The sequence below is a fragment of the Pinus tabuliformis genome, chromosome 5_2, assembly GCF_031772625.1.
Source record: "Pinus tabuliformis cultivar Carrire ecotype Pingquan chromosome 5_2, CPIR1, whole genome shotgun sequence".
In the NCBI taxonomy this organism is placed as follows: Eukaryota; Viridiplantae; Streptophyta; class Pinopsida; order Pinales; family Pinaceae; genus Pinus; species Pinus tabuliformis.
Window position 1 is genome coordinate 691,846,383 of NC_142306.1, and position 144,179 is coordinate 691,990,561.

The window sequence follows — 144,179 nt, forward strand, 5'->3', positions numbered from 1 at the left end:
TGGCTCGGTTGTCATTTACTTAAAGATATGCCTTGGATTAAGTAGTTAGCACGAGAGAGAAGCACACATGTGATTTTGAATGAGCAAACATTAGATAAATTTTGAAGTCTAAAATGGGCCTCCTAAGGAATATTATAAAATAATCATGGAAATAATAAAATAATAATAAATTACATCATCAAATTAGGGAAAAGAAATAAACTACTTTTTCAACTCCAATTTTTAACTTACCTCCCTATGTTTTTAATCAAATGTTGAGCGGGAGCACTCATTGGATGTGAAATGTAATTCCTTATACAAGGAGTACCCATGTTGCATACTTTTGATGGACCCTGCTACATGAAAAATGAGAAGTACATGAAAACATGTGATTGCAATCACATTTTTCATGTATTTCTCATTTTTCGTGTAGCAAGGTCCATCAAAAGTATGCAACATGGGTACTCCTAGGACGGGGAATTAAATTATACATCCAATGAGTGATCCCACTCAAAATTTGAGTAAATCCATATGGAGATAAGTTGAAAATACAAGATGAAAAAATAGTTTTTTTTAATTTTACTATTTTACTACAAAAATGGTGAATCATCCCCCATGGTTGACATCATCATCTTGAATCTCATTGTTTCTTATAAAGTTTATTTTGGTTGTACATTTTTGTTTTGAGGCCCATTTTAGAATTCAAAATTTCTCTAATGAGTGTGTCTTGTGAATGTTCAATTGTAGATGTATCAAGGTTCTTTATTGCAGTGGGGCAATAAAGTGAGTCTATAAAAGAGAAGTAATAGTACTACTCTAATAGACACAAACACACACATAGATGAGAAAGACTCATCTAACATCAAGTGAAGTAGTTCACATAGATGTGACGATCATTACAATCATTACAACACATTTCCAATACGTTAAGCACCAAAGTCATTGAAATAGTTCAATTACTCTGGTATGTATAAAAGCGAACATGAATCATAAATATTCAAAGAGTAGTCTTAAAACATCCACAATCCATGCATGAAAATGTGATGGCGAAAAGGCTTCAAGTATTAAGCAAATGTTTCAAGATACATAAGTACAATGAACATCACTAGCTCCAATAATAACATGGCAGGAGTCTTGTCATTGGAAAATTTCTCCAAAAACAATTTCTTAAACTCTCTCCATCCATGGATTGAATTAACAGACATACTATCGCACCATGCTACTACTCTACCTTCTAATGTAAAAAGGAAAAAACCTACAAGAAACATCATCGTACCATACCTCCAATATTTGTAGATGCATGTAGAAATCATTGATGTGATGTTACATTAGTCTTCTTATTTGGATCGAACTTTGATAGCAACTTTTTCTGGATGTCTAGGAATTCTATGAAGATTATCCAAAAGAGTAAGAATTCCTTGGGTCATCTAGTCCAAGTCCTGATCAGCCATGTCTTCGTCCCTTGGTTCCTCCTCCTTTTGAGAATCTGACAAGCCTTCTCCTTCATCGTTTAAACCATCGTTAAACTCAAAATCAATTCTCGGATGAGGTATTGTGTGACGGTGCTCCCCTTGATGTTTGTGATATATTATTAGGCCAACCATACTTGTGGAAGAGACATGTTGTATATGAATCAAAGCCTCGTGCAATTATTGTTACTTTGGGAAATAAGTTGTACAAGATACCAGAGGTAGCACCGCCTACCGCCATCTCTTTGGTTACTGCAAAACAATGCAGTAAGCTCATTTCTAAAACCGGGAATTTTTTTTCTCTTGATGATACACCCTCAAGGAAAGAGGAAGATGGTCGCCACGACCTCCAGACAGGGCCCCTCCACATGACAACTACAGATGGACAAGATCGTGGAGGAGTACAAGGACATCTTCACCTCCCCTGCAGGGTTCCTCTACACTGTCAGGTCAAGCACTCCATCAATTTGAACCTACGTGTGCCACTGCCTAGTTGACCAATCTATCGGCGTTCCATTCTGGAGAATAATGAAATCAAGAGGTAGATTCAGGAGCTATTGTAGAAAGCTCACATCCATCTAAGTTCATCACCCTATGGGAGACTGATCATGTTAGTACAGAAGAAGGATGGGACTTGGAGACTCTGTATTGACTATCGGGCGTTGAACAAGATCACTGTCCGTAATAGGTACCCGATCCCACAGATTGATGACCTCCTGGACCAACTTAAGGGGGAAAAATATTTCATCAAGATCGATTTGAAGTTAGGATATCACCAGGTACCAATCGAACCCTCCGATGTGTGGAAGACTGCCTTCAGGGCCAAGGAGGGCCTTTTCGAATGGTTGGTTATGCCTTTTAGGTTGACGAATGCTCCTACAACCTTCATGAGGCTAATGGATGACATCTTGTGGCCATTTACCAACTCATTTGTATTGGTATACTTGGATGACATCTTGATCTTCAGCTAGAATTGGGAAGAGCACCTCCACCACATCCAATAGGTTCTCCAAACACTGCGGCAACACAAGTTATGTGCCAATTTGGAGAAATGAACTTTTGGCATGAACCAGGTTCAGTATCTGGGATACATTATTGATTAATGGGGGGTACATGTGGATCTAGCCAAGATCCAAGTCATTCAGGATTGGCCATCTCCAACCACTCTGACAAAGCTCCGCAGCTTTCTAGGTCTTGCCAACTTCTACCGCAGGTTCGTGTTGCGATTTTCTCATATCACTTAGCCCTTGAGTCAAGTTACCAAGGGAGGAGCGAAAGAAAAATTCTTTTGGTATAAATCTCAACAGAAGGCATTCACAGAGTTGAAACATCGCCACTGCTCGGCACCAATTCTCGCATTACTAGACTTGCAACAACCATTTGAGGTCAAGACAAATGCCTCTGACTATGCTATTGGGGCAGTCCTTACTCAACACGGGCATCCAGTGGCATATCACAGTGAGACACTTTCAGACACAGTCCAAAAGTATCCAACTTATGACAAAGAGATGTATTCCATTGTACAGGCCTGTCGACAATGGAAGCATTACATTTTGGGGAAGAAAATGGTCATCCACACAGACCACCGACCCCTGTAGTTCATACAGAGCCAAGGGAAATTGTAGAATGATCACCATCAGAAGTGGTCCACATACCTGCAACAGTTCCATTTGAATATCAAGTATAAGAAGGGCATCACCAATAACGTTGCATATTGTCTTAGTCGACCACTGATCATGGCGTTAACCACTGTGCTCAACTCTTATGGGCACGAGACTTCTGATTGGCCACTTCTCTACAAAAGCGACCCAGAATTTGGCCACACATACCAGACACTCTTGGAGGGTCAGCATGTTCCAAATTTTCACCTCCAGGATGCCCTGTTATGCCACCTGGGTCACCTTTGTGTTCCTTCAAGAGAGCGTGCCAAGATGATTTGGGAAGCACACTACAGTTGGGCTGCTGGACATTTTAGGGTCGAGAAAACGGTGGCAGTACTGTAGAAGTATTTCTATTGGCCGAATCTTCGACGAGATGTCGGGAAGTACATCAAATCATGCACTGTTTGCACTATTGCCAAACCAACCATCAAGAAGCAAGGCATCTATACACTGCTGCCTACCCATAGTCGACCTTGGGAATCCATCTCCATGGATTACATGTTAGGCCTTCCTTCTACTAAGCATGGAAATGACTGTGTTTTTGTGGTTGTCGACAGGTTCTCGAAGATGGCCATTATGACATCCTACAAGAAGAATATCACAGCAGAATCCACTGCTAAACTCTTCTTTGAACGAGTGTGGGTACACTTTTGGATCCCACAGTCTATCATCTCAGTCGAGATAGCAGGTTCGTCAGTACATTTTGGTCTAGTCTCTGGTCGAAGTTGGACACCAAACTCACTAAGTCCATAGCCTTCCATCCCCAAACTAATGGCCAGACAAAGGTTGTCAACAGGATGATCATACACATTATGCACATATACAACTCAAAGCATACATGCACATGGGATGAGAGCCTCCCCTATGTTCAGCATAGCTATAACCGAGCTCTCCATAGCTCGACTGGCCACAACACTTTTCACGTGGGCTTGGGATTCCAGCCACTATGTCCCATTGATGTGGCCATGCCATTTGTAGCTACTCAGGTAGAATTGGCTCATGTCCATTCCGAAATAGATAAGACAAATAGCTTCATTGAGCACATCCAACATATTCACCTGTAGTTTTGTGACATTCTGGAGAAATGAAATGCCAAGTACAAGCAGCAACATGATCAACATCGGGTGCCACATAAGTTTCTGGTGGGTGGAAAAGTTCGGTTGCATTTGCAAAAGGAACGCTTTACCGGAGCCTATCGGAAACTCAGAACACTCTGATATGGTCCTTACACGATTACCAAGGCTATGGGAGACAATGCATTTGAGCTCAACATTCCTTCGTTCCTTGGCCTACACCCAGTGTTCAATGTGGACCGCCTTCGCCATACTTTCCACCATTACTAGACACATCCGACATTGCAGAACAACTCACCCCCACAGAGTTAAATCCAGATTGCATGGGACAAGCTGCAACTGATCGGATCATGGACACACAGATCAAGCACACTCAATAGCAAAAGATCCAACTGCATCGAGTTTTCAAAGTAGACCAACTCCTTCACCAGGGCATGTGGCTCACCAGGGACCAAGTTTAGTAGAAGTTTCCTCATTTCATGAAGGACCTCAATGCAATGGGAACCATTGCTTCTTAAGGGGGGAGGAATGATCTAGGTGGATATTGGTGGTCACCCGCCAATTCCACTTAGAACCCCACCATTGTTTCTTTCAATTTTTAAGTTTCCTTAATTGTAGCACAATTTATTATTTTTAGCAGTTTTTCGGGTCTTGAAATTTCGGAGCCATTTTGAGGCCCTAAACAACGTTTTTTGGGAAAACTGGGAGCACTGACATGGCTCTTGCTGAAGTTGTAGTCCTCGGATAGATATTTCTAACAAGGTATTGTGCGCATCAAACGAAGATCATATGCCAAAGTTACGACCCCGAGAAGTTGATGTACCAATTTACCCAAAATGGGGACCATAGTTTGGCGCTTCATCTCCTAGGATTAGGTTTTTGGATGTTTAGGGTTTTCCATTGTTTCTCAACAATAAATATGCCTTCGAGCCTCATTGTAAGATAGTTCAGAGGCATGTAGCTTCCACATCTCTTCTTAAAGATAAGCTACCATCGTCCTAGCTCGTTTATTTCCATTTCTGTTTGTAAGCATATTTTAGTATTTTTACATTGATGAAATGAAGTATTATTTCTGTTGCATCTTTGTATGTATGGTTATATCTATAATTTGTTGCGTTCCTGTTTAAATCAGGATCATAATGACACTTAATGACCAAGGCGACACTGAGATGCAATGGTGAAGTAAGCTCCAAAATTTGGATGTAATGAAATTTTGGGGGGTGTTGTAGCAATGACAACAAATTCCCACTTGGTTAGGGTGTGTATTATGTCTTCTCAAACCATTGTGATGGGAGTCCTTATGGTCAATCTCATCTACTTTGTAAGCATTGTTGAGCTAGCTTTGGTACATTAAAGTGAATTTCAAACTTGCATGGTTTCCATGCATGTTGTGTGTGTTGATTATTCATAATGGAGGCATTTGATGCGGGGGTCCCTGGCATATAACCATCCTTAGCCAAATGATGTGAGGGTTACCCAGCATATACCCACAATATGCATTTACAATGCTTCTACACTGTCGTCCCAGGTATTTAACTCAACGAAGGAGTCAAATCTACAACCATAACTGATGGTTAAGGCCCTTTTATCAGTTCCTGTGTATAGGAACTCAATCACCCTGCTTAAATCCTCTATCTAGACTCAATCTACCCTTATAAGCCTTCTTTAGCCTCTTTATTAAAGGTTGCCTCAAATCTCTCTTTTTGGGACTTTACGACCCTTTGAAACCTTTACATCAACCCTTAACCACCTATATAATCCATAAGCCATGCATATATAAACCTTCCCCTTAACATGTATAGGTTACACATACATTTAATCCATGAAGGCTATATCATGTTATTTCCTATTGAAACCCATTTACAAACGAAATATGGACATAACATACCTTTCGCCCTTCATATGGTTTCTGCACGCATTCTAAGACACTACCTTTATTGCTAATCGCTATCGGGTGTCGCAAATACACTATCAGCGCTTTATTTCCAACGGAAATGCATTAACACGCAATACATGGAATACACAAGAAATCCACATATAGCGGATTTCAAATGTTATAGAATCGCCACTATAGCTCCATTGGGTCCACTCCGTTAGTCGCTCCACAGCATTATTTAGCCGAAATCTGATTAGCCGGTATTTAATCTCCGCCGTCCATTTCAATCACTGATCCAATGGCTACCGACGCATCGTTGGCTCTCCGCTATGCCACTCCTTCGATCTCTGAAACTTCCGATGCCCAATCGCTGATAAATAACGACACCGATCACCGATAAATCGCTATCGGCAATATCGCAACTTTGCCAATCGCTCCTTTGCACTTCCGACTACCGATTGCGATTTAAATCATGATGGTTGATCTGGCCATGATCCAACAGTCCACGATTAATCGTTGCTCACTCTTCGCAAATCTCCAAGGCTCATTCCGATAACTTAAAAAGGACTCCTGCCGATGCAATTAAATCTCATTCGTTTATCTATGGGATCTAACGGCTGCTGAGCATCACTTTACACTTCTCCGTTTGTTCCTTTTACTTAGAATTTTATGCTATTTTCTTCAATTTCTCCATGTTTCAGGTTTTTTTCCCCGGTTTCTTCAAAGGGATTCCTTCTTCCACTACGCTACTCAACATTTCTGAGCTTTACTCCCTCACTCTACTACCTCTCCAGAGCTTCACTTCTCTTCCTCAATTGGATTCAAAGACCCCTTTTTTATCCTTCTGAATCATTTTACGCCTCTGCGTATCCTTCAGAACCTTGCCTGCAATCCTCTCCACAGAACCTACTAGTTCACAGTTTATATGCAATTCAGTCGTTCGATATGCATTCACACACTTGCACAGTTCCAAGATGAATCTCTGTATATTAACATGAACAATTGATTACCTTTGAGACTCTCGGTCTCTCGCACAAGCCTGATTCTCAACACTTGTGGCCTCTTCTCTCTTTCTGCCCGTAGGCTTACATATTCTATCTGTCTTGCTCTATATCAATTGAACGCGCAAGTTCATTATTTATAAAGTACATTGTATTGAATCACTGAAGGGGTCAAATCAATCCTTTCCTTAAATCACTCCACTAAATCCCTAAAGCTCTCTACAGAACACATATGGCAAATTACATTTAGATAAGTCTTCTATAGACTTATCCATTCCATCTTTTAAGCTATGTTTTAAACAGAGAGTCCCCTTGTTTAGCTCGATGGTCCACATCCTCTCTTATCTAATTAAATCACTAAAATGCCTAAATTACATTAACTTGAGACTTAGGAAAACTATTTCCTAAAAATACATGACCCCCTATGTCTACTATTTACAATGATTTTCCCTTGGGTGAATGCTCCTGCATCAGACTCCCAAAGTAGAAAGTATTCATGATCTCCTGATCATGTGTCTTCTGATCTTTGTCTTCCTAGATCCCACACTTTGTTCTGTAACTATCCACATGCTTTGTTCCCTTGTTGCTACTGCACTTTTGCTGTCTTTTGCTCCATCTTCTTCTTCTTGTCAATCAGATTCAAACTCTGATTGATCTTGCTTCTTGCTGCTATCGTTTTCCTCCATTTGAACTGCTTTATCATTAGCTCCCATATTTCTTCAATCTCTGTTTCTAGTACATCTTTGAACTGGTTCATGTTCTGCTTCATATTTATGTCTCCTTTTCTTTGTTTCAGGTTGTTGTTGTCCACTAGTTCTTCAATTTGCTGCTGGTTTTCTTTACTTACTTCAACTTTTCCCTTGGTTGCTTTTTTGACTTCTATTTTTCTTGCTTTTATGCTATCTCTTATACTGACTTTTGCTTTGTTTTCTTCAACTTTTGGTTTGCTTGCTATGCTGACTACCTCCCTATCATCCTTACCCTCTTTCATGATTGAATCATGACTGTTCATCACTTTCTCCAGCAAATTAATTTCTCTATTCAATGGATTGATTTCTTCCATATAATTCTCTTCTTTCACCTTTATTTGGCTGTTCATCTATGCCAAATCTCCTTTAGCATCTGCAACAAAACCTGCACTCACAAAACACTTGTTAAAATTAAAAACACAAGGTTGTTGTGCCTTGTTTCCCTTTGGCAACAATTCAGTTTGTTGCACTATTTTTTCCTCCTCTGTTAGCACATCAGTATGCTGATTTGAACTCTCAAAATAATTCTTGAGACTGTCCATTAGTCTCTCTTTCATACCATCTTCTTCAATGATATCTCTCTGCTTTTGTCCACTATAGTGAAATCCTTCTTCTGCAATCATACTGTCATACTCTTAATTCTCCAATAATGCAATTTCCCTGTGACACTTTTCCAGTATTTCATCATCACTTATGTTTCCTACATTTACACACAAATTACTTGTTTGGGAATCATAAGGTTCAACAGTCTCAACTGTTGCTTTACATATCAGCTCTTCAAACTGGACTTCATCTCCTTCTTCCAGAAGAACTTGTTCCCGTGTTGTCAAATCTTCACACATCCATGCATTGTTAAGTTCCTTTCGCTGCAATAAATCACTACTTCTCTTATTTAAGAGACATTCTTCATCCTCCTTTATTTCAGATTTTTTATCTTCTAAAAGATTCTTCTCCATACTTCTGGCAGTTTCAATAGATTGCTCATCCTCTACAAAACAATCATTTACTAGTGTTCTTTCTCCCTCTGCTAAGTCTTTTACATAGACTTCTTCCTTAACATCTTTCAGTAGATGTCCTTCTTTTTCCTTGACTGTCTTAACAGCTTCCATGGCTATTTCCGTTGTGCCTATCATCATGGTGAACTAATGCTCCTTTACTATGCTTTCAGCTAACATAATCTCTTCTTCTTTAGTACATTTTACCTTGTTGTCCCTCTGTAACTCTTATCCAAGAGCTATCCTTGTCTCACCATTTTCATTAGCAGTCTCCTGCATTTGCTTTTCATAAATAACATTAATCAAACTTGTTTGATTACCTTTTTGAGACAATATTTCTTCATTCCTCATCAGAATAAGATTCTGATTCCTCATCTCCATGGCAGCTTCTATAGACTCATCCATAGACCTTTTCTTCTGTATGTAGCCAAATTTCTCCTTTTCTGATAAGTTTTCCTTGTCAATTTTTGCTTCTAGATCTTCATCACCTCTAAAGATATCTTCAAATGGATGCTTTTCTCCTGCAATATCTGCCACCATACACAAACTATCAGTTTTAAAAATATAAGACCATGTGGTCTCACTTAATGGTTCAACCATCATATCTCCTTGTTGTTCTAAATCATTCATATGATTCAGAAATTCTTTGATAGTCTCTTCTTCGATCTCCTCAAGCCCTTCACTTGGTTGCTTGACATCTTTCTCCAATTGTATATGAGATCTATCTATCTCATCTTTTTCCAGAACAAAATTTAGATTCTGCTGGTCTTCTTCCTCCTTCATGACAATATCAGCCAATTGTCCCTCTTTACATGTTTCACCTGCATACATACACAAATTGTCAGATTTAAAATCATTAGACCCCTTGGCCTCACTTTAATTTTCAATCTTCAAGTCTTCATTTTCACTTTCTCCCAGAAATTCTCGTTCTAGTTCACAAATGGATTCTTCCATTTCTAACTCAACTTCCTTGAGTTTTTCCTTCAGCCACTTCACTTGCTTTTGATGTAGCCTTCTCTGCATCTCATGCCATTCCACTGGCTTCTTCCTCAAGACCCAACCTAGTCTCTGGCTTTCCTCAAGCATTATCCTTAATGCATTGAGTTGTTCTTTTAATTCAACAAGTTCTTTGTCAATTTCTTCTTGATTCATTCTCATGCCATTTACCTTGGCATCCTCTTTCTCATGTCTTCTATTGTGGCTTCTCTAAACCTCTACTATGACTATCAGTAGTCATCTTCTTCTCCTCTTTCTTCATGAGCTCCTTTGCAACAAGCCTCTACAACAGCTAGTCCTCCTCGCTGTAATCTTACCTCACTAAGCTCTCCTCACTCAGTCTTTTGGTAAGCATAGTTCCTCTGTTTGGAAACTTTTCTTGAGCAACATCTTTGCTCCTTCTAGGCTTCTGCAATCTCTCACTTCCTCTTGAGAACACTTCAATTGTCCTCTCTGTCCAATCTCTTGTTGGATTCTTTAGGTTCACTGCCACTTCTTCTTCAGAGTATTATCCTTACTCTGCCTTCAAGAACTCACCTGGTTCTCCTCTCACAACTTTTCTTGTTGTCACCTGTGCATTAGTATAAAAACAAAAAAAAACATAACATATTACCTCACCTTCAAGATCTTAGCATGATCTTGTTCACCCATTCTTCTGCACTTTGAATGGATTGTCCTCTGTTTTGTCCCTCAAGTCCTCTTTCCTTCAGAACTTGTGTTAAGCAATCTTGCTTTCTCTTTCCTTCAAGGAATCCTTTGTTCCTTCTATTCCAAGCCTCTGTTGGAACTGCTACAGTCTTCCAAGAACTTCAAAAGTTCCCCTTACAGTCTTTTATTGTATTCTAAGCTTGTGCAAACTCCTTTCATAGGAAATCTTCCTCGTTCTAATTACAATTTTGCTCTGGTTATAGATCTGCTCTAATTACAAACCTGCTTTGATACCAATCTGCTTTTATGCCACTAATGATGTAGGGGTCCTCGGCATATAACCATCCTTAGCCAAATGATGTGAGGGTTACCCAACATATACCCACAGTATGCATTTACAATGCTTCTACACTCTTGTCCCGGGTATTTAACTCAATGAAGGAGTCAAATCTACAACCATAACTGATGGTTAAGGCCCTTTTATCAGTTCCTGTGTATAGGAACTCAATCACCCCGCTTAAATCCTCTATCGGGACTCAATCTACCCTTATAAGCCTTCTTTAGCCTCTTTATTAAAGGCTGCCTCAAATATATCTTTTCGAGACTTTACAACCCTTCAGAACCTTTACATCAACCCTTAATCGCTTATATAATCCATAAGTTGTGCATATATAAACCTTTCCCTTAACATGTATAGGTTACACATACATTTAATCCATGAAGGCTATATCGCACTATTTCCTATTGAAACCCATTTACAAAGGAAATACGCACATAAAATACCCTTCACCCTTCATACGGTTTCTACACGCATTCTGAGACACTACCTTTATCGTTGATCACTATCGGGTGTCGCAAATACACTATCGACGCTTTATTTCCAATGGAAATGCATTAACACGCAATACAGGGAATACACAGGAAACCCGCATATAGCATATTTCAAATGTTATAGAATCGCCACTATAGCTCAATCGGGTCCACTTCGTTAGTCGCTCCATAGCACTATTTAGCCAAAATTTGATTATCCGATATTTAATCTCTGCCGTCCATTTCAATCACCGATCCAACGGCTGTCGGCACATCGCTGGCTCTCCGCCATGCCACTCCTCTGATCTCTGAAACTTCCAACGCCTGATCGCTGATAAATCGCTATTGGCAATTATTGCAACTTCGCCAATTGCTCCTTTGCACTTCCGACCACCAATTGCAATTTAAAACATGATCGTTGATCTGCCCATGATCCAACAGTCCACGATTAATCACTGCTCGCTCTTCGCAAATGTCCAAGGCTCATTCCGATAACTTAAAAAGGACTCCCGCCGATGCGATTAAATCTTAGCCGTTGATGTATGAGATCTAACAGCTGCTGAGCATCACTTTACGCTTCTCCGTTTGTTCCTTTTACTTGGAATTTTACGCTGTTTTCTTCAATTTCTCCATGTTTCAGGTTTTTTCCCCAGTTTATTCAAAGGGCTTCCTTCTTCCACTGCGCTACTCAACCTTTCTGAGCTTTACTCCCTCACTCTGCTACCTATCCAGAGCTTCACTTCACTTCCTCAATTGGATTCAAATACCCCTTTTTGATTCTTCTGAATCATTTTATGCCTCTTCGTATCCTTGAGAACTCTGCCTGCAATCCTCTCCACAGAACCTACGAGTTCACAGTTTATATGCAATTTAGTCATTCGATATGCATTCACACACTTGCACAGTTCCAAGATGAATCTCTGTATATTAACATAAATAATTGATTACATTTGAGACTCTCAGTCTCTCGCACAGGCATGATTCTCAACACTTGTGGCCTCTTCTCCCTTTCTACCCGTAGGCTTACATATTCTATATGTCTCGCTCTATATCAACTGAACGTGCAGGTTCATTATTTATAAAATAAATTGGATCGAATCATTGAAGGGATAAGATCAATCCTTTCCTTAAATCACTCCACTAAAGCCCTAAAGCTCGCTACAGAACACATATGGCAGATTACATTTAGATAAGTCTTCCAGAGACTTATCCATTCCATATTTTAAGTTCTATTTTAAACAGAAAGTCCCCTTATTTAGCTCGATGGTCCACAGCCTCTATTATCTAATTAAATCACTAAAAGGCCTAAATTACATTAACTTAAGACTTAGGAAAATTATTTCCTAAAATTACATGACCCCCTATGTCTACTATTTACAATCATTTTCCCTTGGGTGAATGCTCCTACATTAGCATTGTAACGGATATTACTAACATGTGAAGTGGATTGTTGCAATGAAGTGGGGATGGTGTTTTATTTCAGCGAACGTCATGCATGGTAGGTTCTACCTCCTTAAATTTGGGAGCATGCACATATGGTTTACAAGCATGTTATCAAATTCTTAGGGAGATCAACACTCTAGTAAGAAACAACCCTTGTTTTTTACTTAAGTCAAATTGTCTCATCCCTTTGTCAAAATTCATTATTAGATTGCTACAAAGTACATTGATTTGGGGAAATTCAATATAGGTTTGTCTAAGGGAATATCAAGGAGGTGTTCTACACGATTACCAACTATAATTTCTCTAACCCAGTCATAGAGGCAAGAGAAGTTAAGAACTGGGGAAGATCCTCCTTTGCAGGGTCCAACTAACATTTCTCTTGTAATTTTTGTGTTTTCTAATAATACTCTCCATTGTTTGGCTCTAGTAAATTTTCAATCCACTCTTTCTAAGTCAAGTAATTTCCAGTTAAGGGGGACTCTTTGGAATTCAATTAGAGTCCTTTTGAATGCTATTCTAGTCAATTTTTTGTGGATTGGTGTTTTTATATTTATTTTATTCTACTTCAAGGATTTCTTGATGACATCACCACAAAGTTAGTGGGTTTTAATTCAGTCCATATCAATCAAGTGAAGGAGGGTATAAGCACGCCCTAAACAGTCCAACATCACCTAAGTAAAGTGTTGGCCTTCCTATAGTGGTTCGAAATCACCTTCACATCCTTGAGAGCTAGTGTAATTGGAAGAACTCAACATGCCATGCCATTCCAATGATAAGAATAATCATATTTCAGAGATAATTAATCAAATGTAGAATGAAATTATCTATTTTCAAATGAGGTACAGTTAGCTAGTTACTTCTAATATGATATAGTGATCAACCAATAAGCTATTATGTTAAGGACAAAGGATTAGATCAGAAACTTATGACAACAAATTGAAGACTTGTAGAATTCATTAAACAAGAATTTTACAGACCCGTCTTCATCTAGCAACATTATCAATCAAAATAATCAAGTTTTCCTATTTGAATCTTCCATTCTCCCCATAGTGTGGGGGATTCAATCCCTAAAGTTTTTGCTGTATATTGTAACTTTTGTCTAATTATGCTTGTCATTGTTGTATATTGTAAATTTTATCTAATTTTACTTGTATTTTAGTGTATGTACACCTATTGATTTAAAATACTAGATATCATGGATCTAAATTTTTTAGATCCAATAGGCATTACCAAAAACAAACATGTGAGAAAGAAAATCAATTGGAAAAACATAGGTTTTATGTATCAATTACATTCACATTATATATCTATATATCTATATATATATGCAAATTACGTCATATTCATATAATAATACTAAAAAAAAGATACCTCTTATGGTCATATTATTTAATTTATTTTTTTGTAAGTAACGTTTCATTATCAAAATATGTACAAACATTTATTTATCAACCACCTATCTTATCTTTCAGTACTATATCTATCATCCATGGGTGAGTATAAATATTATGTGGCATTATACCTATATATTAGGCACAACAATAAAACAAATATTATTCTAATTGATATAAAAAAAACATCAATGTGAATATTAAAAATGTAAAATTAAGTTAGGAAGTAGTTTAAAATAGTAAAGCTATTTTAGTTCAATTTAGTAATATGAATTGATATTTTAAGTTTATTTTTTCTTTATCAATAGAATACATTTTTGCAATTTTTAATATTGTAAATTTCATTTAGATATGTAATTTGATATAAAAATCAATTTTTCATATTACATTTTTGCAATTTTTAATATTGTAAATTTCATTTAGATATGTAATTTGATATAAAAATCAATTTTTCATATTTTAAATGGCATATTTTTACAAGAATTTGTTTTAAGTTTTTTTGGGATGGAAATTTATATGTACATTTATTTTTCTTTATTTTGTAAATTTATGCATAGAATTCGATTAATGAAAAAGAGTTTACATGGAGTTTACAATACTTGCTCGAATGCGGGATTTCGCATAGAGATCAACACCAAACTGTAAGGATACATCAAGGTAAATATAGTAAGGAAACAAAAATATCACCCAAATTTGGGTTGGTTTTCAAATTTATTTTTTTGTTTGTTTGTTTGTTTGTTTACTTCCACCCACCTATTTGGCGAAGGAGTAACCATGGGTTGTTGAAGAATTCTCTAACAGGTTACTATTACGTCATTTTCCGATTCTTAGGAAACTGATACGTGGGCTCACTTTACCACTCCCAACGAAGCAGTAGTATTGTCTATTTCTACGTTGAGTGCTGAGATTTTGTTCTCCCTACTTTCCTTTCAATCCTCATATGAAGAAAGCATTTCATCATTTGATTCACTGTCTTGATTTGAAGATGAGGAGTCCTCTTCCTCCATAGGTGACGGGTTGCATGGCTTCCAAGCCTTAGATTTAGTCTTCCATTTTACTGACTTTTGAATGCATGAGTTTTGTAGGTGTCATGCCTAATGACAAAGGCGGCAATGAAAAGTCATGTTCTCATAGTCCAGGAACTAGATCCAATGGAAATCACCTACTCCAAGTTGATTTTTTCTAGCAAGCCTTTGATAATGTCAAGTTCTACATAGATCCTATCGAAAGTATAAACTCCACTTTGGCCTTGTGTAATATTTGTGACTAGGAAACGACCTAGGGTATTCTGAATACTTGTAAATGCTAAATCATTTTATAGATGAGCCAACAAGTTTGGAAGTCGGACCCAAATGGGGAGCTTTGTAATTACTGTCATAGAGGGATCAAAATCTGGGAACCAAGGGGTCATGAAAAGCCCCGCTTTTCCCCAGAACCATGGGCCCTTAAATAGAGCACTCTGGTAATCTTCCTGGTAGGCAAACACAACTATGAAGAATCCCTTAGAACAAAAGAGAACCTTGCAGGATCTCATCCAATTAGAGTGTATCCAGTTGTAAAGATTTGTTGTTCGAGGCCATAACCCATTGAAATGACAAATTAGGCCATGCTCTGCCATTAGCTCATGAATATCTTCTAGATTTAGATGGGAAATGTCAATAGAGGGAATATCTTCTGATTTTTCCACAATAAACAGACTAGGTGCATCCTAAGAAGGAACTGCTTTGCCTAGAGTTTGAGGGTTAGTTGAAGGAGGATGAACACCCTGGGGAGTCTGATTACAAACTACATATTTATATGAGAAATCATGCGAGGAGGGTTCCCCCAAAGCACCCCCTTGCAGAAGTACAGTCGAATCCTTACAAAGATGATAATGAGAGATAGGAAGAGGGTCTTCTAATTTCTTACCTTCATAAAGGAGGCATTGAACTCTGTGAGGAAACCCTGACTTGAGCTCCAATAAAAGTTTGAGGTCTGTTATGAGATCCATAGATCTCACCCAAAATAGCAAAGAGTGTCCAAACACCATTTTGACTAAGCTCTGCAAGGCACTCTTACATATACAACCTTTTTGAAATAAAGCTTCCACATCAACCGGGGCTTTTGGCAAGGATGCTTTCTCTGTAGCCAAATCCTCTTGCACCATAACCTCATCTTCTCTGTTACAGGATTGTTTCTCAGTAGTCAGGGCTTTTCTTCCACTCATGAGCAAACTTTCGACAGAGAAAGCTCCAACATTTGCGCCAATAACTTCTCTAACTTCATTAGCAACAGACGCAGTGATAATAGTATCTACAGAAGATGGCGAAGAAGTGGTTTGGGTATCCCCCTCAACGGGACCCGAACGCTCCTCTGGAGTGACAATAATTGCAAGGTTTCAGTGTAAATGACAGTGCAATTCCATGCGCAAGGTCTCTCAATGTAAATCAAAGGGACATTTGAAACATGTATCTACATAATTATGATGGGAATCATCACAATATGTTATACACCAATATAATTAGTATTTTTAGGATAATATTTTTTATATGTAGTATTAAGATATCATTAGAATTTAAAAAAATAAAGATAACTTTATTAATAGAAATGTGAATATCTGAAAAATAGCTTTATCAATAGAAATACAAATAATAGGATATGTGTGACAATCATTATCAATACTTATATTATAACAATGACAACATTTAGAATGCAACACAAATAATCATGCTTCATTAAAAAATTCCAAACACATTGTTTAAATAACCCATTTTCTTTATTAAATTGGAAGCAATGCAACATGTTCTTCAAACAAACAAGCCAATCAACACTTAAAAAAAATAATAATAATAATAACAATTTTATTTTTAAAAGTAGTAAAAATTTATCAAAACCAAACAAAATATCATGGTTTTAGGGATTTTAAACTATTTTTACATAATAAGGTTCATTATATAGTTTCATTGGTTTTGCATTACAAATATCAAATTTCATCTCCATTTATTTAATCTAAACTTGCAAGTTTTCTACTGTGTTATTATAGACTTTATTTGTTTCTATCATTAATATACCTTTGATTACTAGGGTTACATTTCATGCCTGAATTATTATCATTTCTAATTTCATCTCCATTTATTTAATCTAAACTTGCAAGTTTTCTACTGTGTTATTATAGACTTATTTGTTTCTATCATTAATATACCTTTTGTTATTAGGGTTGCATTTCATGCTTGATTATTTTTATTTCAATAATCAAATTTGAATTATTACCATTCCTCAATTTCTCAAATATCAATTTAACTCAAAACAACTTCATTTATCAAAGTAGGCATATTTCAATTCTTTATTAACATTTCTTAAAAGCAAGTTGGCGAATTTCAATTCTAAAAGCTTTGATTCTACTCCAAAATATTTTAATTATTTTCGATTAACAAAATTGAAAGAACAAATAAATTTATATAAACTAGTAAACGTACACTACTCTATGATACAAGAACATATTAATAAATGCTATATATAGTGTAAGACCCCTTTGTAATCTGTTGTTGTTTTTTTTGTAATATTGGTTTTTTTAATGTTTATATATCATTTTAGGAATATAATTTAATTTTTTTTTGTGTTTACCAATAGTATATTATTATTATAAAAATATTATAGAGATATTTTTTTTTTAAATTTATAATTGGAAAATAAATGTCAACAAATATTAAACATTATTTTCTTGTGTTTAAAAATATTATACTCAAATACTCTTTTTTTTCCAATTTCACATTAAAGTTTTGTGAGAATTTTTGGCAAAATTAATGCAACACATGAATATAGAAAGAAACAAGACACATGCCATGACTTCATAAAACATGTGTTAATCTCTCATAAAAGGTGGTAACAAAATTTAATGTGTTAATCTCTCATAAAAGGTGGTAACAAAATTTAAAAATAAATTCAAAGTTTATGAAATTCCAAAGAAAGAATTTCAATCTTGTAATTATAAAACATGTGTTATTCTCTCATAAAAGGTGGTAACAAAATTTAAAAATAAATTCAAAGTTAATGAAATTCCAAAGAAAGAAAGAATTTCAATCTTGTAATTTAACATATGCCAAATAATAAATGAATCATCCAATCCTTATGAGTACATTGCATGTCCACCTGCACACAAAGAAAATCCATTAATTAAGCTATAGGACACAAAGATAACCTAACATGCTTTCTACCATAGAAGATGCATAGGTATAATGAATAGTAAATTACCATTAGAATGAAGAACTTGACCAGTCATATAGGATGCATCTTGAGAAGCAAGGAAAACATAAGAAGGAGCTACTTCACATGGTTGCCCAGCTCGACCCATTGGTGTGTCTTCTCCTAAATGGGAAATCTCATCGTGACTTAGAGATGCAACATTCATTGGAGTCCATATTGGTCCAGGAGCAACCCCTATACAAAAATAAATATACCATATTGTTATATATTTGGCACAAAAATGAAAAAGAAAGATCATTTGTTTTTTGTAATATAACTAGATAAGTTATTTTAAGGAGAAATAGACACACCATTAACTCGTATTCCACGTTTCACAAGTTGCCTTGCTAAACCTCTAGTGAAAGTGAGAATAGCACCCTTTGTTGATGCATAGTCAAGTGTACTTGGTGATCCAAGATATGCTTGCCTTGAAAGGGTATTAATAATGTTGCTCCCCTCCCCCATAAACTTCACAGCATGACTGTTACAACCATATAACTAAATAATAATATGAATCGCATATGGTGCACAAACACATAAGCCCTAAATCCATTATTACAAGTATTCATAAAACGATAAAGAAATCTACTAGGGTGTGGTTTAGCAATTTAGATAAGATGTTACCATGCAAATCACCAAAATGGATGGGCATATAACCTTGAAATTTGACATGGTTCATATCAATATTAATTCAATAATAAACAAAGAAAAAACTCATACCTAACCATGAAGAATTGGGAAAAGACATTGGTCCTAAATGTGCGCTCCACTTGCTCTGCCTTTATATCTTCAATATTCTCAACTACGTGATTCTCTGCTGCACAATTAACCAATATATCTATTCTTCCATATGCAACAACAACATCATCTACAACCTACCACCAAAAAAAAGGAATTATCACAAATTAGTTTTAGTAAATGACATTATACTAAATTATTAGTTTTACAATATTTTCTAAGTGTCATATATTAAAGATAATTTATTGCCACTTAATTAAAAAAAAAAAAAAACTTTTTTTATTATAATTACTTTTAATTATATTAAGGCAAGGAAAAAATCAATGCTTAAAAGATTCATCTTCCCAAGCGAGTTCATTTGGCAAGCTCATGGAAATGCGAAGTAAATGTGAGTACAAAGTCCCATGTTCAAATCCCTCGATAGTCTAACTTATGGTCATCTATTGGATGTGGGGCAAACCCATATAAAGTCTATAATGGTAGTAGTTGGAATCGACCCATGTCATGCGAGTACAAGATCGACCTAGTTATCAATTCCTCTAATGAAAAAATTTCCTAAAAGATTGAAAATTGAAATGTATTTATGCAAAACAAAACCTATGGCCCAAAATTTCACTCTTTTTATGGCTCTTAGTGCATAAAAAACCATAGCTTTGGACAAATTAGTTAAAAGAGGATTCTCTAGCCCCTCTTTGTGCTTCCTATGCAAAGTAAAAGAGGAAAGCCAAGAGCACAAATTCAATGGTTGTGTTTTCTCCCTTTCTTTGTGGTCCCACCTAGAAAATATCATGCAAATTTTGGATTACAACTCCTTTAACATAGCATTGGGTCCTTCATTTTTGGATCAATTTTGACTGAATGTTGATCAAAAAAGGGTTGTAGAAATGGCCAACATAAGTGGAAAAGTAACTGATCAAATGTGTCGAAGGCAGAGACCAAAAAAACGGAAGTAACAAGAAGAAAATAGGAACAATTATCTTGGAATTTGCGGAAGCTGAAGAATGAGGATTCATGCACTGGATATTGAAGGAACCAAGAAGATAAGGACTAAAACACCCAGATTTTGTCAAAGTGGACTAGATCAAATGGACAGGATCAAAGCGATAAAAGTGGACCACATCAAGCGAGCGAGATTGGAAGAGGAGAATCTATAAAAGACTTACAGAGGATAAATTACAAAGGTTCTTCTTAGACTATGTTGAGATGTTACTGGATTAAGGATTTAACTTTTGTGATTATGCAAGAAATTATGAAATTAATTATATTAAGCCTTGCTGTGTTGTATGATTTTAAAATATCTCGCGCTCTGATGCAAATCCTTAATGTAATGGTCCTATTACACTAATAAAATGAAGTGTTGCGGGGTAATGTATCTTATGAGTTATGGAATGATGGATTTGGATATGCCCATTTAAAATTTGTTGTTTGTTCTATGTTGTTGGTTCTTTCAGTATTCATTACTGCAAATGTATTTCTTTTATCTGCATAATAGTTTCTGAAGAATTTTGTCATCGATGTATAATTATTCATGTAATGAATCTTTTGCATGATAAGTTGATCCTGGATATTGTTTCTCGATCCCTTCTATCTTAAATATCTTAGCATGCCTCAGGTGAGACATTTCTCCCTCATGGAGGAATGAAAAGGTTAGCGGTGTGCTAGAATATAGCAGAGCCCCTTTGTTGACAACCAAAGATCGAACCCTGGGTCTACCACGTTCAATTTTGTGCCAACATATGGCCTTTACCCTTGAGCACTAGAGGGAGACTACTTTTTTAATATGATCCTCAATAAGATTTGGATCTTATTACAAGGTTTCCTTCTTTGGGCCCGCTAGAAGGAAAGAATCTTCCACAATCACTACGCGGACCCAAAGGATCTATGATCTATTATCCATATCAATCTCAAGGAATCTATCTACTCTTAGCCTTGGTCAAACCCAAACTAGCAAGCATAGGGATAAGAAGAAAGCTTCCTAAAGGCCCAAAGATTATCTAAGTCCCTTCAATCCCTTTCCATTTCCATTCTCAATCCTTCTCCCCTTTGTCCCTCGTCCTGGAGTCATCCCTCTCTGCCTTCATCAAACTTAATTTCGATGATGTAGCCACAGGGAACCTAGTAACAACAGGTTATGGAGGTATTTTCCAAGATGAATTTGGTAGCATAACCTTCATTTATTATGGCTCCATGGGGGTCTCTAGCAATAATGCAATGAAATTGAAAGAACTAGAAATGGGATTAATCTATGCTCAAACTCTAAGGTATTCAAAGAACATTTTGGAAGGATTCACATTTGGTAATCAACATGATCATTGATCACGAAACCCATTCATGGCTCAACTCCTAGCAGAATCTCAAAAAGATGGAGGCTGAAAAATTGCGTGGAGGTGGCAAGCATGATGCAAAACACCCCAATCATTATCCTTCACATATCAGATGTACAAGCAATAAAATTGTTGACCTCCTAGCAAATGAAGGTTGTAAGCATCAAACACAACAATACAATGCAGCATAGATGGATTGGCCTTACATTGATCTCAAACAACGATGCTTAGATCTCGTAGAAAAATATATCCTTTACATGTATCAAGTGTTAGGGAAGGGATAAGTGGGGGAGGGCATGGCCATTATTCCACGGGGAATAAATGTGAAGGACATGGCTAGCCCTCCCCCGAGGTATAATTACATGCAAATGTGGAGGATGGTGCATTTGGTAAGTGGTAAATAGTTTGGTATAATGTGTCATTGTAGTTTTAGAACGTAGGCCATGGAATTCATGCCAAGGCATGATGGAATAGGCGATAAACTTGCAATGTAACCCTGCAAATCGTTTCCAACCTAGCTTGCAATGTCAATCACAATTCCAAGGAGTGGAGACCCTGTGATGGTAACATTAATAATGTTTGGCACGCTTCAAGTTTGAGTTCCTAAGTTGTGCTCTATTATGGCACTTCATTATTGTTGATTATCAACTATTGGTTTTGGGCTTTATTGCAGTTTTAGCTATAAATTGGATGGCCAGTGTGGCCTCTCTTTGTTATATCGTTGTTTCCATTTGGATCTCTCCTCCTTTCCAACCTTTCTGCTACTTTTCTGCAATTTCAATTCCTGCTCCAAAGTTGCGTTCAATTTTGGGCTTCCTTCATTTCTATCTACCAATTCTTCCAATCTTGTCTATTCATCTTGCACAGCCTACCCCCTCTGCCCTCTGATCCACAATTTTGTGTTCTTTCCTAGTAGTATTTCTAAGGTGTAGGGGTGGTTCTAGTCAAGTTTTAGCAGTATTTTCTTTGTTACCACACCACTCACCTCACTTGCCTCTATCACCTTTTCTGTGTGGGAGCCTAACCTTCATTCTCCTTGTCCCTTCTGTCAAAATATAGCCTCTATCTCACATTTTGTCCCCGCCTCTCCATGACTCAACTTTGACCTCGACATTTGGTGGAAACCCAATATGCCTCGACAATGTGCGAGGCCATTTCTAGGAGCTACTTATTATCAGGAAATGGACTCTCATGCCCAACAAAAGGAAAAGGATTTCACACAACGATATAGAGACCACACCCTGCCTCAAATTCAAGATGAGATAGCTGAGGAAAAACAGTTCATCTCTATGGTGAGAGAATATTTGTCAAATATTGAGGTTACCAGTGAATTTTCTGAGTGGATATTAGACATCAGGTACACCAAAGGATGGCTTAATTAGCACACGCACACGATTGATAGTTATTAGCACATGAAAAATTTGTTGGGGAGCATTTTACTCGACATAAATGAAGCTCATCAGTATATCCTAATGATGTTCGATGAGCTCCAGATCATGGGTCAAGGTTTGGATCAACATCTTCAATGAATTGAAGGCCACTTGGGCCTCCCTCTAAATCCATGCTACTCAACAAGGAGCAGCAAAGAGCCCATCGTTGTCAAGGAATCAAAATCTTCAAAATATCCAAAAGCATATTCATGACTTCCTATGTCCTTAATAGTTACTTTTATGATAGTTTCATACTTCTTTCGAGATACATACTTTAGTGGGCTTCAAGCCTTCAAATTATCATATAATATTATTTATTTTTTGAAAATTAAAAATTATAGTTTTGCCACTGATTAAATTCTTTAATAATCAAAACATAACAATATATACCCTTTCTCTTTTATATATATATATATATACTTTCTTAGCTATAATGATTTTATTAATAATATTATAATATATAATCAAAAATATTTCCCACTTTAAATTGGAAAAATAATTCAGATCTTTAATGCAATCAAACATAACATTTGAATCCATCCATAATTTTACACCTTTCAAAATAAAACAAAACTTTTATATCTATACAATGTCAAAGTGATCCTTAATAATAAAAAAAAAAAAAAAAAAAAACTTGTATATCTATACCATGTCAAAGTGATTATCAATACCAAAAAAAACTATAATGGCACAGGTGTTTAAAAACTTTTAAATGTAAATTGATAAAAAAATAGCATTTTAAACTAACCATAACTTTATCCTTTTAAAAATATAACAAAATTCTCTATCAATATGTGTATGCAATCCTAATATAATAATTAAGATTGAAAGTATAATTTGAAAAATATTTTTAAATATTATTAATATAAATTAAACTGACATGATATATTAAAAACTCTCAAACTTTCAGATTAATTAATTTGATATATATTACTTAATATACCTAACAAATTACGACCAACCATCTTACTCCTTTATATTTAACCATATTTATTTATTAATATAAATTAAATTTACATGATATATTAAAAACTCTCAAACTTTCAGATTAATTAATTTGATATGTATTGCTTAATATACATGACAAATTGGTGTGTGTCGTGCAATCCCTATTCTGAGCTCATGAACCATGGCAGTCTAGGGTTTCTGACAAACCCTACCACGGTAGGAGTACAGGTGCGGCAGACCTCCAGTGTAGCGACATAGACTCTTGAGCGCTGGTTCAAACACTCTGATGGATTCTACGTAATGAATATTCAGATGGGGGAGGCCATGGGGCCTCTCCCCACACGCAATAATGACAGCATAAATCCCAACTGAAATACCAATGAAAATGAAAAGCCATCGTCTGGAACAACGATACTACCGCAAAATCAATCCGCCCAGCAGCAGGAGGCGGAAGATTTGAACAAAGGGTAGGAGAAGGCCTCCAAGGGAAATGCAGAACCCATGAAAGTAACATTGTCCACATGTAAGCCCACAGCAGCAGATCGACTGAAGATCGACTTACCAAGCCATCGAATCAATGCCCAAATACCGTTTATGAAGGATCATGCAATTATAGGTAAATTCATTGGTTTCTGGCCAACCGAGAAAGCCTTGCAGGGATGGATTGCTTCAAAATGGAAACCAAAAGGACAGGTTGCCCTACAGCTAGGGCCAAAAGGTTTCGTTAATGCTATATGCAACTGCATCGGAGACAGGAATAGAATCTTAGATGGGGGGCCTTATTTATTCAATACAGCAGGTCTGTATTTAAGGGATTGGATTGAAAGATTTAATCCAAATAAAGAGGACTTCAGCTGGGCGCCAGTGTGGATTTGAATGTACTCTCTGCCTCTGGAATATTGGGATGAAGAATCGCTAAAAGCCATTGGCAATGGACTAGGAGAATTCATAAAGATTGCAGAGGAAACAAAGCTCCGAAGGTACACCTCGTATGCTCGCATCTGCGTTTACATGTGGCTCGGCAAAGCCCTCACGGATTCGGTAAGCCTTCCTCATGATGATTGGATTCAGCCCATAGATTATGAACATGTGCCCTTCAAATGTAGAAAATGCCATGCTCATGGCCATCTACTCTGTGACTGTCCCTTAAACGCTTCCCCCAAAACTAGTGATAACTTGGAGAAGTCTGATTCTGAAGGATTCACCAAGGTCACAAATTGAAAGAAGCATGCCAAAAAACCCCACCTGTCCTCAAAAACCCCTTTCCCACTTCCTCTGCACCCTCCACTAGTAATAGCTTTGATATTTTGTCACAACATTCCATTCCTAAAGGAGCTATGTCCAAACCTGTTGAACCATTCACCATGCCATCCACCTCACCTCAACTTAATGAATCTAGTATGCCTTTTCATAATCAGAAAATTGATCAAAAGAGACCAGCCTCTCCACCCATCCCCATCTAGGAGATAGATATAGTCCTATGGGAGGCAAAAGGAATGGACATCGACAACTTTTTATTAGATCCAGCCAAGACAACTAATTCAATGCCTGAGAGCAACCAACATAGCCACATGGATGAGGAACCAGAGAGCTTTGACCTTGGAGACCTAGACATCTTCGGTCTTGAACAAGCTTGCAGAAAGAAAGAGTTTGATAAACTTCCGGATAGGCAGCTTGAAAATTTGGAAGTAGTCCTATCAAGAGTGCATCAACAGAGAACCTTGGGCATACAACCAAGAAGCAGCTAGGATGGGAAAAATAACCACAAAGATAGCAAGAAAAGGGGAAGAAAGACAAATCTGCAAAGAACCATCATCATTGGGGAAATGTTGGTGGAGTCCAGAAGATATTCCAAGTTAATTAAGTACTATAGGCCGTTACCCACTGGTCAGCCATGAAGCTCATCTCATGGAATTTAAGAGGGCTCAACAGCCCTGGGAAATACAAAATGATAAAAAACATGATACAGCATGAAAAACCACAAATATTCTTCATGCAAGAAATAAAATGCAATAGTAATACATTGGGTTCTATTCTATCCATAGCTTGGCCAAGATGTCACTCAGTTGCGATGGATGCTTCTGGTGCCTTGGGAGGACTTGCCATCGCATGGAATACGCAGGATATCTCACTCACAGATTTTCATGCCTCCCATCATCTCATACACGCCACTTTCCATATCATAGGAACTAATATACATGGTCATCTGTCAAATGTATATTTTCCTCAGGACTCATTGCAAAAGATTGCGCTGCTCAACACATTGGAAGCTCTCAATTCCACCAGAACACACCCACTATGGATCACAGGTGGGAATTTCAACATGATTACTAAACTAGAAGAGAAAAAAGGAGGCAGAGTAAAACTGGACAATGAAAGCAGCCGCTTTAGAGACTACATACAAAACAACTGGCTGATAGATTTACCATTCAATAATGGAATCTATATTTGGAAAAACAAAAGGTCGGCATCCCAACAAATTGCATCTCGGCTGGATAGATTTCTAATTTCAGAAAACGCCATTCACCTGGGCGGAGACATCACAGCCTCAATCTTGCCTCTGTTAGGCTCGGATCATTGGCCCATTTCACTTCAGTGGCAAAGACCGAGAGACTCTACCAGAAGGCCTTTTCGATTTGAAGATTTTTGGCTCTCTCATCTAGACCTTAAAACTATAGTCAAAACATCTTGGGAAAATTTTATTCCTCCTAAAGGATCAATCATGTATCAATTCCAACAACGATTAAAGAATCCCAAACGGTAAATCAAGCAATGGAATCATTCCACCTTTGGAAATATTTTTCAAGCTCAAAAAACACTTGAGCAAAGCATGATTGAGCCCCAGTAGAGAAATATCGAGGAAGGGAGAACCGAAACACTAGCAAATCAAGAACAAGATCTTCTTACTTAGCTAGAAGACATAGGGAAGCAAGAGGAGGTACTTTGGAAACAAAAATCAAGAATCAGATGGTTAAAAGAGGGGGAAAGGAATACCAAATTCTTTCATCGCACCACCATCTAGAGACAAATGCATAATAACATTGCACAAATTCAAAATCAACAGGGAGGAAAAATGGAGGAACATGATGACATTGAGAGAGAACTCCTCACCCATTTTAAAGCTATACATCAAGAGCCTCAAGTAAATAGGCAACCTGCCATAAAAAAAAAATTATTCAGCATGTGCCAAAAATTATAACAGAAGAGCACAATCAGCTATTACTTCGACCAGTCACTCTTCTGGAAGTCGAATCAGCAACAACTCAACTAAAATATGGGAAAGCCCTAGGACCTGACGAATTTACCTCCAACTTTTTCCATCACTTCTAGGATCTCATCAACCTGGAGGTTTGGAAATTTGTGGAAGAATCTCGGACTATGCACTGGCTTCTTTCGTCTCTAAATGCAACATTCATAGCTCTCATCCCCAAAGAAGACCAGCCAAATACTCCAGAGAAGTTCAGGCCCATAGCACTCTGCAATGTTATATACAAAATCATATGGAAAGTCATCACCAACAAACTCAATCCATTGCTCCCCATAGTCATCTCGCCGGAACAATCAGGATATGTGGAGGGACATCAAATCCTAGATGGCATAATTCTGACGCATGAGATCATTCACTCCCTAAAGCACAACAAACAGGCAGGTATGCTTCTCAAAATTGACTTATCTAAAGCATTTGACAAATTAAGCTAGACATATATAAAACAAATGCTTACAGCCTTTGGCTTCAGCCCAACCTAGGTCAGATGGGTTATGAATCTCATATCATCCACCCTTTTCTCCATCTTGGTAAATGGCATCCCCTCTCGCCCATTCTCCCCCTCTAGAGGCATTTGTCAAGGTGATCCCCTCTCCCCTTTTCTTTTTGTCCTCATGGCAAAAGGCTTAGGTCGTCTTATAAAGCATGCTCTTCATTCTCAAAACCTTAGAGGCATTTCTGTCCATGGAACCTCTGCCATCACTCATCAACAATTCGTGGATGATAATATGTTGTTTGGGCACCCTTCAATCCAAGAAGCTCATACACTCAAATCCCTGTTAGATACCTCCTTTGAGGCTTCAGGAACTAACATTAACATTGTTAAGTCTCAAATCTTCTTCTTTCATACTCCCTCAGTAACACAAAGAAATATAGCTAGAATCCTAGGTTTTATTGTCGCCAATCTTCCCTCCAAATACTTGGGCGCACCATTGATCGACTCTGCTATAAAGCACACATCCTGGCATCTACTCCTAGAAAAACTTGAAGGCCGCCTATCTTTATGGACTTATAGAGCCCTCAATATGGCAAGCAGGCTCATTCTTGTCAAAGCGGTACTACAAACTATGCCTCTATACCTTTTCTCTGTTCTCACAGCGCTGAAGTGGGTGCTCAAAAAGATCAAGGACATACAACACAACTTTCTATGGGGATCATTAGGGCAAAATCAAAAATGGGCCCTAGTGAAATGGTCGACAGTTTGCACACCAAAAAAGTAGGGAGGCCTTGGATTGCGGGATCCTCAGCATAGTAATGCAATGATGGGGGCAAGACTATGGTGGCAATGGTTATCAGCCCCACACACACCATGGGCCAAATTATGGGCTGCAAAATATGCAAATAATCGACCGCCGGAAGAGCTTATCAAACTCACAAATAATGATGCAGGCTCTCTAATTTGGAATGCAGAAAAACAGCACAGGGCAATGATACAACAGCACAGTTTTTGGGAGATTAGAGATGGTGGCACTGCTTGATTTTGGGTTGACTCATGGCAACAATGACCCAAATTATTAGAAGCCATCCATCCCCAAAATCTTGAGGAACATGCTATTCATAAAAATGAAAAAGTCTCTCAGCACTAGATTCAACATATCAATCAGGGATACAGGCAATGGAAAATGGCAAAACAAATCATTCATCAAGAAACAAAGGACTTCTACAAAGAAATGAACACAGAGCTCAACAATAGGAAAATCAAATATTCAAACAAAAAAGACATTTTAAGATGGGGATACACCCCGGGGGGGATTTTCTCAACTAAGTAGGCATATGGATTGATGATTCACACTCAAGAACCCGTGGACCTAGTCTGGGAACGTATGTGGACCCCTGGAATATGGCCCAAAGTATCCACTTTCATATGGTTGCTTTGTCATAGAAGAATTCTCACATGGGATAATCTCATTAAAAGAGGGTTCCAAGGACCCTCATACTGCCCCAATTGCAATCAGCAAAGCGAAACCATTCAGCACCTCATGGATTCATGCAACTTGGCCAACAAATTATGGGAAAAACTCAGCTTCAGGTGTCAAAGAACCTGCAAAATTTCAGGGGACATTATCAGCACCATCCATAACTGGGCCTCCGCTCCCTACAACAGCAAGCTACTAAATTCTCTATGGCAAATCCTTCCGGGTCTGCTTCTTTGGACAATTTGGAAGGAAAGGAATAAGTGAATCTTTAAGAATCAATGCACTCCCCTGGACATCATTTGGAGCAATTTATGCCAGAATATTCAAGAAACCTTGGCTCTCCAGAAATGGCAGGCAGATGATCTTCCCACTCAGGCATAGGAACGGAATATTTGGGAGAATTGGAATATCCGGATTCCGTCAGTTCAGGATGATCTCAACATCTCTACCACCACTTCTAGGCCTTCCACTCAATGGAATCCCCCTCCAATAGGTATGATCAAATTAAACTTTGATGGTGCCTCAAAAGGCAACCCAAGCAAGGCAGGCTATGGAGGCATATTCAGGAATCATGAAGGCACCCCTCTTTTAATTTATTTTGGATCAATTGGCGGGGATACGAATAACTCAGCAGAGTTGGAAGGACTATGGCAGGGACTTTGCTTGGCTCATCAACACAATTTTCACCCTGTTATAATTGAAGGGGATTCCCAAATCCTCATAAACATGGCTAATCAAATTCAACTGGGGACCCTGACTTCTAAAGTGGCTACTAGTTGGAGACTGGCGGCTCGTTTAGAACTCATTGAGCAATGGTTAAAAAACAGAAGAGCTCTCACCTTCAATCATGTCAAGAGGGAAGGCAACAAGGTTGCTGATCTTTTGGCAAATACAGGGGTAGACAATGATCAAGTACTCAGATCAGGATCCCTCACCATTCTTAATGATAGCACTCAATTATAGGAATGCACTGCCCTGGTGCACAAAGAAGAAAAACTCCCGGATGCGGGTGTTCACAAGGGATGATGTGATGGTAGAGAAAAGGGCTGGCAAGTGGCATAGCCACAGAGCCACCCGTAAGCTCACACATAGTGTAATAAAACTATCTCATAGCATTCATAAATGCCATTCAATGCGGCACTCAAACCAACTTACCAATGCCATCCCGCCTTGGCTCTACATCATGGAGATATCAGGTACTATTCAGCCCACGTCCACGTCTGTTTCTACTCCTTTGCCTCTGAATTGCAAGTGCCCCCTAGCTGTCGTGGAGCTAAGCACTCGCACGACAACAGGTAACTGAGGCAACATTATTTGCTGTATAGAATTCAGAAAGGGCAACCACTACTCACAGAGCCCGGTATGCAACCTGACCCTCGCTTCTGAGCCATCTAAGCCTTCTACCTCTGATTTCCACTCAGTTCCTCCTTCTCACAGTCAGTCCCTTTCTCCCCATGCCATTATGCCTCGACTGCGCTAGTGAATGCATAGCAGAAGGGGCAGCAGTAGAGGCAGAATGCTCCATTCTGCGCCCTCAATGGCCTCTGACTCCTCCTCCCCCTCGTCAAATTACTTCTCGACTCGTTATCCTGATACACATAGTGGCAGAGGTCACCCTCGCGCTGTTCACTCCCAGCCTTCGCAAACCTGTCCATCAGCCACTGCTCTCCCTTCTAGCTCTCAGCACTCCAACCATGCAGCTCAATTCACATACCAATGCTCTCTAGATTGACTTCTTATCAAGGCCACCATTACAATCACGTTTCAGGAGAAGTCGACCACCGATGAAGGACATCCCACTCGCGCAATGGAGAAGAATGATACTACTCAAGGTGAGCTGTCTGCAGTAGAGCAGAATTGAGAAACTCTGGCGAAGGAAGACACAGGTAAACTGTCGAAAGACGAGGATGACCTCGATGCCTACAGGTGTTTAATTCTTGAAGAACACCCATCAACACCAAATGACAACTAAATCAACACGCATCTTCAGATTCCACGTTCCTAGCACCCATTCCTATGGGTTTATTTTTGTATTTTTGAGCAAAATAGTTAGTTTTGAAACCGATTTCAATAGAATATCACTCCATGTTCAGAAGCTGGTTTCCCTGCGAGGGCAGCAAATTTATTTTGGATTGGACTAGTTTCCCTCTTCTTGGCAGTCTTCATTTTGTTTTTGTTGCAATATGCCATGAACCTTGGCTAAGAATTGCAGAGGCCAGAGCGTCCTTGTATCATTTTGTTACAGTAATAGATTTTAGACATACATAGAAAAAAAATATACATGAAAAATTCGGACCAGCCTTCTTACTCCTTTATATTTAACTATATTTATTTCTTACCATACATACCAGCTTTCTTACTTCTTTACATTTAACCAAGTTTAGTTTCTTACCCTACATATTCCTTCTCTGACCTATTTCATATTCACATGAGATAATCATGCAAGTAGAATCACTTGAAATAATAATAATAATAATAATATGTTCTTTAGTCATATGAAGATTTGTTTTTGCACCATGTAATAAATAAATTATTTAATAAGGTATCAGAATCCCCTAGAAACTATTAAATCTTTGTTATATTGGCAATAATGGAGTGTTACTATGTATCGGCGTATTAACACTTTCAAGTAGATGTAATGAAAATTATGAAGTTTCTTCCTAATTTATATTTACTTTTAAAAAATTTGGAAATATTTAAAATATATAATTTTTTATATATTTTTTTGTTGAGTCGAGAAGCTTATTCTACAGCCCAGTATGATGTGTAAAGCTGTCTGAAATTTTGCTCATGTGAGTAAAAAAAAAAAAAAAAAAAATTAACTATAAAAAACATTTAAATAATGTGAGCTCATAAAAAAATTTGCATGTAAAGATTAGTATTTAAGATAGATCTATGCTGGTTATATTGACATTCAATAATATTAGAATGTTACCTGGCAATGCTGGGATGTTACATTGCTATAATAAGCTAGTCAATATTGATGCTAAGAGGTTATGTAATGTTGGGATGTTACATTGCTATAGTAAGCTAGTCAATATTGATGCTAAGATGTTATGTTATCTTGAATAAATGTATAGCTATTAAGTAAGAAGGTCGAATTATTATGGACATTATAGAGAGGGCACAATTATAAAGTGGTCTCATAAGGTATAAAAATAGTTTTTATAATTTTATTTTAGTTTTTAATGAGTAAGGTTTAATATTTAATTTATTAAAAAAAATATTATGATTTATTTAAAAAGAAATATTAATTTGATATGGTATATATATATTGTTTAAAATGAATTACTTGCCTTAGCATGAAACTTGTATGTATAGAATTTTAAAAATTGCCTTAAAAAATACTTTAACAAAATTTAATTATAACAAAATTAAGACCCTAAATGAACCATTGCAATTGCTTCCACCAAGTATCTTCATTGAGTCAATTTCATGTAAATCTAGAGGTTTTCTAGGTGACATAGGTTTCAAAAGGACTTCATTGAGTTATTCTCGTGTAAATCTAGAGGATTTCTAGGTGACATAGGATTTCAAAAGGACATTTTGTGGAGGTAGGTTAATGAAGCTTGTTAAGCTCACGAACAAACCAAACAAGCAATGTAGGGCCAAATTCAATGTGTCTAATTCTAGGAACATCATGCAAAGGATAGTTATCTTTAACTAAGATTCATGTTCCCAATTGCATAGCTTTAGGATATGCATATTCCACATTGAATGTATCATTGGTACTATTAGCCTCCCATGTTTGGGTCATGAACTATGACTTTCATTTCTTTGCAAGTAGTGCTTCTCCAGTCACATTAGAGGGAGCTCCACCAATTCCTTAATTGATCCCCTCAATTCTCTCTAGGCTCCCTTCACCTCCTCAAGTGAGGCATGGAAGCCAAAAAAAACAATAATTTTCCATGGTGTAAATAGTGGGGGTATAACTATCTAAGAAAAAGAATGGCATGAAGAGGATATTTTCAACTTGCGAGAGAAAAGGGAATGAATAAAACAGGATACATCACCCTTGCTCCTTAATATCTAGGCTTCTAACCCACTAAGAGATTGCACCAAATAGGCCATCTTGTCTAGCTCAAAAGTGGATCCATCCCATAGCAGGAATGTGAAGGAATTCATACCTATGATTCTCATAATTAACTCTAAAGGGATTTGATTTAATGTTGCGAAGTATGAAGAAAGTGATGGGGAGGAGCACCAACTATCATTTTCGAGAAGCTTCCAACCTATAAACGAGGGTATGGATGTAGAACCCTTCCTATACTTTATAATCATTAAATTGATGGGATGAGACTTAGAACAATCATCTCCTCACCACCTTGTTTCAGCCATAATTCGCACTAGGACCATCAAGCTCCTAGATTTTCCATGACATCTTCTTTGTGGTTTATGATTGGTATAAAATTATTTCTTAGGAATATAATTGATATGACCCCATTCATTATATATTTCTTGCTACCCATTAAGAAGAGGGATTATATCCTCACTTCAAGGCATGAATGCTTCTTATTAAATTCCTATAATAATCGTCCTAGGAGTTTTTCTAGAGCCCAATAAATTTACTACTTGATAAGTTACTATAGCTTCAACCTCATTACTCATGGCATGTTTGGCCCCCATGTAAATGATACATAAATTTTACTTTATAATTTAAGATATCCACCCCCACCCCTCACAATTGACACACACCTAACTTTTCTCAATTTCCTTTCAAGGCCCCTTCAAAGAATAATATATATTAATGTTACTCTAAAATCCATTGCTCAAACTCTATTTTCACCATACATATTGTTCGACATTCGTAGTTCGATAGAAAAGAATAAATGTAGAAGCCAAGGGTTAAGGCTCGATTTCACAGTGATTTCAGTCAATTTATTTCATGCACCAAGTAATTAGTAGGCTAATCATTTTGTTTATCTCTTCATATTATCACCTCTTCCATTGAATTCCTTGATTTTTTAGCAATCTATGCTAGATTCAATTACTCATTTTGGAAGATGTAACAGTTTTGAGATAGCCATATTTTCCACAACAAAAACTTCTATAGTGTAGAACAAGAACCTTTTAGCAATGTTCATTTGGTTAGTTCTCTCAAATAGCTCCTCTCCTAAACTATCAAGAGATGTTTCTAGCCACAAAAGTGAGGAACCATGATTTGTAAATCCTATGTGAAAAAAACTTAAGACATGTTTGATGACCTTACAATCCACGAATAAGTGATGGTTTTTGGGGTACATTGCACTCAATAGTTCATTGGGACCTCCTTGAGATCTACACATTGGCCATCATTAGACCCTCTTCTATACATTATTAGGGGCACATATGACCACTTTTCATTCACTACTAGATATTCTCTATCATTTAGCCCATTTTTTGTTTTTAGGGTTTTTTATTTTTAGCAGGGAGTGCCGCCTAGGATGACATAAGGGACTGACTAGACTTTACATGAAGGATGACATAGTTGAGTACACTCCATTAGTTTGTATTACCTCATGAATAGGTTTCCTATAGTGATTATGCACTTCCTCCCTGCCACCTGGTTTTTAGCAACTTCCACCATTTTTCTCTTCTCCCCTTCTTAGTTGACTTTTAGCTAATTTTGGAGCTTAACTAGTTAGTTTTTTGCATGTGAGAGTTATGAATTAGTTCTAATTAATTTCTAACTCTACTTACTTTCAGTTCACTCTATTATTGGGTATTTTTCTAATTTTGGGTCTCCAGGTCTAATTTTGACTTACTTGCCAACTAGGAAAAGTGCTTTTGTAGTTAACTAAGTGCATGCACATGGAACTCCAACCTGATTTGAATTGGTTCTTCGTCCTAACAAGACTATATATTGTATTCATGTTTAGCAATAGTATATCATTAGATTTTATGAGAAATTCAATTTGTTACCTTGGTTCATTAGTCAATTTTTTATCAATTTTATTTTGCAAGTAACTAGTCCAATATTCTTTTACACTTAGATCCTATGATTGTACTTCAAATCCAATAATGGGATGATTCCTATTTGGACTTACAAAATATGCATATTGATGGCACTTATATTCCTCTTTTCCTTAAATTCTTATAGATAAGAAGTTTGTTGTACACCATCCACTAGTAGAAGAAGTAACTTTTCATATACCATATCTCCCAAAATTTTCTACAATATTTGAGGGAGAAGTTGAAAATTTAGAAGAGAAATCTCATAGCACATTTTGACATTGATCTGCTCTTTTTTATCCTTGTTGACATCTAATCATTGGGATTAGGTGTAAATAATAAATAAGGAGAATAGGAATATGAAGACACATTGGGAGGTGAAGCCCAAGAGTCTCTCCATCCATGTATGTATCCATGTGAAATGTTAACGCAAAATACAATTCGCATTGTGGATTTACCTCCAGGCTTGACATGGTATCAGAGCCAACCCCCAAATTAGTTTTTTTGTGTTGTAACTCCTACCATTGTCCTCATTTCTTTCCCTATCATTATTCTTTGTCCCTCTGTCCCTCTACCTAAATTTAGAGCCTTGAAGTCGTGTTGATGTAAATATGTTGTTGCGTTGAGGATGATAAGGTCATGGTCTCAATATGATCTTGAATCTGTTGTTGCGTTGTTGGCCTCTCCCTTTCAACTCCAGAGCCGACACTCTTTGTATAATCTGGTATGTGAAGACTGTAATCTTGTCTGCTTATTATGCAGTAGTTGTATGGGCCGTGATGGAAAGTTAAATGTTGTGTTGAATGTGTGCTCTCCATAATTCGGTACTATCGATGCTCTCCTTATTTACATGATTGAGAATTATGTACAAACTGTGCTCCCATTATATAATACTGTGGTCATGGATTCTTATTGCATAATGTTGTCACCATAACACCATACACCTTTGTTGTAATGCATTGTATGATCATTGTCCTTGTTGGTGTCTCCGTGCAAGAATATTGTCACACTTATATCACACTTTTGAATATCTGTTGAATGGCTTGAATACCACTCATCATACCTCTCTCCATACCGCATCATACCTCATTGTCTGCATTACTCTGCACGGTATATACCTCATGACCTGTCACGGGAAGACGATGTATATAACACGAAGTTGGCATATAATCACCGTGTATTAACTGCGTTTTTAATACATGTGTTTTTTTCATACCACACCATGGTTTTTTGCCACTGTATATCTCCGTAGGATACCACTGTGGTGCCACCAAATACCACAGTCCTCTTCCACACAATCCCAATCCACTCCTATGCATTGCATTTTTTAAAACTTTGATTTTAATACTCCGCCCCTCCAATGCCTCCATACCATGTTAGGGCCCCTCCATGTTGTCCACACAATCACACTATCCACGTTAGTCAAACGCCTCCATACCACTACATATCGTTGGCCTCCACGTTGTTGCATTTTTAATACATGCTATATACATTCCCCTCATATAACCCTCCCCCCAGATACTCCCTCCCCCACATACCACCTCCGCCAAAAAATACCTCTATCCTATATATATCATAATGCTTTTATTTACAAAAATGACCACCAGAAGTGCATTTTTTGCCACTGGAAGTGCAATTTGTTTTTTTGTAGTACATATATTTTTAAATGCATTCATTGATATCTATTGTTGAAGTAGTTCTCTCTGGGAAAGAGAACTATCCAGAATGGTCAAGGAAGATTAAACACACTCTCATTTTCAATGAGTTGTGGAACGCAGTTTGTGTAGGAGAAGGAGATGATGAACCTGCAAAGCCCACCTCAGATAAGGAGATCGCCATTTGGGAAAATAAGAATAGCAGGGAATATGCCTTGATTGAAACATCTGTAAATGAAGAGGTGAGTCTCCATATTTCACCATTTTCAAATGCTTTTGAAGCCTTACAGAAGTTGAAGGAACTCTATGACTCACACTCTAAACTTGAAGTTATCCCATTGATGATTAAATTGTTCAATATTGAATTGAAAAATGATGATCCTCTTGTTTTAGCATCAGAAGTAAGATCTATTATGCATGATATCAAAACCAATGGTGTTAAAATAGACATTTATCTCAAATATTTTGTCAAGGCACTATATCCCACTTACTCAAATTATCTTGAGTCATTACAAGCAAGTGGAAACCTCAAGGAGATTACCTTTGACTGCCTTGAGAAAAAGTTTGTTGAGAGAGAAAGCTTTTGGAAATAAGATAGCTCCTCAATCTTTTGAAGAAGTTGTGTCTTGCACATAGAGAGAAGAATCATGCTCAAGATTCTTCTAGAGGAAGAGGTGGTCGAAGAGGAAGAGGAAGAAAATATTTCAGAGGCAGGGAAGGAAGACACTTTCAAGTAGAAAAGTCTGATCTTCATTTCATATGTTGCAATAGAGATGGATATGATGCACCTACATGTAAGTTTCCTTGTGATAGAATTGGGTCCTTGTGATAGAATTGGGAAGGAAATAAATCAAGCCAAAGGTAAAACCAATGACAAAGAGAAAGTTAAACCACCTAAATCTGCTCACTATGTTGTGGTACATTGTAATATTGGAGTAACTGAAGACTTGTTCAATGCTTCACTTGCTTCTTGGAAAAATGATTGGTTGCTTGATTCAGGGGCAACATGCCACATGAATTTTAGAAGAGATTTTTTGGAATAATTTACTGACAATGTTGATGGAGAAGTATACTTTGCAAAAAAATCAAAACTCAGGCCATCAGGGATTGGCACAATTAGGCTCAAATGGCCTAGTCCTCCAGACTTTCTTTTGCATGATGTTTTATATCTCCCATAGCTGAGGAGAAACTTGTTGTCTTTGGTCCACATCCTCCATCAAGGACACTCCATTCATATGTTTGATGGCAAGGTTGAGGTCAAAAAATCATTAGATCACTCACTTGTCATGACGGGGATAAAAAAAGAAAAATTTATGAAGCTGCAAGGTACCTATATTCGTGCACAAAACTTCTCATATAGTTCTCATTATGATGAAGGTACATTTCCATCAAGTCTTTTATGACATGCTAGATTTGGACATTTGAACTATGACAACCTTTGTATGTTGAAGAAAAATGGTGTTACTGGTTTGCCTACAATTCCTAGGAAACATAAGGAATGTGATGCTTATATTATAGGAAAGCATAGCAAACGGTCTTTTCATGATTCACATTCTAGAGCACATAGAAAACTTGAACTCATTCATTTAGATTTATGTGGTCCAATTCCTATTCCTTCTGCAAATGGAAATAAATATATGATGACATTTATTGATGACTACACCAGAATGTGTTGGGTTTATTTATTGAATAACAAATCTGATGCTTTTCAAACATTCAAGAACTTTCATGCATGGATTGAAAATGATGCACAATCTCATATTGGCTCTATTCGCACTAATAATGGAAAAGAATACACTTCAAATGAATTTTAAAACTATCTTCGCCAGCATGGGATCAAACATCAAGCAAATGTGCCTTATAATCCCCAACGGAATAGAGTAGTTGAAAGAATGAACAAGACAATCTTAAATAAGGTGTGTTCCATGATGTTTTTCAAGAATGTAAAATTGATGTTTTGGGCTGATGGAGTTCTATGTGTTGTGTATGTAAAGAATAGATTTCCATCTAATGTTATTCGAAACAAGACTCCTTATGAAATCTGGTATGGTCACATTCCTTCGGTAAAGCATCTCAGGGTCTTTGGTTCCACCTATTATGCCTTGAACAAACTTGGTGCAAGGAGTAGTAAGTGTATCTTCTTGGGATATTCAAATACCTCCAAAGCATATCATCTATATCATGAAGTTAATAAGAATTTTTTTGTATCTAGAGATGTATTCTTTATTTAATCTTCCAAAGCTGGCAATGTTGTTGAGTGGCAGCTTGATCGCTTGGATAGATTTGGACATGCGAAACCATTTCAAGAATTTGATAATCATATTCCACATCTTGAAGGGGGGATTCCTATACTAGATCAATCTATGGAATCTTCTTTTGAAACACTCTCTCCCCCACATGAAGCTCCAGCCACTAATGATAATTTGAGCGATGTGATTGACAGAATTGGGAGACTCAATCTTGATTCAGTCCCAACTCAGTCAACTGAGCAACCTGGTCCCTCTTAGAAAGGTCCTCCAAAATGGCTGACAAAGACACTTGAAAGTGTTCATCCTGATGAGGTTGGAAAGACAGGAACAAGAAACTCAACCAGGCAAAATGGAGGTGATGTAGACGATTTCGATTCACCTGTTGATATGGATGTTTCTTATGATTATGAATTGAATTTGTCTACAGATTTTGAACCAACTTCCTTCAAAGAAGTCACTTCTCATGATGAATGGAAAGAAGCAATGCAAAAGCAGTATGATGCCTTGATAAAGAATGGCACTTGGAAGTTGGTTGATCCTCCATTGGGAACCAAACCAATTGGCTGTAAGTGGGTCTACAAGAATAAGTTTAAAGTTGATGGCTCACTTGACAAGCACAAAGCCAGGCTTGTGTAAAAAGGTTTTGCGCAGAAGGAAGGGGTCGATTATGAGGAGAATTTTTCCCCCATAGCAAAATGGGATACCATCCAAACACTCTACCTTGGCAGCTCAGAACGGTTGGAAAGTCCATCAAATGGATGTAAAAACTACCTTCTTGAATGGAGATTTGAAAGAGAATGTTTTTATGTCCTAGCCAAAAGGATTTGTTGTGAAGGGTCAAGAAAACAAAGTATGCAAGCTTGTGAAATCCTTATATGGCCTCAAGGAAGCACCGCAAGCCTAGGGTATGAAAAGTTAACTAAGAATCTTTTGAAACTTAACTTCAAACATTATGATCTTGATGATGAAACTTTGTTTGTCAAGAAAGTTGGAAAAACAGTTGTATATCTTGTGGTGTATGTAGATGATCTTTTGATGGCAAAGAACAATGAGAGCTACATTGCATCCATAAATAAGGAATTTAGGAAAGGTTTTAAAATGGATCACTTGGGCTATGTTCACTACTATCTTGGTACTGAAGTAACTCACCATCTGAATTTATATTCCTCTCTCAAAAGAAGTACATTGGAGATCTGTTGAAAATGTTTGGCATGGCTGAGTGCAATCAGATGACTACTCCAATCGATAAAAACTTGAAGCTTACATTCATTGAAGGAAAAGAATTTGAGGATGCAACAAAGTATAGACATCTTGTAGGAAGTCTCAACTACCTGACTACTACTAGGTCGGACATTTCATTTGATGTTGGAATCCTCTCCAAGTTTTTGCAAAATCCTTGTGAGGGACATCGATCTGCGGCAAAAAGAGTTCTAAAGTACTTGAAGGGGACTCAAGACTTTGGACTCAAGTATACACAGGTGGGTGACTTCGGCTTGATTGGATACTCTGATTCAGACTTCAATGGAGATAGAGAAACAAGTGTATCTACTTCAGGTTATGCTATGAATCTTGGATTAGGAGATATCTCTTGGAGGTCATGCAAACAATTAGTTCCAGCAGATTCCACAACAGAGATAGAATATGTGGCAGCAGCTGAAGCAACAAAGGAAATTGCGTGGCTCAGGAAAATTCTAGAAGATTTGTAGGTGAAACAAGTACATTCAACTCCACTCATGATTGACAACACTTCTGCAATAAAGTTGGCCAAGAGCCTAAAGTTCCATGATCAAACGAAACACATCAATACAAAATATCATCTGATTCGACATCATATTGAGGCCAAGGCAATCCATTTACATCATTGTTCCATAAATGAGTAGATTGCAGACATCTTCACCAAAGCGCTTGGACGAGAAATGTTCAAAATATTCATAATGATGTTTGGACTCACCAACATCCCTTCAGATTAAGGGGGGCAATGTTGACACCTAATCATTGGGATTGGGTGAATATACGTAAAATAGTGTAAATGATAAATAAGGAGAATAGGAATATGAAGAGACATTGGGAGGTGAAGCCCAAGAGTCTCTCCCTTTATGTATATATACATGAGCAATATAAATGCAAAATACAATTCTCATTGTGGATTTACCTCCTGGCCTGACACTCCTCAAGACCTAACATCTCATTATGAACCTTTGAGGGGAGCTTCCTAGTTAAGAAGAATTTGTTAAGTTTGCACCTCAAGTGCGGAACTAATAGAGGATTTAGAAAGGCCCATCTTATAGAGTGCTCTCTCTCTAGCCCCATATTAATAGAGCTAGTAGAGTGTGTACTCCTTGCTTACACAATGAAGTGTTATGTCTATTGTTTCCATCATTCTACAATAGACAATGTTCACCCTTTATTTATTTTTCACAAAATGAAATTCCTTCTATGGTCCCAAACTCCAAGAAAGGCCAATACAATTAATATATGGTGTTGATTTTATTAATCTCCATATGGGATATAGAGAAACATCTATCGATGTATTTCCTAAGAAATGGTAACAATGGAGGTAAACAAGATGCCTTTTTTGCAACTTATTTACACCATGTTATTTAACCTAACAATAGCTTCCACACAGATTAGCTCAAGGGTTTTGTTGATAACAAGGGGATCGTAGATTGAATGTCCTCTTATTTCATAGGGAGAGAACACCCTCATCTAGTTGACCAAGTTATTTTTTTCATGTTAGATGCATTCTCTTCTTATCATAAGGATTCTCTAATTAACTTTCCAATAAATTGTAGGAATCCTACAAGTGCAAACATGGTAGAACATCCATAGTTAAGAAGAGATGAAAGAACATATTGACTAGGACTAGACTTCCATGCAGATTGAACCATTGTTCTCTACATGCTTATGAATGGAAGGGGTTTTATTTTCTTGCATGTTAGCATTGAAGGGATAATGGAATTACTAAAATATTTAATGGTGTTCCATTAAAAATCCACCTATTGTTGGATGGTGTTGTCATTTATGTCAACCGATGGAGTTGATTGGGTTTGACTTTGACCAAAAACACCATGCATTGATGTCAAATGGTTAATGAACACTTCTTAGTAACTGTTGGATTACATCAAGATGGCAATTATACTGTAAGATGGTTAAAAACCCAAGTCCTAGGGTTTGGGTTCCTTGGACTTAGGATGTGCCCCATATTTGTCAAGGGTTTTTGATAGGTCAAATCATTGAGTTTGGGTCAGAGATCTATGTCATTAGATTCTTCCCAAAAATATGTTTCTGATGATATGTGGTACACTCCAAGAGGCCTCCTGGTTTGAGAGATATTCACAATTGAATTTAGTGACCCCGGTTTTTGGGCTAAAACCCCAAGGGGTAGTGACATGACACCTCCTCCTACGGTTTTCAAAATATGACATTGTTTGTCTCTATGATCTCACTCTGTATAAGTTACATAACTTCAAAAACCAAAGACAATAAATCAATCATTGACATAATACACTCATGTGTCACCTACAAAACACACCAAAGAGGGTTACTGTACAATTACTTAGAGTTTAATAAACAATTTATTAACAATTAATAAATCAAATTAAATTTATTAAACATCTAACTTAAGGTTTGAAACTAACAATTATATTAAGAAATGGCATCAAACTACCTTCACTCACAAGGAGTGTCCCTTTCTTGATCTAATCTAATTTTTTTAATGGCAACAACTCTCTTGATTAAGTTATAAGACTTGCAAAATCAATTTTTTAATAACTAAATCCCTCTAACATCTACCTTAAAACTGTTGAAAATTCAACAAGATGATGGAGCTTAGTGGAAAGGAGTCGCCTTCACTAAGTGGGCCCGCAGGCTATTTTTGGCGCAAAGTCTATTTTTAGACCATGTCTATTTTTAGACATATGGATCATGGTCTATGAGTTGCAGGATGCTATTTGTGGATGATTGGTCATGTTGGTAAAAATAGATGGACTTCTATTTTTAGACATATGGGCGGTTTCTATTTTTAGACTACCAGGCTAAAAATAGAACAGTCGAATATTATTAGCTCTTAATAATATTTGGACTATAAACATTATCTTATCCTTTTGGAGCACTTCAGTTTGAGCTACGGATGTGACACATGCAACTGTCAGAAGGAAATACGCTTTTCTTATGGGTCAGTTGAGCTATTGCATGATGGACTTCAGTTAGAACTCAAGTGATTGAGTTTGGTGGAGTTGATTAAGGAGTTGATGGAGTTGTGTTCAGTTTGACTTAGTTGAACTAGTTGTATTTAGTCTAACTGCAGAATATACTAGTGATGAGTGATGTGAATTAATTATTAATTAATTCACTAATTATTAACTCATAAATCAACTAAAGAATACATCATTTAACTCAGTGCATGAACAGTTCAGTGGAGATAGGTGTTAGAGGTGAGTGAAAGGGCAAGACAACTGTCAGTTGTGACTATAGTTGTGCATGAGATTTGCACAATCAATGGGATTGAGTAATGCCAATGAGGATTGCGTGGTTCAGCCAAGGAAATATGAGTTTGCTTCATTCATTCATCATTATTCTCTTGCAAGATTGTGCAGTGGAGGCAGGCAAAGCAGTGGAGGAGATTTGAACTTGTGATTGATTCAGATCTGAGCTAGTTTTGTGTGTAACAGGTGGAGATAGTACTGAGTACTTGTGAGGAGTATTATACTATGTATTGTTACATGTTCTCAATCATTATAATATACAGATAGTGTGCGGTTTTCAGCTGTATGATTTCCTCGGATTATATATTGTGTTAATGTGCACATGGGATTGATGTTTCATTGTTTTTAATGCTGCTAAATTGATGATCAACGTAGAGGAGGTTATGTATTATGCATGTATTCCGCAATAGTGTATAATCGGGATAATCTCTGTGAATAAGTGTCAAATTATTCAAAATTTCTACAAAAACCCTTTAATGCTTTGTGCCTAAGTATCCTCCAACAACTACATTATAAGCCCCACTAAAAAACTAAAAAGGATAGATCTTAATCATCATAGATCATATAACATCTCAACATTCTTATCTCTGAAATTTTCGTGCATCTAAAAGGAAGAAATTTTTGGCTACCTGTAATAGGACAACGAAGGATCTAGGGCATTGCACTCCAAGTATCCATCCTCCACTCGGCTTTCAAGGTATGTTTCTTTTTTGTTGACTATTTAATGATTTGCGCATTCGTTGAGTGTAGGGCTGGGTTGTAGGTGTTTTCTTGCATTGAACATGTGTTAAGTCTATGGCTAGGGTTTCCATAGTAGTTGTGCTAGGGCACAAGTGAGGGTTTTTCTTTTGTGTGATGGCTCGTGTTGGAAGAGGTAGGCTAGATGTTGAGGTTTCTGATCTAAGACAACATTCCCTATGATTTTTTGAGGTATTTTGTGCTTTTTTTTGTGGCAGCCTTTGTTGTTATCACAAGCCTTAATCTGAATATTTCCTAAGTGATCCAGGTGGATATTGGTGGCCACCTGCCAAGTCCACCAAGACCCCCACCATTGTTTCTCTCAGCATTTTCAGTTTCCTTAATTGTAGCACAACTTACTATTTTTAGCAGTTTTTCGGGTCCTGAACTTCCGGAGCCGTTTTGAGGCCCTAAACGACGTTTTTTGGGAAATCTGGGGGAACATGGGTGCATGGACCATGTTGACTCCCAAAGTGGTAGTGCTCGGATAGATCTTTCTAACGAGCTATTGTACGTGTCAAACGGAGATCGTATGCCAAAGTTACGACCCTAGGAAGTTGGTGTACCAATTTACCCAAACGGGCCCCACAGTTTGGCGTTTCATCTTCTAGGGTTAGGTTTTGGAATGTTAAGGGTTTTCCATTGTTTCTCAACAATAAATAGGCCTTCAAGCCTCATTGTAACATAGTTCAGAGGCATGTAGCCACCACATCTCTTCTCAGAGATAAGCTACCATCGCCCTAGCTGGTTTATTTCCATTTCTGGTTGTAAGCATATTTCAGTATTTTCCATTAATGAAATGAAGTATTATTTCCGCTGCATCTTTGTGTATATGGTTATCTCTGTAATTTGTTGCGTTCCTGTTTAAATCCGGATCACTAAGCCTATACCATTATTTTCTGGAGCTCAACTTAGATAGAAAAATATCGGCTTCGCAACTGACCTATTAACAACAATGATTTAATATTGTGACTTGGCTAGCTTATTATGACAATGGCTTAGCTATGACAACTTGTTGACTGTGATCTCATGGACAACAAGTGAAATTAACTTTCAGTTATTAAGTTAATAAGTGTTCTATGAAGTATAACCTTAACTATTTGTGACATAATAGTATTACCGACCTTGAGTTGATTGTGATACTTTATTATGGCCTTATGTAACAACTAGGATAAACCAAATTGATAAATGATGGAAAAAAAAATGACAAACTGAAGTTTGACCTTAAAATGACATGTTTTTTATGACACCTTGACTGTGGCTTGCTTTGACTATGTGTTATCGGGAAAAGTGTCTATTTAGAACAACTCTATCCCACTAACGTGTGACAGCTACCTTAGAAACAAATAGAGAAAACTACTTTTGTATTGTTCTTTATGAACTATAAACAAAGAGGAATAGGATGAACCAACCTGTGTCTTGTGCTAGTCCTTTGATCCAATCTCTCTCCTCTTTGACAGCTTCCAGCTACCCGCTCCCTCACTTGCCTAGCTTCACCAAGTACCTGTAAGATCACAGAAGAAGGAAACTATACAAAGACATGGGTTTATGCTCATAAATAACTTAGGATCATATTTAAGTTAACCATACAAATGTAACAAGCATCAATGAAACACAAGCATGGAGAAGAAACTCAAATAGTTTTATTGATATACAAGAAGATCCAGGAGGAGTTACAACCGATGATTCCTAACCCAGCATCAACCTCCCAGCAAAGAAGTCCCTTCTTCACCCGCAACAAAGCATAGATCACTCAATTCTCTGATATGTATCTCAAAACCAATAGCAATTCCTTACAATGTGCAAAATTCCAGCCTCTGGATCTCTGAGATGAGGGATCCATATATAGATGTATGCAAGGAGGATGAGTCAGCTCATGAATTGATTAGTGGCTTCTCTCTGTCAGTTCTTGCTTCCACTTGGAGACTAAAAGCCTCTTACTCATCCTTGGTCGAATTCAGTGAGGCAAGTGTCATTGGAGAAGATTCTGGAAGCTTCCATTGTCTCTCCACCTCGCGGAATGACACTGCCATTTGTCATTTCCCGCTCAACGCACCCTGGTAGTGCATTTAGGTGCGTTGCAATGCACCTAGCTAGTGGACTTAGGTGCTATGCAACGTACTTGGCTAGTGGAGCAGCTGAAATGATCCTGATTTGACTTATTCTGAGCAGTTTCTGGTGGAGAACTTCTGGGAGAAGCTGTAATTTGTTGACCTTGTTCCTTTAGGGGTTGGAACAACACTTTTAGGGACTTAGGAGCCCTTGGTTTATGGACATTTCATGCTTAGAGCTGTAAGGCACAAAAATGTCTATAACAGTTGCCCCCTAAAGTATGAGGCCGTTTATCGGGTGAAATGCTTTATTAGGAGGATCCAAAGTTCTTTCAATGCTGGGAGGAGACCTGTAATAAGTTACAATACAATACATTATCTTCATACTGTTTTCATGATCTAGCTGAGGCGGGCATTCCTATGCTCAGCTTTATAAATTCATTTTCATGTACATAGGACAGACAATCGTCTGATGGTAGACTGATGATTCTGATAGAGCCATCATCCTTTTGGTAGGATGATTATTTGTGCTGCATTGCTGTACATTTCAATGTCTTTATTTTCCTGAATATATATCGCAGCCCGGATGGATGAAACTAGATCCGGGGTCTTCAATCTCATCCGATCTTCACTCGAAGTACAAGTCGATCCATGTGAGAAATGTTTTGAAGTCGAACATGGAAAGACATCACTTGATTACCAGTCAATGATGTAAACTGTTAACAAGCGCGAGAGGAATCGCCGATAATGATAATGACCCTCAAGGTACTGCAGTACAATTCACGTGGTGTGAATAAAGGACTTGGTGTCGAACACCACGCAAAATCTTTCGGTCGAAGGTCATTGATGTAAACCTGTCGCCGGAAGTGAAAAACTTGCCATTGAGGCATGCAAGCTTCAAAGTACTGAATGGGGTGTTCCTAGATCAACTTCTTGGATAATGAGCTGATGTCGACAAGAAGTGATCCGTCATAGGAGGGCCTTAATGAATCCCACATCAATGACACGGAATGGAGCAAATGATTTTGATGGAGGTGAAAACGATCTGATGATATATGGTTCAGGGTGGTGGTCATGAAAGAATGGAGTATAATGTATGGTAGTGGGCGGGTCACAGGTGGCCTTTCTGGATGACTTCTCTTGAACATGTCGGCGACACTTATGTGATGGATTGGTAGCATTAACCCAAATGTGGATGGTATGGCGAGACCATGGCGATGTGACCGGTGAATGAAACAACCCAACCCGACTCGGGCACGGAGCGGAAGTGTCATGTTCAAGAGCGACTTGCTACCAATAAAGATTCTTTGAGTTTTCTTCCCAATTTTTCCCCAGTCATTGCTGACCAGTGCCTCTTTATTTTTGTCAAGCTTGAGGAGGATAACATATTCTTGTTCTATAATTTGCCCTTCGGGCAAACCCATCGCTATGTTTTAACGAGCCTAGCGATAGTGAAACTCGTTCTCGTCTGAAGACAATTTTGTCGCTATTAATCTTTTTAACGAGTCTAACGACAGAGATAACTCGGTCCTTTTCATTTTTAGAGAGTCTGAAAAGTTACGTAAAGGTAACTCCAAAATTCCTTTTTCGTCATCTAATCGCTTAAGTCCGAAAAAGTATAAAACAATACAGAAGGGATGAATTTTTGATAGCTTTAACGAGTCAAACAAAACAAGCGCTCGATCTTTTTGTGCAATAATCCCTCAGGTCCAAAAAGATTAAAATCTAGAGGAGGGATAGCACTTCCTGTCGCTTTAACGAGCTGGAAGGCCAGAACTCGGCAATCTTTTCATATTTTACGAGTCAGAAAAGAGCTTAAAGAAGACTCGTCTTTTGAGGAACGAGTGATAAAATGGGTAGCAGCTGATTCCAGGTAAGGTTTGGAATTTTCCAATCACGGCAGTGTCACAAGGATGGCTAGTGAAATCACTCTTCGCAGCTGTTCCTCAAAATGGGTAAACAATCAAATGGAGGTGAATGATCGGCCAATGAAAAGTGGAGGTGATGGTGCAAACACGACCAAGGTTTTAATGGTTGAAATGTTACATTCACGGTGGTCATTTACTAGGGGATAGTTCATTTTTTAACGAGCTTAAACGTGGGTGGAAACATTTGCTCGGTGCGGGTTTATTTTTTAACGAGCTTGAACCTTGCGGTAACACTGCTCGATCAGATGGTCTTGTTTTGATTTTTTACCATAAATAGCTTTGTCCTTCCAAAGATCGTACTGTATTTTCAACTGCTTCATCAAACTAGTCAGAAATGCACAATATTTGCTTGAAAACGAGATTAAAACGCTAATATTTTACTTTGAATTGCGTAAAAGTAATTAAAAGTGTTTTTTACCTCTCATTTTACCATTTCATTTGAACTTGGTTTGTTGGAGCTTTGGAGGTGCTTTTCCCCCTCGATTTTCATCAGTTGATTTCGGGAGATTCTGTGGATGATTCTCAGCGCCGTCTGGACCAGGTAGGAGCTAAACCTAAGCTCTTTCATTTCATGGTTTCCATTTTGCATTTTGAGCCAGATTCCCTACTTTTCTGAGCCCCTGGGGTTTGAGGGACTTGTTCTACCATCAACGCACCCCCAGTGTATCGAAACCTGCGTTGAATGCTAGCCTGTATGAAGGCAATTTGACATTCAACGCACCTAGAACACTGCTGCAGGTGCATTGGGCGCAGAAAGGGAATTTGTTGCACAATTTTTGATGGAATTTTTTCCTGTTTCTCACCAAAATCAGGATCTAACTCCTCGTTTTTTTTTCAGAGATCTTCGGAGTAAGATGACCCTTACATGGCGAGAACGTGAGCATGAAGAAGAGGACATGATTGCTCTACATGATCCAGTTACAGTGAACACGCTGCGGAATTGTGGCTTACTGAAGTTCTTCCGCATTTCTAGCATGAGATAGCAGATCAACTTACTGCAGTATTTGCTCGATGCTTGGGATCCTACTAATCAGGTTTTCCAGATTAGGGGTAAATCTATCCCCTTGACTGTAGTAGACATCTATTTCTTGACTGGCTTGTCGAGGCGGGGTGCCCCCATCTCTTTGTCAGGTTCGGCCCGAGGAGGCGATTCTGTGAGAGATTATGTCCGCCGGTATTGCAGAGAAGGATATCAGCCGAGTAAAGACGGCAAGATCATCATCCGTGATGTCACTGACAGGTCCCTTAGGACTATTCTGTTTACTTTTGGTAGGATGGCCGGTAGTGCGTCTCTTCATGTAGCCAATCGATCCTATATGCAGCATGCCTTGGAATGCCTCCAACCGAAGGTGTTCAACTGGTACGACGCAGTACTTCTTGTGATGAAAGAACAGTTGACCAAGATAAAGAACGGGAGGTTGAAGAACTTTGGGTATGGTTCTATTTTGACCGCCTTTGCCTTGGAGAAGATACCACTGATGCAGCCGCAGTACATCGCACCCGACTTACCTTCTCCTACTGAACCACGTATGCAGAGATGGGTTGACCACATGTCTAGGCATGTTGGCCAGTCTCAGATTTCATTTTCTGATACCTTCTTCAGGTGGTTTGATCGTCAGGAGATGGTTTATGCCGAGTATCCATATGCTGGCATGGACTTCCGGGGTGATCCAGATTTAGTACTGCCGGATGGCGAGCAGTGGGGCACTATTGGTAAAATCTCTGACCATATTGCTGTTTACTGTTTTTGTTTATAATGTCCTTATGCTTTATTCTATCAAGACTCTGATCAAACTCATGTGTACATGCAGATGTTGGTCCTGTTCATCTAATAGTTCACCTGAGAGTACCAGCTGTTGCCCCAACAGGAGAGGCCGCCGGAAGGGCTATTCTTCGCGACCTCGATGTGGCCGAGACTCTCGCAGCTTTGCAGGAGCAGGTTGAGGGCCTCACTCTTGGTATACCAGATGTGAGGACTGACGAGCTACCTTTGCGGTTACAACGGCATACTACTGGTGTGCCTAGACGATGGACTCGTCTCCTATGCATGATCGCACAGGCTGTGACTTGCTATCACGAGCATTATTAGACTAGGGTGCCCCCTAGCATTTTGAGTTTTTGGGTCGCTTGACCGATTTTGTCTTGGTTACAAAACATTATGTGTAAACCATAAACAGCTATATATATTTTTGATTTTCGGAGTTTTATTTTGATTGAGTTATATGATCCACATGTAAAACATTGATGATGTGTTTCTTTTTATAAATGTTGCAAATGTCTATCTAACACATAGTTTGCTAATGAGTCGGTTAATGTGTTTAAGTTTCTGGAAATATGTTGGTATTGAATAAGATCAAATTGTCTTTCCAAAATCTTAACCCTTAGGAACATGCGATAAATAGCTGGGTTTTGGACAGAATATATACCATTGAGTTGTAGTATTACGAGCTGTGAGTCTAGCCTGACAATTAGTCAGCGTATACCATGAGTGATGGCATCAGAGAGAAGTTCTATCAACGCGCTATACTCAGCGATGTTATTCGTTGATCGACCAATACATACACCTCTGAAACTTACTAACTCGCCGCTTGGATCAAAAATGGCCCAGGCTGCGGAGGACAGGTTCCGCAAACTACGACTCGCTCCATCGGCATATCCAACACATGGCTCCAATGGGTTTGACATCTACAATAAATGTAAAAAAGGTGGATTACTCGACCAAAACAAACACTTTAGCGAAAACAAAAATATAACAAAAGCATATTGGTTACTATTACGCATAGTAACGCTTGAGGTACAACCCATTACGAGGTTGCGCCAGTGGAATTCCGTCATAATCCATTAACTCGTAGGCTCCCTTTGCTAACACCCGCTTAACAATATAGGGGCCCATCCATAAAGACTTAAATTTACCTGCTCCCAATTTATCGGATTCTTGGTCGTAAAGCAAGACCAAGTCACCTTCTGAGAAGACACGGGGTTTGACATTTTTGTCGAACTGCGCCTTGACTCGTTTCTTATGGGCTTCGTTAGCCAAAGCAGCATCACGACGGGTTTCATCCAATTGGATTAATTCCAAGAAATGAGCCTCTTCTTCTGAAGTTCCGGGGAGGAGATCAATTGCGAGTTTGAGAGACGAGATTTCACACTGGATTGGTAAGACTGCTTCCAGGCCATATACCAGTTGGAAGGGTCTGAACCCGGTTGCATTCCTTACCGATGTTCGGTAAGCCCACAAAGCTGAGTACAGGATTAGGTGCCATCTCCTTTTGTGAACTCCGATCATCCTTTGCAGCATGCGTTTCAGGACCTTGTTGATCGCTTCAACTTGTCTGTTGGCTTGCGGATAATATGGAGTAGAGCTGTCGTGAGACAACCCTAGTTTGGCAGCTAATTCGACCATCATGTGATTGCGAAAATGCGATCCATGATCTGTGACTATAGCCTGTGGTACGCCGAATCTGGCGACTACATGATTGAAAAAGAAGAGGGCAGCTGTTTCACCAGTATTATCTAATGTAGGCATCGCCTCGGCCCATTTGGTAAAATAGTCAACTGCGACTATGTGATACCCATGCCCCCCGGTCGAGGTGGGGTTACATGTCATGAAATCGATGCCCCATTTGGCGAATGGCCCAACAACAACTATTGGCTGTAGAGGTGCGGGTGGTCTTCTGGTTTTGCTATCAAAAATTTGACAAGCATGGCAACTTCTGACTGCGATTATGCAATCTTTGAACATTGTTGGCCAGAAGTATCCTGCTTGTAAGATTTTTTATGCTTTAGCATATCCAGATTGATGCCCCCCACACGCGCCTGAATGACACTCATTCAGGACTTTTTCGGCTTCCTCATGGGTGAGGCACCTTCTCAGAACTGTATCAATACCACGACGGTAAAGTGTATCACCGACGATCATGTAGTCTTTTGCTTGGTATCGTATACGTTTTTGTTTAGAGTGGGAGGTGTTTGGCCTAAATTTTTGGGTTTGGAGATAAATGATTATATCCCCATACCACTCATTGCTTGTAGATATCAGAAACAAGCTTTTATCCACAATTTATTCTTCGGATGTTTCATCGTTGGATGATGATGGGAGATCGCATAATAATTCTACGAAAACTAGAGCTTTCTTTGACTTGGATTTTACAAATTCCAGATCAAACTCTTGAAGGATTGCTATCCATTTTGAATATTTGCCCCCCAGCAACTGTCACGACAATATATAAGTCATGGGGTTGCAATCTGACAGAATGGTAGTCTTCCGAAAGAGGACATAGTGTCGAAATCTTTGTATCGCTTGAATAGCTGCAAGCGCTAGTTTTTCAACATAAGAATATTTGTTTTCTGTATCATTTAAGTTCTTACTTAAATAATATATAGGATGTTCAATTCCATCGACTTCTTGAACTAAAACCATTGCGATGGTCGTATCTGCTGCAGCCAGATACAGGTTAAAATCTCTTTGATAATCAGGGGCGTACATTAATGATGCTTTCATTAGGGAATCTTTTAAAGCATCAAAGGAAGCTTGCGCAACCTGATCCCAGACGAAGGGTACCTCCTTTTTCAAGAGATGAGTATAACCTTTAGCAAGTTCAGCGTAGTTTGGAATGAACCTCCTCAGAAAGTTTGCTTTCCCTTGGAGTTTCTGAATCTGAAGCAAATTCGAAGGTGGAGGCAAATTTATGATTGCCTGGACCTTACACGGGTCGAGACGAATCCCATCCTTGGAGACTACAAAGCCAAGTAAACGACCAGAACTGACGCAAAATACACATTTGTGCAAATTGAGTCGTATCTTGTAGTGTCGGCAACGTAGAAATATTGCTCTTAAATGCTGCGGATGATCAGTCCGCTTTCGCGAATGAGCCGGAAGGTCGTCGAGGTATGGTTAAACGATGTTTTTGATGTCATGGAAGGCATAATTCATTGCCCTCTGAAACTTCGCCCCTGCGTTCTTTAAACCAAAGGGTAATTTTCGATATGTGAATGTGCCCCACGGACAAATAAATGCAGTCTTCGACTGGTCCTATGGGCGGATATTTATTTGATTAACCCGGAGAATCCATCCATGAATGAAAAGATTTCGCATCCGGCACATTCATCAATTATCTGGTCAATGAAGGGTGTAGGGTAGTTGTCTTTTGGACAAGCTTGATTTACATCCCTATAATCGACGCACACTCTAATTGTCCCCTGTTTTTTCATAACAGGGACAATATTCGATACCCAATCGGTTAGCGGAACCGGGTAGATGAAACCAGCATGGAGAAGTTTTTCAACTTCTGCCTTAATGGCAGCGGCTTTCTTGGGGTGCACTTGCCTTAGCCGTTGTCGTACCGGTTTGACATCTGGATACATCTTAATTTCGTGTTCAACGATACTCGAGTCGATGCCTGGCATTTCACTATATGACCAAGCAAAGACATCTCTGAATTCGCGAAAAAGAGCGTTATATATTTCCAGTTCTGAAGGAGAACAACATTTGCCGACATAAATATTCTCTGCAATATCCATTTTGGTCGAGATATTTATGGCTATAGTCTCTTCAATGTTGGATAAGTTTCGCTCGGAATCCACCGTATTTACAGTATTTGACAGAAAATCAACTACTGAAGGATGATAAAGGTCATCTTGAGTATCTTCTTCACAATCCGGAAGAAGAGAACGATGGTGGGAATCATTCCATGGTGCTCCTTCAATTACCATAGCTTGGATAATTCCTTCGTCGGTGATATGCACTTGCGACCAAGGATCTGAAGGATTACCATATTCTCTAGACCTATCTATCCAAACGCTTGATGAGCGTTGATTTGGGTTTGCCTCCCATGCTAGAAACATTGATTGCTATAATATTTCCATTGGGCTTGGGGGCAAAACCATTGCACGATCCATGTTGATATCGTTTTCTGAGATCTTTGTAGAAGATATCATGTTGCAAGTTCCTATCGATGCTACTTCCGCCAGATTGATTGGAGGTGGAAGAGCGAAAGTTCCCATTAGTATAGGATCTTTTAGTAGGCCTACTCCGATATTCTGAAGCGAATGAGGGCTTCCATGGATCATGGGAATGCTTCCTGTAACTTGAGAACCATTGGGGAGGAAGTTTTGTTGATCGACAATTGTAATCCCTCCTTGAAAGGGGAATGCAATCTTTCTAAAATAGGTCGACACAACAGCTGCCATGGCATATATCCATGGTCGTCCCAGTAGGATGTTGTAATCAAGATTCCCATCGATGACTTCAACATCTATTTCTACTGTTTTTCCTCCTAGTTCAACTTTCAAGTTATTTAGGATACCATATGGGGTATATGTCCTTCCGTCGAATGCTTTTAATGTCGTCGCAGACCGCGACAAGGTTGGAGATCCTAAAGTTTTCCAGCAACTCATCGACATAATACATGTAGATGCTCCCTCATCAATAATTGTTCTATGAACAGTTTTGTTGAGGGCTTTCACTTGAACAAGGAAAGCTAGTTGAGCTGGTAACTGAGGATCGTATCCTTTGTGGTCGAAGGATACAAGATTGGAATCCTTTGGATCAATCCCACCAATGGCCGATAATAAAGCCTGCCTTTGGGATGGGCAATTTTGTAGTACTTCAAGAGTCGACATAGCGGATGGCGATTGGGCCAAATCTTCCACTATGTTATAATGTTGTGCCGCTCTAGCGCAGGGATTAAATGTCGACTTGTGTACTACTCCCTTCGGCGGTTTTATCGTCAATTCAGGGATGGTGGGTGGTACAACTTCTGTCGAAGTTGTTGTCGAACTACTTGGTTGACCTTTTTCCTTGTTGTTCGACAGCTGCGGATTCCCATAATCTTTGTTCCTTGTCGAAATCAAAGCATCATTCTGCTGTTTTGAAATCGACAACATTAGCACTTGTGACGGGGAAGCATTTCCACTTTCAACCAGATTTGTTCCTGGATTCGAAAACGGATCAGTTAACACTGCTGAGGTTTTCGAACTCTTAAAGAATTTCTTAAGCTCAGCTTTGTGTGGACATTCTGAGGTCCAGTGATCCTCATCGCATATATAGCATGGAGTTCTTGGTTTCCTATTTCCAGGAGGGTTTGAAGAAGATTTTTCAGGTGATGATTCCTCCTGTTTCTTCTTCTTCCCTTTGCCTTTCTTCTTGCTTCCTGGTTGTTTGGTTTCTTTGCCCTTATCTGTCGATACGGCATTTACTTCCGAAGCAAGAAGTTCGTCTTCTGCATTTTGACCTGAAATCTTACGGGCCTTCTTGGATGTAGCCTTTGTCTATTTCGTGTCTGTCGTGCCAATCACGCCATCGCCGGCATGAGAGTCATTGTTCGATTTAGGAGGAGGAGGAATTGAGAATTTCGGTCTAGGGGCGTCAGGTATTTTGTCGTAGAGCGTGCCGGATTGAGTGTAAATCAAGTCCAGATATTGTGCACGAGCAATAACTTGCTCTTCCGTTACGACTCCCCCCTTTGCCACATCTTCCGTGATGGAAGGTAGTAATGACTTGATAAACCATTCAGCCAAAAGCTGATCGGGAACGTACGTTTTTACCATCCTACGACGACGTCGCCACTCATGTATATGATCAGATATGTGAGTGGCCGTTGTCTGTTTGAAGTTGGTAAGAAGTTCTGTTCCCATTTCATACCTTATTGGTAATTGAAAATGGGTTAAAAAGGTTGTTTCTAAGGTACTGAAGTTGTCGAACAAAGCTCTAGGCAATTCAATGTACCATTTTGCCGCTGGACCCGTTAACGTCCTATGAAAGAGGCGAAGTCTGATCGAATCATCGTTTAGGGTGTTTGATGAACACCATAGATGAAAGGTCATCACGTGATTCGATGGATCTTCACCCGGATTTCCATTAAATTTAGGAATATCTGATGGAAGTTTATGCGGAATTGCTGGCCACCAAGGGGCGTAAGCAATTGGATCGTTTGTTAACCGGTTTAAATCAGGTAACTCTAAAGTAGCCACGAATGGTAACTGTTGATTCAGGTTAGGTGAAGCATACCCAGGATACGATGGAATCGCCTGAGCATTTGGTCTTTGCATATCGGCATAATGCATTTGATGCTGGTATATTTGGTAAGGTTGGTGGACTTGACCATTATAAAATGGTTGATTTTGACCGTTTTGAATGTACGGCTGTCCACTGTTCGCAAAGATCTGCTGCTCAGCACCTTGGTATACTTGTTGGAATTGTGGTTGTTGGTATTGCACCAGCCACGGTTGTGAAGCCATGTGCTGTTGCCCGATACTAACCGTTCGACCAAGGTGAGGGGTAATTGTACCCGTCTGGATCTGTGTCGCCCCACTAGTCGGCGATTGTGGTTGAGTCGCAGGGTCAAGGGGCTGTTGCATTACAACCTGAGAAACCTGAGGTTGGCATACAACAGGCAGCGCTTGAACTTGCGACACCGTCACAATAGCTGGCGTAGTCGGGATGTTCGACATAGGTACGCATTGTTGCATCGAATACACAACTCTTGGTTGTTGAGGTAGTATAGGTACCCAACCACTTGAGATAATTCCAGTATAACCTGAATACTGTTGTGAACTCCCGTATGGATATCCTCCCGGAGGGGATAGTGAAAGGGCATACTGCCCCCCATACGGTGGTAATCCAGAACTCAAGGGAATTGTTTGCCCTTGGGGACCGGACTGCCCAAATTGACCTCCAAATGGATCAATTTGTTGAGACTCAACATAAGAGTTTCTGGATATTATTTCGGATGAACAAACAAGAATAGACCAGACTGTCGAAATATCCCCTGAGTGGGCTCCTTCTAGCAGTTGAGAGCTAGTAGGGATAGATGGTATGCCGGCGAACATTGTCGGAGTGATGGCAGGGAGTTCTGTCGTCGCTGTGTCAGATGACACAGTCCTAGATGTTGACGGTTGTTCAGACATTTGTAGTCTATCCAAAATATTACCTAGCGATTCTACAGGAACTTCTGTTGGTGGTAGACTAACTTCTGATGTCGAAGGATATAGAGTGATCCCGACTCCAAAGTGTGTTGGAGTACTTGTTTGAGGATCTTCTACAATTTCTTCTATTGCAATCAGACCAGGTGGAAGGGGAAGACCGTCAGGTCCGTAAAAAAATTTCTGGTGCCGGAGAAGCAGCGACAGATGTTTGAAGAGTAAGACTCTTCGAACCAGTTATAGATGGAACTGGTTCGGTAACACAAGTGTTTATTCTCAAACTAGGATCAGTATCACTGTCCTTCTGTGGCTGTTGAATTTCTTCTGTTGAGGCAGGGATTCCAGAAATGTTTGGAGTAACCGGAGTCTCCGATGTCGTTGGAACACTTGTTCTAACTTTGATAGGAGATTTGGAACCGGTTAAACGAGTTCGCTTTGTCCGTACTGGTTTCGATTCCAGAGACAAAGACAGTTGACTCGTAAGCCTCCGCGAACGACGGGGTTTCAATTGACTTTCTTCCACGATTGCGGATTACTCGATCAACTAAAATAAAGGGAAGGTATGTTTCCGAATTAAATGAATTTTAGACGCTTTTGACACAACTTGTTTTTTCAGTTTTTAAGAGTCGAGAAAAAACAAAAGATGACTCTAGTCTCCTTCGATTTTTAATGAGCCTGAAGTGACAAGTGCTCAGATGGACCTTTTCCGTTAAGGAGTCTGAAAAGGAACGAAAGGGACTGCTCTGGAGGTCTAGGTAGAGGGAGTACCAAACCAATCGCAAAACTGCAGAATACTTTTTACGGTACGGCAGTCAATCTTCCCGAATGCTGTGTTCAGTGCATTGTGATCAGTAGGGCGGCCGACACGGCTTCCTATGGATAAAGGATTTAAGCCTATAGGGGTCTCCCAATATATACTCGACGGTACGTGGGAGCACAAGTCTGTACTAGCACTTATCGTCTCAAAGTGGAGGAATCACCCAACCATCAATGAGGACAACAGTTACCAGGCTTTATGACGCTGGAATACGTCTCTAGCCTAGACCTCTAAATGTTGTGCGTTAAGTTCCAAAGCGTTGTTAAGTTCATTGAATTTATTTTAAGTTGATCTTTCTTATGAAGTTTGCCTTTTGGGATCACCACGAGATGTAGATGTAATTCCTAAAATGCAATCTAAAGATGATAAACAAACTTTTATCTCTTTTCAGCAATGAAAATCCTAGCTACTAGGGGAAAAGAAAGACACAATCTTTTCGCAAAGAGCAAAGAGCACACTGTAAATGCACTTTTCCTAAATCAAGCCAAATAGACTGTCAATATGCAAATGCACATGCATGTGTTTTGTTTTTCACTTTCTTAATATTGATGCCTAAAAAGAAAGTTGATGTACAAATCTGAATTTGCTTTCAAGTGACAAACACAAACAAGCTTCTTTTCGAAATCAAAAGGTAGAGATGATTACGACACTTTATGATTTTGAAATAAATACTCGTTTCGACACTAGAAAGTCACAAATTCAAACCAAAGGCAAAAGTAAAAGCATAATCGACTATCAACAGCAAATAAACTTTCTCCTATGATCAAAATTGACACTTGTGACAGATCTAAATCAAAGGACGACAGTACGACTATTCTACTTTTGCAATGGACAACTGTAAACGACTCAACAAACACATAAAAACATCTACAGTTCTTTTGTACAACTGAGGCGGAATATTAGTAAGGAAATGGGGTTTGAAACAGTCAAACACTGATCACAGGCTGCAACAATCAGAGACAAAACTGAAAGAATGAAGCAAAGAACCTCAGCTGCACAGGGCTAGGCTGATCAGCGCACCTGTTACACAGAGAAACTGCATTGCAGCGCAGGTAGCCCTCTCGGGAAGTGCGTTGAAATGCAGAACCTCTTCACAAAGCCTGCGGTGGGGCAGAAACGAGAATTCTATCCGGGTTCTAGGTCACGGCTTGCAGTTTAATCTATGGTTTTTGGCCGAGTAAAAGCAATCAGTAATGCACAATCATAGGTAGATCTAAAAGGGGGTATAAGAGCTATCACAAGGACAATCAGTTAGTTTATGAATCAGCTGTTCAAATCATAAACAGTTCCAGTGAATGGATTGAAGCAGCAGATGTCTACTTTGCATTTGTTAATGGCAAATGCAGTTCGATTGCTACTTCTAAGTTTATGAAACAAACAACAAGAGAAACACAAACAAACTAACTAGACATGATCCCCAGTGGAGTCACCATTTTGTTATCGGGAAAAGTGTCTATTTAGAACGACTCTATCCCACTAAGGTGTGACAGCTACCTTAGAAACAAACAGAGAAAACTACTTTTGTATTCTTCTTTATGAACTATAAACAAAGAGGAATAGGATGAACCAACCTGTGTCTTGCGCTAGTCCTTTGATCCAATCTCTCTCCTCTTTGACAGCTTCCAGCTACCTGCTCCCTCACTTGCCCAGCTTCACCAAGTACCTGTAAGATCACAGAAGAAGGAAACTATACAAAGACATGGGTTTATGCTCATAAATAACTTAGGATCAGATTTAAGTTAACCATACAAATGTAACAAGCATCAATGAAACACAAGCATGGAGAAGAAACTCAAATAGTTTTATTGATATACAAGAAGATCCAGGAGGAGTTACAACCGATGATTCCTGACCCAGCATCAACCTCCCAGCAAAGAAGTCCCTTCTTCACCCCCAACAAAGCATAGATCACTCAATTCTCTGATATGTATCTCAAAACCAACAGCAATTCCTTACAATGTGCAAAATTCCAGCCTCTGGATCTCTGAGATGAGGGATCCATATATAGATGTATGCAAGGAGGATGAGTCAGCTCATGAATTGATTAGTGGCTTCTCTCTATCAGTTCTTGCTTCCACTTGGAGACTAAAAGCCTCTTACTCATCCTTGGTCGAATTCAGCGAAGCAAGTGTCATTGGAGAAGATTCTGGAAGCTTCCATTGTCTCTCCACCTCGCGGAATGACACTGCCATTTGTCATTTCCCGCTCAACGCACCCTGGTAGTGCATTTAGGTGCATTGCAACGCACCTAGCTAGTGGACTTAGGTGCTATGCAACGCACTTGGCTAGTGGAGCAGCTGAAATGATCCTGATTTGACTTATTCTGAGCAGTTTCTGGTGAAGAACTTCTGGGAGAAGCTGTAATTTGTTGACCTTGTTCCTTTAGGGGTTGGAACAACACTTTTAGGGACTTAGGAGCCCTTGGTTTATGGACATTTCATGCTTAGAGCTGTAAGGCACAAAAATGTCTATAACACTATGATAATAACATGTAATTAAAAACAAATAATGTTGAGTGTGACTCTATTTGGAGCTTAAATTGCCTTAAGAAAATTAGAAGTATGATGATACTCCTTTTTGTCAGGCCAGGGTAACTCCAGCAATTGAACGAGAGAAAACACTGATTGATTTTTATTCATTAGCTAGTACTTTATTTATACAAATACAAAACGGATTAGTTCATCTTCTAGATGACTGTCCAGCTTCACCTCATCCATTTCGGATTAGGTGTCAACATTCCCCCCCTTAATCTGAAGGGATGTTGGTGAGTCCAAGCATCATTCTGAATCTTTCAAGCTTTTCTCTTCCAAGCGCTTTGGTGAAGATGTCTGCAATTTGCTCGTTTGTGGAACAATGACGGAGATGGATTGTTTTGGCCTCAACATGATGTCGGATCAGATGATATTTAGTATTGATGTGCTTAGTACGATCATGGAACTTTGGGTTCTTGGCCAACTTTATTGCAGATGTGTTATCAATCATGAGTGGAGTTGATTGTTTTTGTTTTACCTGCAAATCTTCAAGAATTTTCCTGAGCCACACAATTTCTTTCGTTGCTTCAGCTGCTGCCACGTATTCTGCTTCTGTTGTGGAATCTGCTGGTACTAATTGTTTGCGTGATCTCCAGGAGAGAGCTCCTGATCCAAGACTCATAGCATATCCTGAAGTAGATACCCCAGTTTCTTTGTCTCCATCAAAGTCTGAATCAGAGTATCCAATCAAGTTGAAGTCGTCCACCTGTGTATACTTGATTCCAAGGTCTTGAGTTCCCTTCAAGTACCTTAGGACTCTTTTTGCAGCAGACCAATGTCCCTCACAAGGCCTTTGCATAAACCTAGAGAGGATTCCAACAGCAAATGAAATGTCTGGTCTGGTAGTAGTGAGGTAGATGAGACTTCCTACAAGCTGTCTATACTTAGTTGCATCCTCAAATTCCTTTCCTTCAGTAGATGTGAGCTTCAAGTTTTGTTCCATTGGAGTAGAAAGGGGATTGCACTCTGTCATGCCAAATCTGTATAACAAATCTCCAATGTATTTCTTTTGAGAAAGAAATATGGACTTTGGGTGTTGGGTTACTTCAATGCCAAGATAGTAATGAACATAGCCCAAATCAGTCATTTCAAAAAATTTTCCTAATTCTTTCTTTATGGATGCAATATAGCTTTCATTGTTCCCTGTCATTAAAAGATCATCTACATATACCACAAGATATACAACTGTTTTGCCAACTTTCTTGACAAATAAAGTTGCATCATCAAGATCAAAATGATTGAAGTTGAGTTTCAAAAGATGCTCAGTTAGTTTTTCATACCAGGCTCGTGGTGCTTGTTTGAGGCCATACAAGGACTTCACAAGTTTGCATACTTTGTGTTCATGTCCTTTCACAGCAAATCCTTCAGGCTGGGACATAAAAACATTCTCTTTTAGATCTCCATTCAAGAATGCAGTTTTTACATCCATTTGATGGACTTTCCAACCGTTCTGAGCAGCTAGTGCAAAGAGTGCCCGGATGGTGGCCCATTTTGCTGTGGAAGCAAAAGTTTCCTCATAATCGACCCCTTCCTTCTGTGCAAAACCTTTTGCCACCAGCCTAGCTTTGTGCTTGTCAAGTGAGCCATCAGCTTTGTACTTGTTCTTGTAGACCCACTTGCAGCCAATTGGTTTGGTTCCAAATGGAGGATCAACCAGCTTCCAAGTGCCATTCTTTATGAGGGCATCATACTCCTTCTTCATCGCTTCTTTCCATTCATCATGAGAAGCAACTTCTTTGAAGGAAGTTGGTTCAAAATCTGTAGACAAGTTCAATTCACAATCATAAGTAACATCCATATCAACAGGTGAATTAGAGTTATCTACATCACCTCCATCTTGTCGGTTTGAATTTCGGGTTCCTGTTTTTCCAATTTCATCAGGATGAACACTTTCAAGTGTCTTTGTCAGCCACTTTGGGGGACCTTTCTGAGATGGTCCAGGCTGTTCTGTTGATTGAGTTGGGTCTGAATCAAGATTGAGTCTCCCAATTCTATCAATTACATCACTTAAAGCATCATCCGTTGTTGGAGTGTCATGCAGGGGAGGTTGTTCTTCAGAAGAAGATTCCACATGTTGATCTAGTATAGGAATCCCCCCTTCAAGATGTGGAATCTGATTATCAAACTCTTGAAATGATTTCGGTTTTGTGAATCTATCCAAGCGATCAAGTTGCCGCTCAACAACACTGTCAGATTTGGATGATTCAAGAAAAATGACATCTCTAGATAAAACAAACTTTTTATTTACTTCATCATAAAGGCGGTATGCTTTAGATGTGTTTGAATACCCCAGGAAGATACACTTACGACTTCTAGCACCAAGTTTGTTTCTATGTACCTTTGGTATTAAAGCATAACAGGTGGAACCAAATATCCGGAGATGTTTTACCGAAGGAACATGTCCATACCATAATTCATAAGGAGTCTTGTTTCTTATAGCACTAGATGGACATCTATTCTTTATATATGCAGCACATAGAACAGCATCAGCCCAAAACATTGTCTTTACATTTTTGAAGAAAAGCATGGATCGTACCATATTCAAAATTGTTCTGTTCATTCTTTCAGCTACACCATTCTGTTGAGGATTATAAGGCACAGTTGTTTGATGTTTAATCCCATGTTGGCGAAGATAGTGTTCAAATTCATTTGATGTATATTCTTTTCCATTATCAGTGCGAATAGACCCAATATGAGATTGTGCATCATTTTCAATCCACTTATGAAAATTCTTAAATGTTTGAAAAGCATCAGATTTGTTCTTCAATAAGTAAACCCAACACATTCTGGTGTAATCATCAATAAATGTCATGATATATTTATTTCCATTTGCAGAAGGAATAGGCATTGGACCACATAAATTTGAATGAATAAGTTCAAGCTTCCTATGTGCTCTTGAATGTGAATCATGAAAAGACTGTTTGCTATGCTTTCCTAGAATGCAAGCATCACATTGTTTATGTTTTCTAGGAATTGTAGGCAAACCAGCAACACCATTTTTCTTCAACAAGCGGAGACTATCATAGTTTAAATGTCCAAATCTAGCATGCCATAATAAACTTGATGGAAGTGCATCTTCTTCATGATGAGAAATGTATGAGAAATGTTGTGCATGAGCAGAGGTTCCTTGCAGTTTAAGGAGTCTTTCTTCTTCTATACCCCTCATGACAAGTGAGTGGTCAGATGCCTTTCTTACCTCAAGCTTGCCATCAAGCATGTGAATGGAGTGACCTTGCTGGCGATGTGGACCAGGGACAGCAAGTTTCTCTTCAGCTGTGGGAGATATAGAACATGATCCAGAAGAAAGTCTGGAAGACCAGGCAGTTTAAGCCTGATTGTGCCAAGCCCTGATGGCTTGATTTTTGACTGATCTGCAAAGTATACTGCTCCATCAACATTGTCAGTGAAATCTTCAAAAAATTCTTTCCTATAAGTCATATGACAGGTTGCTCCTGAATCAAGCAACCAGTCATTTTTCGAAGAAGCAAGTGAAGCATTAAACAAGTCTTCATTTACTCCAATGTTACATTGTGCCTCAATATAGTGAGCGGATTCAGGTGCTTTACCTTTGTCTGTGTCATCAGTTTTACCTTTCTGCTGATTTCTTCTCTGCTCAACTTTGTCCCATGGTAGCTTGCATGTAGAAGCATCATGTGATCCATTTCGTTTGCAGCGAATGCAATGCAGATCTGCCTTTTCTGCTTGAGGATGTCTGCCCCCCCTGCCTCTGAAGTATCTTCCTCTTCCTCTTCGTCCACCTCTTCCTCTTGTAGAATCTTGAGCAGGATGCTTTTCTTTATGAGCAAGGCAAACAGTCTGTTCAGAAGATTCAGGGACTGTTTTCTTTCCAAAGGCTTTCTCTCTTTCAGCAAACTTTTTCACAAGAGTGTCAAAGGTTATATCTTTAAGATTTCCATTTGCTTGTAAAGACTCAAGATAGTTAGAGTAGGTAGGATAGAGTGCTTTGAGAAAGGCAATAAGAGAGATATCCAACTCAACCTTAGTGGATTTAATATCATGCACTATAGACTTTATTTCAGAAGCAAGAGTAAGAGGATCATTATTTTTCAGTTCAAGGGTGAAGAGTTTAATCATGAGCTGAACAACTTCAAGTGCAGAATGTGTATCATAGAGTTCTTTCAGCTTTTGTAAAGCTTCAAAGGCAGTGGAATAGGATGAAATATGACGACTTACTTCCTCATTTACAGATGCTGCGATCAATGCAAAGGCTTTGCTGTTCTTGTTTTCCCAAATGGCGAGTTCTTTGTCTGATGTGGGCTGCACAGGGTCTCTGTCTTCTTCTCCGACACACACACCTTTCCACAGCTCATTGTAGATGAGGGTGTGTTTCACCATCCGAGACCATTCAGGATAGTTCTCCTTGCCAGTGAGAACTATTCCGACCATTGAAATGATTGAATGCATTCTGTAAAAAAAATTATCTCTGCCAAAAACTTCTGTTGATAGAAAACTTCTGCTGGGAAAAAAAATTCTTATGTCACAGCAAGACTTCTGCTGGAAAAAAAATCTTATGTAATAGCCTTATGCATTTATTTTTCTTCTAACATTCCATAGCATATATATATTACTGCTCACATATATATATCATTGTTCAAAAATCAAAGGGCGCTCAATACACTGTTCACTGCTCACATATATCACTGTTTAAAAATCAAAGGGCGCTCAATACACTGTTCACTACTCACATATATCACTGTTTAAAAATCAAAGGGCGCTCAATACACTGTTCACTCAGTTTCACCAACATGCAGTAATGAGAAGAGTCTAGCAGCATCCTTCCAGGAAGTGTCAAGTGCCTTGCAGCTGGATTCAACGTACTGGCAGCAACGTACGTAATGGCAGAGGGCGCAGGGAGCAGAGGTGTGTCAGATAAACGCTCAAGCCAGAGAGCGCAGAGGCAGAGGCAGCCAGCAGGAGTTACAGCTAATTTTAGGGACTGGGACCTGAGCTCTGATACCATGTCAGGCCAGGGTAACTCCAGCAATTGAACGAGAGAAAACACTGATTGATTTTTATTCATTAGCTAGTACTTTATTTATACAAATACAAAACGGATCAGTTCATCTTCTAGATGACTGTCCAGCTTCACCTCATCCGTTTCGGATTAGGTGTCAACACTTTTTGACTTCTATTGATTGATGCCTTAACATGACCATGACAATTTTTTGATTGTAACATTGAATGGGACAGCAAGGGTATTGACCCTGATTTGATGCTTTGATCTTGTCTTGTAATAGTGAAATGACTTTACATCTATTTGACAAACCATTCAACATCGAATTGACTCATGACTGTTGACTGTGAGTTGACTTAATATCTGGACACAAACAATATGTTGATTTTTGTGTTGACTTGATTTGATGGTAACTTAACTCTGTCATAGCATATTTGTAAACATAACAGTTTTCCTCAACTTTGAATAGTATTGACATCTCACAACTCTCTAACAATGATTTAAGAATGGATTTGATCTTAATGATGTTATTTGACTTTAAACATAACACACACATGACTCATCAACTTGATCTTAGCTTTCAACAGTAGTTGTACACTTAATGTCTCTATAAGTATACTTTGTTATTATCGACAAGAGTTGACTTTGATATGACAAATACTTGAGTTGACATTATCATGTTGACCTGACTTGACTATAAGGTGACATAAGTATGTTGAAACCTAGACTTACTAGATTAAGTATATTAATACCTTGACCTTGACTTTATTATGACATCATAATGTTATCTAGATTTGACATTGAGTTAACCTTGGTATGACAATGTTGTAGTCCTATTGATGACATTAACTTTTGATTTGACACCTAAGCATTGGATGACAATGATTGAGTCAATACCTTTCACTTGACCAAATTGACTTGACTCATGGGCTTATGACTATATTGACCTAGGGTTGGTCTTGACCTAGGGTTTCTCTTGTATAACCTAGGGATTTGTGTATGATGACATAATTGTAATCTTGCAGGGCAACAAGTGTTGAAGGAAATATCATCCAGTTATACAAACTGGCGTAAAGATGGACAACAAGGTTTGATCAGCTAAACAACAGTGTTTACACGTATGTTGGTAGCTCTTCGAGGGCATAATTTGAGAGCATTAGAGGCAGGTCATAGGGATGACCTGAGGCACCTTGGTTTGTGCCATCATTTGATAGCAGTGCCATATGTTTGCAGCATCGTGTGCAACTTGATACAGTTTGGCAGCATGATATATTGAGTCTTGATGCTTATTCATTCATGAGAATCTCAGTGAAGTGGCAAGCAATGATAGCCAATAGTTGTGCAGTGATTTGTAATGACAATGATATATAGTGTGCAATGACAGTGATGTGCACTTTAACAATGATAGCTTGATGTGTAGCATTGTGCAGTGATTATTTTGTGGGAACAGTGATCAGAAACTACCAGGATTCGACATGTATTCTACATCTTTCTTACATCTATTCTACATTGATGCAAAGTACAGGGGATCTAATGTGAAAATTGTGAAACGCGATCTACCGACTCTTCTGGGTGATTGGAATCACCTTCAAGTTATGACCTGAGAACACTTTAGGGTGACAAGGTGGTGTTAGGGAATTTCTGGCTTACACAGGGTGTTGTGGCATCCATTCAGTATGGCTGATAAACTAATAGGGTAGCGAAGCATCCTTTCTGACAATAGCTAGTAAACAGAGTGTTGGGGAACTCATCTGGTTGTGGCCTGATCTACAGAGCATTGGGGTGTCCTTTTGGTTGCAATAGGATACTAGGGTCTAGTAGCCTGTGAATTATGGAGTTGACACCTCCCTCAATTGTCACTGAAATCTTGATGTAATCAATTTTCTTTTAATGAGTTGAAGACAATTACTAAACAAATGTTTGGTGGTTTTTGACCCGGAGGGGGTTTTCCATATAAAAATATTTGTGTCCTATATTTTATCTTTTTGCATTATTGTATGGTGTTGCCTATTATTGATTATTGTTTATGATCATCTGAAGAAGAAGAATAATAATAACTGAAGATTAAATAATGCTTTGGAAAAAAATTAAAAAGTGTTAATTGCTCAGAAATACTGATTCACCCCCCTCTTAGTATTTCCAACACTATAATTATGTTGGAAATAATACTGAGAGGGGGGCGAATTAGTATTAGCAAATCAATATAACTTTTTCATTTCACCTCTGATTCATATACGTTTCTTCAGTTAAGGGCACCCGCGTGTACAAGAAACTGTGTTTAATGCAACTAGCGTATATCCAGTAAACTTATGATTCAGTTAATCCATCATATGTTGTTTTTTAATTAGTGCATCAAAACTTCATTAACCATATAAACAGTAAACAGGTGTAGTAAAACAGAACAGATCATCACACATAAGAAACACACATAAACCCCATGATGTAAGGTGGAAACCCAATGCGGGACAAAAACCACCTACTGCCATCTTCCTTCAATATAAGAAAAACTTGTTTACAATATTGTACTGGCGCAGACTCATACCAGTATGCAGGCACCCACCTACAAAAGGCTACAACCTTCTCTGGTTCTCCAGCTACTACTGGAAGGGAGCTACAACCCCCTGGCTCTTGTACTAGCCGATATGTTTAGTAGTACGTAGGTGCCGGCCTACTAAAGGCTCCAACCTTCACTGGTTTTCCAGCTGCTACTGGAAGGGAGCTCAACCCCCTGGCTCTTGCACTCGCTGATATGTTTACCAGTACATAGGCGCCAACCTACAGAAGGCTACGACCTTCTCTCTTCCTCTAGGGATCATGTTTCATAAATTTGCAGACTGGATCCATCAATAACAACAAAGTAAAAAATCAATCACAACTGCGATACAACCATTGCATCAACCAATCATTCAATTCTAAATCACCCAACACTAAATCACTGAAGACCTGTCATCAAAACACAATAACCAGACCATAGAGTAGAACCTAGAACTTGCAACAACCATCAGAACCATCTAAAAATTCAGATATCATATTTCATTATGTATACGCTACTCTGATGAACCCAACCAGTGTGTATACACGCTTTTACCAAAGTGAACCGCGTAAAGATATGTAAATACTAACTTATAACTTTGCAGCTATTCCAGACATCAACCATACCCAGATCATAACATTTATAGAATAAACATGCGTCAATAATTCTGATCTAGTCTATCCACAATCATACCACATAAGATAAAACATTCCAAGCCTTAAGATCCCAATCCATCGTTCATCATCATCCACATGGGTGCATCCTTGGTTCAGAGAAAGCAAAGCATCAGAAACCCATAACCAGCATACTGGATCTCACACTTCATCAGATATTCAATCCTTGCACATCTTACACCCCTTGGCCTAATGATATTCTCCTCCTTATATAGGTTTAGGCCTCTCTCAATACCATGGTCCAAAACCACGTAGGACCAATACCTTGGACCCAATACCTGGGGTCAATACCTCGGACCAAATACCATGGATCAATACCATGGATCAAAATACCATGGACCAAATACCACGGACCAAAACTTAGTTTTCCAACATGTACACGCCTTTCCTTCTATGAAAGTGCATGTGTACGTTATACACTTCTTTTGGTTTTCTAACCCGCATGTATACACTCCTTTGTCACGGTGAACCTGCGTATACCTCTCTCTGATCATTAATTCTTTGCTATTGACCTGCTACACTATGATTTGTCATCTGAGTGAGTTGCCATCAAGGACAACACCTGTATCATACCTATATCATAATGCCAACAATCTCCCCCTTTGGACTTGATGGCAACAACCACACCAAGTCACTCTCCCCCTTTGACATCAAGGGCAAAGGGCGGACCAAGATATTCTCTCCCTTGATATACATTCTATTGTCCATACTCCCCTTGAGTACATGCTAAAATCTCTGATTGAGCTCTCCCTTTGTACATGCTAAGATGTACCAATCCGTTCATGCTCCCCCTGAGCACATGTTGAATTCTCTAATCAAACTTCCCCTTTGTACATGCCAAGATGTACCAATCCGTCCATGCTCCCCCTGAGCACATGCAGAGTCTGGAAAAAATTATTTTTCAAAAGAATAACATGATTCTACAATTCAACTAAGTGAGTATGACATTCCTATCACCAATGACTCATACATACATCAATCTCCCAACCAAGTGGGGATATACGAAATGTTTATACATGACTGAAATAGACATTATTACATCATCCTCCCATGGATAGTGAGGGTAAAAATTAGGTCTTTGCATGACCTTTACATCAAATGATATACATGACTTTTATAACAAAGGACCAGCAATCTAAACAAGACAATGATAGTCATCAAAAACTATCATACACCATATATGATCTGTACCATAAGCATATGTCACCAGTAACCAGACCTATAGCCTACAATACCATTCTCTTAGCCAACCAACAATAAGTAGCAAGATGTATCATTTAGCCACATAAGCATCATCACCAAAGACATCTAACCATAATGCCAACAATGCATTATTCGAAGCATATGCTCCCCCTGAACCTATTCCATCTGTTCATTGTCAGATCTGATCATGCATGTATTAGCAAGAAGTATCAAGGCATCATCATCATCAAGTTAGGATCAAAAGCACTTCTAAACAACATCTTATGAGTACCAACACATTTCCACACATCATCAACAGATTGTAACCATCATCACACAAAGCAAATAATTGACTGAACCATATCAGACCCTTTTTCCTGAGTTTGTCCCACATCTTTTCCTCAAACTAACATATACGTGTCTGTGTAGCTTAGAACTCGCGTATATACGCGACTTGTCTTCATGAAACCTACGTATGAGATTTAGAACACTAAAATTTCACACTTTCAGCTCCCTCTGAGTTTGTCATGTCTGTATACTCTGTTATGCCACATATTTCTAACTATACTTCCTTCTTCTTCCACATCTTCGGCTGTGATGATGTTTTCTCCTTTTGGTATGGTGCCCAAAATCTTCTCCTGCATTCCTTTGCTATATGTCCAAGCTTTTCGCATGCATAACATCTCATATGTTTCATATTCCTTCTATAGCAATCAATGGCTTTGTGACCAAACATATTGCAAGCAAAAAAATATCCCTTAAAGTACCTGGAACGTGATGATCTTTCTGTGTGACAGTCTTGAACCATTCTACTTTTGCATCTGGCTACAACATGTCCAAAATTATGACATACATAACATTCAACATTATTCATCGGAGGAAATACCTGTCTATCACTTCCACAGTTAGGAGCAAAAGATTTTCTTTGAATATTTTCTTTCCTTTGTTGTTGATGGGGTTGAACTCTCATCTCCTTGTTGAGCATTTCAGATTTTGCATTAGAGTTCCTTGCCTCACCTTGTGAGCTAGATTCACCTTTAGCATATTCATAAAAACCAAGACCAATTTTGATAGCAAACGACCTTTGACTACTAAGAATATCGTCCAAAATCTTAGTACTATCTTGACATCATAATAGTTTATCTTTTTCTTCTAATTTACCTTTCAAGATATTTACCTCAACCTGATGTTGTTCTCCCTTTTCTAGATATTGCTTCTTCAAGATTTCTTCAGACTTTCTTCCTTCTTCCACTTGTTGCCTTAGTTTGAGAATCTCATTTTCTTGTTCTTCATTCTGCTCCTGCAACATTTGACGTACTCTGAAGGCACACTCCAACTGAGCTTTTAAGCTGATAACTTCTTCTTTGAGGGCACACTCTGATGCTTCATTTGCTTGTTCATCTTCAATCTGAGGTGATTCAGAATCTGAATACTTGCTTCCACCTAACGGCAAGTTGTCGTTGTTCCTTTGAGTTGTCTTCTTCTTCTGACGCACTTTCTTTCCCATTGTTCTATGGATCTCCTTCAAGCGATCAAGATTCTACCAAAGGACCTACTCTTATTCCAATTGTTGGAAATAATACTGAGGGGGGAGGGGGTGAATTAGTATTAGAAAATCAATATAACTTTTTCATTTCATACTATCATTGATATACGCTTCTTTAGTTAATAGCACCCACGTGTACACGCAACTGTGTTTAATGCAACTAGCATATATCCAGTAAACTTATGATTCAGTTAATCCATCATATGTTGTTCTTTAATTAGTGCATCAAAACTTCATTAAACATATAAACAGTAAACATGTGCAATAAAACAGAACAGATCATCACACATAAGAAACACACATGAACACCATGATGTAAGGCGGAAACCCAATGCGGGACAAAAACCACCTGTTGTCGTCTTCCTTTAATATAAGAAAAACCTATTTACAATCTTGTACTGGCGTAGACTCATACCAATATGCAGGCACCCACCTGCAGAAGGCTACAATCTTCTCTCGTTCTCCATCTACTACTGGAAGGGAGCTACAACCCCCTGGCTCTTGTACTAGCCGATATGTTTACTAGTACATAGGCGCCAGCCTACTAAAGGCTCCAACCTTCACTCATTTTCCAACTGCTACTGGAAGGGAGCTCCAACCCCCTGGCTCTTGTACTGGCCAATATGTTTACTAGTACATAGGTGTCGGCCTATAGAAGGCTACGACCTTCTCTCTTCCCTTAGGGACCATGTTTCATAAATTTTGAGACTAGATCCATTAATAACATCAAAGCACCAAATCAATCACAACTGCGATACAACCATTGTATCAACCAATCATCCAATTCTGAATCACCCAACACTGAATCACTGAAGTCCTGTCATCAGAACATAGTAACCAGACCATAGAGCAGAACCCAGAACTCTACAACGAGCATCAGAACCATCTGCAAATTCAGATATCATATTTCATTATGTATACACTACTCTAATGAACCCAACCAACATGTATACGCACTTTTACCAAAGTGAACCCACGTACATATCTATAAATACTAACTTATAACTTTGCAGCTATTCCAGACATCAATCATACCCAGATCATAACATTTATAGAATAAACATGCTTCAATAATTCAGATCTAGTCTATCCATGATCAGACCACATAAAATAAAACATTCCAAGCTTTAAGATCCTGATCCATTGTTCATCATCATCCACATAGGTGCATCCTTGGTTTAGATCACGCAAAGCATCACAAACTAAGCAGCATACTGGATCTCATACTTCATCAGATATTCAATCCTTGCTCATCTTACACCCCCTGGCCTAATGATCTTCTCCTCCTTATATAGGTTTAGGCCTCTCTCAATACCATGGTCCAAAACCACATAGGACCAATACCTTGGACCTAATACCTATGGTCAATACCTCGGACCAAATACCATGGACCAATACCATGGATCAAAATACCATGGACCAAATACCATGGACCAAAACTTAGTTTTCCAACATGTACACACCTTTCCTTCTATGAAAGTGCGTGTGTACGTTATACGCTTCTTTTGGTCTGCTAACCCGCGTGTATATGCTCCTTTGTCACGGTGAACCTATGTATACCTCTCTTTGATCATTAATTCTTTGCTATTGACCTATTGCGCTATGATCTGTCATCTGAGTGAGTTGCCATCAAGGACAACACCTGTGTCATACCTGTATCATAATTCCAACAAATTACAACAACCAAGTAATTCTCCCCAATCTTTTCACATGAGCATTCTAACCATATATCTTAGATTTAGCTTTCTTATTAGACTTCCACAAGCATCCAATTAGAAAGTTAGGAAGGTTGTTAATATTTTAATGATAATAAATGAGGTTCTAACAATAAGGATAGGATCACCATCAAATTGATCATAATCAGTGAGCTTAATGCCTCAAGTTATATAAATCCATATAAGTTCATATTGTTCTCTTGTTTTATGTAGAGCTCTACTAACGAATTCTTCACATAAGAAACGAGATAGGGGGAATCCCTACCTTACTCCTCAAGACTCTCTAAAGGGCGAAATCCACAGGTTTCTTATACAGGACTTTATCCAATGCATGAATTTTAGAGAAAACCCAAATTTGATTAGCATAATGAATAAAAATAGATGTCATAGTATGTTAAGGAATTTTTTATATATAATTTTATGAGAATTCTCTACTATCCTTCCATTATGGTGGTGCATGTCCTCTAGGACCAACACTTTACTCTCTATCATTTATCATCCTTTTACAAAATTGCCTTCTTCAAAGGAGATAATTATGGGAAGGATGGTATTGATCCTCGAGGACATAATTTTGTCAAGATCTTGTAAGAGGAAATACATAAGGAGATTAATCATAATCAATTAGTGAAACACATTTTGTTTGTTATTAATAAGAGTGTGGAAGGAGGATTAAATTCTTCCTCCCAAATTGACCTACCTCACTAATCGTTCCAATATACACCTTAGGTTATCTTTTATGATATGCCAACATGCCTTACAAAAGTGGGCTAAGAATCCCTCTAGCCTAGGAAAATCGTCAAGTTACATCAACCTCAAAACAAATTCCATTTATTGTCCTATGCTTTATTCCATCATATTTTAGCTATCTTCCAATATTAGAATAGGGACAATGATTAGTGATCAATCGCCCTACGACCACCTTGACTCACCAACATGGATCGTGTGTTAAATTTATTCTTCATGTCTATTTATGTATTATTATTGCTTTGTAGCTAGATAAGTATGATTTTTTTGTATTATCTCAATATTGGTGTATAATTGAATAAAATGTACAATATAAAAAAAATCAAGACAGACATAGCAAGAGACAAAATTTTATCTTGGAGAACCTTACAATAAAACTCTAGTAAACAAAAGGATGAATTTCTAAACTCCATTGTATTCTCAAACATATTTAGATTATGAAGAGCTAAGCTAGAGCACCCATTCCTATTCCAATAACTCAAGGCTATAGGAGGAATACTCCCAGTATGCATTCAATATATAGACCCCATGTCCATGTTCCATAAGTCATCTAAAGACTTTGATAAGTGCACTTATGAGATTATTGTTATCTAAGGGTCAACTAAGTGAAATTAATATTGTTGTCTATAATTTCTCTCTAGGGAGGATAGAAAACCAATTTGCAGAAAGAACTCTTCATAGTGGGAACAAACTATGGCAAATATATATGCTTGAAAACATATCATCTCTTTTAAACAAAGAACTAGCAAGTGTTCTCTTTCTTTGGACTTCAACTAGCATGTTTATCTTCACCATCTACTTTGGAATTCTCGGGTGTAACAACTAATTCTGGAACAGGGAACAACTTCTTCCTATTTATGCATATGTAATTATATCTCATTATTTGTATATAATACAGTTATCTCCTTCAATTGTTGTAAAATGGGAAACTTCCAAATCTACCTTTATTTCTCCTTGGATCTACTACTCTCCATGAGAGCTTGTTCTCCATCTCTCTATATCAAATATCATATTCTCTTTATCTGCAATAGAAGGTTGATTCTCAACAGGATAGAAGGAACCCTTCGTTCTTCTTTCACTCAACCTTTTATCTTATCCCTTCTAGAAGGCCAAAATCCCTAAGAATCAGTTGTTGGGTTGGTGGAGATAACTACCATTAGCACTATGGCACTTGTAAACCTTTTACCCTTCTCCCCCACTTTCATTTTCCACAATAAGGCCAAGAGGTTCCAAAAATAAATTATGCAACACAATTCCTCTACACATGTGGAATCTACACAAGCCTAGAGAAGCTCATAGCTCTCCCCGTGTAACAAAATTTAATACCGTTTGCTAATTTTATGTGGTAGGTGACCATTGAGTGAAGTTGTATTCTTATGGAAACCTTTTCCTTTTGAAAAAGAGGGAGGAGGGTAAGGTAACACCTCCCGTTGATGATTTTCCAATTCTTTTAGGCATAAAAACACAATATCCATTTCTTTGGTACAAAGAGTGGAGTACGAATGAAATACCTCCTTTTAAGTCTTTTCAAGCCCTACATTCCTCCTTAGCTAAGCCTCCATGCTTATTTTTGAGGTGGATGGTTAGGAGGAGGTAACTCCTCTACCCAAAATTCATTAAAATCCCACAAAATTTCCTTTAAATATGCAATTCTAGGAGAACAAAGAACACAACCTACACCCTATTCCTACCTTAAAGATATGTAAGTGCCTCTATGAGGTTCTTAATAAAGACTCACCATGACTGGATAGGAGTTTGTCAAAACAAAGTAAGAAACTAATTTTACAACTATAAAGGCTCTTGCAAATGACACAATGGCGTATATCAATTGTTGGTCTACATAATATTTTTATTTCTTCCTCTAAACATATCCACTTCTCAAACTTGACTATTGTTTGTGGTGGATCTCAAATCTTACTTCGTGGATCCATTTCATATCACACCTCCCTAGTGAAGACTTTAAATCTCACAAAATATTAGACTCTTGGATATGATTTCTCGCACTTGAATTTTTATAATTATAGTTACCTTATTCACTATGCTTTACTCTTCAAAAAATCCTTGAATTGCAAATAAAAATGATCTACCTCATGATTTCAAGAAACAACGGTTGTCCTCTTCTACAAATCATGGTCTATTTCTCAACTATAATCTTGTTCAATTCCCACAAATTTATGATCGAGAAAATAAAGTGACTTGTATTGTTCTACTTCCTCATGCTTACCTTGGTAGCCTTAAATGGCCTCATCCAACAAAAGAATTTGTAGATTCACTTTTGTAGATGGACTCTACAAAGCTACATGTATAAAACACTACCAACTTATTTTCTACTTCTTCCTCTTGAATGTGAGGTACCTCATTCCAATTGAAACTACCAATTGAGATTACATGTTCTCATATAACATTGTTTGGGCTAATATTAGGGTCACTTTAACTTGTTCTATAATGAGAGGGTTAGATTGATATAGGAGGATCCTAAAAGGCCTAAAATACAAAATTCCCAAAATTTAATGGAAACAATGTCATGTTGAAGAGCTCGACGAGACAATTCTAATGCGACTTGAATCACGTCGAACAAACTCTATGTGCAAAAGTTATGGTGTTTTGAAGTTCATGCCAAATAACAAAAATATGGACAAGGTGACACATGGCATGACCTACAATGCCAAGATGGTACAATGACACATGGAATCCATACAAATGATGTGGCATGGCCATGAGCTGATATGTGGCATCACAGGGCGCTGACACAGTGGACAAGTGGAAGATGATTGGGCACAAATGGACCAATAGAAAGTTGCCACATGGCCCAATAAGAGGGCACCACTTGGCATCTCAAAACAATGCAAAAAGTACCCAAATTTTGTTCAACAGACCAACACTAACGAGGTTTGAACAACCTTTGGTGTGCAAGATGGGTGGCTTAACCAATAGGCTACATGACATTTTTTGTGAAATCGCAGTGTTAAATTTATATTTATATTTGTTGTGTATGGCGAAAAGGTGGTGTGGAAGGCCGCGAATTTGGCCCTGTGACCTCCCGTCATATTTCCCACAACAAACTAACAAATATTGCAATATAACTGGACCAGCATTAAAACCATATTGTATGGTTATAGCCATACACCATACGAATTTTATATGGGTCGCAATGTATTCACCAACCAATAGGCAGTCGGGTATAACCAATACCACATTGTGTATTGTGTTTGGATTGCATTATAATATCATTGAATTGGTTGTAGTTAGGAAATGACATCCTCGTTATTTGGTTAACGTTGTGCCACTTGTGTTTCATACAATACACGGTTTGATGGGGCCAATAAACTATATGATGGTTGTAATTTGTTATAAAAACAAACAGTGTTTATATTTAAACATAATCGCGCATCCAATACGGGATAAGGTCGACAGCCAGTGGGCTCGACCCTAGGACTGTGGGACACCAAATGTTATTTATAATAAAAGGTTGTGTCATTGCACCACAAGCTTTGGGCATGAAAAAATTTTAGTGTCAAGAGAATTTAAGCTTGATTTTAGTCTGCATATTTTGTAAATAAGTGGAGTTTCATTTTTGCAGCAACTGAAAGGAGGATTTTCATGGCATTTTGGAGGCCACTTCCTAGCAGCATAGAGCTCGTTTGGAGAGAGGTTTTGGAGGCATTTTTCTTATTGTAATTGTAATTTTGGGAGAATAATAAAGAGGCCACTCCCTTGGGGGAAGGACCTAGAGACGTAGTCCACACTAGATGAACTTCATTATCAATTGGTTTTGTTCTTATTTTATTTTTGTCTTGATCTTCTATATTTCTTTAAGTTACAACTTTTGTAGGTCCTTTACGCTTTATTTCAATTTATTAATTGCACACTTAAAGTCAATTTAGCTTAATCAATACACACATGAATATTTTTAGGAACCAAGCCACTTTAAAAGATCCTAGATCAAGTGGTATTAGAGCAAGCTTTATGGCGGTTTGTGAGTGTGCATAATAATTAGGAGAAAATTCAAGCAAGGTGAAGGAACACTTGTCGAAGGAAATCTAGAAGTTGAAGGAAATCCAGAAATCAGATCGACAAGCTTCACTCAAAGAAGAGAGATTTCGTCACACAAGGGAGAAGATAATCCATTTAGTTTTGAGATAGAGCTTAGCTTTCATGGCGATAAAAGGCCATGGTAGAAGAAATGTATCAGGAATGGAAAAATTTCGAAGAAGGTAGTTCATTGAAGAAGTCACAGATGAAGGAAATGGGGGAAATTCAAAAAATACAACTCCTCCTTTTCCTCCTTCAAGTCCTCATTCTCCTCTTCACTCTCCCCCTCCATCTCATCATGGAAAAACTGCTTTGAAGTAGCCATTGCTAAAGTTGGATATTAACTTTGACTTTCCAGTCTATGATGGCGAGCTTAATGCTGAAAAAGCTTGAAAATTGGATTCACCAGATGGAAGGCTATTAACATGTGCAACAAATTGTTGATGACAAGATAAAAATTCAGTTAGCCTCTATTTGACTAGAAGGTATTTCGCTAATATGGTGGGAGACTACACATGAGGAAGGTAATACTATTTTTGCATGGTTTGAATTTATTTCGACATTGAAAAAGCAATTATATCCTTTGGCACATGACCAGAAGGTAATAATAAAATGGCAAACTATGTGGCAGCATAAAGGCCAAAGCGTGAAAAAATTTACATAGGAGTTTATGAAAAAGGAATTGGCATTAAATATTCCACTAAATATACAAGAGACTCTTTTGAAATATATTAGCAAATTGCATGGGTATATATGCAATACTTTTTATTATGTTGAATCTTTAACCTACATGACGTTTGTGTACAAGCAACATATATTGAAGCAGGTAAATAGGGTGGTAGAGTCTTTGTGAATCCATTTAGTTGAAAAAGGATAAAGGCAATGTAAAGGAGAAGCTAAAGAGAAGGAATTATGTGAAAAAGAGCAATGACAAACTTTCTTGTTCACGTTGCAAGAAATAGGGATATGATGATCATCATTATTGGAAACTACATCCAGAGATTAGGCCTATGTGGTTCCAAGATAAGAAGGGCAAGCAGAAGGTGGAAGTAACAATCCAACAGGATTTGAGATTAGACTCTAGTGATGAGGCACAAATCGTAGATATGGGTTTGAACATCTTCACATGTTGGTCCAGGTTCTTCTATTTCCTCTTCTATTCTATAAGAAAGAGGGATGAACTCTCTCACATAAGGGTAATAACCAACCATGTAAAAGTATATACTTTGTTGGATATTGGTTCTCATCCCAATCTGATATCCAAGGAAACTGTTCAAAAGTTGAATTTAGAAACAACATTGCATTCTAAACCTTATCTACTTGGATGGGTATGTAACAACACTAAGTTGCAAGTGACTGAGAAGTGTAAGCTTAGATTTGTTATTACATCTAAATTTGTGGATGAAGTTGAACTAGATGTGGTTCCATTGGATATTTGTGGAATTGTGCTTGAAAGTCCTTACTTGTTCAATAGGAAGGCTATCTACTACAGGAAGAAAAATAGGTCTCACCTTCTCAAGGATGGCATTGAGTACATTATCTGAGCTCATTAAATGAAGGATTATTCCTCGCTAGTAACCACAAGGTAGTTGAAGAGGTTCGTGAATGTGAGCAAGACCTATTTTCTCATATCTGCAAAGGTGGACAAAGCAGGTGTTCTAGAGCATCGAAATTTGTAGTGGGAACCTGTCAAGAGGATAAAACATGTTGTTAGTTCATTTTCATTAAAATAGTTGTGTTTGTTATTGCTACAATGTTAATAATGTACAGTGCATGGGTAACAGCTAAAGTAACACATGTAGAAGGATGTGGGAAAGTGCAAATGGATAACAATATGATTTCAGTTGTCATAGTTTTGATGCAGTTGATTGTGATAAGCAAGGTACACAGAACAATGTGGACAAATATTGGACAAGTGGGGAGGTGTTTCCCTCACTTGTTTTCTTAGTAATAACCTTTTGGAGGTCCAAAAGCCTCTCAATGGGGAGGATTGATCCAAGAGGATCTGAAAAGGCCTAAAATTCAAAGTTCCCAAAATTTGGTGGAAGTAGTGCCATGTCAGGGAGCTCGATGAGATGATTCCAATATAACTTGAATAGCATCGAATGAAGTTTGTATGCAAAAGTTATGGAGTTTTGAAGTTCACACCAAACAACAAAAAGATGGACAAGGTGACACATGGCATGACCTATAGTGCCACGTGGAAAGAATGTACGATGACACATGGCATCCATACAAATTATGTGGCAAGTCCATGAATTGACACATGGCAGGGCAAGTGGCATAATTAGACACTGACATAGAGGACAAGTGGAAGATGATTGGGCACAGATGGACCAATAGAAGGTTGCCACGTGGCCCAACCAAAGGGTTCCACATGGAACCTCATAATAGTATAGAAGGTACCAAAATTTGGTTCAATGGACTGGCACCAATGGGGTTCAAACACGTAACATCTAGTTTGCAAGACAAACAACCTAACCAATAGGCTACACGATGTTGTTGTGAAATGGCAGTGGAAATTTTATATTTATATTTGTTGTGTATGCAAAAAGGTGGTGTGGAAGGCCATGTGTTTGACCGTGCAACCTACCCATTGTATTTATCATAGCGAACTAGTGAATATTACAATATAATTGGACCGCCATTAAAACCATATCATATGGCTATAACCATACACCATATGACTCTTATATGGGTTGCAATGTATTCATCAACCAATAGGGAGGCAAGTATAACCAATGCCACATTGTGTATTGTGTTTAGACCACATTATAATATTGTTGAATTGGTTGTAACGAGAAATTGACAACATCGTTATTTCGTTAACGTTATGCCACTTGTGGTTGATACAATGCATGGTTTATTGGGGTTGAACAACCATATGATGGTTGTAATTTGTTATAAAAATGAACGATGTTTATACTTAAACATAACCATGCATGCAATACAGGATAAGGTCGAAAACTCACGAGCTTTGGTTGTGAAAATATCACAGTTCCAAGAGCTTTTAGACTCGATTTTATTCTGCATATTTTGTAAAGATGTGGCTTTCTGAAGCTTGTTTTTGTAGCAACTGAAAGGAGGTTTTTGGTGGGGTTTTGGAGGCCACTTCTTGGTAGCAAAGAGCTTGTTTGGAGCGGGATTTTAGAGGCATTTTTCTTATTATACTTGTAATTTTGGGAGAATAATAAAGAGGCCACTCCCTTAGAGGTAGGACCCAAAGTCGTAGACCACACTGGAAAAACTTCATTATCAATTGGTTTTGTTCCTATTTTCTTCTTGTCTCGATCTTCTATATTTTTTTAAGTTGAAACTTCCTTAGGTCCTTTACACTTGATTTCAATTTATTAATTTCACACTTAAAGCCAGTTTAGTCTAATCATACACACTAGAATATTTTTATGAACCAAATCACTTTAAAGGATCCTAGATCATAGATGGTTCCAAAGAAGAGTTTGCATGTGGAACAAACCATTTTGGAAGCTCATTCTCTAGGAACAACTCTCTCCCTTCTAAATGATATTCATTTCAATGTGAGTTGTAACTTTCATTTCATGAGGGAAGAATTGAAAATGTTGCCATTATCGGTTGCTCTTGTGGGGCCAAATATTCTTGCACCTCTACTTCAACCTCTTAGGTAGTATTGTTCAAATTTCCAAACAAACTCCTAGAAGTAGGTTATGCATTTACGTGTGCCTGAAGAGATTTTTAATTCCCTAGAGCTTTTGTTATGATTATATGTTTCATGCTCCCTCTACTTATATGTTATTTTTACAATAATTTACAAAGTGGTCATACGTGTGGAAACTATTATATGTGAAGGGATTCACTCATAGTCCAAAACGTACACACATCCTTCCCACTTCCACACATATCCTAGCATAAGAAAACTAGCCTAGCTTAGTCTTGAATCTATCAATGAATCTTCCAATGGAATTCTCAATTAAGGATAGTTATGGGCCTAAGAAGTAGGCTTGAATCCAAAGCATTGAATTCCAATCTTCTTTTAATTCAAAGAGGAATGCATAAAAACCCCCGACACCTAAGAATGTTTGGATCAGACCGTTAATTAGTGCTTGCTACTTGCATTTTAGCCAAGCCTCCATTTATTTGGGTGACAACCATATCCTTATAAATATCCAATTATAGCGCTCTCTAAAAAGGGGTAAGCCTTCTTTAAAAGAACATTGGGAGGGGTATCCATGCTAAGAATCTAATCTGGTTTCTTCATGAAGCAAGGAGAGTCTTTTTCGCTCAACGTCACCCTCTTGGCTATCATCGTTAATATTGTTTTGACTTTTACAATATCAAATGATAAGTGGAAGGGATAGTCAAAGTTTCTCTCCTTCGATTATCGGCATGGCTAGCTCATAAATACCATAACCCAAAACCTAATCCTAGAGAAACTATAGCTACCAATGCATAATCAAATTAGTTTTAGCTTTTAAAATTATGGTTGTAACAAACCATAATGGTTAGTCTCTAGTCTAAAGATTGCACTAGAAATTATTGCATATCATAACATCCCTAACCTTAAAATTCTAAACCAACTCTACCTTATTAGATGGAAAATTATATCTTAAAACCCTATGAATCAACACCCAATGTCAAAATGTAGTATTCTGCTCTAGTAAAATACCAAATACTTAATGGTGTTGAGTTGCATGTTTAAATAACTCTAGTAAAATACCAAATACTTAATGATGTTGAGTTGCATGTTTAAATAAATCTTTAATCTAGTGCGTCAAAAGGTAGAATTACTAAGGACATTATATATGGGGCCCAAGAGGCATAACATTGAGCAATTTGTCTTATAAACCATATTTGTCTTCCAAGATGGAAATTCCTTATAAACCTTATCAATCACCATTGTCTTAGAAGACAAGAAGGCATTGTGCTATTGCAATAAAAGGAGGATTTCTTTTGGACATCATATAGAGAATCCAAAATACATGACATTAAGAAATGCCTTATAAACCACCTCTATCTCACAAGACAAGTCCGAGGAATTATTGTAGACATCATATAGAGGGCTTAAATAAATACTAGGAATTACCCAATGAATCACCTATGTCCAAGGAGATAAGAATTAGGAGAAACTACCATAGACATCGCATAATGGATTAGCAAGGCATGACACTAAGAAATGCCTCATAAATTAAATATGTCTCATGAGATGAGAAGTGCAACAATGCAAAAGTCACCAAGAAACACAGATAACTTGTAATGAATGACACTAAGAAACGCTTTACAAACCACTTTCATCTCACAAGAGGGAAAGTGCCACCCATGTCTTACAAAGTGGAAAATGTAAGAAGCCAACCAGGCATGACAATGAGAAATGCCTTGTAAAGGACCTAATCTACCTATATCTTACAAGATGGACTCCCTAGACATGACATTACAAAACAAAGAATTTTATTATAAAGTTATTGTGTCTCACAAGATATTAATACACTTACAAGAATGAGGAGGTTTACAACATTTCACTAGAACGATGAGGAGGAAAGTAATGGTATACCATTTCGCTACAAGGTTGAAGAGTAAACTAATAATAAAAGGTCTACAATTATTATGAATATCATATACAAAACAACAAGAAGTATACAAACATAAAAATATATTACCGTTGATTTTGATGTGAAACATATTTTATGATTTATTCTTGATAAAAAAATTATTAAGTTAATTCCACATTCAATACTGTTAGAATGCCCACTATTCAACAATTTATTAGAAATGCTAGAGAGTCAAAAGTGTAGAAAAATCCTAGAAAACCACCGGAGAACCGCAAAAAGTTCCCCTACTCTTTGAAAATATATAAGCACAAATGAAAATGAAATAAAAAAACCCACTCCATCCCTTTCCTTAAACACCCTTGGCCTCTCAAGCTAGAAGTATGAAGTGCTATCTCCAATACCATGTAACTTTGCTGGCTAGAAATATGAATTGCTATTTCCAATACCCTGTAACTTTCTTGGCTAGAAATATGAATTGTCATCTCCAATACCCTGTAACTTTCTTGCCTAGTACTTGCATCTACAATACAACCAGCAATTACCTATGTTCAAGACTGAACCAGCATTTTGAATATCTTTCTATGCAACCAGGGGCTTCAACAGCCAAATGTGCTCTTGAATAATTTCAATGCCCTTGAGTAGCGGAAGGTTATTTAGATCCGAAGGACTTTGGGAAGCATCCAAATAAGTAAAGTTCAATTCGATCAACTAATAGTGGTTCGTTATTCAAAGCCAGAGTTTGATATTTGCAGGGCATTTGTTATTTAGAACTCTCCTGTAACAGACTACAGGGCCAAACTTGAACTATGCTTGTAAAACTAATGTTATATTGCATTATACAGCAATCAAATAACAAAGATATCAGATCATACAACTACATTTTCCAAAGAAATACTAATTCTATTTTGGGATTTATAGCTATAAAATACCAAAGCTCAGAATCATGAGAAAGATTATAAATCCCCACCTTCTTGCAAGCCTCGTCGTATCCCAAATCTGCAACTGGGATTTTCATGGGGTCTTTGGCATTGGCAGTCTTGTATTCTCTGAGTTTCTGCAGAGTTTCTTCTGCGTCTACTTCTTCGGCGGGTGAAAGGTAGACGAAGGCAACTGTGGCGCCCTCCAAAGCAAAATGGTAACACACCGCTCTCCCAATGCCCGAATCCCCGCCCGTCACCACAGCCACTTTTCCCTGAAAAAACACCACACAATATCCCCCCATCATTTTAACATTAACAGACCATTCATCTTCTACACTCCATTCCGACCTCAATAATGATAAGTTCAGTTACTGGTTAGGTTAGATTACCTTCAGTTTTTCTGCAGGTTTGTAATGCGGAGCCACTGATATGGGCCTCGGCTCCATCAAGTGCTCTAAGCCTGGTTGTGTCTCCTGGTGCTGAGGAGGGAACGCCATGGCTATCTCTGCTAAAATCTTGCAGCTTTACTAGAGCTGCCTGCCCTTCGCAATAAGATAAGTTAGTGCACTGCCCTTCGCAATAGGATAAGTTAGTTTATTTTGTTAGGTCTTCATGTGGTGCTGTGGTGCTCGATGAGTGGGCAGGTCTGTGCCACTATGTTCAGAACGAGAGCTGCCATTCTTTCCCATTGGATACTTTGCTGACTGCATCTGGTGGTACACTGGCACAGTTTGAGTGGGTCCAACAACATGTATTTTTTATAAGATGTTGAGTGGGTCTAACAACATGCATTCATTCTTTTATAACAGGTTACAGGCTTGAATGCAAAGATAATAGAGTAGGTTTCCATGATCTTGTCTAACAACATGTATTTCTTTATAACAGGTAACATGTTAGAATGCAAAGAGAATAAAGTGTGTAGTTGTCATAACCTTACAATATTTAGGTTTCCATGATCTTGTCCAACAACATGTATTTCTTTATAAGAGGTAACATGTTAGAATGCAAAGAGAATAAAGTGTGTAGTTGTCATAACCTTAAAAATATTGTAGAAGAAAAGATTTTTTCATTATTATACTACCAAATCAAATGGTGTACATCACTACTTCGTCTTTATCATGTTGCCAATATGTATGATTAAAGTTGTTATAATTAAACTTTTCTTCACGGATAGCATGTTTAAAATCATGTTTTAAAGGGTTTTTGTGCATGTATAAGTTATTCGAAATCCTAGAAAACAAGGTAAGTAAGCCAAATAACTTTTATCCAGGGATATTGATGTTTAGAATCATGTTTTAAAGGGTTTTGTGTTTGTATAAGTTATTTAAAATTTTAGAAAACACGATAAATTAAATAATGGATAATATATGGTAGGAAGGATATAAAAATAATTAGTATAATCATATTAAAAATATTAATGTGGTTGATATAGGTGAAGGCATTATAAATATAACTAAATAAACTATTGCAAGAAAAAAAAACTATTGTAATAGAAGAATGTCTTACTAATGCACACATTTATGTGATTAACTATATATATATAAGTTATGGGTCAACGTTAACTTGAGAAAAAAAAAGGAATTACACATCTCATTGTAAAATGAACCATTTTGCTAAATAAAATTTGATTATATATTAATCTCATCATCTAATTAGAATATGAACTTATTAGAATTGGAATAATCTCAAATCCCTAGGAAACTGGTGCGTGGAGAGACAGTGGCACGAATCTAATTTAACTTGCGAAAAAAAAAAGGAATTACACATCTCATTGTAAAATGGACTATTTTGTGCAATAAAATTTGTTTATATATTAATTTCCTCATATAATTAGAATACAAACTTATTAGAATCGGAATAATCTCAAATTCTTAAGAAATTTTAAAATTTATTAAAAGGCAATGCAACCTAACAAACTCTGTAATACACTATAGTGCTTGATAAGCATTCAGACAAAGCATATGTTGAGCATATTCCCTTGAGAATCAATCTAGGCAGTCAATTAAAAAATTAAAAAGAAAGTCAACAAGTCCTCATCCACCTTAAGTTGAAAATAAGAAGCCTTCCGCAATTATTTGTATATTGTATTGAAAGAGTATTTAGATGTAATTATTTTTAATATTTGTACTTAAAATTTAGTGTTTTTATTGATTTGATGGATTATGATATTAAAATAAACTGTGTATTAATCTTATCATATCCTCATAAAATTACAATAATTATTGTAGCCATAGTAAGAGCAATAGTAAATTTGAGTATATTCACAATGGAAGTATATTCATAAGAGAAGGATAGGTAAATTTGAGTGTATTTATAATGGAAGTATATTCATAAGAGAAGGATAGGGGCAAGAGGTATTAGAGGTATTAACTATAAAGAAAGGAGTTACCTTTCTTAAGTGGGCCTAATCATTAAGAGCGTGTGTTTCCTCCTAAGAGGTCACAAGTTCAAAACCGGACGGGGTAGAGCATGTTTGCCTTCATAGACTTAACACTCAAATTGCTATGCGGAAATGGGTCTCTTGTTCCACAAACAAGGAAGTCTTATACACCAATTTGGTATCTAGTTTTTCTTAATTGATAATAATAAGATCCAAATTGCCTATTAACTATAGAAATAAGTATGTGTCTCTCACATGTACCCATAAAAGACAAACAAAACATGAATAGTTCATAAATGAACAAATCATGAATAATTCATTTATTGCAAAAATCATACATGTAAGAGGGAAATTGGAGTCATCTTAGCAAGATTCATCGACTTGCTCTACAAATAAGTCAAACTTTAGTTGTTCTTCAAAATCCATGTATGCGTGAAGCTCTGAAATAGCATATATGGAAAGAAAAAAATGGCAACTATATACTAGTCAATTATATAGGTGATTGATACTTGCGTGAGATTGTAAAGCTTCTCGGGCCAAAGGAAAATTATTAATGAATTCATGTTTCAAGCGATTAGTGATGATTACAATTGACAAAAATTATCAATATATTGAGGCTCCAAGTACTTGTCAATTATATACTGAATGATCTTTAAGAGAAGGGGCTTGTACAAATGTGTTTGCTCAAGTTCTATGAATAATTTATTTGTTTTGTAAATTGAATTCTTTATGAATAATTTATTTCTTTTGTAAATTGAATTCTTTATGAATAATTTATTTCTTTTGTAAATCGAATCCTTTATAACACTAATGTATATTTTTCTCATTATTGGATTAATATGGTGGTGTGATATGTAATATTAATATTTACACTTTAACATGGCAGTGACCTTTTTGTTTAGATTAGTTTTTTCCATTAATATTAGACATTCGGTTAACCATGAAATGTATTATGTGGAATTGGTAAATAGTTTTATGATTTAGTATGTCATTTTCTGTGATACTATAATAAAGATAATGTATAACACGCTTAAATTTTTATATTACATTTTAATTTTTAATGCCATGTGATAATTGTGGAAAGGGATTCATAATTCATCAAATTAATGCATTAAGATGAGGCATTTCTCTAGAAGATCTAACCATGGATTTTGAAATTGTGTCTTATAGATGGTTTATAGTATGGCTTTCTCGAAAATGTTAACCTTGCATTAATACAAGTACTTCATTGTCGACATGATATGTCAATCATCTTAAATATCAAGCATTGTTGATACATATTATTTCCCAAAATTTGTTCAATGGTTACCTAGGCATATCCTCTAAGTGGCAATGGAACATAGGGAGGAGAACGCATAGTGAATATAAGGTAGTGTCACCATTTTCTACTAGTCTGTAGAGGTAAGGTAGCACTTTCAACATTTGCACAACTTTGTTTTTCACAATATGCTACTAGATTCCTTTGACTTGTGATTGAGCTTCTTTCTCCTATGATATTGACTTAGATCAATGCAATGAACTATCAGAGTGACATGGAATTTGTACATCAAAAGGTCCTAACATGTTAAGGGGATCCCTCATTTGACTTACATTTTGTTTTCTTATAATTTGTTTCATGTTTGAATTGTCTTGTTTATAGTGGACGTTTGTGGTAGTATCATCACATACAAAGAGAGACCCCTTAGTTAAATCATATTTTTGTTATTATTTATCTTGTCCTAACCATTGCTTTCTTATCTTATGGATTTTTCAACAAAGGCTTTGCGATAGGCTTATGCTTTGGTGATGTAATTTCTCATCATAATTTCCCAAACATATACTAAAATTCTTAGTGTTTTGGTTTTCTAACATTTGATTATCAATTTTCTTTCAGATATATATTATTGCAAAAGTTTCAAAGTAACGACGAAGTCAATACTGCATGCTAATGTTGTGATAACAAATCAATATTAGTTTTGTTATGTGAATTTGTGCATTATTTGGTTTATACGGATCGAGGATCACTATATTTGGTATGCCATATATTTTCTTTTCATGATGGCCTTGTTCACCGTAATTTTCCAATGGGACCTGTAGTGGTTGTCTCATACCCTCAGAAGGTTGTAGTGGCATATCAAGTTTGCCAATATTCTTCTTCTATCAATAATTGGTGAGGAAAAAGCTTAGAAGATGAAGGTAATAACGTTCATCATATGTTGAAATTCAATTGTAGCTTCACATCAATGCAAATAGGTTTAATGGAATTTGTTATGGTACATTCCTTGGATTGAAAGTGAGTCATGTCATGTTTGCCCAAATCCTTGTGTATATGTGAAAATGGTGTTCCTTCCCTCATTAAATTTTATTTTATATTTCAAATACTACTCGAGAAATAGAGTAATGGGGACTTGGAAAAAGAAGTATGGCCTCTTCAATTTATCTATCTTTGAACTTTTAGAATCGTTGGTGCTTTGAAAAATGAAATATGTAATTTATCTAGCCATCATTTCCTGGGTGCATATGTGGAAGAAATGAGTGACATTTCTAAAGCCAAAGGGATCATAGAGGTTAAATGAATGAAGACATGCCTCATAATAGTGGCAACATATTGAAAGATAGTAGTTTTTATAACATTTTAATGTGTATATTGATAAGCATTTTCAAGACCTTAGGTTTGTTCAATGTTTTCTCCTTCTCATGCCATTTTATAGTCCTCGAAGAAAATGGTTTTTATTATGCCCCACTCAATTGAAGATTTAGGCTCTACAACATGTAATTTTGACAATTAGTTGGACATGAGAGATTGTAGCAATGTTTTTATTTATATTCAATTAAACGAAGAGAACTTGTGCATTTAAGTCTAACAACTAAAGTTTCATATATACTTACAAGAAAATTTACACTATTTGTGCATAACATGGATGTTTGTATTGAATGTATTAAGGGGTTTGCTACAATGTAAGTTAACCTAATGGAAATCCTATCATATTTTCACACTTAAAAACAATGAAAATGGCTCTAAAAAGAAGCTCTTACTTTATCATTATAAGAACAAAGGAAGTGACATGAAAATAACATGATAGTTTCCTAATCTGATAACTTTGATTTTGAATATAGTTTATGGATACCTCGTAGGATCAATCCATATGCTTCTACATACAATCCCTTGCTCTATAATTGTATTCAAGAAGATAAACTATCAATCAAAACATCCATATAATTCCAATTAACAAAGATACTAAATTGCTAATACTATGCTCAACAAGTTATGTAATAGAGATTAATTCTATGCTAGAAATATACACATCAATACAAGAAAGTGAATGGGAGTTTTCTACCTCGAGAGAGGGCTCCTACTCCTAAGTGCTAATCGCCTTAGAGAATGTTTATGCAACTCTCTTGAACTTTTGGATCAAACTTAATTTTTCATTAGTGAAGAGATCAATGTTTTTACAACTATGTACATAAGTACTCACTCACATTTCAAATATCCATCCACTAGCTAGCCAATGATTAATTCTCATTACAATATATAAAAGATATTCTCATGTCATTTTAAAAATAAGAAAATGAATACATAATTTCTAAACTAGTAACAAGTATAATAAAACTTAACAAACATCAATCCCCTATACCTCATCTTTCTAATTGAGGCGAGGGATTTTGTTAGTTTCCAATACTTGATCCATGTCGTAGACGGTTGATCTAGTTGTAATTTGTTCAAAATATGAGTTCGATACTATTCACATGTACTTCACATGATATTGGATGGAAAAAACAACAAATAGAGGACAATATACTTTGTATAGATGACATGACTAGCACCCAAGATATTCATGAAGCAAGCCTAGTTCATAACACGGTGTTAATAACAAACTAAACATAGCCTAAGATCCTAATTGTAGACAAGAAAATAATTAATGAGCAATCCCACATATCTAAGAGTCAATTACTAATAGATAATCATTATGTAGTTAATAAATATTTTAAGGTAGACAAGAATAAGTTTTGAAGGGTTAAAAATATACCATATAGGAGACCCATCATCTACCCACTCCAAAATTATTGCATGCCCTCATGCAACCTACTATTCAACCCGACTAGAAAACCTAAATGAACATCACTCCAAATGTATCTTGGGTGACCAAAACTCCTCTTAAGAATAAAAACATAAGTTTCTATCCACTTCATTTTATTGAGCTAATTCATTAATTTTATTGTATGAGTATTTTGTGATCTTAAACCAATCACCAATCACTTTTATCCTTGGCCCACCTCATGTCTACAATTTTGAGGTTCTATTGTCATTTTTTCCTCCACCATTCAATTCCTTCTTAGCACATCATCCTCTACATATCTAATGAAATGATAGAGATATTTTTACGCATCCTTGTGAGATGATATGGGATTTTCATATGATCATTTCTCAATTTTTCCCTCACCCTCAATGGCGGAGCTAATGTTTCTACTAGGAAAAACTTGTACATGTAAAAATAATGAGTATCATACTCTACCTTTCTCAGTTGGTGGTGAAGTTCTTTCTCAATGATATATTCACATTCAATATGCTTATGTGCTTGAGTTACCTAGACAATAAATATAGGCATTCACTCAACCAAACATTTCTATCTTCTTAACCAAAAAATTGAGTAACTAGCCTAGGTCTTATGGAATTTCAACATAGTTTGGCAGTGGTATACCTCATCTTATTTTCCTTTACCTAGTCTAGATCTCCACCTTACCTTGGAGCCAAACTAGATACATTTTTTCCATTTCTTTAAACATTTCTTTACTCCATAGTTTTGTACCCCATCATATCTTAAGTACTTTTTTTATTGTCTCATATGAGAATTATGGTCTATGTCTTAGCTTCATAGATTATCATTTCTTATGGGTCATATGATTTATCTATTAAATGTATTAAGTCCAATATCACAACTGTTTTGAGAATGCACCTTGCTAGATATGCTTGAGACAACAACATGGGTCTATTTGTTTACTACCTTTGCTTCCATTACACCTCTAAGTAATTTTTCATTTGAGATCTTGTTATTTATATCTAAAATCACCATTTTAGTTGTTATATTCCCCATGGGTCTTTCTTTTGTTTATGTATCTTTCCTTATTAGATTTTCTATTCTCTTAATTATAATTATGGAAGAATCAATATTTGGATTTCACTATATATTTAGGCTCACTTGTATTTATGGCATTCTGTCACCATATATGTTTATCCCTTTAATTTTCCTCATTTACATGTGCTTCCATCCTATTGAATCATTTTTCCATACTCTATGAGTCACGATATTAAATGTTCATTATTTCCTTGTTTTAAGAAGTTTTTTCTATTATCCTCTTTCCTTCCTCAAGAAGATTGTAGTTTGATCTCTTTTGATCTTGATTATGGGATCACCGATAAATGTGACTTTCCTTTGTGATTCATGTCATATCACATAATGGTTCTCCAAATCCAAAGTATTTCAAGTACCTTGTTAATTTCTTGTAAATCTAGTAAACAAATAGAGTTACAATCATCACCATCATATTATTATTTCATGATGATTGACATAAATATGGTCAAATAACATTACTAAATAAGCATAATATTCTCAAGAATCATGAAATACGATAGCAAATTATTATTACATAAAGCATAATATTTTTTGCAAGTAAAACCTTATGACAAACCCTATAGTATTTCCCATTATTATTGGATGGTAAAAGTGTAAACTTATGGATACTAATTACAACACCTATCTTAGTAAGGATATTTAGTGAAACATGCCAAAAAAAAAAAACATCTCTAATAATTAACCTTAAAACCTTTTACATAAAACTCAAAGTACTCAAATTAATACACTAAACTAAACAAAATATAATATCATAATAAATTACAAAATATTATATTATAATCACAAAACTACATTAAATTATTCTAAAATAAATATAGTATTATAATAAACAATAAAACCATCAAAATTCATCACTTACAATATCTTTTCCTTTAAAATATCAATTTCAAAAATATATTTAAGTATATTATCACTTGAGTTATGTAAAATCTAATTTTCTTATATAAATAACTTAATTATCAACCCATCTTTCGATTTCATTTTCAACGAAAATTCAAAATTTTAGCTTATATTAAGTTTGACTCTCACATTAAAAATAACTTATTTATCAACCATTTTTTCAACTTCATTTTCAACTAAAGCATTTATCTATATTTTAAGATTATTTATATAAAAGTAAAATAAAATTTATTAAAAAAACCAATAATTACTTTTTAAAATAAGTTATGGAAAATTATAAATATATAAATTTATGTTAAACATAATTTAAATTTTTTTTCTATATTTCAATTAAAACTCAATAATTTTTACCAGAAAAATAAAAAATATGAACTCTAGTTAAATTTAAAAAAGTAAAGTCTATGAAATGGTGACAGGGCATTCTATTAAGGTATTCCATGATGTGAAGGTTATTAGTTAGAGAGCTTGTGAGCAAAATTCTATCCATGCTAAGGATTGGTGTGGGCTAAGTTGAATGTGATCCCCAAGTGATTCTAATAACTTAGATACCCTTAGGTCACATCTACTTAAGCCGCAAGTCATGAGTGCAAATCATCTTAGGAATCACATAAACTAACTCGAAAAAATGAATTTATTTAAAATAAAATATTATTTCAAAATCATATTTTATAAAATAAGACATCATGTAAAGAGTATAAGTATTTTTATAAAAATAATAATAGTAAATTAAACATTTTTTTAGAAGTATAGAATTTTTTATTTTTATTTTTTTTCCATGAAAGAAATATTATGTTTTAATTTTCAAAGTAAATTATTTAAACTTAAAAACAAAGTTCAAAACTATTTCAATAAATCTTATCATGTGATTTCTGGTAATTAATCTTTTTAATCATGAAGTAAATTCAATTTGAAAAAGACACAAATTTTAAATAAATATTTTAAAAATTAACATATAAATAAATATTTTAATATTTTAAAAATTAACATATAAATAAATATTTTAAAAACCTTTAAAATATTAATTCCTTATTCCAAAATAAAGAAAGAAAGAAATAGAAATTTGGAATAAATATTTAAAATGTTCAAATTAACAATAAATTTAAGGAAATTAAATAGATAAATAAGAAATTATAATAGTTTTTAATTAAATAAATGAGAAAATAATAGAAAATTTTAAATAAATATTAAAATGTAAATATAAATATTTAGATATTCATTTTACAGTAGAAATTATAAAAATAATTTTTTTTATAATTGAATTTTTTTTTAAAAGGTTATAAGTTTAAATCTTAAAAGTATACATATTTTTATAGATTTTAATAGTGAAATGATTATGTAGAAATGAAATTCATGTTAAAAATGTTAAATATATAAAATTAATGTTAACTTAATTGTGATTTTAAAATTAAATTAATTACCACCTTGATCGGGTGCCAACTTGTGGGATGTCAGAAAACGTGGTGAGGGCTCTCCACTCTACACACTCTTCGTGACATGGATAAAAGAAACATCAGAAAACGTGGTGAGGGCTCTCCACTCTAAACACCCTTCGTGACATGGATAAAAGAAACATCTGGCATCAATTCGAATTGTATTGTAACTCGATGGCATTAACAATGAATTCAACGGTTGTGTACTAGAGGAATTGATGGTGGCCTAAATGGTGGTGGTTACCATCCATGTCAAGGCGTTTACAATGAAATCCTTGACGTAGTGGACCACCTACAACAAAATTTGTGGTCAACGCATGATTTGCAAGAGCAGTTAGACCAATTGGAAACTTGGATTGCTTACATGGAGGGCAACATTCATTGTAAGTTCAAACCTTCGTCTCTTCTAGGGTCAATTATAGAGGGTAATTGATGGGTTGATTGATCAGTTGGAAACTTGGATTGCTCACATGGAGGGCCACATTCATTGTAAGTTCAAACTTTCGTCTCATTCATTGTAAGTTCAAACCTTCGTCTCTTCTAGGTTCAGTACTAGAGGATAATTGATGTGTTGAGTGTTTTTTGTGTTGCTTGTTTTTTGGCAATGACTATTGATTAGTCATTCTTTCTATGTCAATATGTCATGTACTTGGACATGTCCCTGTTGACCAATAAATCTAGCAAGAGTGAGGCCAACAAGTTTTTGAAAGAACCTTTGAAACTATATAATCTTTTAAAGTAATGAAAATCTTCAACTTAAAAAAATAAAAAAATAAAATTATTATTTTCATAAACACATTTATTATATTTAAATAAATAGAAATTAATTTTAAAAAATGTAAAAAAATTATAAATATATATTTATAATTTAAGTAAATTAACAAGCTAAAAAGATGGTAAATAGAAATAAATAAAGAATACAGAAAGAGCGTAGATAAGAAAGGAGGAAAATTATTTATTCATTAAACTTCTTGTATGATAAAAATTATAAAATTTATTATAAATTTGTATATGTTATTAATAAATATTATTTTGATTGATAAAAATTTAGTTTTTTATACACAAATTAATATCTATATTTAAATATGTTATTAAATTAATATAGATTTATGTTAACTTCAAATTTATTAAGGTTATTGGTAGATCCAGAGTTAAGATAATCTATGTTGGTTTTGAAAAAGAACATTCATAAAATATTTTAACTATAAGCAATTTTTTATTTTCACTGGTTTTATATAATATATGCATACTTGGCATTGAAATATTTTATTTATAACTCACATTTTCCACATTAAAATGTGAATACACGCCCCCTTATAAATAATAAGAAAAATAAAAACAAAAAAAACCCTCCACACAGATTGGATTAAAAATTTGTTACTCAACATGCATATTGACATATTTCATTTTTGTTATTTTTATTTTTAAAATATTATATATCAACTCAATATTAAGAATGAAATAAATCAATATAATTTAATAAATAATTTTCTATTACTATTTTTTTATTTGTTAATGTAAGTATTATTTTGTTATTTTTAAATGTAATATTAATTGACAACATCTCTCATAATAAATTGTAAAGATTTTCTCCACACGAAAACACCATAGATAAAACTCACACTAAAACAAAATAAAACCATAATTGAATCCCTTTATCACTAGAAGATAAATAGCGCAATGAAAGACAAAAAAGCCACATCCAAAGGAAAGGAGAATACAATTGAAATAAAGAGAGTGTGGATACTGAATCTCACATTTATCTTCCCCTCCAAAACAATGTCAAAATTAGAAATATCTCATAGATATATGATACTAAAGTACTGTTTTTCTATTTTCTATTTCTTTATCTAAACTCGGTTATATATTGTGCCCTGACCAACATAGATCAGAGGTAGGTGCAACTATGCCAACCCTTCAAAGCATTTTCTTTTCAACTTTAAACACTTTTAGTTGGAAAGGTTCACTTGGTTATATACTGTGTTGTGACAACACAAATGAGAGGTATCTGCAACTATTACAGATCTTTAGAACATGTCTTTTCAACTTTAAACACTCTGTGTTAGAAAGGTTTGTTGGCTCCTCATGACGCAACAAAGTCTCGAACCTCTATAATTATGATAACCACCATTAAAACTATCATTTCGGGTAAAAAATAACATGAAATCCATAGAACAACTTGATTGATTTAATGTGTAAATACCAACCAGTAGAATTTTATGCCATGTGAGAGCTCCATATAAATTATTTTATTTCATCTTCTGTAAACACCCTCTGAAAATATATGTATCTTCCTATTGCATTTTCACATTCAAAGGTAGCAACATGTCAGGCCAAGAGTAACTCCATGAATGAAATTGTGTTTTGCATTAAGAGAGACTATGAATATATACAAGGAGAGGGAGACTATTGGGTTTGATCTCCCAATGTCTCTTCATCTTCTAACTTCCTTTATTTTTTCTATTTACAATATTTACATAAGTTTCCCTAATCCCAAAGATTAGGCGTCAACATTCCCACCCTTAATCTGAAGGGATGTTGGTGAGTCCAAGCATCATTTTGAATCTTTCAAACTTTTCCCTTCGAATCTCTTTGGCCAAGATGTCTACAATCTGCTCATTTTTGGAACATTTTTTTAGGTGGATTTTTTTAGCCTGTTGTAATGCTACAACCACCCTCCAAAATTTTGGCATGCAAATTTCGGAGCTTATCTTGGATCCTGCGATCGATCATCCTTGGTCACTTGTTGGTAAGATTATGATTTCAAGCTCCCCTCCTTTATCTTAAGAGTTGTCTGTGTTCTCACCCTAATGCAGTCTGTGTCATCTTTGAGCATAGGGGTTGTTGTTTGTCATGAAAAGGCACTGTTGTTTTGCTTTAAGGGAAATCATGTGTGCATGAGTGGTTGCCATCCAATAGACATGTTTCACACTCACTTCACACACTCTTGTCACCAAGGTTGTTGCATCAAGAAAAGTATGTCTTATGAATTCTGGATGGCCTACATTGTGTCACTAAGTGTCTGTGTGCGATCATAGTCGAGCCCTATCACTATTTACATATGTGCCATTGATCTCACACTTAGCCATTTTCCCGAGCAACATAACCTCATCTAGCTTCCTGGAATTGTGCGCTTTGCTTCTGCAACATCAAGCTTCCTCCATTTCCTGCTGAAACCCCACAGTGTGTAGAAAACCCAACCTCCCTTGCCTGTTGAAACCCCGCAGCCCGTAGAGATGCTAGCCAACATTGCTCTCCAAAAAAGTGCAGAGCAATCAGGAAGCCAACATTTCTCCCCAGAAATATGTAGAGCAAACCAGCTGCACTAGACTAAGAAATTGCATAGATATGTCCTCCCAGGACCCCCATCCCACAGCAGTGTCTTGTGCCTTAAAACTGCGCAGTGTTGTCCAAGCTACCCTGTCTTTCTTGCATGTAGAAACTGTGCAGACGAGCCTCCCAGGGCCTCATTCCGATAACAGTCATTGTCCGCAGAAATTGCACAGATCTACCTCTCAGTGACTACAGGAAAAGGTGACATGCTAATATCACTCCCAAGGAGTTGAGGAGAAGGAACAATAGACCAAGTAATGGAAAATATTAGGACTGCACGCAAACTCCGTCAAATGCACGATCATCTTAAGGGTAAGTATCGTAAGTAAAGAACACCTTTCGAAGTACACCTCTTAGTTGAGTTTGCAGGACTGCTTGTCATTGTAATATCATCCTATCCTCAGTAACATGCATCCGCACAAACACAGAAAGTCATTTCACGTGTTTCCTCTACATGTCTTGCTTTCTTTTAACTCGTTTGACCAACTATCATCCTCGACATGTTGATTGTTATGTCATGCTTGTGACCTTGTTATGGTGATGTTGAAGATTTGTGTTTGAGTTGTGTTTGCTATTTAAACATCTATCTTACTCACACACAATGTTGTAAGCATTGTCGCGCAAGTGTCTTCACGATCGTCCGAAGGTCTATCCGAAGTGTAGCACTTGTCGCTCTCACCATTTGACAGTCTCGCAGTCAGTCACATTAAGCATATGTTGTCTTGTTGGTTCGATATGTCCTGTCATCAAGTCATGTTGAGTGTGTGTTCGCAAGGTCATGCATACACAAGTTCGCTCGCTCATACACTTAACCATTTTGCCAAATATCTGTCGACCAGACCACCCTCCATCAGCCCGACCTCCACTGAGCTATACTACACAATCTCAACCCTCAGTGACCAGGCACTACTGTCCAGAATTGCATAGAGCTTGAGGCTGCCTCCCAGGCAATCTACACTATGCAATCTTGGAATCAACTATATTGACTGTCACCCAGAACAATGTAGAAATTTCTCAGCAAGCCATCTCAATATGTGATGCCCGCAAACAAATCTATCAAGCTTCCCGCTGGTCGCAGAGAGTTTGATCGGGAAGTGACCTCGGGCTTCACTCCTCCAAAAAATTGCGCAGAAGATGCCAACATGCTCGCCTCCGCTGACTAAATAAATTGTGAATACATGAAGGAAAGGCACTCGGTTCCTGTCACTGCACTGTCTACAACATTTGCACAGTTTTGTTAGCCACTCACCTTGTCAGTTGGCCTGCTTCTCCTCCTAAAAACTGTGCAATTTTCATGGACTGCCCCACACCCCGCTCAGCCCAAAAACTGCTCAGAGATGTCTTGCAAGCCAACCTCCCAATTCTACACAGTTTTGGCTAGCAATATCCCACAGACTGTTGGCAGCCTCCCTGGAGAATCTGTGTAGTTTTCACTGCCAGTGTCATCCCTGCTGCCTGCACTTCCTCCACATAAAATTTGCGCAGATCTTCCCTTCAGCCAAGCCAGATCCCATAGAAAGTCACTGTTGATCTGGACTTCCAATCTCAGAATCCCAATGACCTCTGTGCAATTTTCCTTGACAATTCCCAGAGCCTACATCCCGGCCTGAAATGTGCTCTGCGTAGTTTCAAAGCCTTGTCCTCTCTCCTAGTCACCTAAACATGAAAGTGCAAGATGATGCATCATGGTAGACTAGGATATTTCTGGATTTGATGGTGTCTCATCATGAGTGACTACAGATACGTGTGTACATGGATGAGACATGACACAACGTTGAACGGGATGAACAAGGAGTGCATATGAGAAAAATTGCTCATGGTTGGACGAACACACGAAGCATACCAAGTAGCAAGCAAAGGAAACACATGTGCTTGCGTGCAACATCAAGCGAACACCAAGACCATCAAAGACTTCGCGCACACCTTGCCATACATAGGTGAAGGTATGATACACCAAGAGCACATTGATCACTCAGCAGCACGGTAGCTCGACATGGACACCACCACCAACATGAACATACCACCTCTGTCGTGTTGAGTCATGTCATGAGTCATCTCGGCCACATCACTATTGTGGGCCATATTGTTGTAATCAATGTAATGTAACGTGGAAGTCCAAGAGACCCACATGTAAAGTTGAAGGGTCATGTAAAGTTGAAGATTCATCTAAGTCAAACAGTGATGAGGGAAATCGAACAGTCACAAGGTTCAGTTTCACCCTTGGCTATGTATACCCCTCATTTGTACATGCAAAGGACTTTTTCACCTTGGCTCCTCCCACATAGCCTTGAGAGTCTATAATCTTTTCTTTGAGGGGTGAGCAATGGCTCCAATGCCCCGCCATCGAGGTTAGCGATGTAATTTTGTATAGATGTGTCTTGGAACTTACACTTAATTCAGAAGCTTGTTAACAGGCCATCACGTTTTCACACATGTATTATATTCATTTGTAAGACTCTTCTTTGGATGCTTGTAATGCATGTTTCTTTAACCTGTATTAAGATAGTTGAACTATTTTGGTTGTTTTAGTACATATGTTATTGGAAATGTGTTGTATCATGTGTTAATGTTGTCTTACCCATGTGGGCTATCCCGTCGGACACTCGATAGATTCATTCTTGTAATCTTGTTATAATGCCAGTGGCACTCGTGTGGAGTATTCTGTTGGGTGTTGTACATGATATCTGTTCGCCTTGTGTTTGTGACTACCATATCCGTGTGGACTACTCTACTGGAAGCTATGCATGTCCTATTGTGTTGTGTGTCTCTAGTAGAGTTGGGACTAATCCCTTTCAACCGGAGACTCACTTCCACCCTCTCCCTCTATGGTGAAAGAACTCTGACACAAGCGACACTAAGCACTCACTAGGCATGTGAACCTCACTTTTCGGAGACAAAGTAAACCACTCTCATGTGCTAAAAAGAAAGAGCTAAGGCATATCTTTAAGATAATGGAAACCAGTCCATCGTACTGGATGCGACTCCTACACCAAACAATGTGTGGTCTAGTTAGGACTTGATACAAGGGAGATCCCCTAAATGTTGGTGGGTCTAGTACCATCAACATTTATGTTGCTAGAAGGAGGGCTAGATGACAAGCTGAGTACTCACATCTTGTTTTGAATCTTCACACGTCTATCATGGAGTTTGTTATAGTTCACTCTCCAAAATGTTTGTCCAACAAACATAGCTTTCACATCGAGAGGGAGTTATGGGATGAATTTTCAAAACTCAAGTATGACGGTGAAGGCGAAGTGGCCTAGCCTGAGCACTTAGATGACTTGCATGTGCTCATGGATAACGTGGAAGGTTTTAATGAAATAGAGGTTTGTTCGTTGCTCGCACACACACTTCACAAATCCCCAGAACGATGGTGCTGCAACCTGCCTCACAATTGTGTGCACTCATTTAAGCAGTTTAGTGATCTAATCGAATATGTTTTCCATCATTTTGATCTTGAAGCTCTTGACAAAAAGATGTTAAAACAATGGAAGGCCCCGCATGAACCGCTTATGGATTTTTGGAAGCTCTTCCGTTTAATCATGTTTGAAGCTCTGAAAAGTAAGATGAAATTCCAATATCTCATGGACAGGTTTGAATATTTTCTTACCAAATCACTCTGTCCCAAAATGAAGATAAAGTTCAAACCCCACTCAGCATACTTTAGTGATGGAGCTGTGCAATCACAAGTGGACACAGTCACCGTCACACATGACTGTCTGCCTTCCTCTCATCAAACAACTCCACCCCTGCAGAGTGATTTGGGAGAACGTGAACACATGTCTGTTCAACTGTCACATCCTCCAACCCTCACTACTCTTAATTTATGTGCAGATTTGGTTGGGAATCTTGTGGGTTGTCATATGCATTTGTTACCTCAACCTCCATCTTTGCATTATGTTGATCCTCCAGATTGCATTGTCTTGTGTTCTTTCATTTCAGACTCTACACCTATTGTGAACGAGGATCGATCCATTGACGAAGTTGATGTTGCACAACCAGCATGTACTGTCATTTATGAAGAGTATGACCGAGCATCTAGGCATGAACCCATGATGAAGGATTAACTCCTTCTGTTTGTGCCTCCTTCAATTTTTCCTGACATCTTTGATGATTCTGGTATCTGATTTTCCTTGTGTAAATCCATCCATGGATGCATCTACTTCCGATCATTCGTAGAACACACTTGATGTTAGTCCATCATTTGATAGCAGAGAGGACAAATATTTCATTGAGAATCCACTTGACGTTTCATCTACCTTTTCCATAAATGCAGAGTGTGAACAGTATTACTTCTCATCTACCCCTCTGTATGATTCATCAAATCATGAGGATGCCAACAAAAATCCTAAATTTTCTAATCATGGTTTTCATGATATCTGTACTTCTTCATTTGATCACGATGTTGATTCACTCATTGTTAATCTTTCCAAGCCACTGGTCTCCAATGATCTATCTATTGACGAAGTGGAAACCCTGCAGGCTGTCAAGGAATTTCAGCCTGAGCTGATGGTTATGTCAGGCCCTCGCTGTCCTAAGGTTAGTTCCGCTTCCAATCAGAAAATTCTTGAAACACCCAAGGCTCCTCATCACTCATCTATCTGCATTGAAGATCAATCCAACACATAGATTTCGCTTCCCCCTCTCGAATCACATGATCCCATCGCTTATGCACTAGAGGAATCATTCATAGCAAGCACACTTGCAAGGCGTAAGTTGTCTCTTTTTCTCATGTTTGCTTGTTTGTCACAATCAAGAGAGTGCATATGCTTATCATCTGTACACAGTGTGTCACAACACCATGGTAAGTCCACAGAGTGTTTGTCTTGTGCTTTCACTCTTTTCTTTTCTGTGGACACATTTAAACTCGGAGTGTGTTGGTCTTCATTGTTATATCTTTCATGTTTGCTAGTTTGCTCAACTATGGTTTTCGTGAACCATGCCTTCACCAACATGGGTCAGCCAACGCGACTGTGGCTGCATTGGAAATATCACTTCACGTGAGTAGGCCCATGCATGGTTTAGTGTAGGAGTAGAAGTAGTCTTTTTTTCTTACTTTGCTTTTATTTTTGGTTTGCATGTTTGTTTGCTTACTTACTTGGATTGGTTTGCTTGCTTACTTACTTTTCTTACTTGTTTTCTCTCACTTTGCTTCTGCTTTTTTCTTTTTTCCTTCTTTGCTTTCTTTTCTTGCTTGTACCCGTAGGTTAGCCTCTCGTGAAACTATGTTTGGCTCTCGAGACAAGCTGGGAAAATCTAAGAGGACTTGTATAGCTATCAACATCCGGTTATATGTTGTCCTCTCTCTTTATGAAGGACTTGTTGTCTTCAATCGATGATGCCTTGACGGAAAATACGTTTTGTTCAAAGTGAGTCTTGGTGAAAACACTAAGCTTGCATTGTTAGCTAGTACCACCTACTCTAATCAGTTCTTTTTGGTTAACCCTTGTTAGTGCATTCAAATAGAGTAAGGTGAGGGGGAAAACCTTAACAAGTATTTCAGAGGTATACATAACATACTTCTCTGAAGGAACAACCTCTTCTGCTCTCAATAAGTCGGGATCCATCTTCCACATCTAAAATAAATAAGTGCCTACCAATAGTTTTTTGAAAAAAAATAAAATTGAAAAATGAATCAGGCGAATGAAGAGAAAGGCTTCCTGTGCAGAGAGGTGATGCAAGTAACTCCGTCAGGGTACTGACCAGGCTCACTGGCAGCAAAGCAATGCTTGTGTTCCTGTGTGACTCCGCCAGGGTACTTTGACAGTTATATTACTTGTGCATCGATATACCCCTCATCCCCAATCGAAATAACTAAGTTGACTTGGCTTGGAATGTGTGCTGGCCGATCCAGAGAATGGTAGGGACTACATCTTTCACCCAAGCTAGTGCAAAAGCCATCACGATCTAAGAATCGAACAATACTTTTAGAAGGGTTAGACTTGCTTTTCACGAAACAAGGTCCATTCAGAGAGCTGGAGTTCTGCCAGTGTGTCGCCAAGTGTTGTAGCGACTACAACCACCCTCCACAATTTTGGCTCGCTTGAAAATTTTGGAGCCTACCTTGGATCTTGCAATCGATCATCCTTGGTCACTTGTTGGTAAGATGATGACTTCAAGCTCCCATCCTTGATCTTAAGAGTTGTCTGTGTTCTCATCTTTATGCAGCCTGTGTCATCTTTGGACATAGGAGTTTTTGTTTTACTTCAAAGGAAAGCATGTGCGCATGAGTGGTTGTCATCACATAGACATGTTTCACACTCACTTCACAAACTCTTGTCACAAAGGTTGTTGCATCAAGAAAAGTATGTCTTATGCACTCTGGATGGTCTACATTGTGTCACTAAGTGTTTATGTGTGATCATAGTCGAGTCATATCACTGTTTACATCTATGTCACTAATCTCACACTTAGCCATTTTCCAGAGAAACCTAACCTCATCCAGCTTCCAAAAATTATGTTCTTTGCTTCTGAAACCATCAAGCTTCCTCCCTTGCCTATGGAAACCCCATAGTGCGCAGAAAATCCAACCTCCCTTTCCTGTTGAAACCCCGCAGCCCACAGAGACCCCAACCAACGCTGCTCTCCAAAAATGCGCAAAGCAGTCAGGCAGCCGTCACTACTCTCCTAAAATGCGCAGAGTAGTCCAACTGCACTACACTCAAAAATTGCATAGAGATGTCCTCCAAGGACCCCCAATCCTGTAGCAGTGTCCTGTGCCTCAAAACTACGCAGTGTTGTCCAAGTTGCCATGTCTTTCTTGCATTAAAAAACTACGCATATAGGCCTCCCAAGGCTTCATTCCGGCAGCAGTCATTTTCCACTGAAATTGCGTAGTTCTACCTCGCAGTTGCTATAGGAAAAGGTGACATGTTTATATTAGTCCCAAGGAGTTGAGGAGAAGGACCAAGAGACCAAGTAATGGAAAAGATCAGGACCGCACGCGAACTTCATTAGATGCATGATCATCTCGAGGGTAAGTATGGTAAGTAAAGAACACCTTTCAAAGTACACCTCTTAATTGATTTTGCAGGACTGCTTGTCATTGTCATATCATCCTCTCCTCAGTAACATGCATGCGCGCAAATACAAAAATTCATCTCACATTTTCCTCGACATGTTTTTCTTTCTTTTCACTCGTTTGACCAACTTTCGTCTTCGACATTTTGATTGCTATGTCATGCTTACGACCTTCTTATGGTGATGTTTAAGATTTGTGTTTTAGTTGTGTTCACTATGTAAACATATATCGCACTCACACACAATGTTGTAATAATTGTCATGCAAGTGTCTTCACGGTCGTCCGAAGGTCTATCCGAAGTGTCGCACTTGTTTCTCTCACCATTAGACAGTCTCGCAGTCAATCACATTGAGCATATGTTGTCTTGTTGGTTTGAGATGTCTTGTCATCAAGTCATGTTGAGTGTGTGTTCGCAAGGTCATGTATACATGAGTTCACTCTCTCACACACTTAACCATTTTTCCAAATATTTGTTAGCTGGACCACCCTCCATCAGCCGGACCTAGGCTGAGCTGCACTACACAGTCCAACCCTCAATGACCAAGCACTGTTATCCAAAATTGAGCAGAGATTGAGGCTGCCTCCTAGGCAGCCTGCACTACACAATCCTGGAATCAACTAGACTTACTGTCACCTATAACAGTGCAGAAGATTCTCAGCAAGCCATCTCAATCAACGTTGCCCGCAAGAAAATCTATCAAGCTTCCCGCTGGTCAACCAGAGAGTTTGACCGAGAAGTGACCTCGGGCTTCACTCCTCCAACAAATTGCGTAGAAGCTGCAAGCATGCCCGCCTCTGCTGACTAAAGAAATTGTGAAGACATGAAGGACAGGTACCTGGTGCCTGTCACTGCACTATCCGCGTCATTTCCGTAGTTATTGTTACACAAAATATTGTCACCATGACTTTCTGCAGTCAGTGTGAGTCTATCACCACTCATACTTTCCTCCTATGCAAGTCTTAAACCTCAACTCTTCATGTCAAGCCTTGAAAAATGACAGAAAGTCCTTAAAAATCTCTAAAACCCTGGTTCCACACTTTCTCTTAGCATTACCTGTGGTCCCGCACCCCTTGGTCATGTTACCTGCGGACCTACCCGCTCTGTCTCTAAAGGAGTGGGTGCGGACCCCTGTAAAAGTCAAAAAGGCGCAAGTTTATTATTAAAAACTCACCTTGGATTAATTTTGGACGCTTCTAGAAGGAATCTTGAGGTGGCAAGTTCGCTCCCAGGTGGTTCATGCATCCCATAACTAAAGGACCTAACCCCTTGATGAGAGGAGCTTATCCCTTTGAAGGAGGACTCTATCCCTTTGAAGGTGGACCTGGTAACTTCCCTCCTCTGCACTATAAATTGAGGCTTTGGGCTGGTTTCTAGGGAGGTTAAAAGCTAAATATTTTTTAGGGTAAATGCTGTTGGAATTTAGACTTCCTAATTGAGCTTGAGAGGAGAGCTTACATACTTTTTGATCTCTTTGGGAAGAGAGTGAAACTTGTCAAAGTAGAGGAGATTCTTGCTGGACCCTGGGAGGAGCTTGTAGAGCATCAAGGCACTAAGGTTGTAAAGTTCTTCTTTGTTTAAAGTTAATACAATCAGATTCATTTTTCTCAATAAATTGTCTTCTATGGTTTATTTCATGAATTCCTTGATCATCATGATAAATATGGTTTATTATATTGGCTATGCAGGTGTTATTTGATGTGTGTTTGTTTGTGTTTGCAGGTCCTTTAAAAGGGAGATCATTTGGACGAACGGAGCGTGGCTTCCACAAACTAGCACTGGACTTGAGGTAGGGTCTAAAACATCTCTTGGCTTTTATTTATAAATCGTAATATTTAGAAAAAGATAGAATTTGTTTGGTTTGCTTGTCACTAGATATCCATAGATACTAGGGAGATCGGTCTTGTCCACAAGAACGATTTATCTGCCCGACAAAATGGCGACTCCACTGGGGATATCCTGGATATCCTCCTCCTGGGGTTGGTCTCATGACCCAGGGTTTTCGGGACCCTAATTGTCAGTTACCGTTCATTGCAACTTTGGACTTGCCTGATTTGTTGCGCCTTACGAACAATCCGATTAATTATCTTCCGTTTTGGCCGCCAATGCCGAATAAGTTGCCCAGTGACATCCCAAAGTTTGAAGGTAAATCAGGAGAGGATCCGTCGAATCATGTGATGACTTATCACCTCTGGTGTGCATCTAACTCCATTTCAGATGATTCAATTCGTTTACGTCTTTTTCAACGCACTCTAATTGGTCTTGCGGCCAAGTGGTACATTGAGCTACCGCGAGCCACTTTTTATAACTTTAGTCAGTTAGCTACTTCGTTTTTAACTCATTTTCAGTTGCCTGCCAGATATGACAATGGCATGGAATTATTAACTTCATTAAAACAGTCAACGTCCACTTATATTTCAGATCACATTCATGAATGGAGACGTCGACGACGTTTAGTGAAAGTTTTTTTTCCGGATCAGATCTTAGTAGAATGGTTTGTTAAATCATTATTACCTAAAATCACTGAGGATGTAGCTAAGGTAGGAGTTGTTACTGAAGAGCAAGTAATTGCTCAATCTCAGTACCTTGACCTCATTTATACACAGTCGGGTACTTTACACGAGAAAATCCCCAACCTTCCTAAACAAAATTAGATAACTACAACTCCTTCAGGGTCTCATGCTACTGATGGTATGATTGGTTCAGTTAACACCAAAAGTAAGAAAAAATCTTCCAAGAATTCTTCTCCTATCATAAATTTACCAGATTCCCCGACAGGAGACTCTTCCGTGGAAATTTCTGTCGATATTCATGTCGTAGAGTCATCTACGGCCAAATCAAAATCTGACGGTAAAAAGAAGGGGAAGAAGAAAAATAAATTAGATAAAAATTCGAAAGAGAAACCAGATAAAACGAATCTACTGATGAGAAACGTAAACCTCGTTATCCTTGTCTCGTTTGTGACGAAGATCATTTTACAAGAGACTGCCCTCATCGCGCCGAGGTTGCGAAAATCGTCAAAGGTTCTCAAACGCCTGCTATCTTGAAGGATCGTTTTCCTAGTCAAGATAGTAAGGTGATAGGTTCTTCCTCAAATGCCTCAGAAGAACCCATAATGATGATGTCCCATGTTAGGATTGCGACAAGATCGCAAGATTATGGAAGTAAAAGTCCTGTTAGTGGTAAGGAAGTGGAATCTTCTAATTCGAAGCCATCAACTTCAACTCCTGGTTCCGATCCGCTACAGATCAAGAAACCTAACCCAGACTTAGTAATCAAACCGCCTGCCAAGGGTATACTTAGAAAGTCAGCTTTCAATCCACATGCGAGAGCTGCTCAGAACTATAACATTGTTGAAGATTTAGCTATTTCACCTTCAGCAATGTCGGCTTTGGAGGTGCTGCAATCATGTCCAGCACTTCGTAAATTGCTATTGTCGGCTATAGGAGCTGTTGATATTCAGGACTCGAACCTTATAATCTTCGATTTAGAAAATAATCACTTACCTCATCAAATGGCTTTCCAGATTCCAGTGTTAGTCAAAAACTGACCTTGCTATAGGACTATAATTTATGAGGGAGCTTCAATGTGTATTATGTCGATCCAGTGTTGGAGATCGCTTGGTTCTCCTACACTCAATCAATCCCCGACGATTCTAAAGGCTTTGATGGCCATGGGTTCCATCCTTTTGGCATTCTACAGGATTTACCTATAGGGGTTGAAGGCAAAACTGTTAATCTAGATGTGGAAGTGGTTGATGCCCCTCTAGATTACAACCTTCTCTTGGGTCGTAGTTGGTCTTACGCTATGACTGTTTTTGTTTCATCGGTCTTTTGGCTTATAAAGTTTCCTCATAATGGAAAGATCATAACTATAGACCAACTAACTTACTTTTCATCTGACCCAGCCTCTTCTGAAAGTATCCAGCATGTTGGCAAAACAACTATCCCTTATAAGGATGTTGGAGTAGGATTAGTTAAAGATTCTAGTTTACTAGGAACTTTTTCCTTTCCTCCTCCTAACGTATCGCCTTCTACTGCAACCATTCATATGATTTCATCAGACACTATTGTTTATGATGATCCTTGGATCGTACCTTCCGAATCTGAGATGGATTCATTTGGTGATGCTATGCCTTTGAGTCCCTATGAAGTTGCGTATTAGGCCATACAGTCGTTTTCCGACCCTCCTTCAACCGAAATTGACTTAATGAATGTAGTCCACGAAGAATCACTTTCAACATTAAACTCAGATTTGACGACATTTTCCGAACTTGTTCATACTGATGAGCAAATTCGTGAAATTTTGTCTGTTGATGATTTACCATGGGAAGATCTTCATCATAGATCTTTGTTCTTACCTGAGATTGATCATTTTGAAAATGATTTTTCATCTATTTTTTCGGCTGATTATGTCAAGGAACCTCAGAATCCATTGAAAAATCCTGATTCTGAGTTAAATTTGGGAAACATTTCTCGGACAATTCCTATTGACATTTTGGTTAAACCTGGAATTGTTGAAAACATTCATATAGGTGCCTCTTGTACGGAAAATTAACTTCAAACATATAAGGCCCTATTTCAAGAATTTTGCAACGTGTTTGCCTGGTCATATGAGGAAATGCCAGGAATCGACCCAGCAATTTTTGTTCATGAAATAAAAACTTACCCAGATGCTAAACCCGTCCAGCAACATTTGCGTCAGATCCACCCACGAAAAGCTACTGCTATTAAAGCAAAAGTTGAAAAATTACTTAAAGCAGGTTTCATTTATCCAATTCCCTTAACGGATTGGGTATCAAATATTGTTCTTGTTAACAAAAAGCAAGGAACAATAAGAATATGTATCGATTATAGGGATATTAATCGAGCCTGTCCAAAAGACAATTATCCAACTCCCTATATCGATCAAATCATTGATGATTGTGCCGGTAGTGAAATATTCTCCTTTATGGATGGTTTTTCTGGTTACAATCAAATCAACATTCTACCTGCTGATCAACTAAAAACGACTTTCATTTGTCCATGAGGGACATTTGCTTACTGCAAATTACCTTTTGAGCTGAAGAACGCCGAAGCAACATTTCAAAGAGCCATGTCTTACGCGTTTCATGACATCAAGCACATTGTGCAACCCTATCTTGATGATTTACCTGCTCATTCATTACGTAGAGCCGATCATCTCATTCATTTACGAGCAATCTTTATGAGATGTAGGCATTATCGAATTAGGTTGAATCCACACAAATGTGTTTTCTGTATAGAAACAGGTCGTTTACTGGGATTTGTTGTTTCGAAAGCCAGAATTCGTGTCGATCCCTCGAAGGTTGAAGCTATTGTCAAATTGCCTCCTCCTTCGACTCTTCGCCAACTCCAAAGTTTGCAAGGGAAAGCAAATTTTTTACGTCGATTCATTCCTAACTATGCCGAGCTAACAAAGGGTTTTACCAGGTTTTTGAAACAGAATACTCCATTATTTTGGGATGAGATAGCTGACAAATCTTTTGATGCACTTAAACACGCGTTGACCCATGCACCGTTATTGCATCCTCCCAACTACAACCAGGACTACTTCTTGTATCTCGCCGCCTCTCATTCCACCATCGGGATGGTGTTAGTTCAGGAAGATGAATTCGGTAGTGAGCATGTGATTTATTACCTTCGTCGAACTTTAAATCTGACTGAGCTAAAATATCCAGATGTGGAGAAATTGGCCTTGGCAGTCATTCAAGGTGTCCAACGTTTTCGTCATTACATTTTACTATGCAAAACTACTGTAATTTCTGATTGCAACCCTATGATCTATATTTTGACCAAACAATTGCTAGGGGGCAAGTATTCCAAATGGATTGTTATCCTGCAGGAATTTGATTTGGAGTTCGAAAAATCTAAGTCAAAGAAATATTTAGTTTTTGCGGAGTTGATGTGTGACTTCCCACGTGCTGATACAGAAACTGTGGCGGAAGAGCCCATTGCAGACGAATCCTTGTTTCTTATTAGCACTCTTGATCCATGGTATGGAGATATCATAGTTTATCTCCAAACCCAATCCTTTCGGCCTGAAATTTTAAGAACTCAGCGTCGGAAAATACGATTCCAATCCCAACAATACAAAATTATTGGAGAAACACTTTGTCGTCGTGGGGCGGACTCTATTTTCCAACGTTGTTTAACTCATGAGGAAGCTGAAAGGGTTCTAAATGACTGTCACTCTGTAGCGTGCGGCAATCATATGTCTGGGTTTGCCACAACCCAAAAGATATTGCGCGCTGGCTATTTATGGCCGTCTTTGTTTAAAGATTGTATTGACGCGGTCTGAAAATGCCACAACTGCCAAATTTTTAATCGAAATATGCGCGCTCCACCTGCTCCTCTCCACCCTATAATTGCCGTCGGTCCTTTTGCGAAATGGGGTATCGATTTTATTACTTGTAACCCTCACTCAGCTGGGGGGCATGCGTATATCATCCTTGCGGTAGATTATTTTACCAAGTGGGCCAAGGTGATGCCTACATTCTCAGCAGATGGAAAAACTGCTACGATTTTCGTTTTCAATCATATAATGGCTAGGTTCAGTGTTCCACAAGCGATTATCACTGATCATGGGCGTCATTTTCGAAATATTATGATGACTAAACTAACAGATCAACTTGGCCTACATCACGATAGTTCAACTCTATATTACCCACAGGCTAATGGTCTAGTTGAAGCCATCAACAAAGTTCTAGTCATTATGATCCGACGAATCATTGGGATTCATAGGTCGAATTGGCATAACATGTTATTTTCAGCGCTTTAGGCGTATTGAACCTCAGTAAAAACATCAACTGGTTTCACTCCTTTCCAACTAGTTTACGGTTTGGAAGCTGTGTTACCCATTGAATGCGAAATCCCATCATTGCAAATGGCCATAGAATTACTTCCAGCCACTTCCGAAGAGGAGAAATGTTTGTTGTACTTGGCTCAGCTAGATGAGAATTGACGTGATGCTGCACTAGCAATCGAAACTCATGCCCAACGTATTAAAGCTCAATACGATCGAAATGTTACACCTCGTAATTTTTCAGAAGGAGACCTAGTCTTACTGTACGATCAAGAAAATGATAAGTTAGGCGCTGGAAAATTCATACCCATGTGGCATGGTCCTTATGTTGTTAAGCGAAAGCTGGCAAAAGGGGCCTATGAATTGGTAGACTTTGACGCAGTCTCTTTAGGTAAACCCATAAATGATCTTTACCTGAAGAGATATTATGCTTAAATCTGTGTGTGGAGATTTTAGTTAGGTTAGTTTTCTTTCTAGCTGGTGTGTTTTAGATTAGAAAAGTGTGCTTAGTTTAGAGAGTGTTTTTTTCATTATTCCTGCTTATCTTTATTTTACTCTTGATATTGCAGATGTCGACATCTCTCCAAACATACATTGGTTTTGCTGATGGTGCTTGTTGTAATACACGGAATATTTCTTCCGCAGCTTGGGTTATCTATTCGCCCTTTGATGAGTTGGTATCTATGCATGGGGTAAGCCTCGGTCAAAAAACGAACAACATTGCAGAGTATAGCGCAGTGATTGAGTTATTATCTGAATCCATCTCATTTGGGATTCGGAGTTTGATTGTGAGGTTAGATTCTGAACTCGTTGTATTGCATCTTAATAGAGTTTATGCCATTAGAAATCCAGTGTTATTGAGATTATTTTTGAGAGTTCATCTCTTGGAACGTGAATTTGACTATATTGAATATCAGCATATTCCAAGATATTTAAATACATTAGCAAATGCAATTGCTTCTCGAATGTTAAGTAGACATTTGCAGTAATAAAATAGTAAAATTAAAAACATTCCATAACATGGTTTACAAGATAGCCAGTAATAGTGATATAGCATAGCATAAAGTGTGTCAAATATACATCGTTTTCGATCATAGGTTGAAAAACACCTTATGATTGGCAAAAATGATAAGTGCAAAAAACAAAAATGTCATATGAGTCTACAACAGGCGATCATCCTATCACTGGTGATGATCACGATAAGAAACCACTGTACGGGCCACCCTACAAAGGAACCTCCTGAAAGTTCCTAGGACCCCAATCACATAGCGCTGTAGCCTAAGAGGAATGTCATCTATGCTAGTCTCTGGAATGTCTGCTGTCAAACGCTCTAGATGGTTTTCCAATTCGGCCAGGGTCTTTGTAGATTCGGCCCGTGGGGCTGGTGCTGCTGCAGCTGGCTGTTTCCTCTCATAGGGCCGGAGAGTGGCTGGTCGTCGTGGACCTACATCTGCATTTGAAACTTTTTACTATCAGTTTTGAGACAATTAAAAAAAAAAAAAAATTAATTAGAAAATGTTGAAAATGATTTTACCTGAGTCATCCCATTACTCTCCTGGTGGAAGAGCCATGTCTGGGTCACCACGATAATCCATCCTAGCATAAGGAAAATCCTGAATCGCAAAAATTTGGTTCTCCAACCAATGAAAATACTCAAGAGGAAATCAAACAACCTCTGAACCCTCCTCAGGATGACGGGCCATAACTGCAACCCAACGCATTAGCTTGGGCTCTCGAGGAAGTCCAGCTTCAACGGAAAGATGTTGTGGGACCAACATTGGGACCCTCTCTAGACCAAAACTCACAACTAAGAAACCATATCCAAAGTTTTTCAGTTGTCCATTTTTGGCTCTAGTCAATTGGCCTTTTACATTAGCCAACACAGCTTCGCACCAGTTGAAGACGGTGCCTCGAAAACAGTCTACTGTCATCTGCATTGGGATCCGGTGGCCATATATAGTGTTGCGTTTCCGCAGAGTCTGGTGACAGTAAATGCAATCACTTTGAGTTCAGGACGGGAGATGGTTTTGATGTCAATCCCTTTGTCCTTGGTTTGGTCGTTACAAAACTCTAGCCGAAGACTATTGACAAACTGGCCACCTGGCCTAGTCCCGAATAGAGTCAATTGTTCACCTCTCTTAGGCAAGCTAGTCAAAAATTAAATGTCCTCTGGCTCCATTTCGAGCTGGTGGCCACCAATAATGAAACACTGGTCCTGCACATTCCACCTGTCTACCAGCCACTGCAAAAAGTCCACCTGGGCCCTCATGCTAGGTATGGCCCAGAATTTAAATAAACTACATGCCTTTAATGCATCAATTGAAGGTTGATGATTGATTGCGGCGAGGTCCACATGCTCTTGCTCCCATTCCCACCGGCTAAGCATGATGTATACCCTACATTGAAAGAAAAGGCAGATTAGAACATTTTAAATCAAAGTTTTTGGGCAACTATTGAAGAATTTGAAATTATAAACCTATGTCGCGGGGACCGCACTCTCTAGTTAGAGACAGTGCGTAGGTCCACACTCTGCCTATACAATGGGTGCAGGCCCTTAGCTTTTTCCTGCATACGAAAAAGTCGGGATCCGCAGGTTTCGCATGCTGCGCCTGCGAACCCCCACGAGCAGACTTCTAAACAAATTTCTTCCTAAAAATCAAAATATAAACCTAAAAACAAATTTCAAACGGTTGAAATGCAAGAGTAAAGTGATCTGGATTACCTGGAGGTGACGGTGTTTGACTCCAGCGGACAGATTTTCTGCAATCTTCACGGGAAGTTTCTTACCCAAAAGCTCTCTTTCTCACTCTGAAGTAAAACGGTAAAAATGAATTTACAAAAGCCCTTTTTATAAGCTTTTTTGAATAAGTGAATTTTAAATTTGTTTATTTTTCACTTTAAAGAGATAACTTTTGAAGCATTTTTATTTATTTTAAACAGGTATGAGTAATGTTTGAGTTTTTGTGCACGATATTGGATTGTTCAGGCAAAATTAATGATTTTGAACAAAAACATTAGAGTCATCTTTAAGCTCTTTTCTGACTCCTAAAATATGAAAAGATTGTCGAGTTTTTATTTTTAAGCCAATTAAAACGGAACTAAAAAATGGTCCACTTACAGCTCTTTTCTGACCATATAAACATGAAAAGATTGCCAGATTTTTGTCGTTTCAAATTCGATATTGGTTATAAAACGACGTGTCTTTGGTCACTTTTTTACTTTTTCCGATCAGAGACATTAATTATGAAAAGTACTCCTTGATTGTAATGGTCAAGCGGTTCTCTCAATTATTATTTTATACTTTTTCGGGCTTGGGAGACACAAATTTACGAAAAAGGACAACCATGGAGTTTTCTTAAGTTTTTCTTCTGACTCCCTAAAATTGAAAAACACCGAGTTTCTCCTATACTGGACTCGTTAAAATTTAACAGTAAAGGACCTGTTCAATTACAAACAGGAACGGACCACTCCTTCTTAGGGTTCGAATTTAAACTAAGTTGGACTCATCTGAAGGATGAGCTTATAATCAAGCAAATGTTATCCTCCTCAAGCTTGTCAAAAATAAAGAGGTACTTGCCAGAAATGGTGGGGGAAAAGAGAGAAAAATGAACCTGTTTGTCATACTTTGTGTCTCAAAAAAACATTTAACCACTCTTGAACACGACACTTTTTGTTCACCTGGGTTGGGAAATCCTTTGCCTAACAGTTAATCAAACCATATTGAAAGTCTTCAGCCGATTTCTGGGTATTAGCTTTGGGTCAATTGTCACCAAATCATCTGCAGTGTCGTTATGTGTTCAAGAGGTCAGTGCAAATAAACCATTCATCTGCAAAATATTTGTCATCCATCTTGACCATCCCTGAGTCAATCCTTGCAACTATATTTCTTCAAACTTGATCTATGATTTCGTGTTGTGGGCTTGCCTACGATGGATCGCTTTCTATCGACTTCAACTCATTATCTAGAAAGATGACCATCTTAGCCTCCCAGTGACCTCTGCACAATTTCCCTTGACAGTGCTCGCAGCTCACATCTTGCCCTGAAATTTGCTCTGCGCAGTTTCAGAGCCTTGTCCTCTCTCCTGATCAGCTAAACATGAAAGCAAAAGATGATGCATCATGGTAGACTAAGAGATTTCTGGATTTGATGGCATCTCGTCATGAGTGACTGCAGATACATGTGTAGATGGATGATACATGACGTGATGATGAATGGGATGAACAAGGAGCACATGCGAGAAGACTTGATCATGGGTGGACAAACACACGAAGCATACCAAGTAGCAAACGAAGGAGACACATGCGCATGCGTGCAACATCAAGTGAACACCAAGACCATCAAATACTTTGCACACATCTTTCCATACATAGGTGAAGGAATGATACACCAAGAGCACGTTCATCACTCAGCAGCACTGCAGCTCAACATTGACACCACCACCAACATGAACATACCACCTCTGTCGTGTCGATTCATGTCATGAGTCATCTCAGCCACAACACTACTGTGGGCCATATTGTTGTAATCAATGTAATGTAACGTGGAAGTCCAAGATAACCACATGTAAAGTTGAAGAATCATGTAAAGTTGAAGATTCATGTAAGTCAAACAGTGATGAGGGAAGTCGAATAGTCACAAGGTTCAGTTTCACCCTTAGCTATATATACCCCTCATTTGTACATGCAAACTTGGACTTTTTCACCTTGGCTCCTCCCACATAGCCTTGAGAGTCTGTAATATTTTCTATGAGGGGCGAGCAGTGGCTCCAACACCCCGCTATCGGGGTTAGTGATGTGATGGTGTACAGATGTGTCTTGGAATTTTTGCTTAATTTAGGAGCTTGTTAACAGGCCAGCACCTTTTCACACATGTATTGTATTAATTTTTAAGACTATTATTTGGATGCTTGTAATGAATGTTTCTTTAACCTGTATTAAGACAGTTGAACTATTTTGGTTGTTTTAATACATTTGTTATTGGAAATGTGTTGTATCATGTGTTCATGTTGTCTTACTTGTGCGGGCTATCCTGCCGGACACTCGATAGATTCATTCTTGTAAACTTGTTATAACGGCCATCGCACTCATGTGGACTATTCCGTTGGGTGTTGTACGTGCTATCTATTCACCTTTTGTTTGTGACTACCACATCCATGTGGAATACTTCATCGGAAGTTGTGCATGTCCTGTTGTGTTGTGTGTCTCTAGCAGAGTTGGGACTAATCCCTTTCAACTGGAGACCTACTTCCACCCTCTCCCTTTGCAGTGAAGGAACTCTGACACAAGTGGCACTAAGCACTCACCAGGCATGTGAACCTCACTTTCTGAAGCCAAAGTAAACCATTTTCACGTGCTAAAAATAAAGAGCTAAGGCATATCTTTAATATAATGGAAGCCGGGCTATTGTACCAGATGCGACACCTACACCAAACGATGTGTAGAGGAGACTTCATAGAGAGGAGATCCCCTGAATTTTGGGGGTCCAGCATCGTCAACATAGCCTCAACATGATGTCGATTAAGATGGTATTTTGTATTGATGTGCTTTGTTCGATTATGGAACTTTGGGTTCTTGGCCAACTTTATTGCAGAAGTGTTGTAAATAAAAAGAGGAGTTGAATGTACTTATTTCTCCTGCAAATATTCCAGAATTTTCCTGAGCCACAAAATTTCCTTCGTTGATTCAGTTGCTACCACATATTCTGCCTCAGTTGTGGAATCTCCTAGAATTGGTTGTTTTCATGACCTACACGAGACAACTCCTAATCCAAGACTCATAATGTAAAGACCTGTGATTTCGCCGATGAACGATCGCGACCGGGCAGAGTGCGACTGCGGATGGAAGGTCGTTCGAACAACATATGTGCGAGCTCAGACTTGTGCGAAGGCGTAAGGAGGGCGAGTTGGAGTTTATACGCATGGAGACGTGGTGTAAACATATGGAGGCCGACCAACATTGGATAAGGGGCTGACATGATATTTGAAGGCTTTGCGATGGTGTATGGAGCGTTGGGCAAGTCAGCTGGGCAGCCAGACTTCGCCCTACGTTTGGTATATAATGGGAATGCATGGGATGGCATTCGATCATCACACATTCGCTCAACATCTTCGCTCAACAAGGAGAAGGCGCAGCCTAGTGCATGGGTGCAGCAAGGTAAAGGCGCAGAACTTGAGATGCACCCATTCTTGGGCAGGGCCGCATAGTGACAGCGTCGTATTGGGTGAAGGCCCGGGCCAGAGCACCCGGTGGTTGGGTGAGGGCGTGCACGGGTGTGTGGCACCTGATTTTTCAGAAGGTGCTCGACGGTGAAACAGAGGAGCACCCGGTTCGTGCGACGACTTGGCACAGGTGTCTTGGCGACTCGGGTGAGCGCTCGCCCATTGTGCAAGTGTGCACGGTGACTTGGTGAAGTGTTGAGATTGTGAACGGAGGTGTGTCTCGGGTGGAGGTGCCTATGTGTGGTGACTTGGAGGCGCGCGCAAGTTGGGCAAACAGCACGATCGTGCAACGAGGTGAACAAAGGGTTAGTGAGTCATGCGGCAACCATGCAGAGGCGCTGACGAGTTGGGCAACCAAGTTTGCCAAAGATTGTAAATTTGGCTAAGTATGAAACTTGGGGTTTCCAAGTATACTTGTAAAGCTTGTAATTTGTAAAAGATTGTATAATATATTATTCGGGCAGACTCATTTTTCAGGGAGTTGCCCCTCCCTTTATAATGTGTAATTGTGTTCTCATTTATAATTGTTGTTGATAATGAATGTGTATGGGTGTTTATTGGTATAAAGGATAACATAATAATACTTGGTTGCGAAACACAAACTAAGTAGGAATAAGTGGTTAGGCGTAGTCCACGAACATAAGTATTGGTGAAAAAAAAGTGTTCGGTGGTGCCGCACCTCGCTTGGGGGCGTGATAGGTGGTATCAGAGCAGCTGATTCAGGCATTAAAGGTTGAAGCTGCTACACACCTTCACCGAAGTGAAGGTGGTATCAGACCAAGGTTGCTCGTGACGAAGTGACAGTGAAGCAGGTACTTGCAGGTGAAGGAAGTTGTTTCACATACAAGTGGAACAAGGGCTGGTTCAAGTTGCAGGCATCTTAGTGAAGCTGTTGGATGGTCGAAACTATATTGCAAAGAAGAAGGAAGCTGTTAGCAATGGCAGCTGAATCTCAGGTTGGGTCTAGTCATAGTGTGCAGGATGCTACTATGGCACTTATGGAAAAAGTGTTGGAAAGGATGGAGGACTTGGAAGCTTTCTGGGCTAAGAAGTTGGACTTGTTCAATAAGGAGCAAGAGGCCAATTCGAAGATAACGGAAGAGCTCGATGAACTCTAGACTCAACACGAGTACACTGATATTTTGTGTACACAACTTGAAGTAAGGGTCAAGGAGGTTGAAGAGGCAAGAGACCAAGGTCTTGCAGAGATCGTGGGCTTGCGAAAATCTCTTAACAAAGCCAGAGATGAGATCGCGGTGTTGAAGAAGGCCGTGAGGCATAACTCAGGTGGAGGAGTGCCTCATGTGAAAGTCAAGAAACTGGAATCTTACGATGGTACAAGGAGTGCAAAGACTCTTGGCAACTTTCTATGGGACATGGAGCAGTACTTGGAACGATTGGGTCTATCTGATGATGAGACGAAGGTCAACGTAGCTGCTCAATTCTTGACAAAGGATGCTAAGATGTGGTGGCAAAGACAGATGGATCAAATTTCCAATGGCAGTGCTGGTGACATTACTTTGTGGGATGACATGAAGAAAGCTTTGCAGACCCATTTCAGTCCTCTGGCTGAAATGTGGGAAGCAAGGATGAAAATTAAGTTCATAAAGAAGACCGGGAACCTTCAGACATATCAGTGGGAGTTTGCAAGTGCGGTTCTGGAACTTCCTGACATGGCGGGGAGGGACAAGGTGTTTAATTTCATTATTGGGTTGAAGCCTTAGGCACACAATGAAGTGAAGAGGCAGAGGATTAGAATACTTGAGGAAGCTTTTGCTGCTGTTGATAGGTTGGTGGAGCATTATGATGAGACTTCTGATGATAGGAAGAAGAAGTCCGATAATCCAAAACAGAAGAAGAAGGATGATGCTTCGAAATCGGATGATAATTCGAAGATGAAGAAGGCCTTGAAGTGTTGGATATGTTCTGGACCACATACAGTGAATAATTGTCCTTCTAAACCAAAAGTGATTGCGATTGCACAATCTAATACGAAGAATGAAGAAGCTTCTGTGGGGATGATGCAGATACTTGGAGCTGCTGCTGCTACAGAGGTGGTCTCTCAGAGGGATCCTGAGAGGAACAAGCTGGAGTATATTCTGATGAAGGTTGGAGGTGCTGATATACTAACTATGGTGGATAATGGGGCCTCTCACAACTTCATGGGTGAAGATACTGTGAGAAGGATTGGGCTGAAATTTGTACTGGTGAAGGCACAGATGAAGACAGTCAATTCTCCTCCTGATAATGTTCTTGGCGTAGCTAATAAAGTGGACACAACACTTGGTGAGTGGACAGGGAAGGTCGACTTCACTATAGTGCGGATTGATGACTACGAAGCTGTGCTGGGAATGGAATTCATGAAACAATTTGATGCTATGATCGTTCCACATTTGAGGAAGCTGTATATTTATGATGGAAGGGAGGATGTACCCATTGGTGTACCAACCATTAGAGTGACAAGGCCTGATTGTAAGTTGGCAATGATGCAAATGGAGGATGAGAAGCAGATGGAAGACATGAGTAAGCGGTTGTCCACGGTTGAGACAAAGCTTACCGAGCAGTCATTGGTCATCAACACTCTTTCAGGTAGTATCTTGGATTTGTCAAGAAGGTTAGAAGTGGTCGAGGATGATGATGATGATGATGAGGCATATGTGAGGCCGAATGTCTGAGGGGAGGATCGGGTCACTTATCTACAAAGGATGGAGATAGAAGATCCTGACAAATGGATTGATATGATTAGTGAGGGTGAGCCTTCAGGATCTACTCCCTCCACATCTTCTTATATGACAAGAAGATGGGGCTCATTGTTAGCTGCTCATGGCAGTGAGTCCTTAAAACAAGTTGAGAAGGTATGGCAGATGGTGCAAGGATGGCTTGGCATCAAGCATCATGACATGTTGTAGAGTGGATGGAGTTTCCATGGACCTGAACATGGTGGAGAAATTCTTGGTGAGTCCAGGATGTGGCAGAATCCGAGATAGACTGGTGAAGGCATAAGGATGTTCACTCTCATGGCTTGAGCGTGATAGTTGGATTAGCTACCCAACTAGTTCAGACATGGGGTCCGAAAGTGCGCGGAGAGATGTTGGCATCAGGCAGACGAGGAGGATAGTTCACAGGATGAGGACGACACATGATGGAGATGGAAGTTCTACATATGTTGCAGGGATGTTTGCAATATGTGGAGAAGTTGACATCATGGACCAAGGATGAGACAAACATTGATGATGATCTTGGTGGATGACTACCAGGATGGTATGTTGTCAAGGACAACAACGATTTCAGGTGGAGGAGGATGTAATGACTTGTAATTCCATCGATGAACAACCGCGACCGAGCAGAGTGCGACTGCGGGTGGAAGGTCGTTCCAACAGCATATGTGCGAGCTTAGACTTGTGCAAAGGCATTGGTGAATAATGCGAAGGCGTAAGGAGGGCGAGCTGGAGTTTATACACATGGAGACGTAGTGTAAACATATGGAGGCCGACCAACATTGGATAAGGGGCTGACATGATATTTGAAGGGTTTGCAATGGCGTAGGGAGTATTGGGCAAATCGGCTAGGCAGCCAGACTTCGACCTACGTTTGGTATATAATGGGAATGTGTGGGATGGAATTTGATCATCACACATTCGCTCAACAAGGAGAAGGCGTAGTCTAGTGTGTGGGTGCAGCAAGGTAAAGGCGCAGAACTTGGAGATGCGCCCATTCTTGGGCAGGGCCGCACAGTGACAGCGTGGTATTGGGTGAAGGCGCGGGCAGGAGCGCCCAATGGTTAGGTGAGGGCATGCACGGGTGTGTGGCGCCCGATTTGTGCTAAGGTGCCTAACGGTGAAATGGAGGAGTGCCCGGTTCGTGCGACGACTTGGCACGGGTGTCTTGGCAACTCGGGTGACCACCCGCCCGGCGTGCAAGTGTGCATAGTGACTTGGTGAAGTGTTGAGATTGTGAATGGAGGTGTGTCTTGGGTGGAGGTGCCCGTGTGTGGCGACTTAGAAGCGTGCCCAAGTTGTGCAAACAACACGATCGTGCGATGAGGTGAACGAAGGGTTGGTGAGTCATGCGGCGACCGTGCAGAAGCACCGACGAGCTGGGCAACTGAGTTTGCCGAAGATTGTAAATTTGGCTAAGTATGAAACTTGGGGTTTCCAAGTATACTTGTAAAGCTTGTAATTTGTAAAAGATTGTATAATATATTATTCGAGCAGACTCATTGTTCAGGGAGTTGCCCCTCCCTTTATACTGTGCAATTGTGTTCTCGTTTATAATTGTTGTTGATAATGAATGTGTATGGGTGTTCATTGGTATAAAGGATAACAAAATAATACTTGGTTGAAAGACTACCTTCGGCTAGGGGGCGTGACACATAACCTCGAGTAGATACCCTAGTTTCTTTATCTCCATCGAAATATGAATCAAAGTATCCAATCAAACTGAAGTCACCCACCTATGTATACTTGAGTCTAAATTATTGAATTCCCTTCACGTAATTTCGAACTCTTTTTGCAGTAGACCAATGACCCTCACAAGGCATTTGCATAAACTTGGAGAAGATTCCAACAACAAATGAAATGTCTGGTCTGGTAGTAGTAAGGTAGTTGAGACTTCCTACGAGTTGTTTGTACTTTGTTGCATCCTCAAATTCTTTTCCTTCAATGGATGTTTAGCTTTAAATTTTGTTCCATTGGAGTAGTTAAAGGATTGCACTCAGCCATGTCAAACTTGTTCAACAGATCTCCAATGTACTTCTTCTAAGAGGGGAATATAAACTTCAGATGTTGGGTTACTTTAATACCAAGATAGTAGTGAACATAACTCAAATATGTCATTTCAAAACCTTTCCTTAGTTATTTCTTTATGGATACAATGTAGTTCTCATTATTCCTTGTCATTAGAAGATCATATATGTACACCGCAAGATATACAACTATTCTTCCAAATTTCTTGACAAACAAAGTTGCATCATCATGATCATAATGTTTGAAATTGAGTTTCATAGGATGCTATGTTAATTTCTCGTACCAGGCTCATGGTGCTTACTTGAGGCCATACAAGGATTTTACAAGCTTGCATACTTTGTGTTCCTAACCCTTCACAACATATCCTTTTGGTTGGGATATAAAAACATACTCTTTCAGATCTTGTTATAGCTCCAAATCTCACTTTTATGGTTTGTGATGCTGTACTCATGGCCTAGGGCAACCCCTCCTTCCAGAACTGGTCCTAAAATTTAAAAAATAATGTTTTATCCCTTATACGCGACATTTCCCTGAGTTAAACATGTGTATACGCGGGTATGTGTATAGACAACCCGCGTGTATGTATTAAAACACTTAAAAAAATATAACACTCCTTACTTTCAGGCGGAGATCACGGGTTTTACCTGCTGATCACCTGTTAGTGCCCGTGGCCCAACTGTTCCCAACCACCTCCTAACTAAAAAACTACTTTGGAGATGGTATAAAAAGACCTCAAAGGGAAGGCCTAAGGGAAGAGAGAGGAGAGGGAAAGGTTATTATGCTGAGATTTTTCCCTTGACCAAGTCTGAAGTCCCTTGTGCCTTCTGCACTTCCCCCATTTTGTACAGGAAACCTTTGTTTCCTTGTGTGTTGATGTTCATCCACTATTTATGACATCATGGAGAGAGTCATGGAAGGAGTTTGTTAGAGGCTTGAGGCTGGAACGGATCCGGAAGGAAGCTTTGCTTGGAGCCTGTTGAAGGTGACTCAGGTGAAAATATTCCTTTTTATGTACTTTATTTGTCTATAATAAAAGAAACACATGTCTTGGTTCCTAAAATGAATCTTCTTTATGTTAATGATATTCATGTTTGAGTTCATATGTAAATGGTCGTTTGGATTTCATAACTAACTACCTTTCTTTATAACATGAAGATGGTTTCTTTATAAGTTTTGTCCATGTACTGCCATGTTCTTTGAATTGGTTGTTTTGCAAGACAAAAGAGAAGAAGGGAACTCCAAGAAGGGTTTGGACCCTAAGGGCCTTCTCAAACATAGGACCAAAGGTACGCACCCTTATCATAGAATTTGCTTACAATAGCATAATGGTTGTATGAATGCATGTTTCTTTGAATAGATAACTTTCAGTCTGCTAGGGTTTCAACCCAAAAAGCCCTAGGGGAGCAAGTCCCTCTATCAGAATTGGCGACTCCACTAGGGACAACACTCTTGTTGTTCCTAGTTTGGGTGTTTTTCAAGCCAATCAGGGCTCAGCTACCTTGTCTGCTTGATGTTACTGTCTGGTCTGTTCTTGAACTTTAAGCTTTGCCAGTTTCTTCAGTTTGTTTTTTTTTATTTTTCTTGAAGCTTTTCATATACGTTGTTTTTATTAGATACAGAGGCGTATATACGCTTGTTTCTTTGAGTGAACCCGCGTATATGCAGGTTTCCTCAGATACAGTCGCGTATACATGCAATCTGTACTGCAGTACAGTCACGTATATATTGCAATTTTCAAGATTTATAAATCTTTTTAGTCTCTAAAGGTTTGTCTGGTGGTTTGAGTCAGTCTGAAATAGTCATTTTCCAGTATCAGTTATTTGTTTTACAGCGAGCATCTCGTTCTGAATTCTCTCTGATTATAAGGAGTATTGGTCTTGTTTTTGTTGATTGCAAGCATCATTGTTTTTTGCTGAAGCACGCAAGATTTCTTGCTAGGAATCTTGGCTGCTCTGTTTCATCAGGGTGGGAAGATTGAATTCAATCTTTGTGTTAATCTTGCTTTTGGTGACTTTTTGTTTGCTTGACAAAACTGCTTTTTGTGACCATCCACTTCTTTGTTTCATGAAAGTTGTTGATTAACACTTTCTTGGAATTTGTCTTTTTGATCTTTTGGTTTTCGGTGCCAAAGCTTTCATTGCTGCTTTTGATTGTTAAGAGCGATTTCAAACACATTTATTTTTGTTGAGTTTTCATCCATTGCGTGGTGTTGATTCGCAAAAGTGTTTAATTGCCTATTCTTCAATCACAAGTTTCAGCGTTGTTGAGAGCATTCCTTGAAAAGACTCTTTTGTTTGTTGCTTTGAAGAAAATGTTTTGAAAATCTTAGTTTTGCTTTCTTGAACTTGCTTTTCATTTGGTTTCCTTTTAGTGAAGTGAAAGTGCTTTATGTTTGTCTTAGAACTTGTTTTTAGTGTTTAGACGAAATGAATGGTAGCGTTTCATATTCCATCTAGACATTTAAGTGGCAAGATAAAGATTGATAAGCAAGCAACTTTCATTTTTGTTTTTAGAGTAGTTTTAAATCTTGCATCCACATATAGTTGTTGCATTAGGATGGATTTGCATCCCCTTTTTTAGGCATATATAGCTTTGTTAGCTTTTGTGAGTGTGAAGTGTGAATTAACGAAAAGAAAAGAAAAATTTGTTTTATTAGAAGTACCTCTAAACCCTATAGAAATTGCTCTTCATCGAAAAACGAAAAAGTGCATGTGCATGTAGTTAAGTTTTTATTAATTTCTTTTGCGTCAAAAACACCACTAGTTTCACTTCCGTTACCTTGTGACTTAAAGAACAACCTAATAAAATCAAGTGCTAACTAAAATTCACTAGAACTTTTTGTTTTAGTCAGTTACACCAACAAGATTAGGATTTTAGGGCCTTGGATTAGGCGAGTGGAGAGTTAACTCTCCAAGGCCATATAAACGTCAAACGTAGGAATCTGAATAACGAGAAAAAATCCAATAGCGTTAGGAATACCAGGAAAGCTCCGGATCTGGGAGTTAAGCACGAGGGTCTGTGAAGACAGGGAAGAGAGATACCCCCTCTCCGACTTGTCCGAACTTACCTCACAATTGTTCCGCCTGGCTTCTGCAATGAGTTGGTATCCGTAGTTGCTACTCCTAGGGAACTACACAGGTGGCTACAGAGGGGAATCCCGTGGCACCTGAGGTTGACGTTGCATCACTCTCGACAGTACTACTGGAGGGCACCCTTGCGAAGCTTGGGGGCTTGCACCGGCGCAGGCTGTTGTTAGGAGGTCAGCATAACTTCCTCTGATACCTTCGCTGATAGGACTAGGCCCTCATCATCCCAGACTATCTTCGGAAGGCCCCTTAAATCACTTTCTCGTATTTTGGTGTCCGGTCTTAATCACCCGGAGCGGAAATACTTGGAAGTTGTTTGACTGGCTGTACCTTTAGGGACTTTATAGTGTGTGCTCTATGCTCTTAGTTGGCCTAGCTTTCAATTTTTTGAGTCTTTAGTTAGATCATAACAAAAAATTCAAAGTGGCTGACTGATCTCCTAGACGGTCTCGAAGACTTCATGGTCTTTCACCACCAAGTTTAGAGCCTTCTCCTAGAAGGCGGAGAGGCAATACTACCGGTGGGTTCCGTCCCACGGCGGTTGATGCATCGGGGATTGATCCTCCTCTCAGGGGCATTAGCGGCCAAGCAAGGCCTGGCACTTCTGAACAAAAGAGGGACACTCCAGTCCTTTCTCGAGTTCTCTTTCAAGCGGAGAATAACATAGAGGTAGAAGAACTTTCAGAGTCGTTAGCGGCTCCAAATTCTCCACTACCATCTAGTCATCCAGACGTACTGCAATACATTGGGACTCTGACGCATAGACCGTCAAGTCCAGGTTACGTTACGCGCTTACCATCGATGACCACTACTGGAAGCATGGCTTCTACAAGTGCTACGACTATGCAAACCCCAACATCGGTGCAAGGGGGAGGAACCATTTCCATCTCCTCTGCTTCCTTGTTTGGATCTTTTGCTAGCACATCTTTAGTTGGGTCTACCTCCATTCCGTCCACGAGTGGAAATGCCTAAACCAATGCTTTTGGTATTGGATTCTTCCCATTTGGCACCCACTCATAGGGTATTCCATCGGTTCCGTTTAGTGCCGCTACGTCCATGATGGGTGGATCGGCTTCATTCCAGGGTTTTCATTTCGGAAGTGGTCATATACCACATTCCAACCCGACGATAGGATCCATGCCTTTTTCTTCTGTAGAACAAAGCAGCAATCCTTTCCAAGGTTGGAATAACCCTGGGGTTAGTAGCGTGGGAACTGGGAATCCGTTTATCGGCCAACAAGGGAATAGGCCGTACTCCACGGTTAGTTCGTTTCAAAGTATTCCTCCCCTTGCTTCGGCTTGGAATCCGTATCAGGGGTTATCAACTCCTTACAATCCTTTAGGAGGAAACTTTGCTGGTTATGGAGGCTATACGGCCAGAGTTGGTCAAACTCCGAATTTTGCTGGATCACAAGGCTTGCCTTTTGGTTCAGCCGGTTCTACTGGTTACTTCGGGCAGCCTGGTGCCTCCCAAATTCCAGGACAATCTTTTCAGAACTTTGGGAGTTCTGCCCAGTCTGGGTGGAATCCCCAAGGTCCTCCTAGGCTTCTGTTTCTGGCAACGTTAAACTTGCCAGATCTCACTAAGTTAACAAATGACCCAATCAAGTACAATCCGGCTTGGCCTCCGGTCCCAACCAAACTCCTTTCGGACATTCCAAAATTTGAAGGGAAGAGTGGTGAGGACCCAGGCGACCATGTAACCACATTCCATATGTGGTGCTCATCTAACTCCCTTATCGATGACTCGATTAGGTTGAGACTCTTTCAGCGCACCTTGACTGGTAATGCGGCCAAATGGTATATAGAGTTTCCAGGGGGCAGCTTTACATCATTCGCTGACCTAGCCAACATTTTCTTAAATCATTTCCAGTTGCCTGTCCGCTATGACGCCGGAACTGAACTTCTGGCCACCTTTCGTCAGGATAAGGCAACCCACATTTCTAACCATATTCAGGAATGGAGACGGAGAAAGAGGCTCATTAAAGCCAAAATCCCTCTGGAGTACCGTCTCGAGTGGTTTTTGAAGTCTTTACAACTAGATATCTCCAAGGATGTCTCCATGTCTAGGGTCTATTCTGAGGAGCAAGCCATTTTTAGGGCCCAGCAATTAGAATTGATCTACTCTCAGTCTGGGATCCTACAAAAATACTTGCCAGATGCTCCTGGATCTAAGGTTGACGTAGCTAAGTCGAAGCCAGGTCCGCACGCGGATGGTATCGTTGGGTCAGTAGACACAACTACCGTGAACTTGTTGAATCAATTGTAGCAGTTGTCCTTGCAAACTGCTTCTAACAACCAAGTCACATCGTCTAATCCCCCCGCTTCCCAAACTTCTTCAATAAATGCCGTCCAATCTGATAATCCCAAAGGAAATCAAAATTCCAATGGGAAAAAGAAAGGACGAGGTAAGAAAAAGAACCAGGATGGGAAGCCTGATGCAAATAAATCCGGCAACAACGCTAGTGGTGGTAGAAATGAGTCGAGAAAGAAAGTCAAGTTTCCATGCAAATTGTGCAGTGGAGACCATCTAACTCATCTCTGCCCTAAGATTGAAGGCGCTCAACACTTGTTAGGACAGCAAGGGACTTCTAGTTCTCAAGCTGTGTTAACCAACCCGTTTCCCCAAGGGCAGCAACTTCTTGCTGGCGCGAATTCAAACCCTGGAACCTCCATTGGGGGCAACTAGGAAGGGGAAAAATCGTCAAATGTTTTCATGATGGGTTCTAACGTCCATGTGGCTACTCGGTCACGTGATTATGGTGAAGCCGAAACTTCCAAGGACAAGACTGTTCCCGGAAGTACTGACCTTCATATTGAGCGACCCCCTGTCGAGACTATACCACGGATACCGAAAGGTTCCGCTAAACGCGCGACGATTAATCCTAATGCTAGGGCCGCCCAGAATTACTCCATTGTGGAGGATCTGGCTCAGAGTCCGTGCGCCATGTCTGCTTTAGAGGTTCTCCAGTCGTGTCCGGCTCAGAGAAGTGCTTTACTCTCCGCGATTGGAGCAGTCGATCCAACTAACTCTTTAGTGCTCACTTTTGACATGTTAAATGTCAAAAAGCGACTCCCTCATCATATGGCTTTCCAAATAAAGTCTACATACCAAAAAATCAATATTTTTCGCACCGTGATAGATGAAGGAGCTTCCACATGCGTCATGTTGATGTCATGCTGGAAGGCTATTGGATCACCTTCGGCTGTTCCTTCACCCACCATCTTGACTACATTTGATGGTCATTATCATAAGCCGCATGGGATTATCCCAGCCTTTCCTATATGTGTTGGGGGAAAGGTCATCAATATTGAAGTAGAGGTCGTAGACGCTAACCTAGACTATAATCTCCTATTAGGAAGGAACTGAGTATACGAGATGGATGTCGTTGTTTCGACTCTGTTTCGTGTCATTTGCTTTCCTCATGAGGGGAAAATCGTTAAGGTTGATCAATTGGACTATTGTCTAGTTGATCATCAAGCAAGCTCTGACTCTACCGTCCCTTTAGTGGATAACCCTCACCTGCTGACTGAGAATTTAGGAGTAGGGATGTATTCCTCATTGATGGGTACATTTGATCTTCCCTCTCCTTTCGCTAAAACCAATGCTATTTCATTATCTAAGGAGTCTCCTCGAGAAGAGTTCTTTCGAACTCGTTATTTTTCAGACCCTTGGACCTTGCCTTTACCTACGACCACATTAGTTGAAGGACAAGTAAATGGAATGGCATTCCCTATATCTGCAACTGAGCTTAGATATCAGTCTATTGTAGACTCTGCAGACAACCATTCTACTCCTTTTTCTGAAGAGGAGTTAGATGGTCATGTGGCCCCGGCTTGGAGCCTTGATTCTACCTCTGCCTTGGACTGCTTAGATTCAGTTTTACCTTCTGAAGAAGCAATCCTCGAAGTAATGATGGGTATAGATCAACCTTGGGAAGACTTACACCATCGTTCATACTTTCTTCCTCCATTGCAGGAAGTAGAATCTAGATTCTCCGAGCTCCTCACTAGTGATGTTTGTACGGTGTCAAACCCTTTGGGTCCAGCACACATTCGTGCCGAAGGTAATATGTCGGTAATTTCAAAAACGATACCTATAAACATCTCTAGGGCCCTAGCGTCATCGAGAATATCTTCATCGGAATTGAGTCTTCCCCTGAAGAAATTCAAATCTACACCGACCTTTTCAAGGAATATCGTGATGTATTTGCTTGGTCTTATGAAGAAATGCCTGGCATTGATCCTTTTATAGTTCAACATGAGATCAAGATGTATGAAAACGCGAAACCAATTGGTCAAAGGCTTCGACCGGTTAACCCTAGGAAAGCAGCAACTATCAAAGCTGAGGTTGAGAAGCTGCTAAGGGGGGGTTTTATATACCATGTTCCTCTTACTGATTGGGTTTCTAATCCAGTCCCTGTGGACAAAAAGCAAGGAACAATCCGCGTATGCATCGATTTTAGGGACCTAAACAAGGCTTGTCCGAAAGATAATTACCCCACGCCATTCATTGATCAGATTATCGACAAGTGTGCGGGTAATGAAATTTTTTCCTTCATGGATGGTTTTTCAGGTTATAATCAAATTTCTATCCGTCCTGAAGATCAACATAAGACAACTTTTATATGTCCCTGGGGTACCTTTGCATATAGAAAGATGCCTTTTGGTCTTAAAAATGCTGGAGCCACTTTTCAGTGGGCCATGTCATATGCTTTCCACGACATCAAACATGTCATCGAGGCATACTTGGATGATCTCGCTGCTCGTTCTCAAAAGAGAATTGATCATCCTAGTCATCTTCGATTGGCTTTTGAACAATGTCGTTTTTATAAAATCCGGTTGAATCCCAACAAGTGCGTTTTCACGATTACATCTGGTCGGTTGTTAGGGTTCATCATGTCCAATGAAGGGATTCGGGTTGATCCCTTCAAGGTTGAGGCAATAGTTCAGTTGCCTCCCTCGTCCTCAATTCGACAACTTCAAAGTCTTCAAGGGAAGGCTAATTTCTTAAGACAGTATATAGCAAACTATGCCGAGATCACTAAAGGGTTTATGTGTTTGCTACGGAAAGGAGTTCCATTTGTGTGGGATGACTTTGTGCAGCGGTCGTTTGATGCTTTGAAAAAGGCATTAGTCTCTACCCCACTTTTGAGTCCACCGGATTATGGTAGAGACTTCCTTTTATATCTCACTGCAGCAGAATCAACCATTGGTATGGTTCTCGTTCAGGAAGACGATGCTCTCGCCGAGCACGTGATTTATTATTTGAGCCGAGGCTTAATAGGTCCTGAACTCCGCTATTCGCCGGTTGAGAAGTTGGCCTTGGCAGCTATTCACGCTATCCAGAGGCTCCGTCATTATATCCTGCTACACAAAACTTTTGTCTTAGCGGCGGTCAATCCATTTCAATTTGTCCTCAATAGGCGAGTGATTGGGGGTAAATATAATAGATGGATAGTCATTTTGCAAGAATTCGATCTCGAGTTCTTGTCTGCCAAGTCTAAGAAATCCATGGTTTTCGCGGAGCTAATTTCTGAGCTTCCTTGTGGAGAGGATACAGTTTATGAGGAAACTTTTCCCGACGAACATTTATTCCTCATCTCTTCACTCAACCCTTGGTATGGAGATATCATTGTCTATCTCCAGACTTCGAAGTTTCCCTCTACTTTCTCCAAGGATGAACGTCGAAAATTACGTCACCTGGATAAAAACTATGTTATCATTGGTGACACATTATACCGTCGAGGGGTTGATTCCATCCTTCGGCATTGTTTAACCTTAGAGGAAGCAGAGTCTGTGCTCAATGACTGCCACAGTGGAGCTTGTGGTGGCCATCTATCAGGGCTTGCTACAGCCCAGCGCATCTTACGTGCCAGCTATTTTTGGCCTTCACTCTTTAAGGACTGTGTGGAAGCGGTCAAACGCTATCACCCGTGTCAAATTTTTACTCGGAAGATGCGCGTGCATCCAGCTCCTCTTTTTCCTGTTGTCACCGTCGGTCCCTTTACTAAGTGGGGTATTGATTTTACAACTTGTAATCCGCCTTCAGCGGCGAATCACAAGTACATTATCGTGGCTGTAGGCTACATTACGAAGTGGGCTGAGGCCATGCCTACTTATAAGAATGATAGTGACACGGCAGCTTTGTTTCTTTTCAATCAGGTTATCTCAAGATTCGGTATCCCAAGAGAGATTGTCACTGACCATGGCAGTCATTTCCAGAATCAACTGATGTCTGAATTGGCTCTTAAATTAGGTTTCCGCCAGGAGCATTCATCCTCTTATTATCCTCAGGCCAATGGACAGGTCGAGGCAGTCAATAAAACTCTTAAGACGATACTCCAACGGACAATCGATAAAAATCGGTCCAATTGGCACATTATGTTGTATTCGGCTCTTTGGGCATACCGAACCTCCGTCAAAACGGCTACTGGTTTTACTCCTTTTTAGTTGGTTTATGGGATGGAATCTATCTTTCCGGTTGAATGTGAAATTCCATCTCTTAAGTTGGCTGTTGAGCTTCTTCCTGAGACTTCAAGTCTCGAAGAGCACCTAGTTCACTTGGAACATCTCGATGAGCAGCGTCGAGATGCCGCCACAATGAACGAGGCCCATAAGAAAAGGGTTAAAACCCAGTATGATAAGTCTGTCCATCCTCGAGTCTTTTCTGAAGGTGACCTTGTCTTGGTCTATGACCAAGATAAAGACGCCTTAGGGGCAGGCAAATTTAAGCCTATGTGGTACGGTCCTTTCATTATTAAACGAGTGTTAGAAAAAGGGTCGTATGAGTTAATCGACTTTGAGGGAAACAAGCTGGCGGAGCCTAGAAACAGGCTCTACCTAAAGAAGTACTTTGCTTAGTTTTGGCTAGGCAATGGCTTCTTTGTACTTTATGTATATTTGTACATATTTCGTCGAGAGTTTTCTGATATCAGCACTTTTTGGTCTGCTGTGGCAGGTGTTGATGGATGATTCGGTCTATTTTGGGTTCGCCGATGGTGCTAGTCGACACACTCGGAATCTTGCTTCCGCAGCTTGGGTACTCTATTATCCAACTGGTCAATTGATGGCATCAAGAGGCGTGTGCATTGGTCCTGCTTCAAACAATATGGCCAAGTATACTACTGTTATTAATTTATTATCCGAGGCAATCTCTCATAGGATTGACTCGTTGGTAGTATATCTTGATTCTCAGTTGATAGTGTCTCAATTAAATAACATTTATCGGGTACGAGATCCATCTTTATATCACCAGTATTTAAGGGTGAGGTTGTTGCAAAGATCATTTATTTATATTAATTATTTGCACATTCCAAGATCTCATAACTGGTTAGCTGATTCTATCGCTAATCAGGCATTAGACTGGCACATCAATCATTCATCATAATAAAATCAAGCATCAAAAAGTCAAACTGTATATATATATATATATATATATATATATATATATATATATATATATATATATATATATATATATATATATATATATAGATATATATATATATATAGATATATAGAATCGTAGAACTCGAGTGTACATATGTGTGTCCAAAAAATATACAAAATTGGGACTCAAATGCCCATAATCATGTCCGGCATATCTAATGCCTCGGCTCAGGATGAGCGTCTAAGTATGTCACTATAGCATTGGCCACACGCCGAAAAATGCGAACCCAGTCACGTGGCATGCCAACCACATGACGCTGCATATCCTCAGGAAGGTCCTCTATGACGGCCATCGGTACTCGGCAGCTCAATCTTGCCAAGTGTCGCTGGACGTTGTTTAGAGTCCGTTCTGTATCAGCAGCCACCTCTTCGGCTCCTTGGCCGCGCCGTCCATGCCTCGGGAATCCATCTAGTCGTACAGGCCCTATGTCTGGAACATGATCATCATATCAGTCATTTGAATCTCATCAAAAAAATATTTTTCAAAATTCATCATTATATTTGAAAAATCCAAAAAAATCATAAAATCAAAAAATCTTACCGATCTCGCCCCATGCTGCATTCGGTGGTAACACTAGATCAGGATCTCCTTGGAAATCCAGCCCAGCATAGGGGTAGTCATCCACGACGATGATCTGCTGATCCCACCAGGTGAAGAAGTCATCGTCAAAGGCAGTCCTTGGGACCTCCCCACCCCCCAGACGTTTCATCAGATCAGCCCACCGGCCCATGCGTGGATCGCGTGGGGTGCTGATGGAAACTGCTACCCTGGGGCGGAGTGCGGGAACCTTCTCGAAAAAGAAAGTACACAAGATGCTCCCATATCCAAAGTTTTTAGTCTGTCCCCTCCTGATAGAAGTGAGCTGGCTCTTCATGTTGGCCAGAAGAGGAGTACACCAGTCGAACACAGTAGTGAGACAGTCAACTGCCACGCTCATGTTTTGCCGTGACGCCTGATGCAGAGAGGATGATCCGTTCACTCGAGCCATGGTAAACAGGATTATCCTAAGTGATAAACTCACCACATGTGTGATGGAAATCTGGCTCCCAACCTTCTTGGGATGTCCCGGGCAGTATATCTGTACATAGTCCTCTATCGAGAGGCCACTCCGTGTCCTTCCCCGGGACTGTACTACCTCTCCCCTTCGAGAAAGGCCCGTGATAAAATAGATATCCTCCACTTCTACCCTGAGCAGCATCTGATTGATCATAAAAGCTTCCTCATCGACATCCCAATAATCAATGAGCATCTCAAGCAGACGCGTGTTCGCTTTCATATTTGGCAATTTGAAAAATTTAAGCAAACCGCATCCCCATAGGGCATCTAATGCTTCTAGACTGTTCATAACTTCATTATCTACCGCTGCGTGCTCTCTTTCACGCCACGTGACAGGCATCCTGAGAAAAAATCGATTTAAGACCGTTAGTTTTTGTTTAAAAATGGTTCGCGGCGTATACACGGGTCCCTGTGCACACAGTCGCGTATAGGGCCCGCGTGTACGCGGGTTCAATATTACCAACCCGCGTATACGCCGCGAGGAAATTTTGGACAAAAGTTCAACGGTGAAACATCAATCAAAAATCTTAAAACCAGTCACAATCAATTGCAAGCTAAGTATAAGAGTTACCTGGAGGTTTTTGACGAATTTGAACGGTTGAATCTGGCTGTGGGAAGTTTGCTCCTTTTGCTCCAAATCCTTTGCTCTCAAACTCAAATGGTAAAAATGGTGAGTCCAAAATGCTTTTTATAAGTTTTGAAAATGCAAAATTTTTTCAAAATTTTATTTTGTTTGGCCTCATGTGACTTTTAACTTGGGAGCTTGGAATGTCGAGATTGGTCTGTTTTTCAGGACATTTTGGACGATTTTCAATTTCGAGACGGTTCCATGACTGCTAACCCGTCATGGAAGGTATCGTATTCTCACTGGCATATAGGTTAGGGACACCATTTTTCCGTTGCATTATGCATACTAGCCTCCATTTGACCAATACATCTGCCATAGGGTCGATCCCATCGGGTTATGGTTCGTAAGCCATCTTCACTCGCCGATTCTTTAAATCATGACACGATGGTAGAGCCATCCTTTACATGGGCATCCTAGTTAGCACCTCACTGACATTTGTTGCTCATGCTGCTCTGATTTGAGTAGGCTCGGGAGTCCTCTGTAGTCTCGCCATGACTTATGCGTTGAAGACTCATTCCTCTTAGCTTCTCTGCTTTGTTCTGGCCTTATACCCTAGAGGCTCCTTTGTGTTGAGTTGTACTACTGCATTGCATGTTGACCACTTGCACCTTTTGGCCTAGAGCCGGCTTCACTTGGACTCGTGTTTAAGCCAACTTTTGACCATGACGTCTGCAAAATCAACCTTGCATACCTTTGACTTCTGCAGCTTGACACACCTTGACCCATGGAAGGAACATACCTTTGAGTGTCACTGACCAGTTTTCACCTCCCTGCATTGAGCATAGGAACGTTCCTTTCCCAGGAACTAGATCATCTGTTTCACCGACACTCGTTCTTTCCACTGTACAATAGCATTCTTTTATTCTTTTTCCGGCTTAACAGAAAAAGACAAAAAAATTAAATATTCCAAAAAGAGCGGGAACGGGACATTATTTCCATTTATTGTTGGCAGCTAGAGTCAGTCGTGTTGCCCTTGAACAAAGCACTCAAAACAAAGTCTCCTCCGTATGGGTGGGATTTAATTTGACTTAGGTATGCCATAACCTTGTTATTGAGTCAGTTCTCCCCCGATTGGTTATCTCTTCCAATCATATGGAGGGTTCATTCATGCCTCCTGCATGGCGAACTTATACAGAGTCATCATATGCTGCCACATAGTCACATTGAGTCGTGCTTTTGTTCAAGGGAAGTTAGCCTGAGTCGGCCTCTCTACGGTGTCTCTTGACTCATTTTTCAGTCGGCCATCCCTGGTTGTCAGTGTCATGTCTATCATCACATCAATTATATTGGTCCTTTACTCGTGCCGGTTTGAGAAGGTCCCCATTGACTTCTTGCTGGCGGGTCTTGTCCTTATCGACGACGACATCTTGCTCTGAGGACAGGCCTAGAGCTGCACCCTGGCCCTATTTTCATTATTGATAGGTTACCTTGTGCTCAGCATCGATCAGTATCATGGGTCTTTGACTGAGTGGTTTCCCTTGTGTTCGACATCAGCTTACATTATCACACATTGGGATTCATGCAGTACCTTGGTTTCCATTTGACCCTATTGGTGGATACCTCGCCTTTGTGTCAGCTTTCATTATTGGTTGGTTCAGAGGGTTTCTGTCGTCCGCTAACCACATATTGTGTACGCCGGAAACGTACTTCGGTTGGGTTACTACATCTTTTTCGTCCGATTCCTTCCACATTTTTGGCCTACAGGTTACACTCGCACTAGATTGATGAAGGATGCCTTAATGCCTTCCTTCTAGCGGATCTTTCCCTATCGACTCTGACTCATTGCTCTGGGGCAAAGATCTAGAGTCCATTTGGCAGTACCTTGGGGTTTGCAGTCATTAGTGGCAGATCCTTCGCTACCGACAGTGGGAAACCATCATTGTCTCCTGATCGATAGATTCTTACAGGTGTTCGACTTCATCTCATCTATTCACACTTGTTAGATTGTACTGGGTACCTTGACGCTCATTATCATTATCGGTGAGTAGTCTCGCGTTTGTTAACGGTATACATCAATGACCGGTAATCAAACGATTTCTCACATGGTCGACTTCAAATCATTTATTCCCATGCTATAGAAATGTACCACAGCAGTCGGTGAAGACCTCAGGTTGTATCATCATTCATTGGTTCACTTGACAGTTGCTCATGTTGCTGCTAGTTGATACCACTCCACTTTATATGTTGCAGTCAGTCATGGCGACATTCTATATGATAGCACCTGAGTTTGCAGTATCGTACCATCCTATTCCATCATGTTCAGTTGGTACCTTTTGGGGATCAGTCTATGATATCAGTGACCCGTTGCATCTTTCAGCATCATTGACAGTCTTATATGTGATATTCAGACATGTACTTGTTCATTATGATCAGATGATCCATTATGTATCTTTCAGTCATTTATACTAGTTTACTTAGTGGATCCGCTTGTACTTGATATGCAGACATGCTTTACTTTTTCTGAGCATGGGTATGCCCGCCTCAGACAGTGTTTCTTTCTGATCTCCTTTGGTGGCTTGGCAGGCTGAATTCTGGTGAAGTCCTCCTCGGTTTTTGACAGACTTCCTTTCCATGTACTCGCATAATATATTTCGGCCATCATGTACCCCTTCTGACCTCATATATTAGGGGGCATATGTTATAGCTCCAAATCTCACTTTTATGGTTTGTGATGCTGTACTCATGGCCTAGGGCAACCCCTCCTTCCAGACCTGGTCCTAAAATTTAAAAAACTGTGTTTTATCCCTTATACGCGACATTGCCCTGAGTTAAACGCGTGTATACGCGGGTATGTGTATAGCCAACCCGCGTGTATGTATTAAAACACTTAAAAAAATATAACACTCCTTATTTTCGGGCGGAGATCGCGGGTTTTACCTGCTGATCACCTATTAGTGCCCGTGGCCCAACTGTTCCCAACCACCTCCTAACTAAAAAACTACTTTGGAGATGGTATAAAAAGACCTCAAAGGGAAGGCCTAAGGGAAGAGAGAGGAGAGAGAAAGGTTATTATGCTGAGATTTTTCCCTTGACCAGGTCTGAAGTCCCTTGTTCCTTCTGCACTTCCCCCATTTTGTATAGGAAACCTTTATTTCCTTGTGTGTTGATGTTCATCCACTATTTATGACATCATGGAGAGAGTCATGGAAGGAGTTTACAGATCTGGAAGGAAGCTTTGCTTGGAGGCTGCTGAAGGTGACTCAGGTGAAAATATTCCTTTTTATGTACCTTATTTGTCTATAATAAAAGAAACACATGTCTTGGTTCCCGAAATGAATCTTCTTTATGTTAATGATATTCATGTTTGAGTTCATATGTAAATGGTCGTTTGGATTTCATAACTAACTACCTTTCTTTATAACATGAATATGGTTTCTTTATAAGTTTTGTCCATGTACTGCTGTGTTCTTTGAATTGGTTGTTTTGCAGGACAAAAGAGAAGAAGGGAACTCCAAGAAGGGTTTGGACCCTAAGGGCCTTCTCAAACATAGTACCAAAGGTACATACCCTTATCATAGAATTTGCTTACAATAGCATAATGGCTGTATGAATGCATGTTTCTTTGAATAGATAACTTTCAGTCTGCTAGGGTTTCAACCCAAAAAGCCCTAGGGGAGCAAGTCCCTCTATCAGATCTCCATTCAAGAAAGCAGATTTTACATCCATTTGATGGACTTTCCAACGATTATGAGTTTCCAAGGAAAAGAGTGTCTGGATGGTAGCCCATTTTGTTGTGGGGGTAGGGTAGGTAAGGCTTCCCATGCCTGATCGTTAAGCAAGGTGCCTTTCCATGTGTGACCATATTTTCAACCTGAAACCTTAAAAAGATGATGGGATTTTCCACAAAATGCATGCAAAGGGTTGGAGTGAACTGGGTGTGTGCCTGGGAGATTGGGCTCAAAATATTTTTCCACGAGCCTAGATTTATGCTTGTTAAGTGAGTATTCTCCTTTATACTTGTTCTCGAAGACCCACTTGCAACCTATTGGTTTGGTTCCTAATGGAGGATCAACCAGCTTCCAGGTGCCATTTTTTATCAAAGCAACATATTATTTCTGCATCGCTTCTTTCCATTCATCATGAGAAAAACTTCTTTGAAGGAAGTTGGTTTGAAATCTTTAGACAAATTCAGTTCACAAACATACAAAACATCCATGTCGATAGGTGAATCAAGATCATCTACATCACCCCCATTTTTTCTAATAGAGCTTCTTATTCCTGTCTTTCCAACCTCATCAGGATGAACACTTTCAAGTGTCTTTATGAGCCATTTTGGAGGACCTTTCTGAGATGGCCCAGGCTACTCAGTTGACTGAGATGGGGATGAATCAAGATTTACCCTCCCAATTCTATCAATCACATATCTCAAAGTGTCATATTGATTAGTGGTTGGAGCTTCATGTGGTGGAGAGAGTGCTTTAGAAGGTGATTCCACAGATTGATCCAATACAGGGATCCCCCCTTCAAGTTGTGGATTCTCATTATCAAATTCTTGAAAAGACTTTGCATGTCCAAATCTTTCCAAGCAATCAAGTTGTTACTCAACAACATTATCAATCTTGGAAGATTCAAGAAAGATCACATCTCTAGATATTACAAACTTCTTTTTCACTTCATCATAGAGACAATATGCTTTGGAGGTACCTGAGTACCCCAAGAAAATATATCTGTGACTCCTTGCATTGAGTTTGTTTCTCTATTTTTTATGTATCGAGGCATAACAAGCGGAACCAAAAACCCTAAGATGCCTCACCGAAGGAATGTGGTCATACCACATTTCAGAGGGAGACTTATTTTTAAGAGCATGAGATGGACACTTATTATTTATATACACAACACATAGAACTACATTAGCCCAAAACATAAACTTAACATTCTTGAAAAACATCATTGAACATACCATATTTAAGATTTTCCTGTTCATTCTTTCAACTACAATGTTCTATTGGGGATTATAAGGCACGGTTGTTTGATGTTTGATCCCATCCTGGTGAGGATAATTTTCAAATTCATTCGAAGTATATTTTTTTCCATTATCAATACAAATAAAGCCAATATGAGAGTGTGCATCATTTTCAATCCATGAATGAAAGTTCTTGAATGTTTCAAAAGGTTCAGATTTGTTCTTCAATAAATAAATCCAACACAATCTGGTGTAGTCATCAATAAATGTCATCATATATTTATTACCATTTGCAAAAGGAACAGACATTGAGCCACATAAATCAAAATGAATGAGTTCAAGTTTTCTATGTGCTCTGGAATGAGAATCATGAAAAGACTATTTGTTGTGCTTTCCTAAGATACAAGCATCACATTGCTTAAGTTTCCTAGGAATAGTTGGCAAACCAATAACACCATTTTTCTTCAACAAACGAAGGTTTTCATAGTTCAAGTGCCAAAATCTAGCATGCCATTCAAGAATTGATGGAACTGTACCTTCATCATAGTGAGAAATGTACGAGAAGTTTTGTGCGTGAGCATAGGTTCCTTGAAACTCCAATAGTCTTTCTTCTTCTAGCCTAGTCATGAAAAGTGAGTAATTAGATGCTTTTCTAACCTCAACCTTGCCATCAAATATATGAATGAAGTTTCCTTGTTGGCATGTGTGGAAAAAAAATATAAAAAGTGTCTCCTCAACTCTGGGAGGTATAGAACATCATGTAGAAGAAATTCTAGAAGATCAAGAAGTTTGAGCCTGGTGGTTCCAAGCCCTGATGTCTCTACTTTGACTTGTCTGCAAAGTATATTGTTCCATCAACATTATCAATGAATTCCTCAAAGAAATCTATTTTGAAATTCATGTGGCAAGTTGCTCGTGAATCAAGCAACCAAGCATATTTCCATGAAGCAAGTGAAACATTGAATAAGTCTTCAGTAACTCTAATGTTGTAATGTGCCATAACATAATGAGCAGACTAGGGTGGTTGTCCTTTCCCTTTACCGGATGTTTTACATTTTTCTTCATTTTTTTCCTGCTTGATTCTGTCCCAAGGCAACTTACATGTAGAAGCATCATGTCCATTTCTGTTACATTGTATGCAATGAAGATCATAATTTTATCCTTGGAAATGCCTACCTCCCTTGCCTCTAAAATTCTTCCTTCCTCTTCCTCTTTGACCACCTATTCCTCTAGAAGAATCATGTGCGTGATTCTTCTCTTTATGTCCAAGGCACACAACTTCTTCAGAATACTAACGGGATGTCTTCTTCCCAATATCCTTCTCTCTTTTAGCAAACTTCTTTTCAAGGGAGACAAAGGAAATCTCCTTAAGTTTTCCACTTGCTTGCAATGGCTCAATTTAATGTGAATAAGTGGGATATAGTGCCTTGACATATGCTGTGAGAGGAGCATCTATTTCAACTCTAGTGACTGTTATGCCATGCATAATGGATCTTATTTTTTATTCTAAGGCAAGAGGGTCATCATTTTTCAACTCAAGATTGAATGATTTAATCATCAATTCGATAACTTCAAGTTTAGAGTGTGAGTCATATAATTCCTTCAACTTATTTAAGGCTTCAAAAGCATTTGAAAATGGTGAAATATGATGACTCACCTCTTCATTTACTGGTATTGTAGTCAAGGCACAAGCCTTGTTTTTCTTGTTTCCCCAAATGGCAAGTTCCTTGCCTGATATGGGCTTTTTAGGTGCATTGTCTCCTTCTCCTTCACAAATTCCTTTCCAAAGCTCATTTAAAATGAGGATGTCTTTTATCTTATGGGACCACTCATGATAGTTCTCTTTGCAAGTGAGAACTATTTTGACTATAGAGATGAGTGAATGCATCATAAAAATCATGAATTGTGCCTAAAATACTTGAAAAAAATAAATGTCTTTGTAATAAAATTGATTAGCCATATCTTCAAAAAAAAAAAAAACAACTTCCACTAAGAGTGTAGGCTGTTAATATTCCTCCATACGCCATGAAATTTCATTACCATATAATATATGACTTATAAAAAAAAGGTGAATACCACATGCCATATCCATAAACAATATATTGTATGCACTTTATATACTTTCCTATGCGATAAAATTTTCAACGTGCCAAATAAAATGCCTTCCAACGCACATAAGAATTGAATGGTGTATCATATATCAAAAGAACCAACACGCATAGCACATAAAAGGCAAATGAAATGACAGTCATTCAACACTCCATTCACCGCCAACATAAGATATTAACGCACAGGATGAGGGATACCATTAATGCATCAACGCATACCAAGTCTCATTATTACACAAGGTCTTCAAATCACTGTTTTTGGCCCTTGTGGATTTGCATAGGCATAAAAATAGTCATCATACCTCAACGTTAGGCAGGCAGCGTTCATCGTGGGGCTCGAACCCACAACCACATCATTCAGTCCTTCATTGTTCACAAAAACAAGGAAAATTATGCTCGAAGGGAAAAATTCCCACACATAGTAGCATCCATAGTTCACCATGGCAGGGGTTTCGACCAACTTCACCACATCATATGAAGAGTCTCAAACTCAGCGCAACTTGCAGTATTCCACAAAATTCAACGCTCCATTGCATAAACTATTCAACACATGGAAATAAACCCTTTGTATTCCTTTACCAACGTAGACAACATAGAACTCGATGCATTGCACATATAATCCAGGGATAAATTTGTTGTTTAATATGCAATGTAGGAGTTTTAACGCACAACGTTCAACTCAGAGACGAATGCTTCATTCTGCACTCTAGCATTAATTCAATTCATCGCCATTGTTTTCCCCTCGACCAATGTTCGAACTTCCACTAGAGTTATGTAAGAATATATGTAGGAATAGGTCTGAGTGGGAGCAGAGAAAAAAAGGCACGATATAGGAGATATAGGAGTTATAGGGCAGAGAAATGCTAAAATAGGACCTGTGTTCTGATACCATGTTCGGCTAGGAGTAATTTCATGAATGAAATTGTGTTTTCTATTAAGAGAGAATATGAATATATACAAGGAGAGGGAGACTATTGGGTTTCAACTCCCAATGTCTTCATCTTTTAACTTCCTTTATTTTTGTTATTTACAATATTTACATAAGTTTTCCTAATACCAAAGATTAGGTGTCAACACAACCTGTGCAATAGCTACTTCTTCCACATATGCATTTGCACATATACCATTCTGTTGTAGTTCCTTAAGTCCCGTGCTTAATAGAGTACATTTTTTTAACATAATGTTAATATGTGATAAACCCCCCAAAATTCACAATTATAAGCATCATTGTTGTAGTCAAGGATATGTATTTACATTTCAGTGGATTTAAAATGGTATGTGAATTAGGATTTGAGAGTTGAGGCTCAATGAGTGAGGCAAGATTCACTACTACTATATTAAGGTCCCTGTCATTTGATAGTGCCCATACAATTATTTTTTAGAGAGTCTTTTCCAATGGAGACAACAACCACACAAACACACTAGTGAGGAAGTTTGGTCCTCACAGGTCTCGTGGTCCAATCCTAGGCAGAACTATGTATGTCTGAGAGCTGCTCTAGGCACGATTTCTTCAATTTAAAAAGAGAAAAAAAAAACAAAACACTAGGCATTGAATCTTGACATTTTCCAAATTAGATGTACTGAATTCTGAAAGTGAATAAACTTTCCTTATTATCACGACAAAATTCAAGAATGGTCCAACACTTTTCATTCATATTTTCTCCATCACCAAGATTTCCAATCCTCCCACAAACACTGGCCAACACAAAGGAAGTGAACACCAAACACTTTGCGCATGCTTCCACCGCATTTAATGCCCGTCAGTATTATATGCTATTAGTTTGTAGTGCCCAATAAAACATCATGAACCCCTTGTTTTTCCTCTAAGTTAGCCAAATTCTAAAATATAGCCATTCTCTTACCCAAACACTTCTATCTTCTTAGCCAAAAATTCTAGGGAGTAACTAGTATTAACTCCTATGGTGTTTCAACATTAGTTTGGCAGTGGTATACATCAACTTGTTTTCCTTTTCCCACATCTAGATCTCCTCCAACTTGCCTGAGAACCAAACTAGATCCCTTTTGTCCATTTTTTGGAACATTTCTTTACTTCATAGTTTTGTGTCCCTACATAGTTTGGAACATCTCTTTTCTTATTATCCCACACATGAGAGAATTATGGTCTACATATGTCTTAGCTTTGTAGATTATCTTTTCTGGTCCGTCATATGCTTTATTTGTTGATACTTCAATTTTTTGAATGATTATAATCATGTTGGGATATTATAGTATTAGGATTATAGTATCATATAATCAAATCTCCATTTTGGTAACAGATATGGTAGCAGATATGGGTTAGTACCTACTATGTACTGGTTTTTTCAATTAATGAATATCAACGTTTTTTTCCTTTTGGAATAAATAAATAAATAAATTCTAGTATCACAATTGCTTTGAGAATGCAACTTCCTCATACAAAAACATGGCTCAATTTTTTTTGTAATTAAAATTACTATTTTAATTATTATGTTGCTCATCATTTTATTAGTTTTTTTTATTTTCTTGATTATAAATATGGAAAAATTAGTTTTTGGTCTTATTGTATTATTTTTCTCTAATTTGTGAGTCACCATATTAGATGCTAATTATTTTTGTATTTGTATTTATAATAATAATTATTATTATTTTGTATGTTAAGAGTTATTTTATTATAGATAATGTACAAGGGTTACATGTTTGGGTGAAATGGCAAGCCAAATACAAGATGGAGTTGTAAGCAATAGAAACTGGCATTCACAAATTTGTAGTAAGACAAAAGGCATAACTAGCCATATATAAAAAGAAACCAACAACCAAAAGGACTAGCAATCACAAAAATAAAGTAAGAAGGACCATCTACCCTTGTGAGGGAAACTAGAGGTCTTATTGAGAATTTTTCAACACAAAAATACTTAAAGCATAAACGT

General features: G+C 38.5%; 1 protein-coding gene across 1 annotated transcript; it reads right to left on the minus strand.

Moving 5' to 3' along the window:
- Window positions 1-17,991: 17,991 nt before the first annotated feature.
- Window positions 17,992-84,711, minus strand: LOC149161002 (glucose and ribitol dehydrogenase-like). Its single transcript, XM_089435464.1, has 6 exons — window positions 84,472-84,711; window positions 84,130-84,354; window positions 19,033-19,187; window positions 18,624-18,793; window positions 18,322-18,507; window positions 17,992-18,219 (listed from the first exon to the last, which is right to left on the minus strand). The coding sequence occupies exons 1-6, from the start codon at window positions 84,577-84,579 to the stop codon at window positions 18,197-18,199; spliced, it is 867 nt and encodes a 288-aa protein (XP_089291590.1). The 5' UTR covers window positions 84,580-84,711; the 3' UTR covers window positions 17,992-18,196.
- Between the last annotated feature and the right edge of the window lie 59,468 nt (window positions 84,712-144,179).

Bases quoted from the DNA above. Each gene is read 5' to 3' on its own strand.
- LOC149161002 (XM_089435464.1), bottom strand. From the start codon at position 84,579: ATGGCGTTCCCTCCTCAGCACCAGGAGACACAACCAGGCTTAGAGCAC. The intron at 84,355-84,471 runs GTAATCTAACCT...GTGTTTTTTCAG, and splicing joins AACCTGCAGAAAAACTGAAG to GGAAAAGTGGCTGTGGTGAC. The intron at 18,508-18,623 runs GTGTGTCTATTT...ATTTTTGTATAG, and splicing joins ACGTGGAATACGAGTTAATG to GGGTTGCTCCTGGACCAATA.